Source organism: Nicotiana sylvestris, chromosome 5, assembly GCF_000393655.2.
Source record: "Nicotiana sylvestris chromosome 5, ASM39365v2, whole genome shotgun sequence".
NCBI classification, from domain to species: domain Eukaryota; kingdom Viridiplantae; phylum Streptophyta; class Magnoliopsida; order Solanales; family Solanaceae; genus Nicotiana; species Nicotiana sylvestris.
Genome location: NC_091061.1, coordinates 2,188,294 through 2,331,223, shown reverse-complemented (window position 1 = coordinate 2,331,223; position 142,930 = coordinate 2,188,294). Strand labels below are relative to the sequence as shown.

The 142,930-nt window shown below is 36.1% G+C and overlaps 12 protein-coding genes and 1 non-coding gene across 18 annotated transcripts; 10 read left to right on the top strand and 3 right to left on the bottom strand.

The window, feature by feature from the left end:
- Positions 1-4,349: 4,349 nt before the first annotated feature.
- LOC104236833 (flavin-containing monooxygenase FMO GS-OX-like 2) lies at positions 4,350-8,499 on the bottom strand. Of its 2 annotated transcripts, none has more exons than XR_011407490.1 (7): positions 7,822-8,499; positions 7,050-7,120; positions 6,330-6,479; positions 6,168-6,250; positions 5,807-5,942; positions 5,105-5,247; positions 4,350-4,615 (listed from the first exon to the last, which is right to left on the bottom strand). XR_011407490.1 is itself a non-coding variant. In XM_009790845.2 (7 exons), exons 1-7 carry the CDS (start codon positions 8,348-8,350, stop codon positions 4,463-4,465), a joined length of 1,296 nt encoding a protein of 431 aa, XP_009789147.1. In that variant the 5' UTR covers positions 8,351-8,499; the 3' UTR covers positions 4,350-4,462. The 2 variants fall into 2 exon arrangements, 1 of the variants encoding a protein (XP_009789147.1); XM_009790845.2 differs by having other exon boundaries at positions 5,105-5,278.
- A 3,620-nt stretch (positions 8,500-12,119) lies between these two features.
- LOC138891329 (uncharacterized) lies at positions 12,120-13,567 on the bottom strand. Its single transcript, XM_070174726.1, has 2 exons — positions 12,921-13,567; positions 12,120-12,621 (listed from the first exon to the last, which is right to left on the bottom strand). The coding sequence occupies exons 1-2, from the start codon at positions 13,565-13,567 to the stop codon at positions 12,120-12,122; spliced, it is 1,149 nt and encodes a 382-aa protein (XP_070030827.1).
- A 46,950-nt stretch (positions 13,568-60,517) lies between these two features.
- LOC104242184 (protein GRAVITROPIC IN THE LIGHT 1) lies at positions 60,518-65,631 on the top strand. Of its 3 annotated transcripts, XM_070174168.1 has the most exons (3): positions 60,518-62,374; positions 63,652-63,734; positions 65,157-65,631. In XM_070174168.1, the coding sequence occupies exon 1, from the start codon at positions 60,718-60,720 to the stop codon at positions 62,131-62,133; it is 1,416 nt and encodes a 471-aa protein (XP_070030269.1). In that variant the 5' UTR covers positions 60,518-60,717; the 3' UTR covers positions 62,134-62,374; positions 63,652-63,734; positions 65,157-65,631. The 3 variants fall into 3 exon arrangements, with proteins under 3 accessions (XP_070030269.1, XP_009795510.1, XP_070030270.1); XM_009797208.2 differs by lacking the exon at positions 65,157-65,631 and having other exon boundaries at positions 63,652-64,394; XM_070174169.1 differs by lacking the exons at positions 63,652-63,734; positions 65,157-65,631 and adding an exon at positions 63,531-63,549.
- Positions 65,632-68,695: 3,064 nt separating this feature from the next.
- On the top strand, positions 68,696-75,085 carry LOC104230042 (probable tRNA N6-adenosine threonylcarbamoyltransferase, mitochondrial). 2 transcript variants are annotated; one of them, XM_070174167.1, is made up of 13 exons: positions 68,696-69,015; positions 69,458-69,502; positions 70,354-70,428; positions 70,819-70,915; positions 71,241-71,331; positions 71,691-71,740; positions 72,480-72,607; positions 72,727-72,812; positions 73,440-73,515; positions 73,643-73,726; positions 73,853-73,967; positions 74,192-74,280; positions 74,578-75,085. In XM_070174167.1, the coding sequence occupies exons 1-13, from the start codon at positions 68,734-68,736 to the stop codon at positions 74,722-74,724; spliced, it is 1,365 nt and encodes a 454-aa protein (XP_070030268.1). In that variant the 5' UTR covers positions 68,696-68,733; the 3' UTR covers positions 74,725-75,085. The 2 variants fall into 2 exon arrangements, with proteins under 2 accessions (XP_070030268.1, XP_009781076.1); XM_009782774.2 differs by having other exon boundaries at positions 72,417-72,607.
- A 914-nt stretch (positions 75,086-75,999) lies between these two features.
- On the top strand, positions 76,000-79,359 carry LOC104230043 (DNA repair protein RAD51 homolog 3). Of its 2 annotated transcripts, XM_009782777.2 has the most exons (10): positions 76,000-76,149; positions 77,101-77,199; positions 77,433-77,555; positions 77,697-77,730; positions 77,809-77,879; positions 77,972-78,198; positions 78,278-78,409; positions 78,509-78,575; positions 78,765-78,936; positions 79,338-79,359. In XM_009782777.2, the coding sequence occupies exons 1-10, from the start codon at positions 76,038-76,040 to the stop codon at positions 79,342-79,344; spliced, it is 1,044 nt and encodes a 347-aa protein (XP_009781079.1). In that variant the 5' UTR covers positions 76,000-76,037; the 3' UTR covers positions 79,345-79,359. The 2 variants fall into 2 exon arrangements, with proteins under 2 accessions (XP_009781079.1, XP_009781080.1); XM_009782778.2 differs by lacking the exon at positions 79,338-79,359 and having other exon boundaries at positions 78,765-79,111.
- A 416-nt stretch (positions 79,360-79,775) lies between these two features.
- LOC138869890 (U1 spliceosomal RNA) lies at positions 79,776-79,936 on the top strand. The gene has a single exon (XR_011400140.1). It is a non-coding gene; the product is annotated as a U1 spliceosomal RNA (small nuclear RNA).
- Positions 79,937-81,651: 1,715 nt separating this feature from the next.
- On the top strand, positions 81,652-86,349 carry LOC104230044 (transketolase, chloroplastic). Its single transcript, XM_009782780.2, has 7 exons — positions 81,652-82,273; positions 83,388-83,478; positions 83,617-83,722; positions 83,842-84,124; positions 84,378-84,526; positions 84,617-84,770; positions 85,061-86,349. Exons 1-7 carry the CDS (start codon positions 81,791-81,793, stop codon positions 86,018-86,020), a joined length of 2,226 nt encoding a protein of 741 aa, XP_009781082.1. The 5' UTR covers positions 81,652-81,790; the 3' UTR covers positions 86,021-86,349.
- A 3,673-nt stretch (positions 86,350-90,022) lies between these two features.
- On the top strand, positions 90,023-95,570 carry LOC104230045 (3-phosphoshikimate 1-carboxyvinyltransferase 2). The gene is made up of 8 exons (XM_009782781.2): positions 90,023-90,436; positions 91,591-91,835; positions 91,980-92,133; positions 93,124-93,338; positions 93,420-93,537; positions 94,015-94,225; positions 94,843-94,904; positions 95,022-95,570. The coding sequence occupies exons 1-8, from the start codon at positions 90,122-90,124 to the stop codon at positions 95,238-95,240; spliced, it is 1,539 nt and encodes a 512-aa protein (XP_009781083.1). The 5' UTR covers positions 90,023-90,121; the 3' UTR covers positions 95,241-95,570.
- Positions 95,571-98,645: 3,075 nt separating this feature from the next.
- On the top strand, positions 98,646-100,999 carry LOC138891326 (uncharacterized). The gene is made up of 7 exons (XM_070174721.1): positions 98,646-99,160; positions 99,309-99,859; positions 99,965-99,967; positions 100,039-100,205; positions 100,343-100,459; positions 100,502-100,606; positions 100,736-100,999. Exons 1-7 carry the CDS (start codon positions 98,646-98,648, stop codon positions 100,997-100,999), a joined length of 1,722 nt encoding a protein of 573 aa, XP_070030822.1.
- Positions 101,000-111,891: 10,892 nt separating this feature from the next.
- LOC104232568 (UDP-glucuronate 4-epimerase 3-like) lies at positions 111,892-113,934 on the top strand. Its single transcript, XM_009785806.2, has one exon. The coding sequence runs from the start codon at positions 112,251-112,253 to the stop codon at positions 113,556-113,558; it is 1,308 nt and encodes a 435-aa protein (XP_009784108.1). The 5' UTR covers positions 111,892-112,250; the 3' UTR covers positions 113,559-113,934.
- Positions 113,935-119,131: 5,197 nt separating this feature from the next.
- Positions 119,132-121,819, bottom strand: LOC104232569 (small ribosomal subunit protein uS15). The gene is made up of 5 exons (XM_009785807.2): positions 121,683-121,819; positions 121,521-121,593; positions 120,590-120,728; positions 120,310-120,496; positions 119,132-119,376 (listed from the first exon to the last, which is right to left on the bottom strand). The coding sequence occupies exons 1-5, from the start codon at positions 121,703-121,705 to the stop codon at positions 119,343-119,345; spliced, it is 456 nt and encodes a 151-aa protein (XP_009784109.1). The 5' UTR covers positions 121,706-121,819; the 3' UTR covers positions 119,132-119,342.
- A 2,735-nt stretch (positions 121,820-124,554) lies between these two features.
- Positions 124,555-126,893, top strand: LOC104232570 (vestitone reductase). Its single transcript, XM_009785808.2, is given in 3 exon segments — positions 124,555-125,011; positions 125,094-125,339; positions 125,342-126,893. Coding segments are annotated over 3 exon segments (675 nt in total). The 5' UTR covers positions 124,555-124,884; the 3' UTR covers positions 125,644-126,893.
- A 1,858-nt stretch (positions 126,894-128,751) lies between these two features.
- On the top strand, positions 128,752-135,420 carry LOC104232572 (protein cornichon homolog 4-like). Its single transcript, XM_009785809.2, has 5 exons — positions 128,752-128,950; positions 131,395-131,576; positions 131,684-131,806; positions 131,911-131,968; positions 135,075-135,420. Exons 1-4 carry the CDS (start codon positions 128,879-128,881, stop codon positions 131,936-131,938), a joined length of 405 nt encoding a protein of 134 aa, XP_009784111.1. The 5' UTR covers positions 128,752-128,878; the 3' UTR covers positions 131,939-131,968; positions 135,075-135,420.
- Positions 135,421-142,930: the final 7,510 nt, after the last annotated feature.

Here is a 142,930-nt window from a genome sequence, read left to right as displayed (position 1 = left end):
CCCAACCTGCAACCCTCCTCCTCCCTTTTCTTCCCAAAAACCCATTTTTCATTTCTATTTCTTTTTCTCTTTCTTCTAGGGCTGGGCATAATTTGGTAAATACCGAATTATCGTACTGAAACCGAAAATTTTGGTATTTGGTTTAAGTTTTTTTTAAAATTTAGTATTAGGTATGGTATTTGGTATTGTAAAATAAAATACTGAAATACCAATACCATACCGAAATATATATTATATTACACAAAACACATATTATCAACAACAACAATAACAACAATAACAACAACAACCCAGTGTAATCCCACAAGTGGGGTCTGGGGAGGGTAATATGTACGCAGACCTTACCTCTACCCCGAGGGGCAGAGAGGCTGTTTCCAGGAGACCCTCGGCTCGAAGAGGCAACAAGAGACACTATATTAGTACTATCAATATACTCATAATAAAACAACATAAAATACCATAAAATCCATAACATAACATAAATACCATAAAAAACAAAGTAACAGCAATATAAGAGATATAGGAAATACGAGAAATATGTAAGGTATTAATACACAGAAGATAAAGCCCATCATCAGTAGTTGATCAATAGCATTCTAAGGCTAATTCCTAACTGGCTAGTCTCACTCTAGTGCGCTGTAAAAAAGACATCACAATTTTCCCTAACCTACAACCTTAATGCTCGATCTCCATAATTCCCTTTATAAAAAAAACACATATTATCAATTATAACATAAATATAAAAAAAATCTAAAATTTTACTTTCCTTTATTCTCAAAGTTCATCAATTAACTATAAACAAGTAACAAGACATTTCTAATGATCAAATATTCTTTTATGTACAATTTTCTCTATTTGGGTCGATATTTGCTAGTTTTGGGCAAAATTGTTGTCAACAAACATTTTCAGTTTTGTATTTTTGAGTACTTTAATTAAGAATATTAGAGTGTATGACTCTATGCACTAGTTAGTATTCAAACCGAATAAACCGAAGTTACCGAACAGAATAAACCGAAACCGAAAGGAGAAAAACCGAACCACGCCGAATTTAATTAGGTTTTGTATTGGTATAGGATTTTAAGAAACCGAATACTAAAAATACCGAACCGAAATATCTAAATACCGTACCGTATCGTACTGGCCAACAAACACCCCTACTTTCTTCCCCTTCCCGTTCCCCACCCCACCACACCCCACCACACCACACCTTCACCCCCTTCCCTTTCCCGTTCTCCCTCCCAATTTTCACCCAAAAATTATTTACCTTGAACCTATATATTCTCATCCAACAAAAATTATTATAATTTCTAGATAACACTTTTCTAAAGGGCAAAGGATGGGTTCGATTTTAATGGAGAAGTGAATCTGCTTTTTTGAAAATAAAAATAAAAAATTGTTCAGTTAATGTACTATTTTCCAAGATTAAAATGTTGGGCAAGGCTCAAATCTATGAGTTATAAGTACTATATTTACAGAAAGAGAGAAGGGATAGAATGGTAGAAAATATAACAAAGTAAATACCTAGAAATCGTAAAGTATAGAGTAGTCGTGGGTGGGATCTAATATCTGTAATGAATTTTGAAATGGAAAATGTCGGGTCTGTGGTGTTCTCCGGTGGCCGGAGGAATTTTTCGGCGATGGCAATGGTGGAGTTGTTGGCAGTAAGGAGAAGAGATGGTGGAGTAGGGCAAAAAATAAAGATAAAGTCAATAGTTTATTTTCCTATGTGACACTAGTAATGATGTGGCATTCTACGTGTAGGAGATTGTATTACACGCACTAGTAATCTCCTATCATAAGCGTTTATTATATACGATTTGAACGAGTGTAAGTGTTCAATTGACACTAGCAAAAAGCTGTCAGCTTAGTAATTTTAGAAAAGTAAAGCTTCTCTGCTTAAATTCGAAATATGCCAACATTTACATAAGTCACTCTTCTTTGAGGGTGTTTATGGTACGGTTTGCATCGATTTTTTTCTAAAAAGAAACCAAACCAAGTAAGTCGGTTTTTCAAATACTAGAACCAAACCAAATCAATTAAGTCAGTTTTTTTTCGATTCAGTTTATGTCGGTCTTTCGGTTTTTTTGGTTATTTGTCGGCTTTTTCTTAAATATAAGACATACACTACCAAACACACATTTCGGCGACCACATTTTCAACGTAACATTATCAAATCAATTGTCCTTTGAGAAATCTATTATTTACCAAGATATATTGATGATAATTGAATCAAATAGTGATGAATAATTTAAGGACTCAATTAAAAATATATTATTTTTAACATGAAATAGATTCTTACACTTAACAAAAGAAAACTACCAATTAAACTAGAATGTAAAGGTAAAGAACTGTACAAAAAGTGCAAACGATTAATATTTACTATAAAAAATTTAAAACTTTGTATAAAAGTATATATATATATATATATATATATATATATATATATATATATAGGTATAATAATAAATTTAAAATAGCTACTCCTATATTTGGTTTGGTTCGTTTTTTTTTAATTAAAACCAAAACTAAACCAAATTTGATCGGTTTTTAAATTTCAAAACCAAAACCAAACCAAACCAAACCAAAAAGTATCGATTTTTTGGTCGGTTTGGTTTGGTTTTCGGTTTGGTTCTGGTTTTCGGATTTTTATGAACACCCCTACTCTTCTTCTATCCGGTCTCTGGGGGAGAAATTCAAAATAGCCAGATTTACAAGTGGTCATTAAAAAATAGTCACAGTTTCAAAAGTCATCGAAATTTAGACACTTTTTATGTAAAGATAAATCTGAACGAAAACATTGTTCAAAATCCGGAAAATACTCCAATATAATATACTGAAACTCCAGTATATTATAGTGGAGTTTCAGCAAAGTATACTAGAACTCCAGTATATTATAGTAGCCAGCAAAGTATACCGGTCCAGTATAATATGTTGGAAGTTCATACACAAGTTTACCGAACTCCAGTATATTATGCTGGACCGGTCTCTGTTGCAGCAAAAAAGTGGCTATTTTTCAATGACTTGGCAAACGCTGACTATTTTTTAATAACCGAAAACTGGCTATCCCGTGCTATTTTAACAATTTCTGGTACACGCTTTTAGGGCCCGATCAATTCGGATCACGTCAGAAAATCCTATATTGGAGGTAAAACGCTTCTTACCAAAACGACTTTAATAATCTTTGTAAGTTATTACTGAGATAATAATCTTTGTAAGTTATCACTAAATCTCAGTAATGGAAAGTAAGTCTCCTATGATATTCTTTTGTTTTCTTTAAGTTAAAGCATAATACTTCCTTTTTTATTACGTTTTTTGTTGTAAAAATTGCAAGGGGCGCCCTATTTGGTCGCCCCCATTTAATCTATCCCATTTTTTTTAAACTTTTAATTTGTACCCACTTTTTAAATAACTTCAGCCCGCTTTCTCCTTCTTCTTCTTCTTCTTCTTCTTCTTCTTCTTCTTCTTCTTCTTTCTGAAGATTAGCAATGTAGTTAATGTTAATGATTGGCTATGTACTTGTTTGTATGGATTTCAGTTCCTCTTCTCTTTCTTAACTCTCTCTATGCTTCCTCCTCGCCATGTTGCATATTGTTTTTTGCTGGTGAAACGAAATATATTGGTTAATGTTGACTTTCCTTTGTCATTACGTTCGTAGTTGTATTTCTTTGCTTTCTATTGTTACATATACTCAATTTTTTCTATTCTACAACCTTACTGATCAGGAAATTTTTTTGAATGGAAACAAATTAATTGCTGAAAAAGTTCAAGATATCAAGCTGATGATTCAAAGCAATATGTACAAGTATTTGAGCATTCGTCTTGATGGAAAAGAGCGTTTTGAGTAGGAAGCTCTGTCAACAATAAATATTGCTAAAGTTTTACAAATGAACTAAATAACTTCAGCTCTAGAACTGAAATTTGACAGTTACAAAACAAAAACTCCAGCTCTAGAGCTGAAGTTCACCAATTACAAAACAAAAACTCCAGCTCTAGAGCTGAAGTTCGCTAGTTACAAAAATAAAAACTTCAACTCTAGAGCTGAAGTTCGCCAGTTACAAAACAAAAACTTCAGACAGTTACAAAACAGCCAGTTACAAAAACAAAAATTTCAACAAATAGAGAACAAAACTTCAGCTACTATGCTTAAGTTAAGCAATTACAAACAAAAACTTCAGCACACTTGGTTCAGCACACTTGCTACTTCAGGCCCGTCTACTAGAATGCTGAAGTTTTGCGTGATTGACTTTACTACTTCAGCCCAGTATGCTGAAGTTATGCGAAAAAGCAGGTACGCTTGCAATTTTTTTTGCAAAGCGGGCACAAGTTAAAACGTGACACAAAAGCGGGTGTAGATGCAAATCCCCCTTTTTTGTTCTTATATTCAGTAATTACATAGCAAATGTATTTGGAAGAATTACAACAGACATGAGGACTAGATATGATATTACATAAGCATCAGAAATTATTGACTCAAATTTTCAAAGTCCCACAAATCCCTGTAGCTACTAAACCCTACTTCACCAATAACTTTGTAAAGACTCCAATAAATTTCCTTTAGGCCAGCACCAACTGGTGGCATTCCCACTTGAGCTGCTAACCAATCCATGTATTCTATCTGCCAACAAATTCATGTCATTGCCTCTAATGTCAATGCTAAAAAATGATGATTCAGAAAGTATTTGATAAATTTAATAAGATGCAAACTTTAAAGTGTATTTGAGCTATTTTAGGATATTCAATTCAACAAAAACAACAATCATAGTGTAATCCCACAAGTGGGGTCAGGGGAGGGTAGTGTATACGCAAACCTTATCCCTACCTTGTGAAGGTAGAGAGATTGTTTCCGATAGACCCTCGGTTCAATTCGGGACATACAAATCCAGTGTTAATGTTATTGTATAGTTATTGATCTTTACTCAACAACAACAATAATAATTCCAGCGTAATCCTACAAGAGGGGTTTAGGGAGAATAGTGTGTATGCAAACCTTACCCCCCACCTTGTGAAGGTAGAGCGGTTGTTTCCGAGAAACCCTTGATTCAGAAGTTACTGAACTTTACATGGTATAACAATAAAATCACAAAAAAAGGTAATTGGGAAAAACCTCGCGAGGGTGAAGGCGATGAGTGTGATGTTTTGGGATACTGGCTACCTCAAGGTGCATATTATGATCCTCAACATCAGCTAACATTTCCTCTTCCGATGGTAAAAGCACCTTTCCAGATAAAACTTGTGCTATCCATTTGGCTTGTAATTCAAACATGAGAAAGATAATTGTCTGATTATCACAGAGAAAAGTCTACCTTGTCATTTCTTTCAATAGTACAAATTGTCAAGAGCATAATACACTGTTAAAGAAGTTGAGAGGGTTGTGTTGAATCAGAAAACAAAGGGAGGGAAAGGTCCAAATTTTCTCTTATACTATCCGAAATTGCTCAATTTTATCCTCTGTTATACTTTGGTTCCATTTATAGCCTTGTTGTTAGCTTCTTGTTTCCTATTTACCCTTACCATCAACGAAACTCCAACATGAAATGGGTGGATTTCACGTGTCGAAATACTTCGAGAAAACTTTTAATTATAATTTAAAATTACCCACAGGGTAAAGCTCTATTAGGATCAAGTGCAAAATCAAAAATATTTCCTAACGTCGAGGGTAGAATTAGTCCCAAAGTATAACAGAGGATGAACGATGTAATTACTCAATTTTGAATAGTATAGGAACAAACTTGACCTTTTTCCCGAACAAAATAGATAGTTGGATAATAACACAATGAAATATCATATTACCATACAATTAGCTTACGTGATAAGGTATACCAACAAAGGAGACACTAGGGGAAAGCTTTGGAGGAAAGACATGCTTGTATAGTGGTCCAACACGGTTGTCATCTACACTAACTATTCCATTTGTTTCCAGAAATGGGAAATCATACTTGTATCTGCGTGACAAAATAACAACAACAACAATAGTAATAATAAACTTTTGTATTTTATCAAGGAACAACAACAACAAACCCAGTGGATTTCCACAAGTAGAGTTCGGGAAGGGCAAGATGTACGCAGCCTTGCCACTACCCTGGGAGGGTAGAGAGAGGCTGTTTCCAATAGACCCTCGGCTAGTTCTTCAAGGAAATGCAGCAAAAAGAATCAAGATTTGAACAAACCCTGTACAGTGGAGAATGATATCAGCATGAACAGAAGATCCATCCAAGAAAATCACTTCACCGCTTTCATCAACATGATCAATCTGCAAAAAAACTTCCAAAATCAGCTCCCTTTATGTATCTTCCAATGCACAGTCAAGAAACTATTATACAATTATATACCTTTGAATGGTTCCACAGATTTGCAAAATTGTCCAATTTTGAAACTTCAGTTTCAGAAGATCTTGTCGAAAGATGAACTTGTTTGGCTACTGTAGCTATGTCTCGGGAAATATCAACCCCACTTGGTCCATCTCCGATTACAACTACAATCTAAATACAAATCAATTACCAAATGAGAAGGTTCTGTAGACTAGGAAGCATAGACTTGTATATATAACTTTCTTTTTTCTTTTTATAACCGAGTAATCCCCGAACAACGGTGGCACACAGTTTAAATCTCGGTGGAAGCCCCGGATCCTCTACTCTTCTCCATGGAAGGCAGTAAAAGAATTCAATGTTCCTTTCTTTTCCAGTCACCCAGCGAAGACAGACATTCGAATAGGTTCTCCATTCTCAATCGGTCTTTATAGCGTGAAGGAATAGTGCGGGAAGGGAGCGGGACCAAGCCGAGCCACTAGTAGACTAAGACATTCCCACGTGTCAAGTTGATTATGAATAAATGTATGCAGCCTCAACTAGTGAGACAACTTGCGCCTTTGAGTTGAGGCCACTGGCGGCGCAAAACGAACGAAATACCAGGCTTTAGTCCACGGTAGGATTTTAACCCATGACATGTGTCTAATGACATGCGCATTGTGCTCATACCGCTAGAGCCCTGGAGGCAGACTTATGTATGTAACTTTAAGAACAGAAATCCAGAAAGAATAGAAAGGGGCTTGCCTGATCCTTAAATGGCTTAGGAACTCGATAATTGTGGCTATGTATTTGTTTTCCAGGCCAATTGTTTATACCTTTGAATAATAACAAGCAATAATTAGTTCAAAATACACATAATCATTCTCACTTCATTCACGACATTGTGAATGCAAGAAGGAGAGATTGTTTCTCTATTTAACACCTACCACCCTAATTTGTCAGGAAACGTTCACTTTGACTGTTTTTCGAAGTTAAATCAAACTAGATTAACTAACTTGTTATAATAAAACTTTAGATATTCATATAACAATAACATGCCTCAATCCCATTTAAGGTCATCTAAAATTTAGATATTTGTAGACTATAAAATTTCCTCATACCAAAATGTTAAAAAGAATATATTTTAGAATGTTAATCATATTTCATTTTATCTTGAACTATGGAGTGGTAATTAAGAGCTTTCCTAGATATTCCTCGCATAAAATTCTCTTGACTACAACTTCATCTAACTCCTTTACCACTTCACCAAAAAAAAGATTATTTGAGTTTATATAAACTGCCAATATAATGCTTTATTTTTCCATCAGTGTGATATAAGTTATTATAGAAGGTAGGCGATCACCTGATAGTGTTAAAAAAAAATTGTACGCCAATGGTATATATAACTTGAACTCATTCTAAATTACCAAAACTCTATAATTTCTAATACTTCTCAAACAAAAATCAATCATTTATTGTTCAACCAATAGATTAATTAATTCGAATAATCTTAAATGAACAGTACAAAACAATATACCTGGAATATTTGCAACTTTGGGTATTGTATAGTGCCCATTACAAACCACCACTGAGTCAAACACCTCTTCTGAGATTAACTCGTCCGTTTTTAACTCAACAACCCAACGATCTTCCTCATACTCAACTCGCCTAACTCGTACAACTTCCGTGTTAAATCGGATCAACTCAGTAATACCAAAATCCTTAGCAAACTCGTTCAAAAACTTCAACACTTCTTCATGTCGAGGAAAATTAATTAATTTCCCATTTTCAGCGATATTAGTATTAAAATTATAATCACTGAAGCTCATGAGTTGACGAGGTAAATTTGTACGAAGGGATTTGTAAAGACTGCTATGGATAGTTTCTCTGTTCGGGTCAAGGCCCAACGGATCGGTTTCGATTTTTGGATTGTAAGCCCATGTTCCGCCGAGTTGGGCCGATTTTTCGAAGACTGTAACTTTGAGGCCTGATCGTTGTAGCTCACGCGCTGTGACTAGACCGGCTACTCCGGCTCCGATTACTGCTACTTTACGGGACTCCGCCATTGGAGAAGAGGGGGAAACTATTGGACCAAAAGTACAGTTTTGAAAAGTAGTTGGAACGAATTATTAACTTTTTTATTTCTTTGGGATAGCGCGAATTTAAATAATAATTTTAAAAAATGACGATGACGAAGATTTGAATTCAAATGTCTTACTTGGACCAACTTCGGCTACGCGTTCAATTGTACTCGTAAATTTTGATACGGAAGATGAATCTATACAGTCAAATTTCTATAACAGTCTCGTTTATTTTAAATATTTTTTGATGTTATAATAAATTATTATTATAAAAAATATATATTATAGTAGAACATGAAATTTGATTCCGAAAAAAATTAATTTTTATAGAGAAGTGTTGTTATATAAGAATGTTGTTATAGATAGGTCTGACTGTATATAAAAGATGACTGTATATAAAAAAATTACAAGAAAATACGCATGACTTCACATCGTAACAAAAAATGACCCATATTTTTAAGTTTTACCTGACCTAGCCCACATTGTACATTTTTGAAAGCACTAGCAAATTCAAAATCTGTGTTCTTACAACCATTGCTTTTAAAAGCTATGGAGTTAAACATGTGTTCTCACAACCATTGCTTTCAGTCTCTCTTCTTCTCACGTCTTCTACATATGCTTCAAGGGACCGTGTATTTTCTGCTTCTCCTTTTGTGTCACCTGCTTTTAATGTAAGAAAATTGATGAGTAGAAGTCCACCATTGACGACCATTCAAAGCTTTGCTTTCGAAAATGGTTTTTTTTTTTTTTGAATTTTTAGTTGTTTAGATTGGGTGTTATCCCAATTGATTGAAAATATCAAAAGGAGTTCAAAATTTAAATTTAAGAAAATTGATGAGTAGAAGTCCACCATTGACGACCATTCAAAGCTTTGCTTTCGAAAATGGTTTTTTTTTTTTTTTGAATTTTTAGTTGTTTAGATTGGGTGTTATCCCAATTGATTGAAAATATCAAAAGGAGTTCAAAATTTAAATTTAAAGTGATTTGAAGTAGATTTGAGCAAGATTTGAGTTAAATTTCATAAAAGACGCAAGGAAGAAGACGAAGTCAGTTTTTTGTATAATTATGTATAATCTTGTATAACAGTGTATATGAGTGTAGAAACACACCTTATACACTATTATACACTTTTATACACCTTTATACAAGCGTTTGTAGACGAACTTCTTCCACGATTTTCAGTTGCAATTCTTGTTCAAAACCAGCCCAAATCTCCATTAAATGACTTCAAATTTTATATACAACCTCCTTATATTATTTCTAACAAATCTAAATAGCACTCACTCCAAATTTCTCACAAAATCAAATTCGAAATTTAAACCTACATATTTAAGCTTGTTAAAAATCTAATTTTCACCACCCAAATGAATTTGGTTTGTTGAATTAATATTTGAGTCACAATTACTGATTCGAAAATTAATTTAAAAGCTTGAGTAATCATTTTTAAAAATTAAATAGTAATTTTGAGAACCTATTGGAGTTGGATGTTGAATTTTAGCCTAATATTTTTGGGCTAGTTTGTTGTAAATTGAAATATGAGTTATAAAATTGAAAAGTAGGAAGCTCAATTGTTCTAATGTAAAATTTCACATTAAGTATTAGATTTGTGCTGATAATTTTACAATACAATAAGTTTAAGACTAAAAAATTTAAAACATTAACCTATTAAATTTAAATTTTGAATCCGACTCTGCAGGGAAAAGAAATTAAGATCAGCCCTTTTCAAAAAAAAAAAAAAAAATTAAGGGAGCTGCTAAGCTTAACTCTTGGCACTTCAACTTTTTAAGGTTTTATGAGAAAATTATGAAGTTGGATATTATAAATTTTAATTCCAATAGCATTGTTGTTAAATAGAAAAATAGGAAATGTATGTTATGAGGCAATTATTATTGGACTCCAATCTTATAATTTGATGGGTGTCTTCTCCTCTAATTAATTCGAGGATCTTAGAACTTTCCAAAAAATAGCGCCAACACATATAATTACAACATTAATCATAACACTTTGTGCATTTCACTCGGTCTTTCTATTCATCCGGTAAGACCTACAAAATTCGTAACATTACATTTCATACAACTAAAAAAAGGGAGAAAGAGAAGTAAAGATATGTCTTTCAATACAGGCAACTCCTTAATATCAACAAAGTGTCTCTCCACAAATATGCAACCTCGCAAATGCAGAATTGTTAATAATCTCGACTCTAAAATAGTTGGGGACACATATAAAGTGTAACTACGTATTACGAACAAATAAAATTTTGTGAAACTACAAACAAGGGTTGTGGTGGAGTGGTAAATACTCATTCATCCTTAACCAAAAGTCCCGAGTTCGAGTTCCTAGATATAAAGTCGCCTTTGTTAGGGAGCGCTTTACCTCCAATGTGGGACTTCCCAGCGCAAATTCGGGTTTAGTCGGGCCCTAATGAGGGATAAAGTGCATTAGTAAAGTGAACTTATTCAAAATTTCACTTCCCTCCATTTCTTTTCCCACCATTTTTCATTCACACTTCTTTTGTTATTAATAACAAAAATCCAACAATCCCCCACGTGAATGGGGAATGACTATAAATTTAAAGGAATGTACGGACGTGTGTGTGTTTCACATGCAAGAATTAATTGCATCTAGATAAGTAGATTTTCCTTTGAACTTTCCGTAGTGAACTTATATCTGATATACTCGGTCAATCGGTAGATTTGATATCTTTGAACCGTCGAGCTTTGTTGTATACCTAGACAACATAAGTCACACAATCAATCCTTAACCATCTATGGTTCTCACGGTTGTGTTCGTTTCAGCCATGAACACCGCCTGGTTTCAGAGTGCTTAGAGAATGGGCCATTACTTTCATTCTTCTTGAAGCGGCTTACACTTCACACTCACATAGGTGATTCCTAAACGTGTAATCCTAAAGCACACTATCTGGTCATATCCTGCCAGGCTTAGCAAATAATTAAAAAGCTTTAAGCTTTATTGACTCATCAAAAAACGTTAATGCTTTACCTCATTTTTGAACATTATCTTCATCACGAGAATGTGTTGAGTTAGTTGACAATGTTGAACGTCATTCATAACTTTGTTTGATCTCTTTGAACCTAGCTCTTGGGATCTCCAGTCTACTAGGTAGAGTTACCTCCATGATGACTTGTCCTAGGACTTTAAGCCTTTAACCTCATTCCCTTTGATGATCTTTCAACTGCTTCTCTAGATAGGCTTTTTGTAAGTGGATCCGCCACGTTATCTCTTGACTTTACGTAGTCAATTGTGATAACACCACTAGAGAGTAGTTGTCTAACAGTATTGTGCCTCCGTCTAATATGACGATATTTTCCGTTATACATAACGCTCCCTGCCCTGCCTAAGCGGCTATCACAATGTATGAAAATAGGTGCCAAAGGTTTGGGCCAAAATGGAATATCTTCCAAGAAATTCCGGAGCCATTTAGCTTCTTCATCGGCGTTATCTAAAGCTATGAATTCAGATTCCATCGTAGAACGGGCGATGCACGTTTGTTTGGATGATTTCCAAGACACTGCTCCACCCCCAATTGTGAAAACATATTCACTCATGGATTTAACTTCAGATGATCCGGTGGTCCAATTTGCATCACTATATTCCTCGATCACGGAAGGATATTTGTTATTATGCAAAGCATAATTTTGGGTATGTTTCAGATATCCCAAAATTCGTTTCATTGCCATCCAATGTATTTGATTGGGATTATTTGTAAACCGACTCAGTTTGCTAATAGCACATGCTATATTTGGTCGGTATAATTCATGATATACATCAAACTTCCCAATACTCTTGCATAGTCCAGTTGTGAGTCACTTTCACCTTCATTCTTTTGAAGTGCATAACTCACGTCAATTGGAATCTTGGCAATTTTGAAATCCAAATACTTGAACTTGTCAAGTACCTTTTTAATGTAGTGAGACTGTGATAATGCTAGACCTTGTGGTTGGGACAAGGCCTCGATATCTTTTTCTCGAAATGTAAGGGCGTCATCGGGTATATAGCTCCGAGCTTGCCTTTCTGTTGCGATGGACACTTTGGCCCGTTTGAACATGGGCCTCTGTGGGACGTCGGTTCCCCCAACGATCATGTGAATGATGTGCTGAAGTTTTTCTGGTCCATTCTTTTTGTTCGCCTCTCTTTCTTGAAAGTGGTTCTTGGCTCGATCGTTGAGGAATTCTCGAAGGTGCCCTTCATTGATCAGTCGGGCCACCTCCTCTTGGAGCTGTCTACAATCCTCGATCCTATGACCGTGAATGCCATGGTATTCGCACATCAAGTTAGGGTTCCTTCGGGAAGGATCTAACTGTGCGGGCTTCGGCCATCTGGTATCCCAGATTCTACCCATGGCTGATACGATGTCTGAGACATTGATTTAGAGTTGTATTCTAACAAGAGGGGTGCCTCCATTAGCCTCGAATGCCTGTCAAACCCGGTCTTTCTCATAAGTCCCCGGGAATTTTGGCCTTGAACTACTCTTCGATCATTTCGAGGTATATTCCGCCTCGAAGTGTCTCTTTGATCTTTGAAGTATGGTTGATACCTTTCTTTGCCTAATTTCGACTCCCTTGGTTCCTTTACTAGGAGTCTACTTGGATATACTAAGCCAGAGGGGGCTCCCAATTGGTCGTCTTCAACCTTGATCTTCGATTGATGCATGTTGTGCACATCTGCCCAGGTCACGGTGGGATATTCGATCAAATTTTGCTTTAGCTGTTTCGAAGCTATCGAGCTTTGTTCGTTCAAGCCCTGAGTGAAGGCATGCACTGCCCAGTCATCGGATACCGGTGGTAATTCTATTCGCTCCATCTGGAAGCGAGATACAAATTCCCTCGGCATCTCGTTCTCCCTTTGTTTTATCTTGAACACGTCGGACTTCCTTGTATCAACCTTGATGACGCCAGTATGTGGCTTCACAAAAGAATCTGCCAACATGGCAAATGAATCCATCGAGTTCAGGGGTAGGTTGTGATACCACATCATGGCTACCTTCGATAGTGTTTCTCCAAATTTCTTTAGTAAGATGGATTCAATCTCGTCATCCTTTAAGTCATTCCCTTTTACAACACAAGTATAAGCGGTAATGTGCTCATTGGGGTCCGTGGTCCCGTTATACTTCGGGACATCGGGCATTCTAAATTTCTTCAAGATGGGCTTTGAAGCCACACTTGATGGGAATAGTTTCTGCATGAACTTATTTGAATCTACACCTTTCAGAATCGGGGGTGCTCCCGGGATATGATCGACCCTCGAGTTATAAGTCTCCACCTTTTTATGGTTAGCCTCTATCTTCTTTTCTCCCGACTCGATTCTTTTAGTCAATTCCTCGAGCATTTTCATGATTGTGGGGTCAGTCCCCGAGTCACTTTCATCGGGTCTTTCTAGCACTGGTTCGTACTGCTTATCTACTGGTTCTGTGGTGTTAGCCGTTAGGGGTTCTGTTCTGACTTTGAAGTTGAGCGATGGAGACTTGCTGAGCTTGCAGCATTTCGAATATCACTTAGAGGTTGACTCCTCCTTCTTTCATTCCTCGTGCTTCTTGGCCTCTAGCTTGGGTTTCCCTGCGTTTATTCCTTACGTGCGCCTGCTTCCATGTTTAGAGCGTTATGGGAGCTGATATCAACTGGCTCCACGTTTGGCACTTCTTCAGGGTTTATAGGTAATACACCAAGCCCTGTGCCGATGTTTTCTCCAAGTCCCTCACTGTCGTGAATAGGTGAATTTTTTGTGCTAGACATGATTAAGCCTGAAATCAAAGAATCTTTGACAAGAAAAAGTGTGAAGAATAACGTGTGTTATTAGAAAACTAGCACCAAAACAATCACTATTATTTTTAGCCCCACGGTAGGTGCCAAACTGTTTACCTTGAAAACGGTATTAACAATTATATTTGATTTGTGATTCTAAAAATTCGTGATTTATCTTGACACTAGTTGTTATGTGAATAATGCTAAGTGTAAATGAGCAAGAAATGATAAGCAAATCAGTGTGGTCAAAAGATTAAGGGCCTCGAGCTCAGCGATACGGGACCTCGAGGGTAGCCTTTGACGGATGATAATGAACAATAAATGAAGAATAATGAATGAACACAATAAATGAGGAACAATAAAGTTGTAGAGTAATTGTTGAGCACGTTTAGGCGAAAAAGGCAGAGAATGTTCTATTGTATTCAATATTCATGTCTGTTAAAAAATGACAAGGGTCTCTTTTATATAGGAGTGGGGAATCCCAACATAGTACATGTCTAATGATAATGAGAAAATGCTATTAGTACAGCTGTATAATGGCTTAGTACGGATTTGTACTATTCTTGAAAACTTGGTCAGCTTTAACCACGTGTACCTAGGAGCTTTCCCGCCTTTCCATGACGATCGTCAATTTGTACTGTTCTGAGATTGACCACAGTGAACCTTCGATATGCTCCCTCGAGGGATGCACCTCGGGGTCACACTTCAAATTCTCTTTCGAGTTTCTCGATATCGGGCGTGGAGTGCCACATTAGCCTTGATATTGGGGCCCTCGGTATCGATCGTATACACGGATTTGTCACGAAAAGTAAGTATGACGAGATGGGATGAATGAATTGCACCCACTCTTAATCAGTCTAGTGAGTTTCTAAAAAGGGCAGCTCAGTGCACATCGCTCCTCACATTCACGCAGGGTTCAGTGAGTTATTAGTAGTTGTTTTCACGGCTCCAACTCGTGACCTATAGGTCACACACAGGGTCTAGTGAGTTATTACGAGATGATTATACAAAAAAAATGGAAAAATACTACAAGGCTCTCCGACTTAAAACATGGTTGTAAAGAAATATTAAAATCTTATGTCCATTTCTTTTATGGTCCAATTTAGCAAAGGAAAATCTCCTACAAGGAAATTAAAAGTAATCACACCTTTTTTAGGAGCTTTTCTTACCTGAATTGTATTAATATTCTTTCGGTTTATATTTCGTTTTCTCTCTTTCTATCATTTTATAATGTATCCTTGACTTAATTTCAAAAAGAATTTATTTCTCTTATATTTTACCTTTTTTTACCTTCTCCCTTTTTATTATTAGAATAGAATTAGTATTAGTACCCGTGCGGATGCGCGGACACTAATCATGTCAAATATTTAAGTTATTTGGATTGTATGTAAATAATTTTAAAATTTACACTTTCTCAGTAAATATAGATAATCATTGGATATTAACTACATGAAAAAAAACAATTTCTTCTATTTTTCTTTTTTGATACCATTCTTGCCGGTGTCATTGGATCCTAAAAATAGTCAGGAAGCAAAATAATAACTCATATTTAAGGCAAGGCAATCAAATATTGAGACAATGAATGACTCTTTGGATAAGACTTAACTCTTTTACCACTACTTGAACTCTTATTTGGTGTGTTGATATATCTTAAAAAATATTTCTTTCTTAAAATTTCAGTTTCTAAAACATTATTTTTCAATAATAATCATTTTTATAATAATGTAATTGAAAATATTATTCTTAATTCAAAACTCATTTTAGTTGGCTTTCTTAAAATATAAAAAATTCTTTAGCTAGTGAATTGTTTTTACCCCATTTTGATATTTGACATTAACCATGTTAAATATCTAAGTTATTTGAATTATATGTAAATAACCTTAACATTTATACCTTCTAAATAATTATAGATAATCGTCAGATATTAATTAAGAAACACTACGTGAAAAAAGACTAGCATTTTCTCAATTCGTAGTGATAATTTTATTTTTGCACTATTCTCATAGGTGTCATTGGAATCTAAAAATAGCCACAAATTAAAATAATAACTCATATTTATGGTAAAACACAAAGGTTGACACGATATAAACGATTCTTTAATTACGACGTGATTCTTATACTACGACTTGAACTCTTATTTGGTATGATTTTATCTTTCAAAAAATATTTCTATTTTGAAATTTTAATTTCTAAAACTTTATATATATTATAATAATGATTATCTTTATAATGATGCAAGTGAAGATATTATCCTTAATTTAAAATTCACTTTAATCAGCTATCTAAAATTTAAATAATTCTTTGGCCGGATTTATTTCAGTATGACGCCACTTTAAGTTTATCGATATCTCACCCCAGAATTTGAATTTTTAATACCCTATATATACAAAAAAAAAAACTTTGAATCATTAAATGTTAAATTAGTTGATTATTATTATAAAATATTGCATATATTACCTTAAAATTATCAAGTAGTGTATTTTTCGACACCATACTTGGCTTAACCTCAATACAAACTACTCAAATTGTATTCCAATTCAAATTCGAATATCATATCAGTTTGTTAGTAATAGTAATTTTTTAAAAATGACACATAATGTAAATTAAAAAAAAAATTCGAAGATATCCTTATTTTATAATCTATGTATTTGAGTTGAAAAAAAAAAATTGAAATCGATGAGATTAAGTTTCAAATTTTTTATATTCAACAAAGATGAAACATAAGAAGAAATTTGTTGTCATCTTTTATTTCTCGTTTTTAGATCTTTCTAACATTTTTTTCAATATTTATTTTCTTTTATCTTAATTTTATGTCATTATTTCTGTTGTTACAAAAAATTAATTTATTTTACTATTAAAGGATTAGTTTTAATAAAAATTATCTACATATGAACTTTAATTATATTTTTAGTCTTTGGTTGAAATTATTTCATATTTTTCTTTTGGCTTTATCTAATCAGCCTAAATAGGTGCTCACCCGATCATTTAAATTAAAATATTAAATGACGTCTAATTTATATATAATCCATCTATAATATGTGTATAGTCATGTGTTGTCGGTATATCATCTATTTATATTAGCTATAAAAATTAAACAATAAATATGGCGAGATATTATGTAAAGATTTCATAAGATTTCAGTTTTTTGAGTTTGTCCATGATATAACTTCCATTATAATAATTTTAAAACTCTCTACTAATGTTCAAAAATATCTTATCTATTTATTATCTTTTAATTAAAAAAAGTAAAGATATTTTTCGAAATAATTTATTTACATTTTTAAAAAAATATTTCATATCATACCAATTTTTTCTTTATATATACTCTTTATTACACTTAAAAGTCGCTATAGAAACTATTAATTAGAAACCAATTTATCTCTTGTTGAGTTTGAAAAAAAAAACCTTTCACATAATCTAATGATTCAAAACTAATATTCTTCAACGAAAAAAATATTATACCCTTGCAATATTGGCTTGATTACAGCTAAATGAAGAAGTTTCAGCTTATACCCTTCAATTCCTTGAATGTGCTAAATTGAAATTAATGATAGCAATTGTATAGCCAAGTTTTGTTATTTGTTTGATGTACATTTATGCAAATTGACTCTTCAAACAAATATTCTTCAAGAAGAAAAAAGAAAAAACTTTTTTTTTTAATATTGACTGATTTTGTGATGCTTCTTTCTCCAACAAGTATGTTTACTTTATTATATATGTAAGTAAATTTTTATTTGAATTTGTAAACTCTTTTTTGTTATTTAGATAAACATAGACGTGTACCCTATATATTACATTTATTTTAAAAGAATTTCGTTTTATTCAAATCTAGTTACAGTGTTTCAAATATACCTATAGGATTTTAAATGTGAAAGAGTTTTATAGTTATATGGAGTAATTTTTTTTTTGCTAGAGGCGAAGTAGTATTTAAATAATTCAAAAAAATAATAAAAGTTTCTAATATGATTGCATATGATCGTTAACCAAATTAAGTATGATAACATGATAAAAAAATTATAATTTTTTTTAATTTAAATTCAAATTTTAGAATTTTATCTATAAATTTAAAATTATCTTTTAATTCAAATTCCGTATATATATATATATATATATATATATATATATATATATATATTTGTATTTAACTAAAATAGTCAAATATAGAATAAAGTTATCATATACTATTGATATTTATTAGTTTGCCACTTGGTTTAACCATAATGTCAATTATATATGGTAACTTTCTTGCTTTAATATATATATATATATATATATATATATATATATATATATATATATATATAATAATAAAAACTTTACAAAACAGAGGCAATAAATTTGGGATGGTTGATTGTGTAATGGCCGAAAAATCTAGCTATTACAACTTGAATTTATTTAATATTAAATGGAAATTTTACAAAACAAAGGCCATAAATGTGGGATGATTGATTGTGTAATGGCCGAAAAATCAATCTATTACAACTTGAGTTTTTAATAAATTAAGTTGCCATGTGTATTTTTAAAAGGTTGCCACTTGGCCTTCTAATAACTTGCCATTTGGCTAAATGAGAAGACAAACTTTCTTGCTTTAATATATATATAGATATGATTATTAACCAAATTAAGTATGATAACATGATAAAAAAATTATAAATTTTATTTTAAATTTTATTTCAAATTTAGAACTTTATCTATAAATTAAAAATTATCTTTTAATTCAAATTCCGTATATATATATATATATATATATATATATATATATATATATATATATTATATTTGTATTTAACTAAAATAGTCAAATATAGAATAAAGTTACCATATACTATTGATATTTGTTAACTTGCCACTTGGTTTAACCATAATGTCAATTATATATGGTAACTTTCTTGCTTATATATATATATATATATATATAGAGAGAGAGAGATATATATATATATAGAAAGAGAGAGAGAGAGAGATAAATAATAAAAACTTTACAAAACAGAGGCCATAAATTTGAGATGATTGATTGTGTAATGGCCGAAAAATCTAGCTATTACAACTTGAATTTATTTAATATTAAATAATGGAAATTTATTTACAAAACAAGCTATTACAAAATAGAGGCCTTAAATGTGGGATGATTGATTGTGTAATGGCCGAAAAATCAATCTATTACAACTTGAGTTTTTAATAAATTAAGTTGCCATGTGTATTTTTAATAGGTTGCCACTTAGCTTTCTAATAACTTGCCACTTGGCTAAATGAGAAAACAAACTTTCTTGATTTAATATATATATAGATATAGATAGTCAAATATAGAATAAAGTTACCATATACTATTGATATTTATTAACTTGCCACTTGGTTTAACCACAATGTCAATTATATATAGTAACTTTCTTGCTTTAATATATATATATAGTAACTTTCTTGCTTTAATATATATATATAGATAAATAATACAAACTTTACAAAACAGAGGCAATAAATTTGGGATGATTGATTGTGTAATGACCGAAAAATCTAGCTATTACAACTTGAATTTATTTAATATTAAATAATGGAAATTTTACAAAACAGAGGCCATAAATGTGGGATGATTGATTGTGTAATGGCGGAAAAATCGGGCTATTACAACTTGAGTTTTTAATAAATTAAGTTGTCATGTGTATTTTTAATAGGTTGCCACTTAGCTTTCTAATAACTTGCCATTTGGCTAAATGAGAAGGCAAACTTTCTTACTTTAATATATATATATATAGAGAGAGAGATAGAGATAGATAAATAATAAAAACTTTACAAAACAGAGGCAATAAATTTGGGATGATTGATTGTGTAATGGCCGAAAAATCTAGCTATTACAACTTAAATTTATTTAATATTAAGTAATGGAAATTTTACAAAATAGAGGCCATAAATGTGGGATGATTGATTGTGTAATGGCCGAAAAATCTGGCTATTACAACTTGAATTTTTAATAAATTAAGTTGTCATGTGTATTTTTAATAGGTTGTCACTTGACTTTCTAATAACTTGCCACTTGGCAAAACGAGAAGACAAACTTTCTTGCTTTAATAGATATATAGATATAGCTCTTGCATTTTCATTCCGAAAATTTCGCAATACCACGAAAGGCCTAAATGGTTTTAAAAAAAAATGACATAAATCCTGAGCATGGTAAAAAACAATCCCTTAAAACGCGGGATTGCAGATCTAATTATCTATTCGGATGATAAACAATTATAATTAAAAAATAAAAAATAGATAAAAAGACTTGAGCATTGAGTGAAAGAAAAATAATAGAGTTAACCTGGTAGGTTCTTTTAAAAGCTAAGCTGCTTCACTAAGTGGGCGTTTGGACATAAGAATTGTAAAATCTCAACAACAAAAAAAATAAGTGAAAATAATATTTTAAAATTAGAGTTGTGTTTGGACATGAATATAATTTTGTGTCATTTTTGAAATTTTGTGAGTGACCTGAATGAAAATTTTGAAAAACAGTTTTTTGAAGTTTTTCAAATTTTCGAAAAATTCAAAAATTCATTTTTATGTAAAAATTCAAAATTTTATGGTCAAACACTAATTTCGAAAAAAATGAAAAAATTTCAAAAAAAAATTAAAAAAATTCTTATGTCCAAACGGGCTCAAGTACCATGTTGGGCTAAGGCTCTACTGTCTTATTTCCAGTTTTGTCAAGCAAGGGACAAGCAAAAAACATGAAAAGAAATAGTAAACTGTTATGAACAATAAAAGAAGAAGAAGAGTATTGTAGAGAGAGAGAATTATTATTGATTTGGGAAGATTTACAATGGAATAAGACCCTCTATTTATAGGAAGATGGTGACTTAGCCATCAAGTAATAAACCCTAGAATCTCTTTAAATATAGACATTCACCATAAATAAAATTCTATTTATAACACTTCCCCTTGAATGTTTATTCAACAGATAATGTGACTCGTTAAAACCTTAACTAAATAAAACTCAATAGGAAAAAAATTCTAGAGAAGGAAAAAGAGTACACATATCTAACAATACGGCTTTTGGTTGCCTCGTTAAAAACCTTACAAGGAAAACCTAGTGGGACAAAACCTTGTAAGGAAAAAAGAGTACAACGTGCATTAATTCCCCCTGATGATAGCATCAATTCATATCCTCGAGCTTTCGCATCCCAATCTTGTACACCATCTTCAAAATATCATCGGTAGAGATTTGATAAACAAATCAGCCATATTAACTTGCATAAATATATTGCACATTGAAATCAACAGTTTGGATAGATATATAATGTCTTCGTGTAATGTCGTTGAATGGCTTTCAATATATTCATAGAGGTATTCTCGCTATCACATTATCATGCTTATAGTTATATCAAGATATATATGTGCACAAATTGCACTGAGGATGTGGTACTTCAAGATCAAGAATTGTATATGCTTCAAGCAATTTAAATCCTTTAGGGATTATCATATAAGTATAGTCATATAAGCCATTTAAATAGATTTTAGATGTATATCAAGTTTTCATGTCATGCCGACATATAAAATACATGAAAGTGATTGCACACACCTATTGACTTTATGCTTTCGAGTGATTGAACTATATGTCCAAAACTACATGTCTTTCATATGAAACCAAATTCTACTTGAATTGTTTCTCCAGGCTTAAGATCCTCATATATATATTTAGCGATATTATCGATGTCGTCGACAAATATTTTATATCGGTTACAACCTCCTTATTTTCATATAGACATAACATAGAGATCTCTTCATTCATATATTCAAGTACTTGAATCTCTCCTGAGATTTATCAAGTGTTATGTCATGTGATCTTCTAGAACACTTGCCTCCTTTATTATGATCATTTTGATCATTTGCTCATCCTCTTTATCAAGAAGTTTATTTGAAACCGATTTGTCTATACAATTTAATCGCACCATAAACTTTGTCCTTCTAGGACTTATTCTAATAGGAGCATTTTCAGTGAGGATATAGTTACTTTCTTTGGGTCAGCAAATACTTCTGACATGTTTTGCAATATATTGCAGATGAATTATCTTTTTATGAACTTCAAGTTTATATTACTTATTCGAGGATCTAGCTATATAAATAATAATTCATTCCAATTAACTTTTTCTCAACTGTTTATCATGTCTCCCACTCATGTTAGAAAAACTAACTTGCTTCCTCGACTTTGGAAACTCACCTTTGTGTGTTATGGTGTTAATCAAAATATACACCGCACATCAATAATAATAAGATGAAATTATTTGGTTCTTAACCCTGAACCACTTGTGAGGGGAGAATGTAATATACTTTCGTATATAACATATAACAAACTGATATAGATAACTTTGCTCTCATAAGCAATAGTTTAGCTATTAAGTGGAGACACTCAATAAATTATTTTGCTAAACCAACTGTGATGTAAACCGACTTATCAAGATGAACTTCTTGAACAGAAAATCTGAAAATTATGCTCGAAATTAAATTATTGAGCAAGTTACCTCGCAAAATACCATGTTGCGGGTTAATAATAATCGCACATGTAACCATCTCATAGATGCATCTTATGTGGTATACATGGCACGTGAATGAACCCATATTCACCTTTGATATTTCCAACATTCATAGGATTCAATCCCAATTTAGTTGGTCTATTAATTGATGAGAACATGTAGCATAAGAGAATTCGTAAAGAATTTTCTAGTTCTTTAATACTTATCCATGTAAATTCTCTTTTGTTTTTGCATATCATACTTAAATTAATATGGCTAAAGCAATTATGCCAACTGAATAAATTACAATATTGATAAAGTTCAGGTTTATACCATGACACGTGCAATTATCAATAAACTCCAAGTTTATTATGATATGAGTTTTATATCAATAAACAACCACTTTATTGTGATATTATTTATTTGTGTAGTACAAACTGGAGAATAAAGCGGGTAGCTTTTCACATACATATTATCCCACTACAAGTTATAGTAATAGAAGATATTAAATCTTTCCTTTATTTATAGTCTCAATATAATCAACCGCTTTCGCGTATACTTTGAAAACTGAATAAGTTTCTTTGAGACTTACTACAACATTGAAGACATGTAATTTTTGACCCTCCCCAAGATTTTACTCTTTCTAGCTTTTAGATATTTAGTTTAGGCCTAATATTGCTATTTTACCCAATTTTAACTATTTTACTTTATTTTAAGAACAAAAATTGAAAATTACAAAAATAGTTCCATATTTCTCTATTTAATTCAAGTATTAGATATTTTTAGAAGGTTATTGTAACGACCCGATCGGTCGTTTTGAGCTCCGACGCGTCATTCAGCAGTTTGAGGCCATGAGCAGCTTCATCTCAGGTATATTGACTTATGTGTATGGTCAGAATTAAAATTCAAGAAGTTTGGAGTCAAATCTAAATGGAAATTCTCATTTTGAAAGCTTAAAATTGAAGAAATGAACTACGATTGGAATTTTAAGTAAACGACCTCGAAATTGGGATCCGAAGGTTCCAGCAGGTTCGTATGATGATTTCGGACTTGGGCGTATGCCCGGATCAGGTTTTGGATAACCCGGAAGCATTTTGGCGCCTATTGTGGAAGATAGCATTTTAGAAGAAATTGCATCAGTTTGGCTTAAAATGCATTTCAGTGTTATTGATGTCCGTTTGGAATTCCGAGATTGGGAGTAGCTCCGAATGGTGATTATGGATTTGGAAGCACGATCGGAAGTGAATTCGGAGGTCCGTAGGTCATTTTGGAGCCGTTTGGCTAAATATAGAAATTTGAAGGTTTTTGAGAAAATTCGACCAGAAGTGGAAATTTTGATATCGGGGTCGGAATGCGATTCCGAAAGTTGTTCTAGCTTTGTTATGTCATTTTGGACTTGTCTGCAAAATTTGAAGTCATTCCTGAATGATTTTGGTAAGGTTTGAGACACTTAGTCTCTTTTAAGGAAGCTTAAGTTGGAAAAGTCAACCGGATATTGACTTATGTGTTAGAGCACTCGAAATGCGAATTTTATGGTTCGGATAGCTTTGTTAGGTGATTTGGGACTTAGGAGTGTGTCCGAAATATTTTTGTGATGACCGGTGTAGAATTAAGCTTGAATCGGCAAAGTTAGTATTTTGGCGAATTCCGGTTGATAGGTAAGATTTTGATCCGAGGCTCGGAATGGAATTCTGAGAGTTGATGTAGCTTCGTTATGTCATTTTGGACTTGTCTGCAAAGTTTGAGATAATTCGGACTAGTTTTGACGTGTTTCGACATCGGATGTGAAAATTAGAAGTTTCAAAGTTCATAGGCTTGAATCCGAGGTGAATTTAGTATTTTTGCGTTGTTTTTGGTGATTCGAAGAAACAACTAAGTTTGTGTCATATTATGGGACTTGTTAGTATACTTTGTTGGGATCCCATGAGGCTCGGACAAATTTTGGAAGAGTTTTTGGAAGATTTTTGCCGTTTTGAACATAAATGTAATGATCTAAAGGTTTATTTTTAGTTCTATAGATCCAAATTTGATTCCGAGACTTTTGGAATTTTGATAATGAATTATAGGACTGATCTGGAAATTTTGGTCTAATTTCATCAAGTCGCAATTGGGTTTTTGGCGCGAAACATGAGTAATTGTTTAACGAGCGAAATGGATATCACACTGGGCAAATGAGCTCCGAATTGAGTTTCGATTGAAGAGTTGTGTTTGAATTATTATTTGTGACTCATAGGAACAAGAATCGTCTAATTCCGAGTTCGTATGAAGGAGTTAGAGCCTTTTTAGTGAAATTAAAGAGTGCTGGTGCATCAGGTCTGGTGTGGCACTTTTAGCGACCAGATTAGCACCTTTAGCGACCATATTTGGGTCTTTAGCGACTAGATTTGCTTATTAAAAGCTTCTGCATTTCTGCTCGATTTTTTTACCTATTTTCTTGCGAAATAACACGGTTTGGGGCGATTTTTGAGCAAGAAATCATGAGAAATCTTGAGGTAAGTCACTTGTGATTATTTCTATTCCATAATATTGAATTATCATCGAATAATCCGACTAGATTACATGTTTTTGAGGAGTAAATTGAAGATTTAGGCCTAGGGATTTGAAAATAAGATTTGAAGATTTGAGGGGTCATTTGAACTCCGATTTTGGTAAATTTTATATGTACGGACTCGTGGCGAGACGAGGAATCCGGTGATATAACTTTCGTAATTTTTCGAGAAGTGGGCCCGGGGCTCGGGTTTTGCCAACTTCGTGATTTTTAGCGTTTTTCGAGTATTTTCGATTGTGTATTGTTCCCTTAGCATATTGTGATGTATTCGCTCTGATTTTGGTTAGATTCGACGTGCGTGAAGGCCGATTTGAGGGGTAAAGGCGTCGCAAGCTATAGATTTCACCGTCTTGAGGTGAGTAATGATTTTAAATGATGCACTGAGGGTTTGAAACCCCGGATTGCACAACATACTGCTATGTTGAGATGAGACACGCGTTGTATGACGAGCGCGGGGTCATTTACTATTGGGGATTGTGACTTGGTCCATCCCAGTTGATATTTTTACCGCGTAATTGATAAAGATTTATTGTTTTTCACTATGATTGGGCTTATTGCCATATTTGGGCTTCGTGCCAATTATCTGAAATCTTTTGTGAATTTACATCACTATTTTCCTCACGAATTGAAATATTATTTGAACTCAGTCCAATTGAATTATATTATTTTGTGAACTCAGCTACATTTATACTCAACTCGAGATTTAATGATATTTATAATGTTGTTGAGCTGAGCACTATTGTTTTACTGATGCCCAAGAGGCTTATGATTATTTTCTGGACTGATTGAGGCCGAGGGCCATACGTGAGGATATGTTGAGTGATGTGAGGAGGCTTTCAGGCCTCGAGTGTTATATGAGGAGGCTTTCAGGCCTCGTGTGTGATGTGTGAAGGCTTTCAGGCCTATTGATATTGCGCTTGGGCTGTAGGAGCCCCTCCAGAGTCTGTACACACCCCCAGTGAGTGCAGAGTACCCAGGTGAGTTGGGAGTGGGCCCGAGAGGCCGTTGCTTGTGTGTGGTGAGTTGGGAGTGAGCCCGAGAGGCTGATGTTGTGTGCTGGTGAGTTGGGAGTGAGCCCGAGGGGCTGATGTTGTGTGCTGGTGAGTTGGGAGTGAGCCCGAGGGGCTGATATTATACTGAGATTTACATATTGAGCCCGAGGGGCAAGCTTTTGATTATCCTTACTGTGAAAATTATTTGTCTTTACTGTTTTAAAAGAAGAATTATCTGATACTCACTGTTTTACTGTATAACTGATTTTACTGCTTGGGATAGCGCTATATTGTGCCGTTATGAGATTTTATGTTTTTAGTCGTTATTTATTTTTATTACTCACTGGGTCGGAGTACTCACATTACTCCCTGCACCATGTGTGCAGATACAGGCAGAGCTGAGTTCGCTCCTGAGTGTCGATTCTTTCCAGGCCAGGCGGTGACTAGGAGTAACGAGGTAGCTGTTGACGTCTGCAACCCCGTTTTCTCCCTTATCTTTGTTATTTATGATAATTCAAGACTTTGTAAAATATTAGTAAACTCTGTAGTAGCTCATGACTTATGACACCCCGATTTCGGGCTGAGTTGGGATGATTTTCCTTGTTCTATCACGTTTATTTCATATTTAAGATTATATTGCCCATGATTTAGACTTATTCCTGCTAAGTATTTATAAAGAGATGTACTGTTTTGTTGATTGACTGGACTTGTCCTCACGAGAGGCGTCATCACGACCGGGTTGGGATTTTGGGCCGTGACAGTTATTTACTTCGAACCTATTTTATTTTAAAATAATCTTTGAAAATACCAAAAATAGTTTCAACTTTAATTTTTAGTTTTATTTTAAATATAATAGTTTATTAAAATCAATTAAGAGTTATTTTATATCTTCTTATAAGTATTTTAGAAGCAAATTAAATATTTAGTCTTTCCTTAGCCCAATTTTATAGAATTTTTAGTCCAAGTTGAATTCTTGCAAGGAAATGGCCCAATTTTAGCAAGCCCAAATCTTCCCAACTCATGTAACCCATGACCCACGCCCAAAAACCCATCAGACCTTCTTCTTAACCAAGACAATATGAAGAAAAAAATGGGAGCCACTCCTTCTTCTTCATAACCTATACAAGACAAAAACCTTAAACATCAATGAAAATCTAACAGACCTAAAACGGACCAACCGCCCAAGACCCCTCTGCTTCGTCAACAACCATCTTATCCACACTACAAGCACCCCTCTCAGCCACTAACACCCAAACGACCACCCAACTGGCCCAAAACCACCCTCACAAAAGAGCAACACCTTCTTCTCCCCTTCACAAAAAAATCGCACACAACCGCCTCCCCAACACCCTTCCGCCGCCACACACGTCGGAAACCAGTCCTCGGCCACCTGACTTCGTCTTCTTCAACATTTAAACACCCTTCACCAAACCAAAAAAATATTAGAACCCTAAGAGAAGAGGACGACTCCTTCACAGCCGCTTAGTTCAATGGACTAAAACTAAAGAGACAGAGCAATTAGCCAAACGTTTCTCTTTGCTTTACACTGTTTTCGTGGCTATTGCTTGTCTCACATTGATTCATCCAATTTAATACATATATTTCTATATCTGACTCCTTTTATTAGTCTCTCTTCCATTGTTATATCAGTCTGTCAAATTTTGTTTATAAAAATGGAGATCGTATGAGGTTCGGCGTTAGATTGTGAGTTCGGTTCCACCCGCCACTTAAGGTCCATGGTTTCTGCTAGGTTTTCGTTGCTGTTTTCACTCGGATTTGGAGTCGAATCTTGGTACTCGGCGATTTCTTCTACAAATATTAAAGAAATTTTTGTTTAAATAGATTCTTCTCCTCACTATTTCATCTACTTCAATTTTCTCGTTGTGAATTTAAGTATACAAGACCTATGTTAGGATGAGTTCGAATTACATGTATTGCTGCTGATTCCTTGTTCTGGAATGTCTACGTGTTAGTATCAATTCTGAAGTTAATTTAGGCTAAGAATCGTTGGGCAAATAATTTGATTTTTAAACTATTTAGGCAGTAAGCTTTCTCGTTTAAACTTAAAAGTTTTAGTTGATATTCCTATATAATGTAGCAACACTTATTTTGTTCCTCAGTCAGATTTTTGAAATTGGATTGTGGGATTGGGGGTATAACCAGCCTATTAGGTAATTAATTTATCTCCATGTTTATGAATTGGGCTTGGCCAAATACATGAAATGAAGAGTTAAAGGAAGATGAGCATTAAATAAGTTTTATTTGCTTTAGTTAATTTTGTTTCTATTTTCTTAAGCGCTAGGAGCATGTTTAGGCCGTCAACACTTGAGTAGGCAAGCCTTAGGATTTTTGTTAGTTTTGAGGCGAGAGGTCATTTCCTTAGTTAAATTTATCCGGGGAATGCCCCGAAGTATTTTGTAATTGGAGGCCGAAAGCGAACTCGTAGTACTTTTATTCTTGTTTTATTTTTATTTTTATTTTATTAGGTAGGGACGGCCTCGAGCCTCTTTTGATTGTTTATTTCCTTTTTGTGTGTTTTTACCTCAATTTGAATACCTTAAAAGCCAACTAGATCGAGTACGCAACCGTCATTTTCACGGGACTTGGGGAGTGCCTACCACCTTCTTCCCGAGTCAAATGAACCCCCTTACCCGAATCTCTGGTGCAGACTTAGTTTTTGGAGTCTCAAGTGTTTTAAAAGAAAAAAAATTAATTTTAGAAAAACGGTGACCTGACACACCGAAATCAAATGTCAGGTGGCGACTCTGAGTTAATTCTTTTGAACACAACTTTTGTCACTTTCTAATTGAAAACCTTTTTGAGCTTCACAAATATTTTTATTAATTTTAATAGGGTTAAGTGAAATTGGTAAAAAAAAAGGGTGTGACATCTCTGGCGACTCTGCTGGGGACTTGCAGGTTCGAGCTGGTACTTGATCTTGTTGGCTTTTAGGATATTCGGTTGAGGTGTTTGTTTTCTTTATTTGCTTTGTTTGTCTTATTTCCTTGTCTTGTTGGTTATTTGTTTATCGCTTTTCTTAATGTGTTACTGCTTTATAAATTGTCATCATTTGCATAACCATGGGTCTTCTTTCTGCAAAAAGTCTCAGAGCACGCATCGCGTGCACGAACTCTTTGTTGAGTCACCCTTAATTTAGGAGGGGGGCCCATCGGACGTATGGAGTTGGTGGAAAGCTTGAGCAGCCACCATCGACCATACGCTCCCCCGAATTGTCTTGTTAGTGAACCCTAAACCTAGGTCAGCCTTTAGGTCATTTTTATTTGCATCCTACAGGAAGCCTATCCAAATTTTGTCAAAAATGGGTCCGTAGCCCAAAAAGGACATTCAATCATCCCTATGTGATACATGTTATATCTTTGAGGGTAAAAAGGTCATTTGGGGGACCGATGTTTGGGAAAGAACGGTGAAAATGAAGCAAGTAGGGCCCAATTATATTTTTCTTTCACAACTTTTTCAAGAAAAAGGCCAAAAAAATAAAAATAAAAATAAAAAAAATCCAAAAAGATTTTATACTTTCCCATCATTTTCCAAAAATTCAAAAAAAAATCTAAAAAGATTTTGTACTTTCCCATCATTTCCCAAAAAAAAGAGAAAAGAAAATCCATTTTTTTTACATATTTCATCATTTTTCAAAAAACAAAAAAACAAAAAAGACATGTTTTCTCCAAATCAAACAACAACAACAACAACTACCTAGTAAAATTCCACAAAGTAGGGTCTGGGGAGGGTAATATATACGCATACCTTACCCCTACCCTGATAGGGCAGAGAGGCTGTTTCTGATAGACCTTCGACTCAGAAAAAAGAAAAAGAGAAGGAGACAATTCATTAGTAACTCCAGTAGAAACCATAATAGTAACAAAAGCATAACAACCAAAAGATAAATGACATGCAATAATAGTAACAGGTAACTAAGACCCGGGGCTAAGATAAACAACAAGGATAGTGTGGATTCAACATAAACTGCAAGCTATCTAAGATCAACCCTAATCCAACCCCGCCTCACCCTCGGTATGAAATACGCAAAGCTCTACTACCCCCTAACCTACAATCCTAATATTTGACCTTCAAACCTTTCTATCAAGGGCCTTGTCCTCAGAAATCTACACTCGTACCATGTCCTGCCTGATCACCTCTCCCCAATACTTCTTAGGACTCCCTCTACCTCTTCTCTTACCCACCATGGCCAACTGCTCACACCTCCTCACCGGAGCATCAAGGCTTCTCCTCCGCACATGCCCGAACCATCTGAGCCTCGCTTCCCGCATCTTGTCATCCACAGGTGCCACGCCCACCTTCTTCCGAATATCCTCATTCCTAATCTTGTCTATCCTAGTGTGCTCGCACATCCACCTCAACATCCTCATTTCTGCTACCTTTATCCTATGGATATGGGTGTTCTTAACCAGCCAACACTCTGCCCCATACAACATGGCCGGTCTAACCACAACTCTATAAAACTTACCTTTGAGTAACGGTGGTATTTTCTTGTCACACAAGATTCCCGATGCAAGCCTCCATTTCATCCAGCCCGCCCCTATACGGTGAGTTACGTCCTCGTCGATCTCTATGTCCCCCTGGATCATCAACCCAAGATATTTGAAGCTATCTCTCTTGGGGATGACCTGTGATCCAAGCCTCACGTCCCTGCCAACTTCCCTCGACTCAGCGCTAAACTTGCACTCCAGGTACTCTGTCTTAGACCTGCTCAATTTGAAACCCTTAGACTCGAGGGTCTATCTCCAAACCTCCAATCTCTCGTCAACACCAACCCTCGTCTCATCAATTAGAACTATGTTATTAGCAAATAACATACACCATGGCACCCCCCCCTTGAATATGATGTGTCAATGCATCCATCACCAAGGCAAATAAGAACGGGCTAAGCGCAGAGCCTTGGTGTAATCCCATAACAACCGGAAAATGCTCCGAGTCGCCTCCCACAGTCCTAACCTTAGTCTTAGCTCTATCATACATGTCTTTGATTGCTCTTATGTAGGCTACCGACACGCCCTTTGCCTCAAGACATCTCCAGAGTACCTCCTTGGGGACCTTGTCATACGCTTTCTCCAAGTCAATAAATACCATGTGCAGATCCTTATTCCTATCCCTGTACTGCTCCACCAACCTCCTAATAAGGTGGATAGATTCCAGGAGCGACCCGGCATGAACCCAAACTGATTGTTGGATATAAACGTCGTCTTCCTCACCCTCACCTCCACCACCCTCTCCCAGACTTTCATGGTATGGCTAAGTAACTTGATACCCCTATAATTGTTACAACACTGGATATCACCTTTGTTCTTGTACAACGGTACCACTGTACTTGACCTCCACTCTTCTGACATCCTTTTCATCCTAAAAATTACATTGAACAACCTAGTCAAGAACTCCAATCCTACTCTACCCACACCCTTCCAAAACTCAATTGGGATTTCATCTGGCCCGGTCGCTCTACCCCTACTCATCTTGCGCAAAGCCCTCACGACCTCCTCCACTTTAATGCGCCTGAAATACCTAAAATCTGGGAGACTCTCCGAATGCCCCAAGTCCCCTAGCGCTATATCCCGGTCCCCCTCCTCGTTCAGAAGACCATAGAAGTACACCTGACATCTCTGCTTAATCTGAGACTCTCCCATCAATACTCTACCATCCTCGTCTTTGATGCACCTTACATGGTCTAGATCCCGGGCCTTCCTCTCCCTCGCTTTAGCCAGCTGAAACAACTTCCTGTCCCCACTTTTTTCCCCCAATTCCTCGTATATGTGGCCAAACGCTACATTCTTAGCCTCCGTGACCGCCAACTTTGCCTCCTTCCTTGCCACCTTGTACCTATCTCTATTCGCTCTCCTTTCCTCCTCGCTTGTGCTCCCTGCCAACTTCACATATGCTACCTTATTCGCCTCCACTTTACCTTGGACTATGTCATTCCGCCACCAGTCGCCTTGGTGCCTGTCGGAAAAACTCTTCGATATCGCTAACACCTCTCTTGTCGCCTTCCTCACATAGTTCGCCGTCGTTGACCACATAGTGCTCGCATCCCCACTACTCCTCCAAGCTCCCATAGCGGCTAACCTCCCATCCAACTCCTAGGCTTTATCCTTGGTTAAAGCTCCCCAGCTAATCCTCGGTCGGCCACGAGCATACTTCTTCTTCCTCTTCATCATAATACCGACGTCTATCACTAAAAACTTATGCTGAGTCGCGAGGGTCTCTACCGGGATAACCTTGCAATCCTTGCACAAACCTCTATCACACCTTCTAAGGAGAAGGTAATCAATCTGAGTCTTCACCGCCGAACTTTGGAAAGTAACCAGATGCTCCTCCCTCTTTGGATCTAGAACCGCTAACTGTGACTAGGGGCATTGCACGCAATGCGATATTTCTATCTGATAAATGCTCTAATGCTAACATGTTGGCTTTGTTTTGCTCCTATTTGTTACTTTTATTGTTATCATAACAGAGGGTGGTTAGTTTGTGGCACTTTGGCGATTCGACCATACAACACAAGGTCAAAGAGCAAGGTAGCCATGGCTAGCAAAGAAATAGACACTGGGGTTGTAGACCTACCAAGGGAGATTGTAGAATCAGAATCGGAACTAAAAGATGAGGTCCGAAGGTTGAAACATCAGATGGCGTAAATGTATCAGGCCTGGTTTAAGGGACCTCTTCCACCTTCACTCCCCACTAACTACACTGAAAACCCAGCAACTATCCCGCCACTATCACAAGCCCAGGTTCCCACTACTGTCGACCTTTTCCCTCAACATGCACCGGGCTTTACCCTTTACCACAATTACCCGACACTTCCTCCCTAATTTTCCATGCTCCACCAGCCAAAACAACCTCATACCCTGCTCCAACATCTGTTCCTATTTTTGTAGCTCCTCCACCAGCTACTCTTCCTCGATCCTCTAGTGAGACTGTGTTTAAAGTCCCTGATGCCCAAGGAAAAAGACCCAAGGAAAGTTTTAGGGAGTTTTGGTTCAGATGGAACGAACAAGTTGCTTGGGTCAGTTCTCCGATTGATAGAAAAGATATTTCTGATCCCCGCTAACGACATGATCCAGTGGGCATTCCTGCTAAACGCTTTCAGCCTCAATACCAACCCCATGAATATCCTTGTACTCCAGATAATCCTCACCAATGCTACTTTCCTCCACAAAATCCCCGAAGTCATACCTCATCTCCCCAGTACTCTATTCATAATGCACCGCCATATGCTCCACACTCACAAAACCTGCAACAGCTTGCACCGCCTCCACAAATGTCTTACCCACCTCTACAAGCATATCAACCCCCTACCCGAAAGAGGTTCCAACCAAGGCTGGAGTACAAAATGAGAAGGCAGCAGCAAAGAGAAAAGTCTTTCACTCCAATCGGAGAATCCTACACAAACTTGTTTGAAAAGTTAAAACAGTCTGGCCTGATTGAGCCGCTCATCGGCTATACTACAGACTCATATGCAAGAGGTTTTGATCCTACTATATGGTGCATGTACCACTCTAATGTCCAAAGGCATAGCATTGAAGATTGTCGTGCTTTGAAAAGAGAGATAGAAAGAATGATTCAAGAAGGGATAATTGTGGTCCAGAACAGTGACACCCGGAACATTGCACAAAATCCTTTACTTGCACATGATGATGCACACTTTGTGGGGAAGATGCGTGGTGACAGAGAGTATGAGAATCCTCTTGGGAACTTGTTGACTGAAGTTAATGATATTGAAATTGGTGAAGGTCCTAGTATTTTTGATGTGCAACCTAGTGGCTAAGATATCGAGCTTGGTAATTGGAAAGACACTCCTTTCTTCGCTAGCCAGTGAGGAGTTTTGGTGGTTTATTTTGTTGTCATTTCTGTTTATCCGGGTCCATACATTGTCTTGTGGTTCAAACTCTTTTTCTTTTTGCCTAGTTCGTTTTATTGTAGTAACTCGTCTAGTGCTATCTAGGATTGTTCCAGGATTGTAACCTATGTCTATTTTGCTTGTTTTGTTCAAACCATGTTCACTATCTGTCTAATGCAATCTCCTATTTTCTGTCAGATTTTGTTTAGGTCATTTTTTCTTTTATAGTTCTTTTCATGCCGACTCTAGTGACATGACATGCACGCATAATTCTCAGCCTGGTCTTGAAAGTTAGTTTAATCATGCAACAATGATACATTTTTTAACATGATAAAAGAGGCATTTGAGGAAACAAGTAGAGATTCACGCATTCTGAGATGACCTGAAGCTTAAATTGAGTGAAACTGAGGCAGTTGGTTTGGAAAATCAAGAGGTTGATGAGAGCATACAACAAGGAAATGTCTCTTAAGCAGTTTGAGGTAGATCAGACAACGCTAAAATGCATTCTTCCACATCAAGATAAGGTTGAGTCAATCTGCTTCGAACTGGCAAGGGTCATTCATTGGGACAAAGGTATTGCCCATTGGCACTTTTTGTTTGTGTTGATGCCATCAATAGATACTATGTATGATTTGTTTGCTTATCTTCAATTGCATATTTGTACTTGGCATTTATAAATTTGGTATGACGGAGGCATTTTATTTTGCTACCCAAACATTTTTATTCTTTGCTACCCATTTTGAGCCCTAATTTTTGTTTCATACCCCTCTTTTGGAATCAAAAATAGAGCTAGGAACTAGAAAAGGAAAAGAAAAGAGGAAAAGAGAAAAAGAAAAAAAAAGGAAAAAAAGAAGAAAAAAAAAGGAAAAGAGAAAAAGAAAAAAAAACCTTGTCTTTTGAACTACGTTCGACGTGATTCTTGTCGCCACAAGATACGTAGGCAGCCTTACGGTTCGGTCGCACCAAATAAAATATTTCATAATCCCCCGAAGTCAAGAGTGGGGCAGATTTTTTTAGAAATCTCATCAAAAACAAATTCCCAAACTCCAAGAAACTGAGGCAAAAGTTTAGATTTTGCCAAAAGGCCTGATTCCAAAAGTTGTAATTTTGAACCCTTTTCATCTTAAATTATTTTGAGCCTTCATACCACCCTTTCTTTCTAACCCTGTCCAAAAGCCTACATTACGGTCCAAAGAAAGACCTTTTGACCAATCTTTGAGGATGCCAAATCAAGTGTGTGGTGAAAGTATGATCTTCCTGCATCATGGGTAATACCTTTGTTCTCAACACAATGAGAGAAATGATAAAATGAGAGAGTCTTATCGGTGAAAACCCTCAGGGGCATCATAAGGCGACGATGAGTTGAGAAAAGATCAAAATAAGAGAGGCTTGATGGTGAAAACCTTCAGGGCACTACAAATCAAATGAGGATTGTAGATCAAATAGGACAATTGAAGCATTGAAGCCCAGTTTCACAATGAAAAGGTACAACAAAAGTTGAATAATAGACTTGCTTGAGAGATTAGGCCACTTAATCCAAAGGTGCATGTCATGGTCATTAGAGTTGTGTCACGACCCAAAATCCCAACCCGGTCGTGATGACGCCTCGTGAGGACAAAGCCAGCCAATCAACAAAACAGTACATCTCTTTATAATTACTTAGCAGGAATAAGTCTAAATCATGGTCAATATAATCTTAAATGTGAAATAAACGTGATAGAACAAGGAAAACCCTCCCAACTCAGCCCGAAATCGGGGTGTCACAAGTCATGAGCTACTACAGAGTTTACTAATATTTTACAAAGTCTGGAATTAACATAAATAATAAAGATAAGGGAGAAAACGGGGTTGCGGACGTCAACAACTACCTCGTTACTCCTAGTCACCGCCTGGTCTGGAAAGAATCAGCGCTCAGGAGCGAACTCAGCTCTGCCTGTATCTGCACACATGGTGCAGGGAGTAATGTGAGTACTCCGACCCAGTGAGTAATAAAAATAAATAACGACTGAAAACATGAAATCTCATAACGGCACAATATAGCGCTATCCCAAGCAGTAAAATCAGTTATACAGTAAAATAGTGAGTATCAGATAATTCTTCTTTTAAAACAGTAAAGACAAATAATTTCCACAGTAAGGATAAATCAAAAGCTTGCCCCTCGGGCTCAATATGTAAATCTCAGTATAGTATCAGCCCCTCGGGCTCACTCCCAACTCACCAGCACACAACATCAGCCCCTCGGGCTCACTCCCAACTCACCACACACAAGCAACGGCCTCTCGGGCCCACTCCCAACTCACCTGGGTACCCTGCGCTCACTGGGGGTGTGTACAGACTCCGGAGGGGCTCCTACAGCCCAAGCGCAATATCAATAGGCCTGAAAGCCTTCACACATCACACACGAGGCCTGAAAGCCTCCTCATATAACACTCGAGGCCTGAAAGCCTCCTCACATCACTCAACATATCCTCACGTATGGCCCTCGGCCTCAATCAGTCCAGAAAATAATCATAAGCCTCTTGGGCATCAGTAAAACAATAGTGCTCAGCTCAACAACATTATAAATATCATTAAATCTCGAGTTGAGTATAAATGTAGCTGAGTTCACAAAATAATATAATTCAATTGGACTGAGTTCAAATAATATTTCAATTTGTGAGGAAAATAGTGATGTAAATTCACAAAAGATTTCAGATAATTGGCACGAAGCCCAAATATAGCAATAAGCCCAATCATAGTGAAAAATAATAAATCTTTATCAATTACGCGGTAAAAATATCAACTGGGATGGACCAAGTCACAACCCCCAATAGTAAATGACCCCGCGCTCGTCATACAACGCGTGTCCCATCTCAACATAGCAGTATGTTGTGCAATCCGGGGTTTCAAACCCTCAGTGCATCATTTAAAATCATTACTCACCTCAAGACGGTCCAATGTCTACTCTGCTATGCCCTTGCCTCTCGAATTTACCTCTTCGCGCATCGAATCTGGTCAAAACCACAACGAATACATTACAATAGGCTAAGGGAATATAACCCAATCGAAAAGACTTGAAAAATATCGAAATTCACGAAATTCGCAAAACCCGAGCCCCGGGCCCACTTCTCGAAAAATTACGAAAGTCAAATCACCGGATTCCTCGTCTCGCCACGAGTTCGTACATATAAAATTTACCAAAATTGGAGTTCAAATGACCCTTCAAATCTTCAAATTTTATTTTCAAATCCCTAGGCCTAAATCTTCAATTTACTCCTCAAAAACATGTAATCTAGTCGGATTATTCGATGATAATTTAATATTATGGAGTAGAAATAATCACAAGTGACTTATCTCAAGATTTCTTGCTAAAAATCGCCCAAAATCCGAGCTTGGAAGTCATAAAAAATGACCAAACTCGGACTGCTGGACATTAAATCTGTCCAGAAATTTTCGGTACTGTTCACACGGGGGCACTGTTCATGCGCGTGAGGTCACTGTTCACTGTTCACCCGTGCGGTTACTGTTCACGCGCGGGTACTGTTTTCTGCTGCAGAAAATACAGCAGCTTTTAAGAAATTTGCAGCACAACTATTTTTCACTAAAATGGCTCTAACTCCATCATACGAACTCGGTATTAGACGATTCTTATTCCTATGAGTCACAAATAATAATACAAACACAACCCTTCAATCGAAACTCAATTCGGAGCTCGTTTGCCCAGTTCAATACCCATTTCGCTCGTTAAACAATTAACTCACATTTCACGTCAAAAACTCAATCGCGACTTGATGAAATTAAACCAAAATTTTCAGATCAGTCCTATGATTCATGATTTAAATTCTGGAAGTCTCGAAATCAAATTTGGATCTCTAGAACTAAAAATGAACCTTTAGATCATTACATTTATGCTCAAAACGGCAAAAATCTTCCAAAAATGACCCGTTGGGCATCCGAAACACACCCGAGGCCCCCGGGACCCCGACCAATAATACCAACCAGTCCCAAAATACATTACGGACTTGCTCGAGGACTCAAATCACATCAAACAATGCTAAAATCATTAATCAACCTGCAATCCAAGTTTTATGAACTTTAGAATTTCCAACTTGTATTTCCGATGCCGAAACGTATCAAATCACGTCCGATTGACTTCAAATTTTGCACACAAGTCCAAAATGACATAACGAAGCTACAGAAATTCTCGGAATTCCATTCCGACCGTCGGATCAAAATTTCACCTATCAACCGGAAATCGCCAAAATACTAACTTCGCCAAAATGAGCTAATTTCTTCACCGGACCTCCAAAATTAATTCTGATTGCGCTCCTAGGCCTTAAATCATCCCCCGAAACTAACCGAATCATCGGAATTCAATTCCGAGCCCTCTAACTCACAAGTCAACGTCCGGTTGACTTTTCCAAACTAATTCTTCCTTAAAGAGACTAATTGTCCCATTTCATACCAAACTCGATCCGAATTGACTCAAATTCACCAAGTACACATATTGAAACATGAATAAGCATTTAACGGGGAATACGGGACGAAAATACAGGAAACGACGGTTCGGGTCGTTACAAGTTGGTATCCACAACTGATAAGTTTCTACTTTGTAATTTTCTTGTTAGGTATCATCTCTTTCCCTTGTCCCTTATTTTGTTCCTCTCGTTTTGTTTGAGTCCCTTCTTGAGTTTGTTTGGTCAGAACAAGTGAGAAATAACTTCAAAATTTGCTACCAGCTTTCCAATTGCACAAAATGAATTTGGCTATCCCATCAAAGTGGCATGAGTCAGGGAAAAGTGGTATGCGCATTGAGTTGGCAACAATCAATATGCTTTGGGATTCATGTGAAATGCAAGGGTTCGATAAATGTCAATCCATGAGCAAAATGCAACAGATAGAGGATATTGGGAACGAATGGAGCAGAGATGTTTTCTGTGATAAGGGTTGAAAGAAAATGGGCAGTCGATAACAGCCGAGGTCATCCAGGTTGAAATCAAAGTTATCTTGGCAGTAGTAGAAGCAGACACTTAGCAATGATGCCACAAACTAACCACCACGTTTTCAAACTAACAAAATTTTATTTGTCTAAAACAGGGGCAAGAAAATTTATTAATCCACAGGGACCCTCCCATGAAGAAGGCATGGCTCAGGGGCAAGAAATTCTGTTCAGAATCCTCCAAGAAGAGAGCATGGCTCAGGTAAGTTCATTCTCGTCTTTTCAGGACCCTCATGGATAATGAGATTTAGTTTTCAAGTTTTCAGGACCCTCCTGGATAATGGAATTTAGTTTTAAGTCTTCAGGACCCTCCTGGATAATGAGATTTAATTTATAAGTTCTCAGGACCCTCTTAGATAATGGGATCTAGTTAGATTTCAAAACCTTCATAGATAACAAGATTTAACGTAAGTTCTACCTGTAAGAAATATAACTTAGCTTTAAAGTTGTCACTCTTAAGATGAGATTTAATTTGAAGTTTTCAGGGCCCTCCTGGATAATGGGATTTAGATTTTAAATTCTAAGAGCTCTTTAGGTAACATGATTCGATTAACACTCACAGATGCGCCCAAATTCCAAACTGGGGCAGAGAATTTCTTTTGTTTTATCTGTTTTGTTGTAATGGCAGGCGCCCACCTGGATAACAAGGGAATACAATTCAAGTTTTGGAAATCAGGCGCCCACATGGATAACGAGGGAATACAATTCAAGTTTTGGAAATCAGGCACCCACCTAGGTAACGAGGGAATACAATTCAAGTTTTTTGACAATCAGGCACCCACCTGAATAACGAGGGAATACAATTCAAGTTTTTGGAAATTAGGCACCCACCTAGATAACGAGGGAATACAATTCAAGTTTTTGGAAATCAGGCACCCACCTGGATAACGAGGGAATACAATTCAAGTTTTGGCAATCAGGCGCCCACCTGGAGAATACGGGAATTCATTTCAAGTTTTAAGTCACTGGCAGGCGCCCACCTGGAGAATAAGGGAATTTATTTCAAGTTTTAAGTCACTGGCAGGTGCCCACCTGGAGAATGAGGGAATTTATTTCGAGTTCAACTCGTTGGCAGGCACCCACCTAGAGAATGAGGGGATTTATTTCAAGTTCAAGTCGTTGGCAGGCGCCCACCTGGAGAACTAGGGAATTCATTTCAAGTTTCAAGTCATTGTCAGGCGCCCACTTGGAGAATGAGGGAATCTATTTCGAGTTCAAGTCGTTGGCAGGCACCCACCTGGAAAATGAGGGAATTCATTTCAAGTTTCAAGTTGGTCGCAGGCACCCACCACAAGAACGAGGGAATTCATTTCAAGTTAAGTCATTGGCAGGCACCCACCTGGAGAATGAGGGAATTTATTTCGGGTTCAAGTCGTTGGCAGGCACCCACCTGGAGAATGATGGAATTCATTTCAAGTTTCAAGTTAGTTGCAGGCGCCTACCTGGAGAACGAGGGAATTCATTTCAAGTTAAGTCATTGGCAGGCGCCCACCTGGAGAATGAGGGAATCTATTTCGAGTTCAAGTCGTTGGCAGGTACCCACCTGGAGAATGAGGGAATTCATTTCAAGTTTCAAGTTGGTCGCAGGCGCCCACCTGGAGAACGAGGGAATTCATTTTAGAATCCATATCAAAGTCGAGCTATTGGCAGGCTCCCACCTGGAGAACGAGGGAATTCATTTCAGAGTTACTTCAATTCACAAATTTAAAAAGCATCAGGAGCCCGCCTGAGGAAGAGGGTCCATTTTTCAGTTTCATGTTGAAGATCAAGAAGAGATTCAAGACAAGAAGTAGATAGGATCTTGTATTTTTATTTTACTTTTGCTGTAATTTTTCCTTTTATTTTCGATAAAATGGCAGGAACCGCGGACCGGAACCTCGACGAAATGGCACCTCGATCGGCTCTCCACCTCGGTATACTCCATCATCTCACTCAGTTCTGAACTACACGTGGCATGATTCCTTTATAGCCAAGGTTATGTAGGCAGCTCAGATACCAGGGCTCGATCACATCCCCCTTCTTCGTAGTTTTTGGTCTCCCTAAATAAGGGTCGGGTCAAAAAACGTGTCTAGTCGTTCTTTATCTGAAAATACTTCGTATTTCCATTCAAAGAGGGGCAGCTGTAGACATGTAATTTTTTACCCTCCCCTAGATTTTACTCTTTTTAGTTTTTAGATATTTAGTTTAGGTCTAATGTTGCTATTTTACCCAATTTTAACTATTTTACTTTATTTTAAGAATAAAAATTAAAAATTACAAAAATAGTTCCATATTTCTCTATTTAATTCAAGTATTAGATATTTTTAGAAGGATATATTACTTCGAACCTATTTTATTTTAAAATAATCTTTGAAAATACCAAAAATAGTTTCAACTTTAATTTTTAGTTTTATTTTAAATATAATAGTTTATTAAAATCAATTAAGTGTTATTTTATATCTTCTTATAAGTATTTTTAGAAGCAAATTAAATTTTTAGTCTTTCCTTAGCCCAATTTTATAAAATTTTTAGTCCAAGTTGAATTCTTGCAAGGAAATGGCCTAATTTTAGCAAGCCCAAATCTTTCCAACCCATGTAACCCATAATCCACGCCCAAAAACCCATCAGACCTTCTTCTTAACCATGACAACATGAAAAAAAAATGGGAGTCATTCCTTCTTCTTCATAACCTACACAAGACAAAAACCTTAGACATCAATGAAAACCCTAACAGACCTAAAACGGACCAGCCGCCCAAGACCCCTCTGCTCCGTCAACAATCATCTTCTCCACGCTACAAGTACCCCTCTCACCCGCTAACACCCAAACGACCACCCAACTGACCCAAAACCACCCTCACAAAAGAGCAGCACCTTCTTCTCCCCTTCACAAAAAATCGCACACAGCCCCCTCCCCACCACCCTTCTGCCGCCACACACATTGGAAACCAAACCTTAGCTACCTAACTTCGTCTTCTTCAACCTTTAAACACCCTTCACTAGACCAAAAAACATTAGAACCCTAAGAGAAGAGGGCGGCTCCTTCACAGCCGCTTAGTTCAACGGAATAAAACGTAAGAGATAAAGCAATTAGCCAAACGTCTCTTTGCTTTACACTGTTTTCGTGGCTATTGCTTGTCTCACATTGGTTCATCCAATTTAATACATATATTTCTATATCTGACTCCTTTTATTAGTCTCTCTTCCATTGCTATCTCAGTCTGTCAAATTTTATTGATAAAAATGAGATCGTATGAGGTTCGATGTTGGATTGTGAGTTCAGTTCCATCCGTCGCTTAAGGTCCGCGGTTTCTGCTACTGTTTTCACTCAGATTTGGAGTCGAAACTTGGTACTCGGCGATTTCTTCTACCAATATTAAAGAAATTTTTGTTTAAACAGGTTCTTCTTCGCACTATTTCATCTACTTCAATTTTCTCGTTGTGAATTTAAATATACAAGAGCTATGTTAGGATGAGTTTGAATTACATGTATTGGTGTTGATTCCTTGTTCTATAATGTCTACGTGTTGGAATCAATTCTGAAGTTAATTTAGGCTAAGAATCGTTGGACAGATAATTTGATTTCTAAACTATTTAGGCAGTAAGCTTTCTCGTTTAAACTTAAAAGTTTAAGTTGATATTCCTATATAATGTAGCAACAATTATTTTGTTCCTCAGTCAGATTTTTGAAATTGGATTGTGGGATTGGGGGTATAACCAGCCTATTAGGTAATTAATTTATCTCCATATTTATGTGACGACCCAAAGGGTCATTACATGTTTTCTTATCCATTATGTGCTTATGAGGCCTTGAAAACCTCATTTAGAGTCACCTCGAATTACGTGCGCAGTCCGGGCGTGTAGCCGAAAAGCTTAAATATGTAATTCTGTGAAAATGATGAAATTTGAGTTTAAAATGAATAAATTTGACTTCAATCAATATTTTGGGTAGTTAAGTGTTGGCTTGCCTAGCTCTCATTAGTAGGCGCCATCACGACTCCCGAGGGTGGGAAAAATTGGGTCGTGACAAGTTGGTATTAGAGCTCTAGTTTATATAGGTCTCACAACTCACGGACAAGCTCAGTAGAGTCTGAGGGATCGGTATGGTGACATCTGTATTTATCCCCTAGAGGCTATAGAGTTTGGAAAATTTCATATTTGTTCTTTCTTGTTGTGCAGATTTGTTCCTCAAATGCTCTACTCTGTTCTTTCGTAGATGGCGAGAACACGCACTTCCTCATCTACTGCTTAGCAGCCCGAGCCCCCAGCAGCAGCTCCCATTAGGGGCAGAGGGCGAGGCCTAGGCCGTGCTAGAGGCCAAGTTAGGGGCAGAGCTCAGCCCTAAGCAGCAGCACCAGTGGCGGAGCCTCAGGTTGATTTTGAGGAGGAGGTTCAGGCCCCAGCAGTTCCGATGGGCCCAGCTCAGGTCTCACAGGGGTTCATTGCCACCCCAGTTCTTCAGGATGCTCTGGTCCGATTGATGGGCCTCATGGAGAGTGTCACCCGAGCAGGTTTGCTTCTTGTAGCACTAGCCACTTCTCAGGCTGGAGGAGGGGCTCAGACTCTTGCTACACGCACTCCGGAGCAGGTAGCTCCTCAGGTTCAAGTTCCAGCGGTTCAACCAGCCGTGGCACTTCAGCCGGGTGTAGTAGCTCAAACCGACGATGGAGCGGCTATGTCCGCCAATGCTTTGTGGAGGTTGGATAGGTTCACCAAGATCATCACTTCTACATTCAGCGGTGCATCCACTGAGGATCCCCAGGATTATCTGGACAGTTGTCACGAGGTTCTTCGGAACATGGGGATCGTTGAGACCAATGGAGTTAATTTTGCTACCTTTCGTCTGTCTGGATCTGCCAAGACTTGGTGGAGGGATTATTTCTTAGCTAGACCAGTCGGTTCGCCATCTTTGACTTGGGAGCAGTTCACAACGTTGTTTTTGAAGAAGTTTCTCCCCGTGACTCAAAGAGAGGCCTTTCGGAGGCAGTTTGAGTGCCTCCAGCAGAGTTCCATGTTGGTCACCCAGTATGAGACGAGGTTCATCAATCTAGCTTGCCATGCTCTTGTCATACTTCCCACCGAGAGAGAGAGAGGGTGAGGAGGTTTATTGATGGTCTTATTTAGCAGATTCGTCTTCAGATGGCCAAAGAGGCCGGGGGTGAGATCACCTTTCAAGAGGCAGCCAATGTGGCCCACAGAGTTGAGATGGTTCTATCACAGGGAGGTGGTCATGGGTCGGATAAGAGGCCTCGTCATTCAGGCAGATTCAGTGGTACCCCGTATGGAGGTAGAAATTCATATGGTAGAGGCCATCCTCCTAGGCCCTTTCAGTCAGATCTCCAGGTCTCCCATGGCACTTCAGGTGGTCGTGGTTCTCAGGCGCATTATTCTGATTAGCAGCCTTACAGTGACCACCAGCTCCCATCAGTGCACCGCCGCTTCAGAGTTTCCGAGGTGGTCATTTAGGTCGACAGGGCCAGCAGTTTCAGCAGCTGAGGGCTTATTACACTTGTGGTATTCCGGGTCACATTGCCAGATTTTGACCTTGAGCACCGGGTAGCTCTCAGCATCAGGGTTCTCGTGCTGTAGTACAAGCACCAGGTGTTCCACAACCTGCCCAGCCAATTAGAGGTGGGCGTAGAGGTGCTTGAGGTGGAGGTAGAGGTCCTAGAGGTGGAGATCGGGCCGCCAGAGGTGGAGTCCAGCCAGTAGCAGGCCGTCCTAGAGAGGTAGTTCAGGGTGGTGGGCCCCATCCCCAATGTTACGCCCTTCCAACTAGGCCCGAGGCTGAGGCTTCAGATGCAGTTATTATAGGTACTATTCTTGTTTGTGATAGAGATGCTTTAGTGTTATTCGATTCGGGGTCTACGTATTCGTATGTGTCATCTTATTTTGCATTGTACCTGGTCATGCCTAGTGATTCATTGAGTATTCCTGTTTATGCGTCTACACCGGTGGGTGATTCTATTATGGTCGATCGAGTTCATCGTTCTTGTATTGTGGTGATTGGGGGCCTTGAGACTCGTGTTGATTTGTTGCTTTTAGATATGGTCGACTTTGATGTTATATTGGGGATGGACTGGTTATCACCTTACCACGCTATCTTGGACAGTCATACCAAGACTATAACCTTAGCCTTACCGGATTTGCCCCGTTTAGAGTGGAGAGGGACTCCTGGTCATTCTACCCGTAGTGTTATTTCGTATGTGAAGGCTCGGCGTATGGTCGAGAAGGGGTGTTTGGCCTATTTGGCATATGTTCGTAATTCTAGTGCTGAGGTCCCTTCTATTGATTCTGTGCCCGTGGTTCGTGCATTTCCTGAGGTTTTCCCTTCAGACCTGTCAAGGATGCCACCCGACAAAGATATTAGTTTCTGCATCAATTTGGCTCCGGGCACCCAGCCCATTTCTATTTTGCCATACCGCATGGCCCCAACCAGAGTTGAAGGGGCAGTTGCAAGACTTGCTTGAGAAGGGTTTTATTAGACCCAGCATTTCGCCTTGGGGTGCGCCAGTGTTGTTTGTTAAGAAAAAGGATGGTTCGATGAGAATGTGCATTGATTACCGGCAGTTGAACAAGGTTACTATCAAGAATAAGTATCCACTGCTGAGGATTGATGATTTGTTCGATTAGCTTCAGGGTGCCAAGGTATTTTCAAAGATTGACTTGAGATATGGCTACCATCAATTGAGGATTAGGGCATCCGATGTCCCTAAGACAACTTTCTGCACTCGTTACGGGCATTATGAGTTCTTGGTTATGTCGTTCGGGTTGACAAATGCCCCAACAGCCTTTATGGATTTGATGAACCGAGTGTTCAGGTCTTATTTGGACTCGTTCGTGATAGTCTTCATTGATGATATTCTGATATATTCCCGCAATCGGGAGGCGCACGAGCAGCATCTTAGAGTGATTCTTCAGACCTTGAGGGATAGTCAGTTATATGCTAAATTCTCAAAGTGTGAGTTCTGGTTGAGTTCAGTTGCATTCCTGGGTCAAATTGTGTTAGTAGAGGGCATTCCGGTTGATCCGAAGAAGATTGAGGCAGTCAAGAACTGGCCTAGACCAATATCAGCTACAGAGATTCGGAGTTTCTTAGGACTGGCAGGCTACTACTGTCGGTTCATAGAGGGATTCTCATCTACCGCAGCCCCGATGACCAAGTTGACCTAGAAGGGTGCACAATTCAAATGGTCAAACGAGTGTGAGGCGAGCTTTCAGAAGCTCAAGACAGCTCTGACTATGGCACCGGTATTGGTTTTGCCCACAGGTTCAGGGCCTTATACAATTTATTATGACGCCTCTCGTATTGGGCTTGGTGCGATGTTGATGTAGGATGGCAAGGTCATTGCCTATGCTTCGCGGTAGTTGAAGATTTAGAGTTGGCAGCCATTGTTCACGCATTGAAAATTTGGAGGCATTATCTGTATGGCATGGCATGTGAGGTGTTCACTGACCACAAGAGTCTTCAATACTTGTTCAAGCAAAAGGAGTTGAATTTGAGGCAGAGAAGGTGGTTGGAGTTGTTGAAGGATTATGACATCACTATCTTATATCACCCGGGAAAGGCCAATGTGGTGGCCGATGCTTTGAGTAGAAAGTCAGCCAATATGGGCAGTCTTGCTTATATTCCAGTCGGTGAGATGCCGCTTGCTTTGGATGTTCAGGCTTTGGCCAATCGATTTGTGAAGTTGGATATTTCTAAGCCTAGTCGGGTATTAGCTTGCATGGTCGCTCGTTCTTCGTTATTGGAGCGTACCCATGATCGACAGTTTGATAATCCCCATTTGTGTGTCTTTAGAGACACGATGCAACGAGGAGGTGCCAAGCAGGTTACCTTAGATGCCGATGGAGTTTTGAGATTGCATGGTCGAGTTTGTGTGCCTAATGTGGATGGGCTTCGGGAGTTGATTTTAGGGGAGGCCCATAGTTCCTGATACTCTATTCATCCGAGCGCCGCGAAGATATATCAAGATTTGTGGTAACATTATTAGTGGCGTAGAATGAAGAAGGATATTGTGGCATATGTGGCACGGTGTTTGAATTGTCAGCAGGTTAAGTACGAGCATCAGAGGCCTAGTGGTTTATTTCAGAGGATTGAGCTTCCCGAGTGGAAGTGGGAGCGGATCACTATGGACTTCATTACAGGACTTCCGCTGACTCGGAAGAAGTTTGACACAGTTTGGGTCATTGTTGATAGGCTGACCAAGCCAGCGCATTTCATTCCTGTGGCAGTCTCCTATTCGTCCGAGAGGTTAGCAGAGATCTATATCCAGGAGATTGTTCGTCTTCATGGTGTGCAAGTATCTATCATTTTGGACCGAGGTACGCAGTTCACCTCACATTTTTGGAGAGCAGTTCAGTGAGAGTTAGGCACCCAGGTTTAGTTGAGTACATCATTTCATCCTCAGATGGATGGGCAGTCCGAGCGGACTATTCAGATATTAGAGGATATGCTCCGAGCTTATGTCATTGATTTTGGAGGTTCTGGGATCAGTTTTTGCCTTTAGCAGAGTTTTCCTATAACAACAGTTACCAGTCGAGTATCCAGATGGTTCCTTATGAGGCTTTATATGGTAGGCGGTGTCGATCTCCGGTTGGATGGTTTGAGCTGGGAGAGGCTCGGTTGTTGGGTACGGATCTGGTTTAGGAGGCCTTGGACAAGGTCAGGATCATTCAGGATAGACTACATACAGCTCAGAGCAGGCAAAAGAGCTATGCAGATCGCAAGGTTCTAGATGTGGCTTTTATGGTTGGTGAGCGGGTAGTGCTCCGAGTGTCGCGTATGAAGGGCGTGATGAGATTTGGGAAGAAGGGCAAGCTTAACCCTAGGTTCATTGGCCCGTTTGAGATTCTTGATCGAGTGGGAGAGGTGGCTTATAGACTTGCATTGCGGCCGAGCTTATCAGCCGTGCATCCAGTTTTTCATGTGTCCATGCTTCAGAGGTATCACGGCGATCCATCCCACGTGTTAGATTTCAGCACTGTCCAGTTGGACAAGGACTTGTCCTATGAGGAAGAACCCGTAGCGATTTTGGACCGGTAGGTTTGTCAGTTGAGATCCAAGAGTTTCCCTTCTGTTCATATTCAATGGAGAGGTTAGCCTCCTGAGGCATCGACCTGGGAGTCCGAATCCGACATGCGGAGCCGTTATCCTCACCTATTCCCCGACTCAGGTACTTCCTTCTTCTGTCCGTTCGAGGACGAACGGTTGTTTTAGAGGTGGAGAATGTGACGACCCAAAGGGTCATCACCTATTTTCTTATGCATTATGTGCTTTCGAGGCCTTGAAAACCTCATTTAGAGTCGCCTCAAGTTGCGTGCACAGTCCGGGCGTGTAGTCGGAAAGCTTAAATATGAAATTCTGTGAAAAATAATGAAATTTGAGTTTTAAATTAATAAATTTGACTCGATCAACATTTTGGGTAAACGGACCCGGACCTATGATTTGATGGTCCCAGAGAGTCCATAGGAAAATATGGGACTTGTGCGTATGCCCGGAATCGAATTCCGAGGTTCCGAACCCGAGAAATGAATTTTTAAAGGAAATTATTTTTCTGAAATTGTTAAGGAAAATTGAAATGAAATTTGATTAGAACGTGTTGGTATCGGACCAGTATTTTGGTTTCGGCGCTCGGTACAGGTCTTATATATGATTTAAGATGTTTCTGTAAAGTTTGGTTAAAATCGGACGTCGTTTGACGTGTTTCAGACTTGAAATCCTAAATTTGAAACTTGATGAAGTATTTCGAAAAATTCCTGATTTTGAGCTTTGATTCATTGTTTTGAGGTTATTTAGGCGATTGATCGCACTGATAGGTTCGTACGATGATGTTGAGTTAGTGCATGTATTTGGTTAGGAGCCCCGAGGGCTCGGGATTTTTTCAGAGGTGTTTCAGAGTGGTTTTAGACTTATGAAAGTTGCAGGTTTCCAGTTCTGGTATGGTCTTCTTTGCGTTCGCGGGAGAACCCTCGCGAACGCGATGAGTAAATTCGCTGAAGGAAATTCCCTTCTACGCGAACGCGTAGACCAGGTTGCGAACGCGACGCAGCGGGGGGCTAGACCTTCGCGAACGTGTTCCTGGCTATGCGAACGTGAAGGCCAAGTGCCTGGGTAGGGGGAATGGGTAGAACACCTTATGCGAACGCGACCCCAAGGACGCGAACGCGAGGGCTCGAGGAGCTACAGTTTCGCGAACGCGAACCCCTATCCGTGAACGCGAAGGCCAAAAAGCCTGACCCATCGCGAACGCGAGAGGTCTATCGCGAACGCGTAAAGTCATTTTGCCCAGTTATTTTAAAGTTCCAAAACAAAACCAAAAACGGGATTTCATAACATTTTCATAAACCCTTTCTTCTCCATGGCTACTAGGCGATTTTTGAAGCATTTCTTCACCAAAGTTTCTTGGGTAAGCATTGTTTAACTCGTTTTCTTTATTTTCCATCAACATCTATTGAAATTCTAGGCCTAAAACATGTAATTAAGGGTAGAAATTAGGGAATTGGGTAGAGTTAGGACTTTTTGATTTTTCTTGATTTAGACCTCGTTTTGGGGTCGAATTTGAAAATAAATTATATATTCGGGCTCGTGGGTGAATGGGTGATTTGATTTTGGTCTGAACCTCGTGTTTTGACCAAGCGGGCCTGGGGTCGATTTTTGGGATTTTGGAAAGAATGCTTGGAAAGCTATAATTAGACATTGGGTTCGCATTGTTTAGCATTTATTGATGTATTGAAGTCATTATTGTATAGATACAATCGATCTGGAGCCAAATTCGAGAGGAAAAACGGTAATTGAGGATTGATTTGGCCGTGGAAGTTTGAGGTAAGTGTTTGGTCTAACCTTAACTTGAGGGATTAGGAGTTGAGTCTTATTTGCTACGTGCTAATTGTCGAGTACGATGTATAGGCATGGTGACGAGTATCTATACGTTGGTGTCTAGCATGACCGTGAGTCTTTATATTGCGGATATTCTGATTTTTGTTGTATCTTTCATGCCCTAAATGATGATTTCTATATGTTGTAAAAAGCATGTGAAAGAAATTGTGATCTTTGAACTTCGAGGAGCATTGGCTCGAGTTATAATACGAATTGTGAAAGTATATGAGATAATTGAACCCTTTGGAGCATTGACTCAAGTGGTAAAGTGAGTTATAAAGTAAGAAGTGAAAGAAAGAGAAAGAGTTATTGAATTGTTCCCTTGCCGGGATGTTTGTTGCTTTATTGATTATCTCCCTTGCCGGGATGTTGAGATTTATTGATATTGTTCCCTTGCCGGGATTTAGTTGTTTAATTGTATTTCCTTGCCGGGATTTCTACCATTATTTGTCTACTCTCTTATCCCTTTGTTTGTTATTGTTGTTTGGGTGAGGAAGAGTGTTAAAGCACGAAGGGTGATGTCGTGCATTGTATGCTATTATGAGGAAAGAGTGTAAAACACGAAGGGTGATGCCGTGCCGTACGATGTACCATTCCATACCGATATTCATTGACTATGCGGTTAGGAAAGAGAGTAAAAGCACGAAGGTTGATGTCGTGCACATTATTATGATACGATTGATTTGGTGAGAACGAGAGTAGAAGCACGAAAGGTGATGCCGTGTACATTTTTTTATTATAAATATTATTTGGGTGAGGACGAGAGTAAAAGCATGAAGGGTGATGCCATGCAAATCGTTGAATTCTGATTCTGTTGATATTCTGGTTTTGTTGTTTCTTCCTTTTATTGAGGTTTTCTATTTGGAATTGTTACCTCCCCACAACATGTTTCCCCTTCCCACATTGACTGATTATTTCCTGTGTTTCTTTTCCATTGTACATATAGATATTTGAACTGCACAGGTTATTTGGTAGTCTGGTCCTAGCCTCGTCACTACTTCGCCGAGGTTAGTCTAGGCACTTGCTAGCACATGGGGTTGGTTGTGCTGATACTACAATCTGTGCTCTTTTGCACAGATCCAGGTATTGGACAGCAGCAGTAGCACGGGAGCCAGCCTTCAGTCCACCGAGACACCGATGTAGCCTTGCAGGCGTCCACAGGCCCAACGTCTCCTCTATCTTATATTTCATTCTATTATCTCATATATTCGAGACAAAAAATGTTATATTTCTTTCAAACAGCTGTATTTAGTACTTTTAGTAGTTCGTGAGTGATGTGACACCAGTTTTTGGGTAGAGGCAAATGTTGACTTTCGCATTATTGTTCAGCTTATTTAATTTAGGTCTTCCGTTTATTTATTTAATTCCGTTGTTTTCATGCTATCACTGATAATTGTTAAAAGAAGTAATTTGTTAATGAAAAAGGTAGTTAAGGGTTGGCTTGCCTAGCTCTCATTAGTAGGCGCCATCACGACTCCCGAGGGTGGAAAAATTTGGGTCGTGACAGTTTAGGAATTGGGCTTGGCCACATACATGAAATGAATAGTTAAAGGAAGATGAGCATTAAATAAGTTTTATTTGCTTTAGTTAATTTTGTTAATATATTCTTAAGCGCTAGGAGCATGTTTAGGCCGTCAACACTTGAGTAGGCAAGCCTTAGGATTTTTGTTAGTTTTGAGGCGAGAGGTCGTTTCCTTAGTTAAATTTATCCGGGGAATGCCACGAAGATTTGTATATATTTTATTCCGGAGAATGCCCCGAAGTATTCTGTAATTGGAGGCCGAAAGCGAACTCGTAGTACTTTTATTCTTGTTTTATATTTATTTTTATTTTATTAGGTGGGGATGACCTTGAGCCTTTTTTGATTGTTTATTTTCTTTTTGTGTGTTTTTACCTCAATTCGAATATCTTAAAAGGCAACTAGATCGAGTACGCAACCGTGGCTTTCACGGGACTTGGGGAGTGCCTAACACCTTCTCCCCGAGTCAAATGAACCCTCTTACCCGAATCTCTGGTGCAGACTTAGTTTTTGGAGTCTCAAGTGTTTTAACAAAAATAAAATTATTTTTAGAAAAATGGTGACCTGACACACCGAAATCAAATGTCAAGTGGCGACTCTGAGTTAATTCTTTTGAACACAACTTTTGTCACTTTATAATTGAAAACCTTTTTGAGCTTCACAAATCTTTTTATTAATTTTAAGAGGGTTAAGTGAAGTTGGTAAAAAAAAGGGGTGTGACAAACACAATATCTTATTGGTAATTAATTGTGTTTCTCCAAAATAGTATAATTGGCTCTTGTAGAGTTCTCAATTAATTTTGTAGTACCATATTTTCATCAACATCCATATGGTGAATATCTCTTTTAAAGAGAAAGTTATACCATTATGGTTATGGTCAAAATTATATGCAAGATATGTTTCTTGCATTACCGTTGTCTTTTAATAATCACATTCAAAATATTTTGGCGTGCAATAGGTACGTGACCAATGACCATTCATGCCATAATAATGACATTATTTTCTTATATCATTTCAAACCTCCTTCTAGAGGTGAGTGTGGTATATTCACTACCACTAGCACGTTCATATTCTTCCAAGAATGAATATGTATTCATAAATTAGATGTTGTCACATTCACATCATGAATGGACCATAATTATCTATATGTGCTTTATAAAATCTCATGTCAAATCGATGCAAATATTACTTTCACAGAGTGAAGGATTATTTTGAGAATCCTTATTATTCTCATTATCACAATGATGACGATTATAATTTCGTCTATTGCCACGTCCACATCCATTGATACCTTCACGGTAATAATTTTGTCTTTTTTTTTAGACTTATCACATATTGCTATCACATTTTCTTAAGGGAATGAGAATGAAGCAAATTCAATGGGACGGGTTTTCACTTTTTGTGCTCACGATCACACATGACTTTGATCATGGCAAGACATAGAAATTTTACCACGTCGAGTGATCATAATTTCTTACTAACTCCATAAGAGTTATAATCAAAATTTATTTTCTTTGCTTGTATTTTAAATCAGATTATAGAATAAAAGAGAAAAATACGGTAATATACATACATAAAATCCAGAATTTAATCATGAAGGAAGTTCATTTATGATCAAAATTTATTTTCTTTGCTTGTATTTTAAATCAGATTATAGAATAAAAGAGAAAAATACGGTAATATACATACATTAAATCCAAAATTTAATCATGAAGGAAGTTCATGGAATAATTGACAATCATTATGCTCAATCCCAAAGCTTCTACTCAGTTGGTTAGAGTCTTGTGCTGATACGTGTTATGAACAATAAAAGAAGAAGAAGAGTATTGCAGAGAGAGAGAATTCTTATTGATTTGGGATGATTTACAATGGAATAGAACCTTCTATTTTTAGGGAGATGGTGACTTAACTATCAAGTAATAAACCCTAAAATCTCTTTAAATATAAACAATCACCATAAATAAAATTCTAATTATAACATAAAACTTTTTCTCTCTTTGTTTCTACGGGAAATAATGGTGAATGGATCTTGTTTGAATCACTATTTATTAGTTGACCCAGTTAAAAAAAAGTTTTGAGAAAATAGCCCCACGGTTTTTAAAGCATAAAATGGACAGAATTTTCTTTGATTGCCGTAATTCCGAAGCACCAGAATACCGACAATCACCTGAATTTTCAGTCATAATGCTAATAATTCTGATGATCCATCAGAATTTTGTCAAAAATCCTGACGATCATCATAGTTGGTGCGTGCTTTAAAATTTTGTCCCGCGTGCTTTAAAATTTCAGTATAAGGTTTTTTTCCTAAAGTTTTTGTTAAATGGGTCAAAAATCAATAGCGAGACAAAAGCATTCTATTTGTGTCATTCACCGAGAGGGGTTGCTCTGATGGTAAGCAATTCCCACTTCCAACCGAGAGGTTGTGAGTTCGAGTCTCCCCAAGAGTAAGGTGAGAAGTTCTTGGAGGGAAGGATGCCGGAGGTCTATTTGGAAACAGTCTCTCTACCCTAGGGTATGGGTAAGGTATACGTACACACTACCCTCCCCAGACCCCACTAAGTAGAATTATACTGTGTTGTTGTTGTGTCATTCACCCTTTTTACCTATTCAATCCATCAGAGTTCATTAGTTGGATCATTTTAGGCCCATAATATTCCAAAGAACAAAGTTAGCCAAATTTGAAGGAGTTAAGTGAAATTTATCCTTATATTTTAGTACTATTATTATTTTACTAATAATGATTAAGATGAAAGATTCATGTCATGTTGACTTGGTCTTGCTTTGAACTAAAGCAAGCAGAAACTTAGCCAGTCACAAGCAACGATCTCTTCTTTGACAGACTGCCAATCAATATCTTTTAGCATGCAGTTGTCCGCATGTAAACAACTAGAAAACACCATAATTTGCTTTTTAATATAACAATAAAAACCATTATTTGCCTTTTAATATAACGACAGTAGATAAACACCATTATTTCCTTTATAAAATGTAATGATATATAACGAATCTCTATTAGGTTGTCTTCATGTGACCTAAAGGTCAGAGGTTCGAGTTCAGGAACAGCCATTAATGCTTGCATTATGATAGACTGTCTAAATCACACTCTCCTTGAGTATAGCTAGCTCTTCTCCGCTGAGCCTTGGAGCAATAGTCAGATTGTCTTCATGTGACCTAAAAGTCAGGGGTTCGAGCCGTTGAATCAGCCATTGATGCTAGTATCAGGGTAGACTGCCTACATCACACTCCCTTGGGGTGTGGCTAGCTCTTCTCCGGTGAGCCGTGGAGCAACGTCAGGTTGTCTTCATATGACCTAAAGGTCAGAGGTTTGAGTTCAGGAATCAGCCATTAATGCTTGCATCATGATAGACTGCCTAAATCACACTCCCCTTGAGTGTAGCTAGCTCTTCTCCGCTGAGCCTTGGAGCAATAGTCAGATTGTCTTCATGTGACCTAAAAGTCAGGGGTTCGAGCCGTTGAATCAGCTATTGATGCTAGTATCAGGGTAGACTGCCTACATCATACTCCCTTGGGGTGTGGCTAGCTCTTCTCCGGTGAGCCGTGGAGCAACGTCAGGTTGTCTGCATGTGACCTAAAGGTCAAGAGTTCAAGCCATGAAATCAGTCATTGATGTTTGCATCAGGGTAGACTGCTTACATCACACTCTCCTGGGATGCGACTAACTCTTCTCCGGTGAACTTTGGAGCAACAATCAAGTTGTCTTTATGTGACCTAAAGGTCAGGGGTACGAGCCGTGGAATCAGTCATTGATATTTGCATCAAGGCATACTGCCTGCATCACACTCTCTTAGGGTGCGACCCTTTTCTAGACCCTGCACGAACGCGAGATACTTTATGGACTCGATTTTAACTCTATAAACATCAGTTATTTAAACAAGCTCTGTTCATGCTAAACTAAAATAGTACTACTATTGATTACATAGTTGAGAAAAGAGTTGTTAGCACCTTTTTTAAAATTTACATTTCTGAAAATCTGTCCCACAACTTTGGAGTTTGACTTGAATTAGTAGACAAATATATAACTAACCTCTCCCAATGATGCCATCCAATAACCAATTATAGGTTTTGGAATTTGACTTAATTGGGACAACTTTAACTAAACTCTCCTAATTATGTTATCCCTAAGGCTTTGCTGTTTGAATTAAAATAAAATATCTCTAACTAACCTCCCCCAATAATGCCAAATTTGCATGACAAAACACTGAATATTTATCTATACGTGATGTTTACATTAAATCAATCAATGCAAAATATATATTTTTCATATATATCTTTCTTATTTAATTATGTTTAAATGATATGTGTTACTATTAATTTATTCTGTAATTGATAAGTTTACGTTTATTGATTTGGTGTAAATACGAGAGAGTAAACATACACCGACAAGGAGTAAAAAGAGTCTAGCTCTTTTTTGAAGTTGATACTTACTCGTATCGGATATTTATACCAAACAAAGAAAATTAATTTTAGTTGTCGTGGAATCTTCTACTAATGCTTAATTTATTCTGTAATTGATAAGATTACGTTTATTGATTTGGTGTAAATATGAGAGAGTAAACATACACCGACAAGGAGTAAAAAGAGTCTAGCTCTTTTTTGAAGTTGATACTTACTCATATCGGATATTTATACCAAACTAAGAAATTTAATTTTAGTTGCCGTGGAATCATCTACTAATGCTTAATTGCTTATATTAGGGTATGTTGTCTATATCATATCTCTTGGATGCGACTCTTTCCCGGACCTTGCATGAACGCGAAATACATGATGCACCGAGCTGCCTATTTTAGTTAAAAATTAAGGTGAGAATGCATATCACTTAACCATAATAGTTAAACAATGACTATGTGTATGCAAAACACATGACTCTCTTCAAGCAGGGGCAGATTCAATGTTCTACCGACGGATTCAATTGAATAACTTTCGACGTGAAATAAAAATTTATATGTAAAAATTTATTTAAATTGTAAAAATAATAGATATGAATACATATATAACTTAAAAAATATAATAGGTTCAATACTAAAAACCTTAAAAGCTGAACCTAAAGGTTTAAATCTCGGATCCGCCTCCGTCCTCCGGAGACATTGGGATATCGCATTCAACTGGTCCAACTCCCTACCTTCCAACTTTACCAAACACCAGGATTTGCTTACACCTACCAAATCCAAAATTATCGAGTTTTTTACTACAAATAAAATTTCACTTTTTCAGTAAGATTGAAAAATATTACTAAAACTAATTACTCTTTATATCCCATTTTACTTGATACTGTTATTGTTTGAATAAAAAAAAATTATTGGCTACGATGTTTTCTAAATATTTAATCCAAATATGATAAATTGTGTTTCTAGTAATTTATGCATTGTCGCTACATATGTAAATCACTACATATAATAGAAACCGAGAATAATTAAATTAGAACACAGGAAATAATTAAATTATGTTGATTCTGTATACCAAATCGAATTAACAAAGTAGAGAAGTACTTTACATTTTTTTCTTAAAAAGAGGAAAACAAACTCCCCAATTAATGTAATAGTGTTTTTACCAACAAAAAAAATGTATGTGCGTTTCCACGGTATCAACTTTTCAATAACAATTTAATTTTTATCCGAATATTTCAAACACATAATAATAATTAAATTAAAGCAAGGGAATAAGTTGAAACATGTAGAAATTGCATGATATAAGGCGATTGTTAGGGAAAAGAGAAGAAACAAAGATAGTGAAGACTTGATAAAGAAACATCATTAATAAAGTTTGTACTGATGTGAAGCCCACTACTCCCATTTTCTATAGGGGAAAGAAAAAGACCCTTTCAAACCCCACCCCACCCCCACCCCCACCCCCACCCAATAATAATAATAATAATAATAATATGCTCTTTGCGTATTTTTGTACACAGAGAAGGACGTAGGATTTCTGAGACATGGGTGCACAACTAATGAAAGGAGAAATTAAAAACAAAAGTATTAAGTGATAATCGATCTCTATTCCTCTAGGTAAATAACTCAACATTATTCAATCAAGTGCATCACTCAGCCTCATTGGCAGTATCGGAGCTAGGATTTTCACCAAGAAGATTCAAAATATATAGAAATGAGCACTAAGAGAAGCTAATGAGATTCAACATCTACTATATATACATAGAAAATATTTTTGGCCTTATATATAGTGTGATTTTTCAGATAAGGGGGTTCAGATAAATCCTCATTCACCACCCTAGATCCGCCCATGCTCTTTGGAGTAGCTAGATTAGATTGTCTACACTCTACATCACCTCTTTTGAAGTGCGACCTTTTTCCGAAACCTACGTGAATGCAGAATAACTATGCATAGGGCTGTCCTTTTTTATAGCCTGTTCGGACAAGTTTCTCCAAAGCCAAAAGCAATTTTTCTTAAAAAAAAATACTTTTTTCTAAAGTTGAAGTGTTTGGCCAAGCTTTTAGAAGAAAAAAAAATGTGTTTTTGAGTAGAAGCAGAAGCAGTTTTGGAAGAAGCAAAAAAAGTAACTTCTCTCCAAAAATACTTTTTTGAAAAGCGCTTTTGAGAAAAATACACTTAAAAATAGTTTTTAAAAATTTGGCCAAACATTAATTCCTGCTCAGAAATGCTTTTCAAATTAATTAGCCAAAGACAAACTGTTTCTCACTAAAAAATACTTTTGAAAAAATATTTTTTAAAATAAGCTGATTTTTGCAGCTTGGCCAAACAGACTATTAGTGTTGCATGCGAAGCTCAACATAAGTAACTATTTTAGAACCACCAAAGGATGTGATGCAGTGGATAAAACTGATTTTGCAGCTTGGCCAAACAGACTATTAGTGTTGCATGTGAAGCTCAGCATAAGTAACTATTTTAGAACCACCAAAGGATGTGATGCGGTGGATAAAACTGATTTTGCAGCTTGGCCAAACAGACTATTAGTGTTACATGCGAAGCTCAGTATAAGTAACTATTTTAGAACCACCAAAGGATGAGACTGCTCCTCCCTTAACCAGAGGTCTCGGCTTCGAGCCCTGGGTATGGAAAAATCTTTGGTAGGGAATTCCCCGAATGGGGCCCTACGCAGCGCGAATCCGAATATAGTCGGGCTCCGGTGCGGATACCGGAGCCCTGGTGAGAAACCAAAAAAAACTATTTTAGAAGTTTCCAAGAAACTATGCATTAAACACTAGATGATTAGTAGAAAACGAATTTCACTCAAACATGTTATATTTAAACCAATTAATATCGTACAAAACTAGATCATGTACTAAATCAAAATAATATTCAATTGTCAGGGTAAGAAGGGGAAAAAAGTAGAAAATAATAATTTAGGAAAAATAACAATATGGAATCCTAATGATTAATTTTCAGTAAATTTCTTATTTAAAAAATATTTAACTGGTCATTCGGTCGGCCACTGAGCAGTGAGCTTTTCAAGTATGAAAGACCATAACCTCCTTGTCACTTTATCCATCCCTCTTTATTACCGTTAATCATAATCCCTCCTCGGGACCCAAAAGTCCACTTGCTACTTTCACAAAAACACAAAAGAAAACAATTTGCTAATATAATAATTCATCCGTTTCAATTTACGTGAACTTATTTACTTTTTGGTCCGTACAAAAAAAAATAACCTCTTTCCTTATTTAGAAATAATTTATTTTTATGCAATGATTTATAGCCACACAAAATATATGTGTCTCATTTTACACCACAAGTTCAAAAGTCTTCTCTCTTTTCTAAAACTCCGTAGCCAGTTAGATGAGTTCACGTAAATTGAAACGGAGAGAGCATTTGTTCAAACACTAATATCTAAGACAAATACTTTTGAATTTTGTCAAAGGTTAAATTCATTTTGCAGATTGATTTTGAAGTAGGAGGAGGAATCTTTTTACCTTTAAAATGTTGAAGGTTATTATTTTCTTAATCAAAAGTTAAGAAAGACGAATGACATAATTTTTCAGAAATTATACGTCGATCATGTGATGATACATCAAATAATGCAAAGATGAATAACTTAATAGGTTTTTATAATTTTAGTTTGAGCTATTAGAAAAGATAATTTGGTGATTATTAAATTAACTCATAATGCAAAGATGAATAACTCAATAGGTTTTTGTAATTTTAGTTTGAGCTATTAGAAAATATAATTTGGTGACTTTAATTTAACTCACGCTAGAAACCGATTGTTTTTCTGGGTGTTGGGGGGGGGGGGGTTGTGTGTGTAAATTTAAATTAGCATCGCGTAGAACTTGTTAAGGAAGAAACACTTGAGAAAAAAGTTCATTTTCAAAGCTCAAACCCAAAATATTTAAGGGCAGTTCGGTGCACTAAGCTCACGTTATGCGCGGGTCTAGGGAAGAGTCGGACCACAAGAGTCTATTATACGCAATGTTACCGTATATTTTTACAAGATACCATTTTCACGGCTCGAAAGCGTGACCTCCTGATCACATGGAAACAACTTTACCAGTTACGCCAAGACTCCCTTTCAAGCCCAAAATATTCGATGAAAGAAAAAAAAAATTCACTCATTCCACCATGTTCATGGTGAGTGGTTGAGAAAAGCATAATTGATCAATATATATCTTGCTCCAAATTAGGAAAAAGAAAAATAAAAATATGAAATGAAAGAAAAAAAACTCCACAAGTATGCTGTAAAAATTTACTCGCAACAACAACAATAACAATAATAATATATTCAATGTGATCTCACGAGTGAGATCTGGTAAGAGTCGAATGTATACAGACTTTATCTCTACCTTATGTGAGGTACACAACAACAACAACAACAACAACCCAGTATAATCTCACTTAGTGGGGTCTGAGGAGGGTAGTGTGTACGCAGACCTTACCCCTACCCTGGGGTAGAAAGACTATTTCCAAATAGACCCCCGATATCCTTCCCACCTTGCTATTGGGGAGACTCGAACTCACAACCTTTTGATTGGAAATGGACGTTGCTTATGTGATGTAAAAATACTATTTCTAATAGATCCTCGACTCGTGTATATATATATACCAACTCACGTGTAGTCTTATGAATCATACTAGTTAATTAAAATATATTTTTATCCATTAAAGTAATTTAAATATGACAAAATTAATAGGATTTGCCATAAACACCAAAGCACACCATCACAAACATAGAAGAGAAAGAAGCTTTCACACACATACCTTCCTTCTCAGTCTTCCCAAAGCAAAGCATCCTCTCTCTCTCTCTCTCTCTTCACACTCACCCCATCTCTCTCTCTCTCTCTCTCGCTCCTTCAATTTTCTCCTCTCAATTCACAACCCAAGTATTTGATTCTCTGTAACAACACTCTATGTTTTCATAATGCCAGTAGAAATGGAAGGAACAACAAAACCTCCACAAATTTCTGATATGTTTCACAAATTCGCTCATGTTGTCCGTACCAAAACCTTCGAACTCTTCGCCGATGAAACCGACGACGAAAACACCTCCAACTCCACTGATGTCTTCACTCTCTTCAGTTCCGCTGAGGAATTTATCCCTAATCAAAAAGTTGTTGTTATAAAACCCGATTTCTGTAAATTCCCAGAAAATGAAAATACCCATTTTACTAAATCCCTAATTTCTTCACTTTTTGCTACAATTTCGTCATTTGAAGCTTCTTATCTTCAGTTGCAAACAGCTCACGTGCCGTTCGACGAAAAAGCTATCGAGTCGGCTGATAAAGTTTTGGTATCAGTTCTTCAGAAATTGACTGAAATGAAGAATTTGTATAGGGATTTTAGGAAAAACCCAAGTTCTAATTTTGATGATCTTGTAGGGTCAGAATTGGAATTTCAGGTTCAAGAGAATCAGAGCAAGCTCAGAGTTTTGGAGACTATGGTAAATCAGTTAATGTCTTTTATGGATTCTAAAGATGATGAAGTTTTGATTTTGAGGAAAAAACTGGAAAAATTGGAACTTTTTAATTCCAATTTGTCAAAAAAATTAGGGGTTAAAAATAAAAATTTGGAGAATACCAGTGTGGAGGTATTGTGTACAGTTACTGTATTTGAATCTATGTTACGCGATTCAATTAAGTTAGTGAATAAATTTTGTAAGTTGTTAATGGAGTTAATGAAAAGAGCAGGTTGGGATTTGGAGAAAGCAGCAAATTCTGTGTATTCTGATGTTAATTATGCTGAAAAAGGACACTTTAAATATGCATTTAGTTCATATATTTGTTTGGGCATGTTTAAGGGCTTTGATCTTGAAGATTTTGGTTTATCTGATGAAGAAATGTTGTGTAATGAGGATGGTTTAATGTCTGGTGAAAATGATTGTTTGAAACAATTACTTGAGCATGTTTCGTGTAATCCGATGGAGGTTTTGAGTAAGAATCCTAATTCTGCGTTTTCAAGATTTTGTGAGAAGAAGTACGAGCAGATTATTCATCCTACAATAGAATCGTCGATTTTTAGAAATTTGGATGGGAAAGAAGTCATAGTGGATTCGTGGAAGTCCTTAAGTGTGTTTTACGAGTTGTTTGTGAGGATGGCAAGTGCGATATGGTTGCTTCATAAGTTGGCGTTTTCGTTTAATCCTGTAGTCGAGATATTCCAAGTCGAGAGAGGGGTTGACTTTTCGATGGTGTACATGGATGATGTTTCAAGGAAAAGTCGATTCCCTTTGAGCAAGACGAGGCCAAAGGTGGGATTTACCGTGGTACCTGGATTTAAAATTGGGAGGACAATTATTCAGACACAGGTTTATTTAACTGGCTTAAAATGCACGGAATAGTGTGAACAAAGAGATCTGTACAGTGGTTTGCGAGTTTCTTTGCTTTGTTGTGCTTTAGTTCATCTAACTTACACCAAAAGATTCAGAGTGCTCCATTTGACAGCTAACTCCCTTTGGTAATGACTTCAAAGAATTCTTGTCAAAGTGATAGATGCTGCCGTTGCCAAGGGATAAGCCATCTTGTCTCGTCGGCGGCCTTGCTGGCCAGGGCTGGTATGGATGTTCTTTGTTATTATCGCTAGTAAGTGGTCACTGGTTAGTCTAATTTGTGTATTTGCTTGCTTAGAATTTCTGTTTCTAGGGAGTTCTGTTAGTCCTATGAAATGTATGTAAAGCACTGATTTTATGGTTTTCTTTTTGTTGTTTTTCTTTGTATTCTGGTTCCTTTTAAATTAGGAAGGTGAGATGAGGTAGTGAGAGTACAGCATATTACACAATCAAATTGTATGTAACTCTTTTAACGTCAATATCGACAGTGATTTCAACAGTTAATGAATTCTTTCATTAGTTAGCGTAGTTACTAGTTTTAAAAATATCGATTGCTTTAAAGAATTGTTCCTTGTTCTCTAGCCACGTCAATGTATTCCCAACCTTGGTCATTGATAGTTTGTGGGCTTGATCAACTATTTCTGCACTGCTTTATTTCTACATGTAGATTACTTATTTTAAAAAAAGTTTATTTTTCCTTCATGTAGATTGGAGATTCTTATCTTGTATGATATATGTTTTCGGATTCATGAATTGCCTGTAGTTATTACCTTGCTATTACTATCTTTCTTGAAAGAAAAGTTTAGTGTTTGTCTCCACTTTTCTGCATGTGTATGAAGGAGGATTAGCTGAAATAGGATGATCTTGCTTTTTCCATCAACAAATTTCATTTTTAATAAGCATGAGCCTTACTTTGAATGTCAATTTAGTAAGCATGAGCCTTACTAAAGAATTGCTTGCTGCTAAATTTTAGTGATGGAAATTACTATACAGTTTAAGTACTTGCTTTTTTTTTTTTTGCTTATCTTATCATTCCATATGACGACAAAGTTGCCCAAGGGAAAGGGATGTTAACTCTCTGATTAAATTCATTTCCAAATGATGAATTCTGTGCATAATGCCAGAGCAAAACATGCATTATATGCAATTCTATGTCATCCACTGTGAGGGCTCATTTATGAGCAAAAGATTTAATTTTTAGGACTCACAGTATTTTCTTCAGCTTTATCTAACTGGTTTGTAATGTATAATACTGTTGTACTTTTGAGTGTCCTCCAATGAATATGCAATTTTATCATTCGCTGCACATGTCTAAGGGCTTTGATCTTGATGACATTAGTTTGTATTACAAGAAAATATTTTGTAATGGTAATGGTTCAATATCTAGCGAAAATGGTTGTTTGAAACAGTTATTGAGCATGTTTGTGTAATTCAATGGAGCATTTGAGTAGGAATTCAAGCTTTGTGCTATTCCAAGTATTACGAGGATTCATCATGTCATGAATTGACAAGTTTTACACTGGCTGCCAGCCTACCGCAACCCTCCTCTTTTATCCAGGCGTGGGACCGGCAATGGGAGCAAACCCACTGGAGGAGTTTGTGTGCTATTCCAGGTACGAGCGAAAATTCATCATACAATAGAATCTTCTAATTTCAGCCATCTGGATGAGAAAGAAGTCAAACTGGATTCAAGGAAGTCGCTCAGTGTGTTCTATGAGTTGTTAAGGATGGCACATTGGCATGTATAAATAGTTGCTTCATAAGTTGGCATGTTCCTTTAATCCTGTAGTTGAGAATTTCAAGTTGAGAGAGGGTTGGACTTTTGGATTGTTTACATGGAAGATGTTACAAGGAAAAGTCAATTCCCTTTTGAGCAAGAGCGGCCAAAGGTGGAAATTAATATTATACCTGTGCTTTTGTAGTTGGGAGGAGAATCATTCAGCTTCAGGTTTATATAAGTGGCTTTATAGTGTTGTAAACTAAGAGAATACAGTGGTGTGCAAGATCTTTGCTTGATTCCTCCCACTCCTTTTGGTACCATAGGAAGGTCAAGTGATTTGGCAAGACATGACACATCTTCAGCTTACCGAATCTGACCTTTGATAGGAGGGTGTGGAGGTCGAGGATTAGGGTAGTTGATTAGTAAGTAATCGAGTGTATTTTGTTTTTATACCTGTATTGCATTTCCTCACATAATGTACTAGTGTAGTCTAGTATTTCTTATTCTTAGAAAATTATTACAATTTGTTGTTTCTTTTGTTTTGGTTATCTTATTTTTTGGTTGTGGTTAATGCTTCTCTTTTCCATGGCTTCTTCACCGTATTTCTTTTCCAAAACTGTTGTGTTCATGCTTTCGAGTGTCTATTGGAAATAGCCGCCCTACCTTTACAAGGTAAGGTAAGGTTTGTATGCACACTACCCTTCCCAGATCCTACTCATGTGATTATATTGGGTATGTTATTGTCGTACCCTTTGGTACTATAATTCAAAGAGTTCATGTGAAAGTGATAGATGCTGCTACTGCCAAGGTACAGTCATCAAAAATGTTATCCCTTGCCGTCCAGGATTGTTATGTATTCCTTTTGTTATACGGCAGTAGTTGGTTGCTAGTTAGTCTAATTTGTGTATTTGCAAGAACTTCTATTTCCAGGGCTAGGGCTTCTGGTAAGTCCTGTGAAACATAGGCGGATCCAGGATTTTAGGGTGTATGAGTTCCTACAAAAATCTCGAATTATTATACAATACATTTCATAGATTTTTCAATACAAATATAGGTTCTAGATAAATGCTACTGTGTTCACGGGAACCCGTAGCTATTGAACTTGGGGTTCGTTACTTTTTCTTTTTGTTCATTTTTTGGTTCTTTAGCTACGAAATCCCACTTATCTTAGGATTAGGATTTAATACACATTATATATGCCTTATATGCACTAACCAAAATCTTAAACATCTCCCTCTTTTCTCTCACGTCAAAGCTTCATATATAATTTCCCTTCTCTCTATTGATTCCAACGTTCAATCAATGGAATTGTTAGGTTTCTGTACAACGGTTCAACACCTACTGACATACAAGTTCAACCACAATGGATACACCAAGATCAAGAAGAACATCATAAGTCTCAAGAAAAAGAAGAAAATCATTAGTCCAAAGATGTTGCAAAAGGCATGCAATAAGTCAACTTTTTTTGTGTACGTACGCGACGAAGATCGAGTTTGAATTATGGGGTTCCAAAAGAATACGTGTATTCTTCATTGTTCGAGGATTTCATCCATGCATTCGAACAAGACATCGAAATTAAGAAAGAAGAATTGGAATTGAAGGAATATGAAGTCCCAAAAGAATACTCGACTTCTTCATTATTCAGGAATGAATTCCAACAAGATATCGAAACCTTAGATACGAAGAAAGAAGAATTGGAATGGAAGAAATACGAGGTCCCAAAAGAGTACTTGTCTTCTTCATGGTTCAAGGATTTCTTCCGTGCATACTACATCGAAATCTTAAATACGGAAGAAGAATTAGAATTGTTCGTGACCGACTGCTCTGTGCGTGATTTCGAGTGGCTTCTTGAATTACTCTACCCTTAAATTTTTTTTTTCTAAGTATATTTTCCTTATCTTTATTGGAGAGTATCATGATGTAATATTAAAATTACCACTTCAGAGTAAGATTTACTTTCTATTTTATGTAAATTAGATTAATTTTCACATCAACATGTTCCTAATTTAATCAAAATATAATACTGTTTAAAAGAATATTTTTTTTATCAAGATTAATCTCAACCCTACGCGGTAAGGTTTTATTTTTCTTTTAATTTTTGAATTGTGGAGGATACATAACTCAAGATATAAACTATGTCTATTTTATTCTCTAAAAAACTACGTGTATATATATATATATATATATATATATATATATATATATATATATATGTAGAGAGAGTACACTTGGAATTGCCAGCAAAGAAAACACGTGGTTTTACTAATTGTTCATAACGAGCTTTGTAAGGTTATAAGCGCGCTTCAGTAGATATAAGAACTAGGAAGTATATTAAAATGTAATTGTCCCAACAACAATTAACTTTTTTTGTTTAATCCTCTAGTATCTAGAACTGTTTGGTCTAACTAATTTAGATTCGTGTGGCATACAGTCTATTAAACGGGACTCGGAAGCACTCCCCCAATAGGAGAAGTGACTGGTCCAACTAATTCGGATTCACATGACATACCTATTAAATGAAAAGCGCTCCTTATTAGGAGAACCTACTGGTCCAACTAATTCAAATTCGTGTGGTATACGATCTTATAAACGAGGAGCACTCCCTACTAGGAGTTTCTCAATTTTTAAGGCTCGAATTAGAGGCAAAGTTGTCTCCTATCAAGGCACACCAACACCATGCCAATCAAATTCTTCCCCCTATTTTTCAAAGAGAATCAAATGAAAATAATTGTGTAGTCTCTACCTTGAATGATTTCAGGCTGTTGAAGAACTAATCCATCAATAGAAAAACCAATTGACTCGTCTAAACCTGGAAAAACCAATTGGTTCCTATGTTTAGCTGGAAAAGCCATTTTTTTCATTGGAAATATCAAGAGTAAAGCAATAGGTAACAACAATGAGAATTCATCATGAATTGACAAGTTTTATGTCGACTGTCAGCCTACTGCAATCATCCTCTTTTTTCGGACTTAGGACCGGCAATATGAATTGACAAGTTTTATGTCGACTGTCAGCCTACTGCAATCATCCTTTTTTTTCGGACTTAGGACCGACAATGTGAGCAAGTCTACACAGACTGAGTCGCAGCTCACAAGGGCTAGTTAGACCATAGCAACAAGGATGACAATTTGTTACACACTACAAATGTAGGAACGGTTTTAGGTTTGATTTGATAACTAAAACACCTTTCGAGCGGCCTAATTGGATGATATATTAACGCTGTCATATTTAAAGTTTCAATTCTTATATGGTTTTATTCTAAAAAGATTAGTCTTTTTCGTCCCGTTTTATGTGAAGATATTTGAATAAGCACATAGTTTAAAATGTATTTGATTTGTATATTATACTAATAATATTGAAGAAAATACTAAACTAAATACTGAAAAATTAGTTTAATAGAAAAAACATTACAATATATTAAAATTTGAATAATCTAAGGAAATTGAAGTTTAATTTGTATAAAAATAGGAGAGTATACTTACATTTGTATTCTCCACAAAATAAAATTCGAAAGAAAAAAGGTCCTAATATATCCATAACATTTGCGATTAGTCTTATAGTTTGATTTTCGGCTCATCAAAACCTCCACTAGTATTTTTCGTCTCTAATATGCCACTCGGATTATTGCTGTTATTGTATTATGCATTTTTTATGGTACTAATATATTGGCTTCTGTTGCTTTTTTTGAGCCGAGGGTCTCCTGGAAACAGCCTCTCTACCCTTCGGGGTAGGGGTAAGGTCTGCGTACATATTACCCTCCCCAAACCCCACTTATGAGATTATACTGGGTCGTCGTCGTCGTTGTTGTTGGATTAGTCAGATAAGGTGAATACTAGTGGTATATTTGGACCTTTTCGGTTGTTAAAAGAATGCTTTGAATTATTAAAAGAACATATACGGTTGGAAAATGTTTTTCAATTTTTCCATGTTTGATTGGCTTAAATGTTTTGGAAAACATTTTCCTTATGAACTCATTTTTCTCCAATTGGAGAAAAAAGTTTTCCTTATCAAGAGAAGGGAAAATATTTTCCAAAACTACTTCTCAATTTTCCCCACCCTCACCAACCCACTCCACCCCCTCTCTCTAAAAAAGATTTTTTTTTTCAAATTTCAATTTTTCCGTTACCACCCACCCTACTACCTCTCTACCCCCACTCCCCTCCCCCCAAAAAATTATTTTTTTACCTTATTATTATTTATTTATTTATTGTAATTTTAAATTTCTGTTTTTTTGTTTTTCTGCAACCCCCGCACAATTTTTTTTTTTAAAATTTCAAATTTCTATTTTTTTTCGTTTTTCTGCCCATCCCCCACCCTGCCCCTCCCCCGAAAAAAGTATTTAAATATATTTTTCAGTTTTAATTTTTTTATTTATCAGTTTAAAGGTTCAAAATTTTACAAGTTCCAAAGTTATGAGTTCAGAGGTTTATATGTTTGGAAGTTTACGGGTTTAGAAATTATAAAGTTTACGGAGTTCGAAATTCCGCAATTTCGAAAGTTTATGAAATTTGTGGGTTCGGAAGGTTGTTGGTTTGAAAGTTTATGGCTTCATGTTTATTATATCTAAATTATTTATGAATACTCTTAAGAAGTCATTTTTCTTAATTTGCGTACCAAACACGGGAAAATGAATAAGATTACTACTTATTTTCCAAGGAAAACAATTTTCCGTTATACCAAACACACCCATATATATAAACCAATTTGATAGCTTAGGACTAAATTTGGCCTTTTGTTTGTCTATGTGGCTCTATCGTGGAAATTATCAAACTTTAGGGGTTAGTTTAAACTTTTACCAAGTTGAAATTATATTGGAAGGATTAACCGAAGAGGCTTCGTTTTACTAAGCCCTCATATCCATTTTCCGTTTTCTACTCTCTTTTTTCTCAGAAATGGCGTCTTTATTACCAAGCTTGTCATCCCCAATTTCCCGTCTAAGCTTACTACTATATCGACCCTCACTTCAGCTTACAATCAAAGCTACAAATAAATTACAATTTCGCAACAAATCAGTAAAAAAAACCCAGTTGTTCAAATTTTTTCCAGCTCATTGTTTTTCTAATTCAGCTTCTAATTTACAAATGGTTCAAACCCAGAAACAAAGAATGGGAGAAAATGAGAATTTAGTTGTTTTGGGTATTGAAACTAGCTGTGATGATACTGCTGCCGCTGTGGTAGGTTCTTGAACATGTCTTGGTAGTTTCTTGGAATTCTTTTTGTGGGGTTTGGCAAATTAGAACTTTTAATTAATTTATATGTGCACTTTTGATCCTTCCAACTGTGAATCTTCAGAAATTTAACGAATTAGTAAGTGTTAGACCATTCAATTATCAATGTTTTATATGTTAACTTTGTACTTTTACTCCATATTTAAGGGTAATATATATCTAAAAATAGCCGAAATACCACATACTTTCCTATATAAACGGACCAAAAAACACATCTATGAGTTAATTGAAGGTCAAATGTGCATAGCCAAATGTTACAGGGATCAAAAGCTAGAATTTACAAATAATTGAGGGACCAAAAGTGCAATTATCTCTTTTGGGGGTGGGGGGTGGGGTGAAGCAGCTGTAAAGTCTTGTTTTTTAAGCTTTGTAGTATCTCTTATTGTAGGTAAATAGCAATGGTGAAATTCTCAGCCAAGTTATCTCTTCTCAGGTACTCTCTTTGTATTTGACTATTTGTATAGTTACAGAAAGTCTGGAGAATTACCATTTGGTTTATACTATAACATCATCATGTTTTGTTATATTAGTGGCTATTCCATGATAATTTATTTGACACTTCATGTGTTGTTTGTATTACATTGTTTTAGTTGTGGTTTATTTATGTATATATTCATTTGTTTTTGCATCATTATGTAAATAGTTGGACATTAGGGTCTGTCTAGAATTAAACAGGTCATGTTCCACATTGACTGCCGGCGTGCAGCGTTTCTATTCGCTTTCCTATTTATACATATAAAGGGCTCAAATAGTTCTCTATAAAGTATCTAGTGCTTTTGTTGAAGTGTGGGAAGCTCTTGCAACATAGTATACATAAAAGGCAAATCAATAGCAAAAAAGTAGTATATCAAAGATTAGGATATTTAAGCATCCTTCCTTATGGAAATATGGAGAATACTTTCTATCTAATTGAATTAAGGGGGTGGAAGACCAAAGAAAGGAAATAAAAGATATGCCAATGTGTTTTGGTTAATAATACGTCTGAAAAGCCAAAAATTCGGCCAGTGTGCCAAATGTCAATGTTATTTGGGGTGATGCATTCCTATGCATTGCAAAGTAGTCAAGATAATAACTGGAGCGACACCAAGTAGCTTCCTTTATATTCTTATACTGTATAATTTTATATGCGTTCACACCACTGTTCTGTCTTCATGTCAATTGCTCAGGGAATTGCTCAGTGCTCTAAAGAATTTTAACTACGAGAAGTTATCCAAATTATATTTACTTGTGTTTGCCACATTACACAATCTTTTTTCTAATCTTGAGGTTCTGTATTTCATCAAGGCAGAACTACTTGCTCGATATGGAGGAGTTGCTCCTAAGATGGCAGAGGAAGCACATGCACTGGTGATTGATCAGGTACATCCTGTCAACCCTGAAGTACTTTGTTTCAAGAACTTGTAAACGGTTGGTTAGAACGAATCAATTGATTGATGGTCTATATCTTTTAGGCTATAGTTAATGGATACTCTTAAATTATAATTATGATTATATAGACTATGGTTCTATGCTAGAAAAATTTTCAAATTCCATTTCGGTTTTGGAGTTTGAGACATGCCAATGATTGTCGTGTTAGGAGCACGGTGGATGTTGTTTTGAAGGACTCACCCCCAAATTTTGTACAATTCCGGCTTCTATTATTTACCACAGCTCTCGCACTTCTAAGTTTGATAGCTTCTTAATCTGAATTGACACATCATATTTCTGGCACATGTTTCCTGCAAACAATGTGATACGTAATTCCTTCAGGTGGTACAAGAAGCGCTAGATAAAGCTAATCTGACTGAAAAGGATCTAACTGCAGTTGCTGTCACCATTGGTCCTGGTTTAAGCCTTTGTCTGCGGGGTAAGTTTTTATTCAATCTTTTTCTTTAGTAGCCTTTCTTTCTTTCTCTCTTTTTTTTTTTAAATTTTTTTTTGGGAGGGTTGATCATTGCTTTTTATTTTTATCTTTTTCCTTTTCCTTCCTTCCCACAACAATTAATGTGCCTATTTTGTTTAGCATAAAATATTGTTCTTAATTCTTTATTGTTTGTCAAAATTAACTTCCACTAATGAATCTGAAAATTAAACATCGGGGGATATTCATATGGAGATACATAGATGCATTTTGTGACGACTAGTGAACGTTGTATAAGTCCTTGTATCTTATTTGTGCAATTTCTGTGTAGTTGGTGTGCAGAAAGCAAGAAAAGTTGCTGGTTCTCATAATTTACCTCTTGTCGGTGTCCATCACATGGAAGCTCATACTCTGGTTGCCAGGTAGCACTATGGAATAAGGTTAAATTATTCATGCTAGTAGCAAGCAGTAGACTAGGACCAGTGCATACAGCTAAAATTTGTTGGGAATTTGTCCAATTCAAGGGTTAGTTACTGGACTGTGAATTTCCTAGCTTTCGATTACTTTGTCCGCCTTACTGCTAAGAAATAATAACAATAAAATAAAGAAAAAAAAACTTTGGCTGGAATACTCTTGTAAGATGAATTTTCTCCTTTGTGTTAATGCTTTTCCTTCGTACCTGTGCTCGATTGTCTTGGAAGGCTGCCTGTCTTATGCTTCAATACATTTGCAAATACAATGTACTGTAATCCACCCGGAAATAATGTTTTCTCTTTTTTAGGCTAGTGGAAAGAGAGTTGCAGTTTCCTTTCATGGCCCTACTTGTCTCAGGTTAGATAACCTTTTACAATTTTATACGTCTGTTTTATTCACTCTTACTGAAAATATACTGTGGGATTAGGTCTGCGTACACACTACCCTCCCCAGACCCCATTTGTGGGATTTCACTGGGTTTGGTGTTGTTGTTGTTGTTGTTACTGAAAATATACTGGTTATCTTTTCTTGTGTTTAGAGATGTATGGCCAAGTTATACAATATTACCCTAGTTCTAGTTGTACGGCCATCGTATGGTTCTATCTATGTTAGTGAACATCACTTGAATATAAAAGATCTAGGATGTTTTGCAGTTTAACTTGTGCCTACAGATTTTTCATATGCTTGTCCTGATGCTCATGATATTTAGTGTTATATTTATGAGCCCTTCGATTGTATCCTGTAAGACGAAAGTCTCTCATATAAATGTCTTCTCAATGGTTCAGTTCTAACATATTATGTATAATATCCGTGTGTGCTTTTTGTTTCATGTCTTTTCCTAGGGAACCCAACTTATCTTAAGTTAAGAAAATTGAATTTAACCTTTAAGCCAATTATGCTAAATATTGGATACATGTCTCGATCAACAGCATAAAAATGTAGTTTTCCTAGTGTAAAAGCAATTTGACCAGTTGTATTTTTCTGTGAATTAGATATCAATAACTAATGAATTTTCTTGTCATATGCTCTTTAGGAGGGCATAACCTTCTAATCCTTGCACGTGATCTTGGCCATTATATACAACTTGGGACAACAGTTGATGATGCAATTGGCGAGGCATATGACAAAACAGCAAAATGGCTTGGTCTTGATTTGAGGAGGAGTGGGGGCCCCGCTGTGGAGGAGCTAGCTCGAGAAGGAGATGCCAAATCTGTCAAATTTAAAGTAAGTTACTTTTAGGGAGATTTGCACTTATGCAATATGTCTCCACAGTTTTCTCTATAAAAAGATTTTTAGTTGTGATATTGTTTGCTCAACTAACTAAATGTTTGAATTAATGTTAGGTCCCTATGAAACAACACAAGGATTGCAACTTCTCATATGCTGGTCTGAAGACGCAAGTGAGGTTGGCAATTGAAGCAAAAAGAATGTATGTCATTAAGAAACAAAAAGTTATTGATCAGCTTTTCGAAGTATTTTCCATTTCATTTCATCTTAAAACTTTACCACCCTTGTCACTGAGTTGTTTTTGTTCTTTTCCTATTATAGAATTTGATTTTTTCATTTTCAATGAGGTAAACAATGAATTATCCAATATATGGACAAACTGTCTGCCTCAAAGCAGAAAATGGTTTTGATAACCGAGAAATCCCCGAGGGCCAGTGGCACACTGTTTGAAACTCCATGAATAATGAGCCCTCTCCTCTACCCTTCTCCACTTAAATACCAAGCTTTTGTCTGCGACATGGTTCAAACCCGTGACGTATGCCTAACCCACACTTGCTGCGCTCTGACCACTGGACCAAACCCCCGGGTCCCATCAAAGCAGAAATTCTTGAAAGGATTAAAGAATCTTCTCTTGTTTCTTCCTCTTTCTACAATGTCACCTTAGTTTAGTCTTCATATAAATCATGGTCCAGAAAGTACAGTAGGTTATAGCTTTGTCTTATCACTTATGATTGTAAGGTGTAATGAGTCACTCAGAAAACAATGTACATCAGTTGCTTGTCATTGTCCTCGACTTCCTAGCTATTCACATTTTGTAGCTTGTATGCAGCAATGCTGAAATCTCTCTTGCTTCAGCTTCCGATGAAGAAAGGCAGGCTCGGGCAGATATTGCTGCCTCCTTCCAGGTATATACCTTTTATATCTGTCGTGATTGCTTTCTAATTAAGAATTGTTGGCTACCAAATCAATCAGTCTCCTATACCTCCTTTAAATTCTTAATCTAGTTGCATTTGCAATGAATGTTTCACGCAGCGAGTTGCAGTATTACATTTGGAGGAAAAGTGTGAACGGGCAATTGAGTGGGCTTTGAACATTGAGCCTTCAATAAATCATTTGGTCAGTGTCCTCTGTTTACTGCAGTTTCATATGACTAATTTCTTTTCTCGTTACTCTAATGTATTAATTGCATGCACCTATAAGATTAATGTCAACTATGCTAATCGTTCAGTTTACCTTTCACAGGTAGTGTCTGGAGGTGTTGCTTCTAATAAATATGTCAGATCTCGGCTTGATGAGGTTGTGAAGAGGAAAGGCCTGAAACTTGTATGCCCCCCTCCAAGCCTTTGTACTGATAATGGTTAGACAATTCTCTTTTCTTAGATTTGCCTCATTTTCATCGAGAGACTTTGGTTCCTTTTTTTGTATAAGTTTAAATGCTTTAGAGGAAAGGTCTTGTCTCTCGTTGAGTCAAGTAAATTGATATGTGGAGCCTCTAGGTTGGTTGGTTTTTCTTGAACTATTTTAGCTCAAAAATGCACATGGCTTGGTATTGCACTCTAATTCATTGGCCTGTTCTAATAGGTGTAATGATTGCTTGGACTGGCATTGAACATTTCCGTCTTGGCAGATTTGATCCTCCACCTCCTGCAAACGAACCAGAAGATGTCGTGGTTTGTCTTATTCTTGCCTTGTCTTTTTCCCTTACCTCCGCTCAAACTGGCCGTGTTGTCCTATAGTTTAAGTTGATCTGCGTATTCAGCCAATAAATTTGCATCTTGGAAGTTACGCTTGTCAAATATCATCCAGAGTATTCAGTCAAAATTTGAAATAAAACACCAAATTTGAAACCCCTCAGATCTGCTTTATGGAGTTTCTATTGTTCTAATTCCTTTTCCCCTCCCCCCTACACCCTCCCCACTCCGTTCTCCTTACAATGTTTAATTTTGACCAATGGCTCCTTTGATCAGCTTGATTTGCGCCCAAGGTGGCCGCTTGGCGAGGAGTATGCTGAAGGAAAAAGTGAAGCTCGCTCAATGAGAACAGCACGGATTCATCCATCACTTACCTCTCTCATTAAGGCTTCTGTTAAGCAAGAGTCACAATCTGCAATTTAAAATTACTCGAGACTTCTCTGCAACGGGTATCCACAATCATGGACATATTCTTTTTGAAGACACTGAGACCACAATTAAGGTGGTTTGCGTTGAATCAAGATTTGAATGTGTAATCATTCTTGAAAGTTGGTGAGAGAAAATACTTGAAGAACCATAATTCAAGAGCAATGATCCTCTGAGGAAAAACTCTGTATTATGAGAGATTAAAATGTCTCCCCTCGGTATCTCTTGGTGCTAGATGTGGTTGTTAGCATTTTGCAACTGTGTTAGAAGTCATCATGGCAACTGAGATTTACTGATTTACTGTATAAACTTTTGCCATACTGTATAGTTATGTTTTAAAGATATGTTTTATGCACGACGATGCTGTGAGTTACTATTCGTAATGAGATAACATTAGTTTCTTCCGATTAATAGTGAATATGTTTCTTTTGGTTAAATTTAAAGAAGCTGTATTATGTTTCATTGCACCTGCATTTTCTCACAATATTCTAAGTTGTACTTTATGGATCAAAGTTTAGAAATTCTGATACTGCTAAGTATAGATGAGGTAGTTTATCTCTTGGTTCTGTTTACTTATCTTCGTCAACAATAAAAAAAAAGGAGCAACATTGGTAAATCACACATAAGTATACGTTTATACTACCTCTTTGGGTTATCTCTAAGTGCTTAAAATGATTATATGAATAAGTAGATATGCATTGATAGAGGTGCTGAATTTGATAATATATCTTTCACACGCTCATGGCACACAAGAGGGGTTGCTCTGATGGTAAGCAACCCCCACTTCCAACCGAGAGGTTGTGAGTTTGAGTTTCTCCAAGAGTAAGGTGAGAAGTTCTTGGAGGGAATGATGCAGGGTTTCTATTTGGAAACAGCCTCTCTACCTTAGGGTAGGGGTAAGATCTGCGTACACACTAGATTTGCGACAAATATTTTGTAAGCTATAAAAGCGCAAAATTTTTGGTCAAATAAATAAATATACATAAAAATTATTTTTATACGGAAAACCGAATAATAAAAATTATATTGACAGAAAGTTAGAGCTTTTGATTTGCGACAAATATTTTGTAAGCTATAAAAGCGCAAAAACTTTGGTCAAATCAAATAAACACCTTATTGCATAACAATAACTTTAACAATAAAAAATAAAAATAAAATAGAACAATTAAGCCAATTTTTTTTTTTTTTGTGGTGAAATGAGGATACTCAATTCATTTATTAGAAGAAAAGAAAAAAATAATCATTTAGAAGAACAGTACAGGATATATAAATACCAAATTGGTACCAACTTTGAGCGCGAAAACCCTCAAATGGAAGTGTCAAGTCTTCCGATATCGGCATCGCAGAGAGCAAAGCTGATCTCCGCCGGCTACACTTCTCTTTCTTCGCTCTTTTCCGTCTCCTACTCCGACCTTGCTCGCGGTATCTTTTATTTATGCAATTTGATTGAAAAACTAAATCCTTTACTTGTTTAGTTTGTCATTTCTGAAGTTCTAAATGTTTCAGTGAATTAGTTATTAGCAATCAGTTAAAGGCGCGTTTAATTGATTTTTTTTTTTTTTTACAATTTATAGGAATTCTTTTTTCCAAGTTGAATTAAATTATATTTAATTGCCGGTTTCAAGGCGCCGAATTCTGATTATGAGCTCAAAGTTGTATGATGGTTGAATGACTTACAGGAGAAATATTTTGTTGGAAATATGCAACTCTATTTCAGTGGGAGAGGTTAACTCAGATTGAACTTTGTGGGTTCGAGTTTAGGAATTTTACTATAGCGCATTTGATTTACTGGTTTAGAAATCTATTATTTGTACTAAATATTATTTGTGCTTATTTAGTGAAACTTTTAACACATATACAGGGTTTGAATCAAAGTTGTTGAGGTTCAGGTGAAGCCAAGAAATTTTGAGCACCTTTTGTCGGTGGGTTATGCAAGGGTGTTCAAAGTTTATTTTCTTATCAATAACAAGTACAATATTTACCCTATACACAATATAATTTTTCGGGGAAATAATTTTTTTGTGAAGGGTGGTCAGTTGACCACCCTTAACCACACATAGCTTCGCCCCTGGTTCAGATGAACCCATAACGTTAACACTACATATGCCCCTGGGTTAACTAAAGATAGACGTAAGGGAAACCAATATTTTGAGGATTCGGAATCTGCGGAAAAAGAATAAGCTTGGTGCTACAAATAAAATGCTTAATTTCGTGTGGCTTCCCATTTTATCTCAGTTCTAGTTTATGATCAAGTTTGATGATGAGTTATAACAGTTTTAAGTTTTATTTAACAAGTGACACTAATGTTATTCCTACATAATGTTCTTTTGCCTATGCAAACATTTCATATCTTTATAACTTTTTCTGTTATAGATCTAAAGATTTCAGAAAATGAGGCGATTGGAATTTTGAGAGTTGCATCACAAAGGAAGGGATCTGAAAGATCTAATGGAACTAGCTCCATCGTTAATGGTATATTGTTAACACTATTCTATGAAAACTTGATTGGTTGTCTGTCAGCAGTCATGTAGATTATATTTTGAATATTTTTTACAAAGATTATGGAGTCATTATTTCAAGTGATTAAGTTTGGTTTTGTGAGATAGTCTTTTATTATTGACTTGTTGACAGTAGCATCGTTTCATTGTTCTGCTTTGATTATTTTGCAAAGAGGAAGGAATTTATGTATGGATTCTTTTTATTAGGAGCGCAAACTGCCTGGGATATGCTAAACGAGGAGGAATCACTTGGACGTATCACAACATCTTGTTCCGAGTTGGATGACATTTTGGGTGGGGGAATAAGTTGCAAAGAGGTTACTGAAATTGGTTAGTGTTATAACATTTAGATATGTTTGCATATTTCCAATAATATCATACAGGCGTCCACTCTTGCTTATTGGCGTTTCTAAAACAATGTGTTTGCAGTTATCATCAACTTTAAGATAAATTATCTTCTGATTGTTGCAGGTGGGGTGCCAGGAATTGGTAAAACACAACTTGGGTAATCGTTGTCACGTGTACTTCCTGCGTATTAGAAATAACTTCTTGTTTCTATTGGTTAAGAGACTTCAAAATGCAGGATACAACTTGCAGTAAACGTTCAAATTCCCATGGATTATGGTGGTCTTCAAGGCAAGGCAATATATATAGGTACATGCTAACAGAGTTGTTTATTGTCCGCGTATTATAGCTATTCTCTTTCTATATTCAGCCAAGTACCTGGCTGTATATGCAATTTTCAGATACGGAAGGCAGCTTCATGGTGGAGCGCGCTTTACAAATTGCTGAAGCTTGTCTGGAAGACATGCAAGAATATCATGGTTTTTTAAAGAAGGATTTACAGGCTTGTCAACTTAACAGGAAGCCAGAGGATTTCCTTGAGAACATATTCTATTTTCGTGTTTGTAGTTACACGGAGCAAATTGCTGTTGTAAATTACTTGGATAAGTTCATTTCAGAGCATAAAGATGTATGTAGAGAAATTCTTTCTTTTTAATATCCTTCTTCACAACTAAAACATATAATTTCTGAAACTTTTTTTTTATTAGGTTAAGGTTGTTATTATTGATAGCATTACATTCCATTTCCGTCAAGATTTTGATGACATGGCCCTTAGAACCCGACTACTCGGTGGAATGGCCTTAAAGTTGACGAAGCTTGCAAAGAAATATACTTTGGCAGTAAGGATAACTTCCTTTCCAAGTGATTATCTTTCGGTACATAATCAGTTAGTTTTATTTGCGATTGTATCATGTCATTAACATCAATTCTTTGTGTAGGTTGTCCTCTTGAATCAAGTAACCACCAAGTATATCGAAGGGTCATATCAATTAACTCTTGCATTAGGTAAATACCAAGCTTTTTTAAGATATATCTTGGTACCAAACATGTCTGCCTCCTGCTAATTTTCGCCCCCGTCCCACCACATTCCCAGAGAAAAAATGTTCTGTTTCAAAAGTTTGGGAAAACAAAGATGGTGAACTTATAGTATTGATCGTTGTCCATTTTTGCTTCTTAATATGTCTTGCCGAACAGGAGATAGCTGGTCGCATGCTTGCACTAACCGGGTGATTTTATACTGGAACGGTAATGAAAGGTATGCATACATTGACAAGTCGCCTTCTGTTCGATCAGCATCTGCTCAATATTCCGTGACAGGCAGAGGGATTCGGAGCTCTGTTTCAAACTGTAAACGAGTCAAGATGATGTAAGTTTTCAGTTAACATTTGAAAGACAAATGATGGAACTCTTATTTTCTTCCACTTGGATGAGAGAGTGAGTTTTACTTGACGTGCTATGGACTTGTAAATTCTCTGTCTAAGCGGTGAATCTTTACAAATTCTCCTTTAACATTTGAACATATATAGCTTCTGGATATGGAACTTAAACACCCTAAAGTAGGTTAAAGATTTCCTTTGGTTTGCTTATAATAACAGATTTTCATTTTTATCCTTTCTCCATAACTGCAAAATAATCAACTTTTAACACTTGCTTTATATATGCATTAAAGATGGTGAAACAGTCATTAAATTTTAGAGATACTATAGGATTGTTTATATGAAGGGGAGTCTTGGAGCAACGGTAAAGTTGTTTCCGTGTGACCTATAGGTCATGAGTTTTAACCGTGGAAGCAACTACTAATGCATGCATCAAGCTAGGATGTCTACATCACACCCCTGGGGTGCAGTGTTTCCTCGGACTTGCATGAACGTGGGATGCATTGTGCACCGAGCTGCCATTTTCTTTTAGGATTGTTTATAAGTTTACCATTTTAATTGTGAGAAACTCTCATAGAGAAGGTAATCAAGTTGCTGATGGACTTGCTAAAACGATAGTTATCAACTTAAAAGCCATTATGTACCTTTCTTTTGTCCAGGATGTTCTGTAAAGAATTTGCTTTAGAACATTTGTTACTTAAGAAAACAAAGAAAATAATTTTCTTTTTCAATTTCACCCTTACTACTCCAAGTAAATGGCCCCCATTAATATTACCATAATTAAAGTGAAAACCAAATGTGGCACATGGCAAAAACAAAAAAGTGGTGATAACTTACCTGGACGGGGTCAATGGGTGATCAATAAGACTCATGGCCTAGGTTGGTGACTTTTATTGCACTTTGGAGGGGTGCCCGCTTAAGGTCGATCAAAGTGGTTAAGCCTACGTCATAATTTGTTGCCGCGGAAGCCTGCGTTCGCGCGGTTAATTAAAAAAAAAAAAAGTGGTGATAATAATTAGGTGCAGAGCAATAATAAGTGGGATTAACATGGCCATAATACCAATTTTAACTTTTAATTGCGAAATGGTCGTTTCACCTTGTAATTACCGCCTCCTAAAATAGACCATCCTCTCTATTATGTCTGTGACGACACCTCCAAAGCTCAAACAACTATTTTTTTCTTTCATTCTGTGTTTTATATCTCTTTTGATTCAACTAATTTGAATTCGTATTGCATAAAGTTTATTAAAGCGGACATATGTTTTACCAAATTATTTTCATTTCTAGACTTAAACCAAGACTTTGGGTTAAGTGAAAGAATCATATTCATTTCACCACAATTTTCGGCGGTAACAACTACCCTTATTCCTTCTTTTTTAACTAAACTTTTAGAAAGAAAAAATAATGTAAAATTTTCAAACGTTTAGCATAATTTGTAAAATTTTATGAACCAAAAGTATTTAAATGTGAAATATATGAATCCTTTAATAGATAGATAAGGTATTAAATCCTTTGTCTTTTTTCAATTTAAAGCAGGATTTATTTTCTATCTGAATTGATAACTGTATAACAATACACAAAATCTGTTTCTTAAGCCTGACGTAAAATTCTACATCAAAATCTAGCAGTCGTATTTTTAATTATTCAATTGTTTTTGTTTTGTTGAAATAAACACTATATGGTTAGGTGAGATGAATATTTTGACCGAAAAGTGCTTCAACCAACCAAACAAAAAAATAGTTATTTTTTATTTTTATTTTGTTGAGGGGCATCGAAAAGATAACAACCTAATTTGGTTGTTGGGTTCTTGAATTCAATCATGTTACCTAATATTAAATCTAATTACCTAATATTCATAATTAGATTCGTTCCTCAATTTTTCTTGGATGGAATATGCTATTCTATATAACCTTAATATGACAAGGAAAGTAAGAGGAAAAAAAATAGCTGCACAAAAATTCAAGGTAGATTTAGCTCGACATTGATTTAGAAGTATCTGCTAAAGATCATCGTCCACAAATTTCATATATTAGATTAATTTAAAGATCCAAAAGAGAATAAAGATTTGCCCCTTCCCCTTCATCAAACAATCACAAGCAAGTTGACCATACAAGTTAATTTATAGATCCAAAAGCACTTAAAGGAGTCATTTTTATATTGTTATTAAAAATATTCTCAGTTTATATATTAATAAATCACCTTTTGGGTTTTGATTTAGTACAACAACACATGATATGATACGATACAATATGTGACGACTTTAAATACCATGCAGAAGGGTTAATACTCAAGTGAAAAATAATAGAATAACGAATCAACTATCCACTGAATTTTGAACCATATGTTCCTTCTCAGTTCTCATATATACTTTCCTTTTTTTTTATTGCCTCAAATTTTTTGAGAAAATTTATTTTTTTCTATAATATATAAGATTCAACAACAACCCAGTATAATCCCACTTAGTGGGGTCTGCAGAGGGTAGTGTGTACGTTGACCTTAACTCTACCTTAGGGTAGAGAGACGGTTTCCAAATAGACCCCCGGCATTCTTCCTTCCAAGAACTTCCCACCTGGGGAGACTCGAACTCACAACCTCTCGATTGGAAGTGGAGTTGCTTACCATCTTATAATATATAAGATAGCATTTTTAAATTAAAAAGTAGTAAATGTTGATATATGACACCTACCCACATATCTCTTAGAGCCACAAGGAGCCAATCCCTAAATAAATCCTCAAAAGTCATTTTAAGGCCACTCTTTCCTCATTTTCTCCTCCCATATATCTCCTCCTCTTCACTCTCTTTTCTCTTTGAGACAAAACATCAAACACCTTACTGGTAAAGCCATGGCTTCTTCTTCTTCTCTCACTCTTTCTCAAGCTATCCTCTCTCGTTCTGTCCCTCGCCATGGCTCTGCCTCTTCTTCTCAACTTTCCCCTTCTTCTCTCACTTTTTCCGGACTTAAATCTAACCCCAATATCACCACCTCCCGCCGCCGTACTCCTCCCTCCTCCGCCGCTGTACGGTCAACAGTGATTCGTGCCTCGGCTGCAACCGAAACCATAGAGAAAACTGAGACTGCGCTTGTTGACAAATCTGTAAACACGATTCGATTTTTGGCTATTGATGCTGTTGAAAAGGCAAATTCGGGTCACCCCGGTTTGCCCATGGGTTGTGCTCCGATGGGTCATATATTGTACGATGAGGTTATGAGGTATAACCCGAAAAACCCGTATTGGTTTAATCGGGATCGGTTTGTTCTATCAGCTGGACATGGTTGTATGCTTCAGTATGCTTTGCTTCATCTAGCTGGCTATGATGCTGTCAGGGTAAAACAAACTTACCCTTTTTGCCTTTTACAATGTTTTAATATCCTTTTTTTGCTAATTAGTGCATGTATGATTAGATCTATTTATCTTGTTTCCCAATTTATGTGACAATATTTGGCTCTGTACGAAGCTCAAGAAAATAAGAGAACTTTTGAAACTTATGTTTCACCTATAAATTATGTCATTCATGGTAAATGAGAAGTTTAAATTTAAGTTCTTTCTATATAGAAGTGTAACATTCTTTTTCGATAGACTTGAAATGAAAGAGGGAAAAATGACTTGTGCACTTGTGGGTGAGCAAGTCATTTTTCTTTGCAACTATTTTAGCTCTTACTCCATATCAGTTGTTACAACCAACACTTACACATTGTTCTCAGTTTTTAATACCGATTTTTTTTTTTATCAAAGCACCTCTAATGTTTTAATGTTATTATTACTGATATAGAAAAAGATTTTTTTGGAAAATATTTTTCATTCACCTACCTAATACAGGAAATAAGTGAGAAAACCACTGATTGAAAACATTTTTCATCGAAAAGATCTTTTTTCATACCAAACTTACTTAAACATGTATGTCATGCCATTCTGGTATAGCATTTCATGTGTTTGGTGTGGAGGTCTCGGGAAATCATTTTCTTGATCTAATTCCAGTGTTTTTGGTTTGTATAAAAGTTGAATCTTGCGAAGTGTAGGATAAGATATTAGGAAAGTGTTTGACGAAATCTTGAGTATGATGTTGATTGAAGTAAGTGATATGGAAGAGGAGTTGGTATGATTATCAAGGAAAATGTAATTTTCTCACGTTTGGTGCAAAATATTTTCCTCAGAGAAACATTTTTCACAATTTTAGGTATCCAAACTCCGGAAAGTATTTTCCTCGTGGAACTGTTTTCCAAGAAAAATTTTCCTCCATACCGAGCAGTCAAAACTGAAACATGACTTTTTGGTACACTTTGCACATTTACTGATGATTTTATCTGTCTTTTAGCTTAATGAGCTTATGTTTTTTTAAGTGTGTTTTATGAGTTAGAATTTACTTACATTACATTTGGAAAATTTTCCCCAGTATGCTTAAACTGTTTTGCTGATTATTTTTACTATTATATTTGACTAGGAAGAGGACTTGAAGAGCTTCCGTCAGTGGGGAAGCAAAACCCCTGGACACCCTGAAAACTTTGAGACACCTGGTGTTGAAGTCACCACCGGTTTGTGCACTTTTTTTTATGTCCCGTGTACCTTATAAGTAGCACTTGTATATCTGGGGGTGAATTATATATTTTGACTACATGACTTTTCGCTGCGAGCTGTATAACTAATTAAGATCTTTATTTTCTTGCGGTTAGGGCCTCTGGGACAAGGTATTGCCAATGCCGTCGGCTTGGCCCTTGCAGAGAAACACTTGGCTGCTCGTTTCAATAAGCCTGACACTGAGATTGTAGACCACTACACGTGAGAGTCTTCTCGCTCTCTCCTTTTTTTTCCCCTTTAATGCCATAACAATAGAACGATTTAATGCAACCTGTCTTTTGCTTAACTAATGGGAATGGCATCGATGATTGGTCATGCAGATATGTTATTCTCGGTGATGGTTGCCAGATGGAGGGTATTTCACAAGAAGCTTGTTCCCTTGCTGGACACTGGGGACTTGGAAAGCTGATTGCTTTCTATGATGACAACCACATCTCAATTGATGGTGACACAGAAATCGCTTTCACCGAGGATGTTGGTGCCCGTTTTGAGGCTCTTGGGTGGCACGTAATCTGGGTGAAGAACGGTAACACTGGCTATGATGAGATTCGTGCTGCTATTAAGGAAGCAAAAACTGTCACAGACAAACCCACTATGATCAAGGTACTTTACCTTCTGCATCTTTATGTTGGCTACTACGAGGTGATCCTGAAAAGTCGCATATGATTGAATTACTGTATAGACTTTGCTGCATTGGTAACTTTACATTTCATTTTTGCATATCCCATTTCCTTCTTTTTTTTCCTCAGTCAGGGTGCAGGATTAATTCATTATTTGTAGTGCTGCTAATACGGTTCCTTGATAGATTCATCTCGTATCGTTTATCATTAGGTTTACTGAACTTTCCTCCTTTCAGGTGACTACAACCATTGGTTTTGGCTCGCCCAACAAGGCAAACAGTTACAGTGTACATGGAAGTGCACTTGGAGCTAAGGAAGTAGAGGCCACCAGGAGTAACTTGGGATGGCCTTATGAGCCTTTCCATGTGCCTGAAGATGTCAAGAGGTATTATTCCATTCCCTTTCTCCTCTGATTCATTTGAACGTTGCTGGTTACTTACGAGCTATTGGTATTCACTTGCTACTTTTTTTGCAGCCATTGGAGTCGTCATGTTCCCGAGGGTGCTGCTCTTGAAGCTGGGTGGAATACCAAGTTTGCTGAATATGAGAAGAAGTACCCAGAGGAAGCTGCAGAACTCAAATCCATTACTACTGGTGAACTACCTGCTGGCTGGGAGAAAGCTCTTCCTGTAAGTGGTCATTTTCATCTTTCTCTCTCTTATTTCAAGCTGAGTTCAACTGCTTTTGGTTTGGGCTATCCTCATATTAAGTTCTTAGCTTTGGGGTGTGGTTTTTGAATTTTTGCCTCGTATAGTAGACGAGAGAGGTTATTTCATTTGTACTCCTGTACTTTTATCTTCCCTGATCAGTCACAGTTCCTCAGTCATCCTTTTATTCTTGCTCAAAATTGATACTCGTCTACTTTTGAAACATGTGAATCTTTCCTAATCCAGTTATTTGCTTGCTTTCTCAATCTCAGACCTACACACCTGAAAGTCCAGCGGATGCCACCAGAAACCTGTCCCAACAAAACCTGAATGCTCTTGCCAAGGTTCTTCCTGGTTTCCTTGGTGGTAGTGCTGATCTTGCCTCATCAAACATGACCCTCATGAAAATGTTTGGTGACTTCCAAAAGAACACCCCTGAGGAGCGTAATTTAAGGTTTGGTGTTCGTGAACATGGTATGGGAGCCATATGTAATGGGATTGCTCTACACAGCCCTGGCTTGATTCCCTACTGTGCTACTTTCTTTGTGTTCACCGACTACATGAGAGGAGCCATGAGAATTTCAGCCTTGTCTGAAGCTGGAGTTATTTATGTTATGACCCACGATTCTATTGGTCTAGGAGAAGATGGGCCTACCCATCAACCCATTGAGCACTTGGCAAGTTTCCGTGCAATGCCCAACATTCTGATGTTCCGTCCAGCAGACGGCAATGAGACAGCAGGAGCTTACAAGGTGGCTGTCCTCAAGAGGAAGACACCATCAATCCTTGCCCTCTCTCGGCAAAAGTTGCCGCAACTTGCTGGAAGTTCTATTGAAGGAGCAGCAAAGGGCGGCTACATTTTATCAGACAATTCTTCTGGCAACAAACCTGATGTCATTTTGATTGGTACTGGTTCAGAGTTAGAAATTGCTGTCAAGGCTGCTGATGAACTCAGGAAAGAAGGAAAGGCAGTGAGAGTTGTTTCCTTTGTTTGTTGGGAGCTTTTCGAAGAACAATCAGCCGACTACAAAGAAAGTGTCCTTCCATCATCTGTTACAGCTAGAGTTAGCATTGAAGCTGGATCCACATTTGGGTGGGAGAAATATGTCGGATCAAAGGGGAAGGCCATCGGAATTGACAGATGGGGTGCCAGTGCCCCTGCTGGAATTATATACAAGGAGTACGGAATTACAGCAGAGGCTGTTATAGCTGCAGCAAAACAAGTTTCTTAGGCTTATTACTTACCCTTGGTTACTGGTGTCTACCAAATTTGTTTTCATATTGAAACTGAGATTGGAGATAATGGTGGAAACCAATACCAAACGGACTCGGCAGTTCACTGTTGCATGGTATTTTCAATAAAAACTATTTCTTCATCTGCCCTTTGTTTTCTTCAGTTTTAGTAGCGGAGCGGCCAAAATGAATCCAAGATGAGGATAGAAATAGGATTATGGATGCTCCTGACCATGTACACTTAAAACATATCTTTGAGTTTTGTAATTTTATTTGGCGATTGATACCAAAATCTCATTTTCAATTGGAAATTCATGTCTTCAGATAACGGGGCTTTCTTTGTCTTTACTATAGTCATCATTTTGTAGCTATCTGTTTCAAAGCAAATACAATAACAACAAATCCAGTGTAATCTGACAAATGGTGTCTGGGGAGAGCAGTGTGTATGCATAATGTTTTCGCAAGATTGATAACAAAGTCTGCATGGTATACTTAAGAAGGTACTATGTTCTACAATTAATCTAGATTGTTTCTACACCCATTTCAAACTAAAGTTTAAATGGTTGAGGAGAAGTTGTCATTAGTGATATTTTAACTGCTCATATCACTGATATGCTTATCAGGAATTGGATGGCTTTATTTCTCTTCATTAGCTTTTGGATCTCTAAGCCATGAAAGATAATATGGAAATCTAATCTTTGAAGGCTGTGCGGACATGTGGTGAGATGGATAATATCTCTATATTCTTATTTAAAGGTTTCGAGTTTAAGCTCTAGGAATATAGATACTCTTGCGCTTTCCCCTTTAGCTGGTAATCAGAGGCGGAGCCAGAGTTTGAAGTTTGTGGGTTCGAGATTATAGTTCGTTTATGTTACTGGGTTCTAAATTAACAATTTATACATATTCAATAAATTTTTTAACACAAATACAAGTTTTAGACCAAAGTTATTAGGTTCGGTTGAACCTGCAAGTCCTATGCTAACTCTGCTCCTGTTTGTAATATGTCGTGCAAATATAAATTAATCGGAAAAATATTAGAAGATTGCCCCGCCTTAAGGGTGGTAGGTCTGAGTAGAGGTACCTGGATCTACACATGAAAAACATGTGCAGAAAGGGCATGAGTACACCACAACGGTACTCAGTAAGTGCTAAGCCTAACCATGGTCGGGTAGTGACGAGAAAGGTCAGGGCCGCTCCATCGCCGGTCTGATCCACCACACCCGGCTAAACTGCTCCAACTGGCTGAACCACTTAAGTCTGAATCTAGGGAGCTACCTGCTCCGCAGTGCGAGTAGCAGGAGTCTGGGCCCCTCCTCCAGCCTGAGAGACGGCTGGTGCTACAGGAAGCAAAACTGCTAATCCGCGCGAGTCCCAAATTTTTGTATGCTATAGCACATGCCTTCCGCCTTGGGCCCGGATGGATCCGTCCTGGAATCGCCTAATATTTATCCCGGACATCAAATACGGCCTAAGAAACAATTTCCACCGCCTCGAAATGACCAAATTATATTTTTTGGCATTTTATAGCCATAAAACTGCAAATCCGCGCGAGTCCCAAATTTTTGTGTGCTATAGTCCATGCCTTCCGCCTCGGGCCCGGATGGATCTATACTGGAATAGCATGTAGTCCCTACCAAGGGTTGGAGGATGGGAGGTTTGTCTCTATCCAAAGTTATGTGGTTGTTGAAACTTTTGGTTACTCTCCTTCCACCAGGTTGTTGAAGATGGTCCCACTAGTTTAGAATAATATTTGGAGCTTTAGCATATTCTTTCTCTCTTGTTCGATTAAAATAATGTTTGGTGACTGAAGTTGTTATATTTTCTTGTTATTTTCATCATTTAGTATAATCATCTATATCTCACCAACTCTAAACTTCTTTAATACTCCTTTTAATCATGTTTGACTGAGCGTGAGTTTAAAAAAAAAACGAAGGATTTAAGAAATTGATGATTTTGAATATCTTATAATATTTGTGTGGCTATACAACATTTAAAATATACGATTTTACATATATTATAATATTTATATGACTACAAAAACTTGTTAATTAAAGATAACAAGTTATTCTTTCTGAAAGAGACAAAAGAAAATAAGTTCGTATAAACCGAAATGAATAAAGTTATATTGTTTAGTCTATTGTTCAGTGATCCGTCTGACATGTACATATATATATAGAGAGAGAAATGCTAATTACGAATAATTACTTCATTGTAGACATTTTTGTTTTTTTTTTCTTTTAAAAAAACTTCAAAATAAATTTGAACAATTTTATATGATAGTATTCTTTTTGTTTTACATAGTGGTAAAAAAATAAAATTACTAGGTGATGAAAACTCTAAAAAAATTTACGCTAACCTAGATCTTTTTTAAACATTGCATAATTTTTTATGAATAGTAGATATGTGTGTAAGATATGGCTCAAACATCATCGGTATAAATAAATTCAAATAAAAACATATACAAATCTTATTAGTATAAATTCAAACAACTTATTAAAGTTTGGTTTTAAGCTATTAATTTTACCTAGCCACTAGCTTCAATTTTCGCTTATCATTTAAATTATTATTTAATAATAATATATTTATGTATGTTTAGTATGTAACCATATATTCATTAATTTTTTAAAGGAAAATATATTGTATCGAATATAGTAATATCTAAAAGTTTATACGATACCATAACAAATATCAATTTTTTTTTATTTCAATCGGTAATTCGAGTTTTGCCAAATTACATGATCAACGTCCAATTCACACTCAATAGTGAGTAAAAACAGTTGGACGTTGCAAGAATCAGATTCTGGCTGCTATAATTTCATCACCTGTGTATTCCCTTAATTTTTAACTTAATATTTCTTGCCAAAACATCTAACATTTAGATCTTATTATTAATTTTTAGTGCTCAAAAAGTTTATAAATCTTTCATACTAAAAATTACTTTTAAGGAATAATATTTTCCAAAACTAACATTTTTCGTATGGAAAATAACTTACATCATATTAAACATATTAATTAATTTGAAACCCTAAAATTCCTATTGCAGAATTATCAGTGTGCAAATGGTAGACATAAAGCTTTTTCTACTCGGCCCAAACCTTTGATTAAAAATAAATAACGGGTGAAAAATCAAAAAAGCGGAAAAATAATATTGTACAGTCGTTCTAAAAACAATAGCATATGTTATATATAAAATATATAAATATTTTATACTTTTGTGGTTACGGAATAAAATAGTTTCGGTCGCGGGTTAAAAAATGTCAGAATAGCACGGGTTAGCTAATTTTCGGACTGGTCATTCAAATATAGCCAGCATTTGCCAAGTCATTGAAAAATAGCCACTATTATGCTGCAACAGAGACCGGTCCAGTATAATATACTGGAGTTCCAGCAAAGTATGCTAGAGTATTTTCCGGATTTTGAATACTGTTTTCGTTTAGATTTATCTTTACACGAAAAGTGGCTAAATTTCGATGACTTTTAAAAGTAAAAATAGCACGGTATAACCAGTTTTCGGACTGGTCATTCAAAAATAGTCAGCATTTACGAAGTTAATGAAAAATAGCCACTATTTTACTGCAACAGAGACCGGTCCAACATAATATACTGGAGTTCAGTGCACTTGTGTATGAACTCCAGCATATTATGCTAGACCGGTATACTTTGCTGACTCCACTATAATATACTCCAGTCTCCAGTATATTATACTGGACAACTATACTTGCTGGAACTCCAGTATAACATGCTGGAGTTCAAGCATACTTATGCTGGAACTCCAGTATAATATACTGGTATATTTTTCGGGTTTTGAACAATCTTTTCGCTCAGATTTATCTTTACATGAAAGTGGCTAAATTTCGATTATTTTTGAAACTTGGCTATTTTTTAAACGACCAATTGTAAATCTGACTATTTTTGAGTTTCTTCCCTTTTAAAACTGCGACTATTTTTGAATTTCTCCCAACAAAAACTTCTCCTTTAGAACAGAGCTGAAACAGATAAAATGGTTGGTGAAAGTAGTCAGCAACAAGAAATCTCCTTTTGCACTTTCAACTTATAAATCAAACCACACCAAAATACAAAGAGAGAGAAACTAAAGAAAGATGGCACAGATTAGCCATATGACACAAGGGATACAAACCCTTTATCCCAATTCCAATATTTATAAACCCCAAATTCCCACATTTTCACCTTTTCTTTCTTTTGGATTGAAAAATTCAGCAAAATCTATGTGGGTCTTGAAAAAAGATTCAGTCTTGAAAAAAGATTCAATTTTTAGGATTTCAGCATCAGTGGCTACAACACAGAAACCCACTGAGATTGTGCTGCAACCAATTAAAGAAATATCAGGCACTGTTAAATTACCTGGCTCTAAATCCTTATCCAATCGTATTCTCCTTCTTGCTGCCCTATCTGAGGTAATTAAGTAGCTGATATATACACACACACATGTGTGTGTAGCCAATTTTTTGGAATAGTTTGGTTCACATGTTAGTTATGCCGTAATTATAATGCAGGGATTATGCATGCAATACTAATAATGAAGGGATTGTTTGGTTCACATGTTAGTTGCTATGTGGCTGGGACTCCCCAAAGTGATGACTTACCTGTATCGGGTCCTCCAAAAATAGTATCCGACTCGGGTGCGTTCACATTTTTGGAGGATCCGACGCGGGTGCGTTCACATTTTTGGAAGATCCGACACGGATGCGTCATCACTTTGGGAGTCCGCACAATATAGGTTAGTCGTGCCGGGATTATAAGGTAGTTATTATTTATGCAATGACTAATAGCGACGAGATTGTAGATTGTAATACATGAATTAATTACTCTAAAAGGGCATTTTTGTCTTTACATAATTTAATCACTGCATTGCTGCATGTTCTTATTCCCCAATTTATCCCTCATAAAATACATAAATTCGTGCATAATTCCATAATGCCAACCATACACTGCATAAGTTATGCGGCTTCTGTTTGTTTATCTTATGCCATCAAGCAAACAATGTATTGTCTTATGCTGAATTTTGTAATGGAATTAATTGTTCCTATAACCAAACGATTCCATTGGTTAGATAGCAGAACACAAGAATGACTTGTGTATGCGAACATTCGATACGGCCAATTTGTGGTCGAAATGGTATGCTTATTATGAAAAAGGAAAAAAGAAAGGAAAAGGAATATTTTGCATACTCCCGATTGAAGTTTGTCATTGTTTACAGTTAACACTTAGCTTGATATGTTATTGAAGTTTTCTCTTCTTTTCCCCCTTAGAAAGGTTAGTGTGGGGACGGAAATGTGTGCTTAGCAACACCTTAATCGAAGTGTAAGATGCCTTTAATAACATAACATGTGAACCAAACAATCCCTAAACGTATTGAACCATGATCAACGTGTTGAACTTCTTTAAGCTGTGAAAGTTCACGTTTTTCATTCTTTTTGCATAAGATGATCATTACATTAGGTTTCATTTGCTCCTTTACTTGATGCGATGTTCTTTTACTTTATTATTTTCGCTGTGTATCTTAATAATCTTTTGTGGTCATTAAATGCAACTGGCATTTGAATTTCAGGGAACTACTGTGGTTGACAATTTACTAAGCAGCGATGATATTCATTACATGCTTGGTGCCTTGAAAACACTCGGACTGAATGTAGAAGAAGACATCGCTAACCAACGAGCAACTGTTGAAGGTTCTGGTGGGCTATTCCCTGTTGGTAAAGAGTCCAAGGAAGAAATTCAACTTTTCCTTGGAAATGCAGGAACTGCAATGCGGCCACTAACAGCAGCCGTTGCTGTAGCTGGTGGAAATTCAAGGTCTAATAGCATCCCTCTTCATACCAATTTATCCTTTTAGGTTTCAGTTAAAGCATTTCAATGACATGGAGCCAAATAGAGCAGAAAGGTTAGTGCGGAATGATTACAACGTTACTAACTTAAATTTATCATTCTCATATACAGGTATGTACTTGATGGAGTTCCTCGAATGAGAGAGAGACCAATTGGTGATTTGGTTGATGGTCTTAAGCAGCTTGGTGCAGAGGTTGATTGTTTCCTTGGTACGAAATGTCCTCCTGTTCGAATTGTCAGCAAGGGAGGCCTTCCCGGAGGGAAGGTGAGGATTACAAATTCTACTATATAGTATCTATAATGTTAAGAAATCTTATCTTAAGCTGAAGCAGAGAAGTCTTTGCTGATAAAGTTAAGGTACTTTATGTTTGGAAGAAATTGAACTCAAAAGCCAAACACGAAAGTTCTTAACAGTAATAAGTTGAATGACTACAAATTTGTATCAAGCTCAAACACATATAGCTAGCTGTTTTTATAAGAAATAGGACTCAGGAACTACATTCCCAAACAAATCAGGAATCACAGTTCTTGTCAATGAAGAAGCTATTTAAAAGGAAATAAAATAATTCGCCATCATTGCGGAATCAACTGTCCTAATTTCTATTTATAGTTATGGGAAAATTTTCCCCATTTTTTAGAAGAGGAACTTATTCCCTTCACTGTTCTTAAGTATTCTAATATAAAAGTTACTATGGAGACTTCTTTATAGTAAAGAGGATTCAAAGAGTTTAAAAGTTACCTCTATCTCGCCCCCAGGGCTTTGGTCTAATGGTAATCGCGCAATACATGTTGGATTAGGCGCACTGCGCACACCACGGGTTTCAACCCTGCCGGAGACAAAAGTCTGGTATTTAAGTTGAGAATGGTAGAGGGGCAAGGCCATTATCCACTGAGTTTCGAACCGTACCACTGCCCTCAGGGATTTTTCATTATAAAAAAAATAAATTACCTCTATCTTCCCTAGCTTTAAAAAGAATAATAAAACTTCAATCTTTACAATTTAAGTCACGCGCGTATCAAACAACTCCTAAACCAATGAATAAAACTTACCTAAAACAAGAAGCTAAGAACCCTAACCTGTAGGACTACTATAGGTAGGAGTTGGACTTGCAACATTACTTAATGAATAGTAATATTGCTATTACAGTGTTCTGTCAACAGTCTCTTTTGCTCGCCTTTTCTTTTTTCGAAGCATAGAATACCGTTATCGTTCAGAAATTCTTGCTTTAGTTATTTTTTTTTGACTATCTTTTAGGTAAAGCTCTCTGGATCAATTAGCAGCCAGTACTTGACTGCTCTGCTTATGGCTGCTCCACTGGCTTTAGGAGATGTGGAGATTGAAATCATTGACAAACTAATTTCCGTACCTTATGTCGAAATGACATTGAAGTTGATGGAGCGATTTGGTATTTCTGTGGAGCACAGTAGTAGCTGGGACAGGTTTGTTGTCCGAGGAGGTCAAAAATACAAGTAAGTCTGTTTTCAAATCATTTTAATGGCTTGAGAAGTTTATTACCAAAACTATTTAAGTAAAGATTGATGTAATATTAGGTCTCCTGGAAAAGCTTATGTGGAAGGCGATGCTTCAAGTGCTAGCTACTTCTTGGCTGGAGCGGCCGTCACAGGTGGAACTGTCACTGTTGAAGGTTGTGGGACAAGTAGTTTACAGGTATTGCTCAGGCCGTTTGAGCCAGGGGAGGGGTTTGCATGTTGAACGTATCTGTTATCTTTCTGTCTTGACTTTGTCGAAGCATCCTAATATGTACCCACATTTGCCCCCAGAGCTTTGGTTTAGTGGTAAGAGTGCAACCCCACAGGTGAATTAGACTCACATCATGGGTTCGAATGCTACCACAGACAAAAGTCTTGTATTGAAGTGGTGAAGGATAGAGGGGTGGGCTCATTATCCACAGAGTTTTGAACTATGCACCACTAGCCCTCGGGGATTTCTCGATTATCAGAGAAAGAAAAAAAGTACCCACGTATTGCATATGTACACGTTTGGTTTTTGTTAGGTATTAAAGCATTGTGGATGGTACATTCTTAATTCTTTACAATAGCACCTAAGTCGATGAATGCATTGAGATGACTTTCAATGTCATGGTTAAAGTTTCTCATTTGTCTGTTTATGTTTGCCTTTGTGAAGGGGGATGTCAAATTTGCTGAGGTTCTTGAGAAAATGGGAGCAGAAGTTACGTGGACAGAGAACAGCGTCACAGTCAAAGGACCACCAAGGAATTCTTCTGCAATGAAGCATTTGCGTGCCATTGATGTGAACATGAATAAAATGCCTGATGTTGCTATGACACTTGCTGTAGTTGCACTTTTTGCCGATGGTCCCACTGCTATAAGAGACGGTTTGTTTTCTGGAGACCAGATCGAATTCAAAACTTTCTTTTATTTCTAGCATAATTAACTAGCTGAGCGGGACCAGATCTGCTATGCTGCTATATCCATAATCTTGAGAGGATTTCCCACATCATTACATACAAAATATACGCTTTTAGTGACTACTAGTCCAATATACTCTTCTGGTTAGATACGATCTAAGAAACTGAGCTGATTTATAATTCTATGTGCTCAACAAGCTTTAACAATTATACTAAAGTTAAAGATTTCTATGGGCTGAGTATGAAGATCTTTATACTTTCAGACCTCTCTATAACATCGTCCCTATATAACAACACTTCATTATAAAAAGCCAAGCTTTTACGGAACCAATTTTTATGTTATGTTATAATATATGTTCTCTATAACAGTATTTCGCTATAACATCCAAAAATATTCGAAACAAATGAGTCTATTATAGAGAGGTTTGACTGTAATGCAAATAGGTATGAGTTATTCACTTCTAGCATAATACTCTTATTTGAGCAGAGTATTATGTTGAAAGGTTGTGTATTTTCTCTTTTTTCCTGTTCTTTTCTTCTTTCTTTATTGTGCTAATTTAAAAATTCCTCTTTTCTGTTATCAGTTGCTAGCTGGAGAGTCAAGGAAACTGAGCGCATGATCGCCATATGCACAGAACTTAGGAAGGTAAAGTCGTTACTGGTTTTGAACACATTTGCATCTCCCAAGCCTTAGTGTAGTGATGAAGAAGTTGGTCTTTGTTCTTTCTTTCCTTACTCTTTTCTTTGTGCATGAATACTACAGTTGGGAGCAACTGTTGAAGAAGGGCCAGACTACTGCATAATCACCCCACCTGAAAAATTAAATGTGACCGAAATTGATACATACGACGATCACAGAATGGCCATGGCTTTTTCTCTTGCTGCTTGTGCAGATGTTCCGGTCACCATCAACGACCCTGGCTGCACTCGGAAAACCTTCCCAAACTACTTTGATGTCCTACAGCAGTACTCCAAGCATTGAAACCGCTTCACTATGTTGTAGAGTGTAAGAAAGAACAGGTAAAAGAATTTAGTTCTTGTACAAGACGGGCTATAACTGGTATCTGAACCACTCTGGTGTTGACTTCAGATCAGAAGGGCATCGATCCAAGGCTTCGAACTCTTTAATTATTTGTCATGTGATGATGTTCAATATTTTTGATGAAGTTGAGCTTCTTGTTTTTGAAGGAATGTACACTAAATAGAGTTAAGAATAACTAGTATTGGAACAGTGTAAGGAGTACTATTTTGAACATGGTGATTCAGTTACTCTGAGAGTTTTTATTTTATTAATCAAATCTCTGTTGCATAATATTAGCATGAGATGAGTTTAAATGGAGTAATGTGGTCGGTCAAGATTCATATCGCTGACTCTAATTTGTTTTGGATTGAGGCGTCGTTGTTGTTGTATTGATCAAATATATTAAGAAGCACTTTACAGTAAACTACTTCAATTCCAGGCTGCAGGAAAAGTGACTGAAGTAAATTTTTCCCTATTTAATTTCTTTCAAACTATATTTTTCTTTAATATTTTTAGTATTTAACTTGATAAGGAATTAAGGACAAGTCTATGCACTTCAATAATTTGCACTTACAATTGATATATATCTGTGTGCGTACATGTGCAGGGTAGATAATTTGTCATATAATTTAAAAAGTAAAGAAACTGATTCCAAAAAGTTTTCACAATATACCAACAAATCAATTATTTTCATCACAACCAGAAAATATAATTCAGCTTCACGTTATGAACACACAAAAGTTCTTTTTCCCTTCAACATTACTCCTTTTAACTTTTTAGTTAGAAAAAGGTATGTAATTGAAGGAACATGCATTTTGTTGGCAATAATTTTTATATGTATTTAATTTGTATTTATCTAATAGTTTTATTGGATATTAAGCTATTAGAGCTCTTTCTTGTTTCGGTTCAAAAAAGGCCGATACTTTTCCTTTATCGAGAATCGAAACATAGCATCTGAGGTTGCATTAATCGAGAATACACAACAGAAAAAATTAATCTATTTCCAAATTTTACCTTAAAAGCAACAACAACAACAACAACAACAACAACCCAGTATAATCCCACACGTGGAGTCTGGAAAGGGTAACTTGTATTACCTTAAAAAATGTAGAATTTTTTTTTTCAAAAAATTTCTCGAATTACGTATTTTCTCCTCGTAAGACTAAGAACAATGAATAAATATTTATATTAAAAAAAGGAATCAAATCACACCATGAGTTTTTCCTTATTTCAGTTCAAAAGTGGATACATGCCTTCGGTGGCACTAGTGGATTTAATAATTTTTTCTTTATTGCTAACAAAGTGCATGTGTTATTTTCTAGGTTAATATTATAAGTTAAAATAACAAGTATATTTCCTGAAATTCTAGTTTTCTTTATTGCCAACAAAGTGCATATGTGCTAGCTCACAAAAGAACATTAACAAGTTAGTGGGTTAAAAAAAAAAAGGCAGCTCGGTGCACAAGTTATTCTGCATTCACGTAGGGTCCGGGAAAGGACCGTATTCCAAAAAATATGATGTAGACAGCCTACTCTAATACAAGTACTAATGGCTACTTTCACGGCTCGAACCCATAACCTATGAATTCAAAAAGAGTTATCTTATTATATCTATATATAGATATTAATTTTGTTTTGTATACATATACATAATTTGAGTCTAAAGCAATAAATCTTATTCATAAAACTCCAAATTTGCTCGTAAAAAGGAGGATTATTTGCCTTTTTTTTCAAGTTTGTTTGGCGTATTACCTCAAACTAATATGTTATTCTCACATGACTCTGTCCCCGAATCGAAAACAAAGGCATGACTGAGAATGATTGCTTCCACAGAAAATGATTTTTGAAACAAATGGAGTTTCTTTTTAAAAAAATAAAAAATAAAAAATAAAAATGATTCTTTAGGTACGTGATTTTCCACATATTTTTTAAGTGATTGGTTGGCTAAGGAAAAGCATTTTATTATGTAAAGCATATTCTTTTGTCACTCGTTTATTGGTCTCTTTCCGGTGCACTAAACTTCCGCTATGTGGGGATCCGGTGAAGGGTCGGACCACAAGGGTATATTGTACGCGGCCTTATCCTGTATTTTTGCAAGATATTGTTTTCACGCTTGAACCTGTAACCTCCTGGTCATGTAACAACAACTTTACCGGTTACGCTAAGGTTCTCCTTCCTTTTGGCTAATGAAAGCATTTTATAATGTAAAGCATATTCTTTTGTCACTCGTTTATTGGTCTCTTTCGTTTTCAATAAATAAGATAGTGAAACGACTTTTTTTCTTTTTATTAAACAATTGATCTAATCTTGTTTCTCTAATTACAAGTTGCATAAGTAACTTCTATTCATGGTTATCAATTTTAAAGGCTAAATATTCCCTATTAAAGAAGGAAAAAAAATAAACAAAATATTTTTCCACCATAACTCGTGGTAGCCCAACGTTAATACTTGCATTGAAGTCCGATTAATTCAGAAAGGCATATTAGAGGGAAAACGCTCTGCCAGCAAAAAAATTTCATTCTTCGGGCTCAATACGAAACGTAAAATTAATATTTGAGGGTCCTATTTATTTTACCATAAACTTGTGGTAGTAGTCTAGACGCTAAGCTCAAGGTGTTTCTCTCTTTGTTTTCACCAAAATTATTTAGGTAAAACCTTAGAACTAATATTATTGATGATTGCAAGTCACTCCAGCCGAATGGCGATATTTTTAATGAAAAAAAAATTATTTTTTACAATTCAGAGATCGAACACTAAAAAGGAATTAACAAAATATTTTAATCTGTACTGTAACATATTTCTAATTTATAATTGTCATGCGTTAATGATTCTTAAAACCCATTGTAAGGTTTCTTCTTTTAGAAAAGGGAAAATTTCATATTAAAACAATTGGGTTGCCTCCTTTTCAACTTTATAGCTCATATTTCAATTTACAATTGAGCAGTCCAAAAATTAGAGGCACATATCCGAAAAAGGGGTGTTATTTTCGTTTTTTGGGAGTAAGAAGCGGGATTTTCTTTGTTTTAGCTGGATTTTCTCTAATTCTTTCCAATCTTTTTCCCCAAATACTACAAAAATAAGATCTTGCAATTAATGCAGCTCCAAAACCCCTAGAATTTCTACTTCATCTCGAATTAACAGCAAATCAAACACGAAAAGTGAAATTTTTTTGCTGCTAATCAGCGCAATTTTCATTTTTGCTGCAATTTTAATTTCAATTTTTTGTTCGATGGAGATTTTTCCAGTTTACGTTCTTCATAGTGGTGAATGGGAAGAAAAAAAGTTTATCAATTTCGTCAGCGATTGTGTAATAATCGAGTCAACATTCAGCTAAAACAATTTAGTTGCAGCTATTTCGGAACAGATTATGATCGATAGTGAGTTAAACATAATAGAGATTAACTTTCTCCTAAATGTTGGTTTGCCACCGATCCTGATTTACAACGATACAGGTGTTAAGATGTATATTGAATTAAAGAAGAAAAACTTGAATTTCACTGAATATCCCTTGTTTGTTACAGTGAAAGAGATTTATGATAATCGTTTGGTTGCTACAAGTTCTAGTTGTGTGGTTGCTACAAGTTCTAGTTGTGTGTTTGCTACAAGTTCCAGTTGTTTGGTTGCTACAAGTTCCAGCTGTTTGGTTGCTACAAGTTCAAATTCTAGAGATGTATCCACAATTGATAGCACTAAGATTATTGATATCGAATTTATTGAAAATACGAAATTTAATGAAAACATGGGTATAATAGATGATATATTAAACGAATTTGTTGAGGAAGATCAAGTTTATAAGGATAAAGAGACAGTTGTCAGTGTGATGAAGAACTTGGCTATACGCGAGAGGTTCCAATTCAAGGTGAAGAGATCAAGCGCAACAAGGTATGTAAATAATTGTATATTCTGTTATATATATGTATAAATATGTATAAAGTAGTATATATTTGTATATGGGTATTAAAATTAGTATATATGTAGTTATGTTTTTGTATACAAGTGTATTTAGAAGTTGAATGATCTTTAATCCTAGGTATCACCTTATGTGTATGGATGACAATTGTGCTTGGAGTTTCAAATCTTCTGCTGTTTTCAAGACAAACATATTCAAAGTGAGAAGTTACAATAATAATCACACATGCGGCTATGGTGAAAGATACTTAACAAAACGTCAAGCTACTTCGGGTGTAATTGCTAGTATAGTCAAGGACAAGTATGTTAATCCAAAAAAAGTTTACACCGCAAATGATATAATAGAGGACATACAAAAGCAACACGAGATTGAAATGCGCTACATGAAAGCATGGAGAGCTAAAGAGATAGCAATGACAATGATAAGAGGGAGTCCGAGTGATTCATATAAGGAGTTGCCGAAGTATTTTTATATGTTGGAGCAAACAAATCCAGGAACGATTACAAAGTTGCACAAATCAGAAGATGGATGCTTTCTTTATGCATATGTTTCGCTATATGCATCTATCAAGGGTTGGGAGCATTGCAGACTGATAATGGTTGTTGTTGGAAGTTTCCTTAAAGCAGCATATAAGGGTACCATATTGACTGCTTGCACACAGGATGGAGCTGGTGAGTTGACTGCATCTACCTTATTTCTGCAGTTTGTATAATGTTGTAGTTTCATGTATAAAAGTGTATAGGATTTCACAACTGCTGTTTTTATAAAATTTGCAGTTGGTATAAAGTTGTATAACTGTGTATAAGATTGTATAATTGTCTGAATCATAATATCTATTTTTTATAAACAGGAAAAATCCTTCCACTTGCATATGCAATTGTAGATTCAGAGAATAACAAATCTTGGGAGTGGTTCTTTGTCCAGATAAAGGGTACTTTTGGAGTTAAGGAGGGGATGTATATAGTTTCAGATAGAAATAAAAGCATCTTCAATGCCACAAAAGCTGTGTACCCAGAAGTACCACATTGTTTGCATGTTTCACTTGTGGCAGAATGTAAAGCGCATATTCAAGAAACATCACAAACAATTGAAAGATATCTTCTTTGCTTTGGCTAGAGCTTACACGATAGAGAAGTTTGAGTATCATATGACAGAGATGTGCAAAAATTGATCCGAGGGTGCAGCCTTATTTGTTCGAAATTGGCTGCAATATGACTTCCAATATTGCAGAGTCAATTAATGCAGCAAACAAGGATGCTAGAGAGTTACCAGTAATGCGATTGCTGGAGTACATGACAAATTTGCTATAACAGTGGAACAACAAAAACAGAAAAAGTGCAATGGAGACATCTACAAAGCTTGGCGAAAAGTACGACAAACTCCTTCGGGAAAATCTAATTGCATCGGAGCAAATGACTGTAAAATGAATCAAATATAATGATGCTTGGTACTGTTGACTTGCATTTTACTGCTTGTATAAGGATGTATAACTCTGTATAATAATGTATAATGTTCTTTAACTTTTTTTTTAAAAAAAACTTTTGCAGGTGAGGCTTGCTACGGAGCAGTTATATACTGTGTTTGAAGGAGTAAGGCGAAACATAGTGTGCCTTGAAGAGGGAACATGCAGTTGTGGAAAATTTCAAATGGATGAACTTCCATATCCGCATGCTTGGGCGGTTTTGAAGAACCAGCAGCTGAAACCTGGCCAGTATTACTCTTTTTACTACAAGAAGGATAAACTCCTTAGAACTTATGAATTTCCAGTTAATCCGATGCCAGATGAGAGTTTATGGGTAATCCCAACATAGGTGATAGAAGATGTGGTCCTACCACCTAAAGGGAGAAGGAATGCAGGAAGGCCAAGAAAGGAAAGACTCAAACCTGCTGCAGAAAAAGAGTCTAAGAGGGCGTTTTCATGTTCTGTGTGTGGACAAGGTGGTCACAATAGAAAAACATGTAGGAATCGACCCAAATAAATAGTTGAAAACATAACACTTCCTATTACATTTGTTGTCATGTTGAGTAGTTAAGTTTCACAAACAATAGAGTTACAAATATTGAGTAGTTAAGTTTCATAAGCAATCAAGATGTTTCATTATACATGTTTTGATTATCTAATAATAGTGTCTTGCTATTTTTAATGGTACTAAATATATTGATAGATTGTAGAAATACAAAACAGAACTGCTAACAATCAATGGTATTATATGTATACAGATGTATAAATGAGAGTATAAGTTTGTATAAATTTGTATAACTATGTATATTATTGTATACATATGTATAAACCCTGCTACACTAACAAAACTGCAACCATAATGAAAATACATATTTTGTTAAAGGACAAAAGCAACTGAAATATTCATTAAAATTTATGTCATTCACAGCCACAATGTGTAATGACTACCACAAATTACACAAAAATAAAAACATCTATAATATCCTTTAAGGTTATCTCACAAGTAGCAGAATAGTACTTAGACAAAACTAGGCAACAACTCCTGATACATAGAAAAACTACAGTAAAATGGAAAAAACAGAACTACTTTTTCGGTCGTCCCCTCTTCCTCTTCCTAAAATATCTCCCTGTGATTTCATCACCACTAATTGCACCGGACTGTTGTTTTTTTCTTCCATAATCCCACAACAGAGATTCCCACCTGGTGCGAAGTGTCTCAATGTCAAAATTATCTTTTCGAATTTCCTTACCAACGATGAAATAATCAGCAAAGCCAGCAACAAAAGCACCACAATCACTGTAATTAAAAAGAAATAAATCAGATTCAAATAGGTACACTAATAGTAAAATAGTAAAACAATTGAGATTAACATACCATTTGATCTGTTGGGCACATTATTAACCAGATTAATCTGCAAAACATCAAAATGGGATTTATCGGTATATGGACCATTGTTCCAATCAATGCCCTTCTTCTCGACATAAAAATCAGAACTCTTCAAGAAGTAAGGTATCAGAATTGCATAAGGTAATGCAGCATCCAAAGCAAGTCTATCATTGATAGCTCCATTGTTAGAGTCATAGATGTGGATGCACCTATCTATGAACGTAAACAACCCCAAAACCCAATGGCCCAATTTTGCTCTTCCGCACTTCATATAGATAGGGAATAAGACATAGTCAACAGTGTGCTACGATACATTTGCATCACAATAATATCCTCTAGTGTACTCTTCTATCTCATGCCCTTCAGGAATCACTGAAGGATCTTGATTCAATTTGAAATCTTTATACAGAGAGTTGATTTTATTACCAAAGGCAATGTCGGATGTAGTAAACCGCATGGCAACACTCGACCCATATTTTCCCCTCTTCCTCAAATAATAAAAGAGGACATCCAAGTGCTGAGACAAGAAATAAAACAGAACAACCATCACTACCAGATTTTTTAAATATAGAAATTTATACACTATTATACAGAGGTATACATATTTATACAAGGTTATACAATCTTATACTATGATTATACAAAGCTATGTATACACTATGGGGGTCTCAAACAATAAAGATATGCAACACATAAAAAAAGGCATTAGAACAGAAATTGATTAAATACCGTGTCAATCAAAGGTCGACCACAATATGCAAGTGGATGGAACCAATCCTTCGTGGTCACATGACACGAGCCAAAAGTAAAAGCTTCCGCAAGCTTATTTACTTCATTGGGATATATAATTTTGCACTTCAAATCACAAAAAATAAAAAGTAATCAGAACTACATTCATTGACAAGTATAAAATCAGAACATGAAAGATTAAAGAAGGTGAAGATACCTGCACCTCGTATCCATCCCATTATCAACAAATGCGCAAAACTCTTTAGCCAATGGCGACAATGGATCAAAATCATCAATTTCAATCGTGAAAGGATGCTTGATATCAAAAATGAGCTTGTGCGCCAATCCTGAAGCCCCCGAATCAAAAACTGGCAAATATGGAGATTTGACATATTTTCCTGGTATTTTCTGTCGAACTGACTGTTCAGGATAAATGTAATCATCTTCTACGTCTACGATGGATTGTTTGTGAAGCACAATTTGGGATATCTGTAGCGCAACTAAATCTTCATCGCCAATGCCATCCCAAAATGTGTCACCCTTGACATCACCTGCTACCCCTTAGACAGAGAAAACAAATAATAAAAAACTTTAAAAATGAAGAAAAGAAAAATCAGACAAAAAAGATAAAATGCAGAACAAATACAATGATCAACACCATCAGTAACTCCCTCGTCAGCTAGCACGTTATCTTGATTCACTTGATTGACAAACAACAACAACAACGACCCAGTAAAGTCCTACTAAGTGGGGTCTGGGGAGGGTAGTATGTATGCATACCTTACCCCTACCCCGATAGGGCAGAGAGGCTGTTTTCGATAGACCCTCGGCTCAGGAAGATGAAAATAAAACAAGAAAACAAGAAAACAAGAAAAGACAATTCATTAGTAACGTCAACATAACCATATAAATAATGACAGCATCCTAAAAACCATTAAGTAGATGGCATGCAATAACCATAACCCACAACTAAGGTCTAGAGCTATGGAAAACAATAAGGTTAGTGTGAACTCTACATTAACCACAAGCTTGTCTAGGACCAACCTACTCAAACTCGCTTCACCCCCGGAATAGAAGAGGAGAAGCTCGACTACCACCCTATCCTACAACCCTAATGCTTGACCTCCAAACCTTTCTATCAAGGGCCATGTCCGCAAAAATCTGCAATCATGCCAGGTCTTGCCTGATCACCTCTCCCCAATACTTCTTAGGCCGTCATCTACCTCTTCTCGAACCCACTAAAGCCAGCAGCTCACACCTCCTCACCGGAGCATCCAGGCTTCTACTCCGTACGTGCCCGAACTATCTGAGCCTCGCTTCCCGCATCTTGTCTTCCACAGAGGCCACGCCCACCTTCTCTCGAATATCGTCATTCCTAATCTTATCTATCCTAGTGTGCCTGCACATCCACCTCAATATCCTCATCTCAGCTACCTTCATCTTTTGGATATGAGAGTTCTTAACTGGCCAGCACTCTGCCCCATACAACATGGTCGGTCTAACCACCGCCCTATAAAACTTACCTTTGAGTATCGGTAGCACTTTCTTGTCACATAAGACTCTAGATGCTAGCCTCCATTTCGTCCACCCCACTCTTATGCGGTGAGTGACGTCCTCGTCAATCTCTCAATCCCCTTGAATAACCGACACAAGGTACTTGAGAGTACCTCTCTTGGGGATGACCTGTGATCCAAGCCTCACATCCATGCCTACTTCCCTCGACTCGGCGCTTAACTTGCGCTCCAAGTACTCTGTCTTAGTCCTGCTCAATTTGAAACCCTTAGACTCGAGAGCCTGTCTCCAAACCTCCAACCTCTCATTAACACCGTCCCGCGTCTCATCAATCAGTACTATGTCATCAACGAATAACATACACCATGGCACTTCCCCTTGAATATGGTGTGTTAGTGCATCCATTACTAAGGCAAATAAGAACGGGCTAAGCGTTGATCTTTGGTGTAACCCCATAACAACCGGGAAATACTCCGAATCGCCTCCCACAGTCCTTACCCTAGTCTTAGCTCCATCATACATGTCCTTGATCGCTCTAACATAAGCTACCGACACACCTTTTATCTCCAGACACCTCTATAGCACCTCGCTAGGGACCTTGTCATACGCTTTTTCCAAGTCAATAAATACCATGTGCAGATCTTTCTTCCTATCCCTGTACTGTTCCACCAACCTCCTAATAAGATGGATAGCTTCCGTGGTCGAGCAACCCGGCATGAACCCGAACTGGTTGTCAGATATAGACACTATCTTCCTCACCCTCGCCTCCACCACCCTCTCCCAAACTTTCATGGTATGACTTAGTAACTTGATACCCCTATAGTTGTTACAACACTGAATATCACCTTTGTTCTTGTACAATGGAACCACTGTACTCTACCTCCACTCATCTGGCATCCTCTTCGTCCTAAAAATAACATTAAATAGCCCAGTCAACCACTCCAAGCCCGCTCTACCCATATACTTCCAGAACTCAATCGGAATTTCATCTGGCCCGGTCGCTCTCCCCGACTCATCTTACGCATAGCCCCCACGGCCTCCTCCAACTTGATTGACAAAGTCAGGAACAACATCATATTGATAGCCATCAAATTTGCCGAGACCAGATGTATTGTCATCAGACACGCGCTGAGGAATCTAATAAAAAATAATATAAAGAAAAGGCATGTTGAGTGATGATTCAGAGAAGGTATAACTGTTGAGTGATTTGGTTTTATCAGTAAACAATTATCTTAGAATCAGTAATATCCTCCCTCATTTGCTTGGTTTCCTTCATATTCAGAAAACTAAATACTTTTTCAAAGGAAGAAACTACATAATTGCTGAGTGTCGTCACTGTATCAGTCAACTACAACAACAAAAAAACAAAAGCAAATCAACAACCATGTTTATAACCAAAAAACCATGTATATACAAAAAGTACTGATAAACTACAGAAAAGCTAAAGGTCCAGTACCTTTCCAACACCACTTCTCAACTTCTCAACTTCAGCATTCAATAGATCAATGCGCACCAAAGGATCATAACTCGGGTTAGGCTGTCGATCCATATTTTGAGGAAAAGGTCGTTTAGACTGTTGCTTCGTATTTTGAGGATAAGGTTGTTTAGACTGTTGCTCCATATTCTGAGGACAAGGTGGAGATGCAGCGACAAAATCATCAGTGTGAAAGGCAGGCACCACAGGCACCTCCCCTAATGCAATATCATAGGCATTAACTTCAAAAAGCGTGTTGTTCAGAGTTGACATCTCTTCACGAGTAGGGAAAATGTTCCTATAGTTTAACTACAAGAAGAAAAACTGGATTACAACAGTAGAAAAAGAAAATTGTGACACATTCATAAATATACATACAGAAAACTGAAATCGTATATGAAGATGCATTATGGTACAAAATATTTACCTTGTCGATACTACACATGATCACCCCGCCAGTCAAATCCGCATATGTTGGAGTTTCAGTCACTTTTCAATTAAGAATGCATGGCACATTTGTGCCAACGCAAACAGCTAGATGTTTGTCAACCATAGAGTAACACTCAAAAAATCATATTTGTAATGCAAGTGGCAAACCTCCAAGCCTATACATTGTCAAATAGTCACACTGTCTGTCCCTCATTGTCTTTAGAATATCTTCAAATGACTTTTTTCCCCAAGCATACGTCTGATATTGACCACTTTCAATGATATCAAAATCATCTTTGTTGATACCATGATTATTGGCATCTGAGAATATGAAATGATGGATAAACACCATCAAGGCCATCTTGAACGCATCTCCGTCCGACTTCCAATCCTTTTTCTTGAAGCGATCAAGAAGCTGCCCCCTCGTTATAACTTTTTTTCCATCTCCTGGAAAGTACTCTTTTAGCAACCTATTAACATCTGGTTTGTCACAAAAAGTGGTGTCGTCTTCTACACACTTCAAAGTAGTGATAACAACAAACTCTCCAATGCCAAAACGCAGCAAACAACCATTAATTTTCACCCACAACTCCCTTTCCCGTCCTGGGATGACTTCCCTCAATAATATACAATGAATAAGTTGATTTTGAATTTTAAATTGAGGGAGGTCCAAGAAGTACCCAAAACAACTAGCACGAAACATTTGAAGCTGTGTGTCAGTCAAACATTGCTTCAAAATGCTCACAATATCAGTTTCAGTATGGGAACTAATCCTGTTGTGGAAATGATCAACTGGTTGTATATAGAAGTCCCCAACCTTGCATATGAAAAAATAACAAGAAATAGATCAGGAACAAAAACTATACTAAAATATTTTATAAAAATGTATAAATCAGTGTAGCAGTACTTGTATAAAGATGTATAAACAACTGTATAACTTTGTATAAAATTGTATAAGCATGTATAAATTAATAGCAACATAGGGGATACCTTCAATGTAGCTTTTCTCTCGTTCAATTTGCAGCGAATAACAAACCTTTATTCTTTCGATATGCAATCAAGACCACTCTCACCATCGTCCTTGATCTTTCTCCTTTTCGGTTTAACATTGGGGCCTTCATCATCTTCATTAACCAAATTAACTTTCAGCTTTTCTTTTGATTTTTCAGGTCTCCCATATTTCTTACTCCTTATTCTAACGATGTTAACCGGAGTAGGAGTATTACTTGTTTGCAAACGAGTCATTCGACTGCTCTCTTGTTGTAATTTTTTTGTAAGAGTAGGAGACTCAAAATCATCATCATCGGGAGCCTGGACATGCGTATTCGCTTCAGAAGTAGGGGTTGAGGGCAAGTCCCTCGATGATTTAACTGGAGTGGGAGAATTCCTCGTTTGCGAACGAGTCATTCGACTGCTCTCTTGTTGCGAGTTTTTAGGAGGAGCGGGAGACTCAAAATTATCATCATCTAGCGCCTGGACATTTACATTAGCTTCAGAATCAGGGCTTAGGGCAATTCTCTCAATCTTTTCGCATAATCGGACTTAATGCCTTTTCCAGCAACCTGCATTTTGCTTTTAGATGCAGGTATTTTTGAACACATTTTCTACAATAAACCAAACAAACAAAGCTTTAACAAAAGTGAAGATAACTGAAGGAAAACACAAAAATCAAACTGTAACAAAATTCAAAAGAGAACCAAAAATAAAGGCCATGAACACAAAGCAGAGGCCAATTTTCCCAAATTGTAACAAAACTCAAAAAATAAAAAATTCTATCCTAAAAGGCGAAATAACAAAGCATGCAAACTGAAACATCAAGTTTAAGCCTAGAACGAAGATAGAAGGAACACAAAATCAAACGAAAAACACAACAACATTGTAAGAAAATAGGCATAATCAGAAAAGCAAAAAAAAAAAAAAATTAAAAATAAAACAAAATTCAAAACAAAAACTGTGGTAAAAGCATAAAAAGAAACGAAAATTACCTGAAAATAAGATTGAAAACTCGAAAAAGTACTTGAACCCAACAATGGAGGTCGATTATCGTCATCTTTGAGAAAAGCGTGAGGAAAATAGAGAAAGAGAAACAGAGAAATTGGAATTTAAAATATTAAAACTGTTGTTTTAAGTTGTGGGCTACCAGGTGAAAAGTAAATTTCATAACATATACAACATGAGCTAAGCCAGGTAAAGGCTTCAAATATGGGCTATTTTCGAATGGACTGTATGGCCCAAGTGATATATGATATAATTTTGTCTTTAAAAAATTATAGCTATAATTTGATGTATTAAGTAAGAAATAAGTCATTCTTTGTATCCTCTCATAAATGGAAAGAGGAAAACCATAATGATAATGTACTTGGAGCATTATACCACCAAGGCACTTATTTTTCTCAAAGTATTCGAGCATATTAGACTACGGAATTAACTTAAATTAGATAAAGAAAGAGGAGAAAATCATGATTTGTACTTGTTTTATTTTTTTGGACTTTTACAAGACAGAATATATTGGATAGAAGTGAAACTATGAGACGAAGAAAGCATGGTTGTAAAATTAGTGCGAGCTAGCTAGTTTTCGAACTGCTCATTAAAAAATAGCAGCGTTTGCAAAGTCATTGAAAAATAGTCAATATTTTGCTGCAACACGAAAAGTTCCAGCATAATATACTGGAGATTCGTGCACTTGTGTATGAACTTCTAGCATATTATACTGGAACTCCAACACGTGAAAAGTTCTAGCATACTATATTGGAGATTGGAGTACCTGTGTATGAATTTCCAGCATATTATGCTGGAGTATTTTTCGGATTTTGAATAGTGTTTTCATTCAGATTTATCTTTACATGAAAGTGGCTAAAATTCGATTACTTTTGAAACTACAACTATTTTTGAATGACCACTTGTAAATCTGGCTAATTGTAAATTTTCTCCAACATTGTTGACTATATTTGCAAGAAGTTCATATTAATATACTATTAATGTGCTTTGTATTTGAGATGGGACGTAACACTATCTTACATATTTGCCTTATTTACTCATGATTTCCTAATGGTAATTAAAGCTACTTTTATTTTCCTTTTTAATTCAATAAAGGGAAGTATAGAAGCAAAGCCAAATTTGGCATAAACATTTAAGTGTGAATAAGTTTGATATTTATACCACTTCAATAAATACATGATATGCATAATGTATTCCATATTATTGCTTACCATAATCGACCAATATATTTTGATGTAAATACTAGGTGCGAATAACAGACAAGGCTCTGCAATAGGAGCTAATTGAACTATGCTATGAATGAGAAGTAAGAGGAGAGTTATGAAAGTCTGATCGAATTGGCTGTTAAACTTGTTTTCAAGTCAATAAAAACAATAAACTAGTATTACTAAAAAGAAGCTAACGAAATGAAAATGTTAAAAAGAGCTTGCTTTAATTTCGCAAAATTAAAATAAGGAGTCGAGGTGAGTACAAGTTCACTTGGTAACTAAGTAGATATTAGAAAAAAATCCAAAATTTGTGAGGATATTAGGATAAATTGAAAAGTTAGAATGAAAAAGCTTACCTTAATTATAGGATCGGTGCATCATGTTATCACCATCATAGTTATCAAACAATTAAAATTAGTGAAGATATTGAAATTATCAATCTTTTCCACCAACCAATGAAAGTGTAAATTAGTTGCCCCTCATAATTAGCCCCAAAATCTCGTCCACTCCATCTCCAAGAAACCATCCTCATTTCCCTCACACTTCAAAAACACCAGAACCTTAATCTCTTTACCCAAAATCAAGAATCTCCCCTCATATTTAAAGTAAACAATTTATGAAAATAAAGGCTTCATTTTGAGCTCTTTTTCTCACCAATCAATGTAATAATCTCCCTCCTCCCATCTCCCAACTCTTTCTCCTCCAAGAACCCCCCCCCCCACCCCCCCCCACAAAAAAAAAAAACACCCACCCCCTCCAACTAAGAGCTCGTTTGGACATAAGAATTTTTTTTTTCGAAAGCAACATTTGTTCATAAAATTTTCAATTCTCAGTTGAAAATGCATTTAGGAATTTTTCGAAAATTTGAAAAACTCCAAAAAGCTGTTTTTCAAAATCTTCACTCAGATCGCTCACAAAACTTCAAAAAACAACCCAAAATATTATTCATGTCCAAACACAACTCTATTTTCAAATATCATTTTCACTTGAATTTTTTTTTTTACCCTTTTTTTGAAATTTTATAATTTTTATGTCCAAACGCCCCACTAAGTTGTTTGTAAAAACTAAAAAATATACCTCTTGGGGGTCATTTGGTTGTAAATTTATTCCGGCATTATTATTTCTACCTTCCCATAGGAATAAAATGTAACATTATAATTGCGAAATAATTAAGGAAAAATTTCACATAAGAACAACTGAGCTCCCCACTTTTCACTTTTATAGCCTATATTTCAATTTACAACCAATTAGCCCAAAAATAATAGGCTAAGATTCAACATCCAACTCCAATAGGTTCTTAAAATTACTATTTAATTTTTAAAAAAGCTTGCACAAGCTTTTAAGTTAATTTTTTGAACCAGTAACTGTGGCTCAAATATTAGTTCAACAAACCAAATCCATTTGGGTGGTGAAAATTAAATTTTTAACAAGCTTAAATATGTGGGTTTAAATTCCGGATTTGATTTTGTGAGAAATTTGGAGTGAGTGTTATTTAGACTTGTTAGAAATAGTATAAGAATGTTGTATATAAAATTTGAAGTCATTTAATGGAGATTTGGACTGATTTTGAACTAGAATTGCAACTGAAAATTGTGGAAGAAGTTCGTCTACAGACGTTTGTATAAATGTGTATAAAAGTGTATAATAGTGTATAAGATGTGTTTATACACTCATATACACTATTATACAAGATTATATATAATTATACAAAAAGCTGACTTCGTCTTCTTCCTTGCGTCTTTTCTGAAATTTAACTCATTTTGATATTTTCAATCAATTGGAAGAACACCCAATCCAAACAATTAACAAACTTAAAAAATTCTATTCTATAAAGCAAAGCTTTGAATGACCTTCAATGATGGACTTTTACTCTTCAATTTTTTTACATTACAACCATGTGACATATGGGGAGAAACAGCAATGGCGGACGGTCCCTTGAAGCATATGTAAAAGATGTGAGAAGAATAGAGAGTGAAAGCAATGGTTGTGATCGAGAACACAAATTTAACTTCATAGCTTTTTAGAAGCAATGGTTGTAAGAACATAGATTTTGAACTTGCAAGAGCCAGTGTTTTCAAAATGTGTACAATATGGACTAGGTGGGGTAAAACTTAAAAACATGGGCCACTTTTGCTATGGTGTGAAGTCATGTGTATTTTTTTGTAATTCTTTCAATAATTAATATCAAAATTAGTTATACTTGTAATTTTATTCCAACCAAATGTACGATAAACTTATCTCAAATGTGATTCCGGAATTAATTATCTATTATTTCTGGTACAAAACGAGCCCTTAGTAGCTTTCATTGATAAAACTCTCCAATCAAAAGCTTAATACAAAAGGTTAATCCAATTCATTAATTTACAGTTGTGTTTGACTTTGTTCTTGATCTTTCCCCCCTCCCCCCACCCCCACCCCTCTTTCTATTAGTCCACTTCAAATCTTCATTTTTGCCTTTTTAAATTCTTCAAACCTCATTCTTCTCCCTCCCTCAGATCTCTCTCCTTCTAATCATCAATTCTAATACAAATCATCAATCTTTCTTCTTTACAAATCAAAACCAAAAAAAAAAAAAAAACAACACAAAAATAAAAACACCATCTTTGAACCAAAACCAGATAGATTCTCATAAATAAAGCAGCCAAAACTTCAATACTAGCCACCCCTTTTTCTTTTTCTATCCCCATTTACATTATCAAGAATCAATCATCCATTTGGGGCAAAAAAAAAAAAGAAGAAAATTTCTCAAACCCTAGCCCTAAACTTTTTTTCAAGAAAAATCAGAACTTTGCTGATTTTCTTTTGAAAATAAGAGATTCCTAATCTGGGTATTGCTCTAATCTCCAAGATTTTGCGTAAAATAATGTCCCAAATGAAGCACATTGATAATATTCCATCAACCCCAGGAAAATACAAGATTGAAAAATCCCCTTATAATAGGCTTAGGCTACAATTTTCTTTATCCAAGATTATTTTTTGGTCACTTGTTTTTGTGGGGTTAATCTTTGTATTCTTTTACAGATCACCAAATTCTGTATCAAATGTTTCTTCAGATCTCTCAAGGAGATCTCTTAGAACCAGCTCTTATGGTGGTCCAGTGTGGGAAAAAAAGATTAAATCCTCAGCAAAAATCAGGTCAAAAAATGGTATTTGTGTTTTGGTAACTGGTGCTGCTGGATTTGTAGGAACACATGTTTCAGCTGCCTTAAAACGCCGCGGAGATGGCGTAGTAGGTTTGGATAATTTTAATGATTATTATGATCCCTCGCTCAAAAGAGCGAGGCAGGAGCTATTAGAACGCTCCGGTGTGTACATTGTTGAGGGCGATATCAATGATGTCGCCCTCTTAAAGAAACTTTTTGAAGTTGTCGCATTTACTCATGTTATGCATTTAGCTGCACAAGCGGGCGTGAGGTATGCCATGGAAAATCCGGGATCATATGTGCATAGTAATATTGCTGGTCTTGTTAATGTTCTTGAGGTTTGCAAAAGTGTCAATCCTCAACCTGCGATTGTTTGGGCGTCGTCTAGTTCTGTATATGGATTGAATACTAAGGTACCCTTTTCAGAGAGGGATAGAACAGACCAACCTGCTAGTTTATATGCTGCTACTAAAAAAGCTGGTGAGGAAATTGCTCATACCTATAATCATATCTATGGGCTGTCAATAACTGGATTGAGATTTTTCACGGTTTATGGACCGTGGGGACGGCCAGATATGGCTTACTTCTTTTTCACAAGGGATATATTGAAAGGAAAATCAATTCCAATCTTCGAGGCGGCTAATCATGGCACGGTCGCAAGAGATTTTACCTACATTGATGATATAGTTAAGGGCTGTGTGGGGGCATTGGACACCGCTAAAAAGAGCACGGGAAGTGGTGGGAAGAAGAAAGGTCCTGCTCAATTGAGGGTGTTTAATTTGGGCAACACTTCCCCTGTCCCGGTTTCTGATCTTGTTAGCATTTTAGAGAAGTTGTTGAAGGTAAAGGCTAAGAGATTGGTTATGAAGTTGCCAAGGAATGGGGACGTGCAGTTTACTCATGCAAATATAAGCTCAGCTCACAAGGAGCTCGGTTATAAGCCTACCACGGATTTACAGACAGGATTGAAGAAATTCGTTCGATGGTACTTAAGTTATTATGGTAATGGAAAGAAAAGTGCGCAGTGATGCAATTCGATTCAGTTGTGTGGTAGGACAATTAATTCTTGTTCACTTTGATTCTTATGATTGTTTTAACTCTTCTCCCGCTTGTTGTGCCCCCATTTTCTTGTTTTTTTCATATCTTAATGATACTATATAAGGGGCACATCCGATCCCACGATGAAGAAGTTGTGGTGGATGGATGGTGTTTGCTGCGCTAGTTGATATGCATCAAACGCAACCTGAAACCAACTGTTTTTTTTATTTTACACCTTTTAAGTGTAATTGTATTAGTTTCAAAATTGTAGAATTCATGATAGATAGATCTGCTGCTGATTGATGGACAGTGGACATGTATCATCTTTATATCAAATTCTAATAAAAGTAGCATACGATAGTTCCATATTTGAGTTCACTGTGTTGTGTATATCTTTAAAACTGAATATTCTTGTTTATCAATATGATATCGTCTTCTACATAGATAATTTTGGTTAATCCTATTATGCAGTTTTACTTATGTTGCTACTCCTTTCTGATATTTACTTCTCTGTGATCATTCATTGTACATATTCGGCACATCATGATTTACTATCAAAAGTCGATTATTAGGGTCATTGCAATAGATTGTTGCAATTCTTCCTTAGCCAAGTTCTGTGGAATTTTGGTTTCGTGGAGAAGAAAGAAAGAGAGGGCGGGCAGGCGGATACAAAGAATCGTTTGAAGTTGTAACATAGTACAGTCAAACCTCTCTATAACAGTCTCGTTTGTTACATACATTTTTGGCTACTTACAGCGAAGTGTTATTATAGAAAACATATATTATAACATAACATGAAAAATTAGTTCCAAAAGAAACTTGACCGTGATCTTGAATGAGCAGCGGGGTGTGGATTAAATGACACCTGTGACTTTTTAGATCATGGGTTTCTCTTGTTGGTGTTTCTGCTTTTGCCCATTGCTGTTTTTAGTGTTGCTTTTTCGAGACTTAAACTTGTTATCTAGTTACTAACAACAGCAGCAATATACCCAGCAATATACCCAGTATAATTCTATAAGTGGAGTCTGGGAAGGGTAGTTTGTACGTAGACCTTACCCGTACCTTGTGAAGGTAGAGAAGCGGCTTCCGGAGACCCTTGGCTCAACTGTTAAGAGGAAAGATACAAATGTGCAGTTTTGGTGGAAAAAAACTGGATTTCAATGCCTTTCTTTCAATAGATTTTTATGCTTGATTCTAGAAACACTTTAGTATTCTTATGGAAATCTGATGCTGTTGAGCACAAAAATATTGAGAGGAATTCCTCTTACTAGGTTGTCTATTGGATCTGTGTTGATGGTTCTCCTCAGATTTCATTTCGGGAAATGGTCATAGGCATTTTGGAATTTGTGGCCATGAAAATTGTTTCGGCCAATGAAGCAGCCACTAGTGTTTGCATTAGGGTAAACTGTCTACATCATATCCATTGGGGTGCGGCTCTCCCTTAGACCCTGCGTGAACGCAAGATGTCTTATACACCGGAGCAGATTACACCTTCTGAATGCTTCTGTTAAAATCAGTTCTCCACACCTTATGTATGATAAATCCAATTTTGAGTTTGAGTTTCAGTAAAAAAAAAATTAAAATATATTATCTTAATGATGGTGTCGGGGGCAACTTCCTCTCATTTTTGACTATTCCACCGAATATCTGCTATCTTCCACCAGCACAGGTGTCGGTTCCAACTCTACCTACCATAGTTTAGGTAGATGGAAAGAAATCTGAGTTTCAGTAAGTTATTAACAGTGTCTTAACACATGGATGGTTGCCTTTTAGACTATAGCCAAAGAAAGATGATTATTTTGGAGGCAGTGCTGCCAATTGCTAGCTGATAGCAGATATGACAATTATTTTTGTTGTCTACTTAGTGCAATAAGCCATGCCCTATAAAAAAGAAAGAGTCCCTTTGCCATATGATCCACCTAACAGTTGGGAGTTAAATAGTACAATATCTCATCTTATTCAGCCCTTCATAGAGTTGCTAAGAAGTAGCTACAGTGAATGATTGAGTTACTTTGGCTATTTAATTGGCATAGCAACTGTCACTTGCACTGACAGTAAAAGAATTTTTTCACTATCAGGCTATGGTGCTCAGACTCTTTAATTGATGAGTACATGTCGGATCTTCCAAAAGTAGTGCATTTTTGAAGATCTAACACGAGTGTGACAACATATTTTGAGAGTCCGCACAACATAGTTGTCAGGTTATCTAAAAAATAATCACAAGTAACATGTCTATAAAAAGTAAGATTAGTAACTTGAAAAATAAGGCCAGTCCCATACTTAATGCAACTCTCTATTAGAGGTCTGTAGACAGTCATGAATAGTTGGATAGTATGTAGCCTTATCGGCTCGCCCTACCGTATTCCTTATATATATGTCTTTTGGGCATGTTTCCTGCGTATGTTATTCACATGAATCAGTAGTTTATTGCTTTACGTTATGCATGACCTACACTTATTTCATGTTTATATCTTAGACATATGCTTAGGGGTGATCGACAGGTAGAACTCGGACACTCGTCATGGCCCAACTGTTTGAGTCGTGACAAAAGATTGTTAGCTGCTATGATATGGTTAAATACACTGATAGTATAAAGATTTTACACAATTAGTGTTATATAAGTTAAATTTAGTTTATGAATGGTATATTTAATTTTTACACAATTAGTGTTATATAAGTTAAAATTAGTTTATAAATGGTATATTTGAATTGCAGTTAACCTCTTCTAACAAGTGGTATCAGAGCGAGGTTCAAGACATGTTCATCTTGGCAGGTTCAGTTCTAGCCGCAACATTTTTGACGATAATCATGATTTTTTTTCTGAGAAATTTGACCGGTGTGCTACGTACATTGAGACAAACTTTGTGGTGGAGATTTGGAGATGTGACCTGTTGAAGGCTATGTGAAGAAGGCGGATCAAGTTTATGTTGTCAGAAAATTCCGGCCAAGGGGGAGAATTGTTAGGTATTTGCCATAATTTTCTTACCATATTTGGTTTTCCTATTTGTCGAAAGAAAGGACAATATAATTACCTTAATTGGGTTTCCTTTTTGTAAAAGAAAATTATAATTCTCCTATACTTGGCTAGTCCTTTTTCTTGTAGGAAAAGATTTGGACTTCTATAAATTGAGGATCCTTCATTCTCATTCAGCAGCATCCACAATGTAGCCATAGGGGGCTTTAGAGTCGTGTTTAGGGGGAGAACTTTACGGGACAAGTGTTAGTGAGTCACTTGTATTTTCCTCTTCGTGAGGTTGTTCTCTCGATATTTTGTACTCTTTTTATATAGTGGATTGCTCATCTCCGTTGTGGACGTAGGTCAGTTGACCGAACCACGTTAAATGTTTGTGTCTCTTTTGATATATTTCTTTTTATTGTATGATTTATCGTCGTTCAAGGTTTGTTTTGCTAGCTTCCGCATGACTGATCAAAGCCGTGTAGCAGATTAAACTATGTGTATTATTCTGGCAAAAGCAAATGGCTGCATCTGCTTTATGTTTCACGGGCTCTACAAATGATTATTTCAATAACAAATAGATCTGCACCGACCTATTTTTGGATTTTTGGAGTCTCAGCCGACACCTCAATTAAAAAAAGCACATGAAGCACGTGGATTTTATTTTTTGGAGGGGGGTATGTTCAGTTGGTCAAAGACAATGCACCTTCTAATTTTATGGCCAGGGGCTGATGTAGTAAAGAATTACGGGTTCATTTGAATTTAGTAGCTTCAACTCGAATTATATATGTTAAAGAATTTTATTAAAAATTTACGAATAGTAGTATTCAGGCTCATTAAGGGTGTGTTTGGTATCGGAAAATATTTTTTAATTTTCTCATATTTTGTTGACTTAAATATTTTGTAAAACATTTTCCAAATGAACTCATTTTCCTTCAATTGGATGAAAATATTTTCCCGAAAAATATTTTCCAAAACTCTTTCTCAACCTTCTCCACCCTATTGCCCATCCCCACCCCACACCCCCACACCCACCCAAACCCCACCCACACCCACACCCACCAACCCCCCACCCCAACCCCACTTACCCACCTCACCCACCCTAAAAAAATGTTATATAAAAATATTATTATTAATACTTTTTTTTCATTTCAACAAATGAGTTTTTTTTATGATATAAAAAAGTATTTTTTTTTCATTTTAACCAAAAAAAAAAAGAATTCTTTTCACTCAGAAAAGTACATTTCAACAAAAAAGTATTTTCTTTTCATGATGTAAATAAAGTATCTTTTTTCATTTCAACAAAATAAGTATTCTTTTCATGATGTAGAAAAAGTATTTTCTTTTATTTCAATAAATGAGTACTTTATTTTCATGTTGTAGAAAGAATATTTTCTTTTTCAACCAAAAAAAGAGTATTATCTTTTTAGTTATGAAGCACAAATTTTAACATTATTTTTGCATAAAAGCAACACATTAGTTCTTTTGGGTTTGTGCGAATTTTTAGAAGAATAATTAAATTCTTGAAGAAAAAAATAGTCCTGAAAATATTGGGTTTTGGGGGAGGGGGGGGGAGGAGGGGGGGAAGGAAACATGGGGACTTGGGGGAAGGGGTGATGAAAGTAGCATAAAAAAATATTTTATGCTCTCTAACTAAACACTAGAAAATATTTTCCAGAAAAAGTTTTTCCCTCGCCAACCAAACCAGGGAAAATAAGTAATAAAATCACTCATTTTCCATGGAAAACATTTTTCTTCGTACCAAACACACCCTAAATTAAATGGTTTTGTTGTCCAATTCCAAACTCGAACCAATAATGTTTATATTCTAGATCCTCTCTGTTCAGAGCTTTCAAAGTGCTTTGCACATTAAAGATTATGTTAAGGAGACAAATCTTAACCTTTTGAAAGAGACACCTTAATTTGCAGTAAAGTCATTGCTCTTTCCTTAAAAAAAAAACAAAAAAAAAAAACAAAAAATTGAAAATACAAAAAAAAAAAAGTAAAATAAAAATTGAGGGGGTTTGTGTGGGGTAGCTAAGTAAATTTCTAGATAAGTAAAATTGGAACAACTAAGTAAATTTCTAAATAAATTGGATTGAAATCCCTTTGTTTTGAGTGAGTTTAATGAGTTGTATTTGGGCTGCTTAATAGGTCAAAATAAGCTATAAAAGATAATGAATTAATTTAGGCTTAACCCAAATAGACCCATTGGGCGAGTTGGATGGATTTGGACTCAAATTGCCACCACCATTGCCTTGTGTGGAAGGTTGACTCTGAACTTCAGTCAATGGGAGGAATCCCCTTATCTAAGGTTCTTTGTATGGCACTTTAAACTCTCTTTCTTATGCGAGACAGAAAGTGTAACTACCGAAGCTCTTTCAACTTGTCCCGTCTTTGGATAAGTATTGCGGTTAAGTCAGTTAACAAGATGAGAGTCAGAAAATTGAGACTTACTTAAGACATCGTACTTCTTAAACATACAATAATTCCAAATCAATAAAGTCTAGACGGAACAAACTGGTTATATGCTTAGTCAATGTAAGCTAGTCAACTTTAACCTTGGGCCAAAATAAGATTAATTTGAAAACATTGGTAAGATCAGGATTAAATAAAAGTCGCTAAGACTTGAATATATCACAAATATCTAATGAAAGAAAAGCGAACAGAAGATCAACTTAAAACAGAAAATTATATCAGCGCAAACATCATGACAAAAACTTTTCTCGCTAAACATCCTGGCAGTTACAAACTTAATCTTGAATTTTGGACGCAGATTTCGGCTGCAAAAGTCGCATTTGCAATGACAGAAACTTCTCTATGCTACTAGAGTACTGGCTGTGGTAGATTCACTGCAAGGCACACGAATAAAAGACATTAATAATGCATTTTTACAAAAAAAGAAAGGCAACCGGATCATTCAAGGCACCAATTAAACATGGAAACGTTACATGAAATTGAAACTAACTTCACATAAACCAATTCGATCAACCAGAGAGATGAAAGTAAACCGGCAAAATGTTTACCTCAGACGACAGGAGACAACGTAATTTCATTTTGGCATACAGATTGAGATTGTCTTTTTTATTTTTTAAGTGCAGATCAAGACTTGTCTTAGTGTCTTACAAACACAAAGATTGCTCAAGTAGTACAATGAGAAAGTGTAGAGGCAGATCCAAAGAACCAATTATGACGAGACTTGTCTAACAAAAGATCATGACCCATGATTCTATCTATCAGTTAACTAAACATAACAGTATACATCAGATGAACCTTTAAAAGTTATAAGCAGCACAGTGATGTGGGTGTCGGACAAGAAACATAAAAATGTTGAAAACCTCATTCATACTCTTTCCATAATATTTGGATAGAGTACAAAAGAGGAACCAACCCCACAGGGATAATATCACGATGATATAAACATAACGCTAAACTGCAAGCGATACAACAACTTGTGTCTGAAACAAAAAATTGACCAGGAGAGCAAAACATTCAAATTTTTCCATGGAATCTCCAGCTAGAAGGTAAATCCAAAATTAAATTCCAGAGAAAACCAAGCATAACACACTGGTGGAGCTATAGAAAAGGTCTCTAAATAAAATTCATCTCCCAAGTACATTCCCAAAGACAATCACAACACATGCTTAGGTAAAAAGTTATAACCTATTAGAATTTCCACAATCACTTGCATTGAACACATTATGATTGCAAAATCAAGATTAGACTGATTACTATGGAGACTCAGAAGCACAATAATAGAGTCATATATATGAGAGTGGACTTACTACTTCCATACTGGTGGAAGCTTCTTTGTTTTCTTATAGTAACGAGCAAGTCGGTGAATCCTGCTCTCAACAAGAATCAACCTAAACTTGGAATCCTTGTCTTTCCTGTTTCTCTCAAGATGCTTCCGGATGGCAACAGCTTTCTTGATAAGGTGATAGAGATCCTCGGGAATCTCAGGAGCCAGACCTAGAATACAAAAAACCATAGGTTAATCAACCATTTCCTTTCGATAAGTCTTATGAAGTATCAACTTAGTCGCCAAACATGCCAAATAAGTACCATGAGCCTTCAAAATTCTGAGAATCTTGCTACCAGTTACACTCTTCACCTGAGCAATACCATGAGAATCACGAAGAATAACACCAATTTGAGATGGTGTCAAACCCTTTTTGGCAAACTTGCATATATTATCCTCAACCTGAAACACAAGAAAGTACATCTCTTATGTTCTTTTAGTAAAACAAAGGAAATAACTGAATGAGTTTACCAAGGTCAGGAAACGTTGAGTCAGTTCAGTTGTGCAACTATTATTTCAGGATATTAGCTTGACTCTTTTTGACTGACCAAACTCCAACATGTTCTAATTTCATCTAATTGACACACTTATCATTGTTATTATTTTCATATGGAGGCAGTTACGAGGCATCACTAACCTATGCATCCATCATTATCTGGAACATAGCTCAACAGGGCAACGCCCCCACTTGCTTTTTCATGGTTAGGAGCTTAGGCTACAGAATTACATATTACCTTGCATACATTTCGTCCTTAGCATTGATTAGGAAATATTGAATCCAGTGATTAGATAAGAAAACAGGTGGAATATTTTTCCAGTACTTTGCAGTAAACGGAAACGGTAAACAAAGTCGAAATGGATAAGCATATAAGGTAATTGGAGTGAATTCCACCTACACACTAAAGGCAACATCTTTGAATACTCAAGGAAACACACTCTAAGCTTTTACTCTTTTAGCTAGTAAATAGAGTGAGATAACTAAACAACAACTACGCCTCAAACAAGTTGGAATCCGCTATACGAATCCTCACTGACCAAGTTACTCCATTTAAACCATCTCATACCAATTTTATGCAAATACAAATTAAAAAAATATAAAATATACTAGCTTCATAATAAATGTTTGTAAAAACCGCCAGTATATTTCCATTTCATCCAATTAAGCAAAAATAAGTAAAATTTTCAAGGGCATACATCAGGAGCAGAGATTTTCAACCAACTTGGTGGAGTCCTTTTGTACGGAAGTGCTGAAGCTGAAATACCCTTGCTGTGAGCAAAACAAAAATTAACATAAAAATCAGAAACAATGTATTATCAAATACAGTGTTATATAAATGGAAGAAAGAGTGAACGGACCCTCGACTGTGCATACGACCCATGGCGGCTGTCGGCGGTGTTCTGAGGTGTGGCTACAGCAATAAAACCCTAAAATGGTTATTTGCGGGTAATTACGGTTTTATAGGCTACTCATTTTTTATTTTCTTTTTTTTGGGCAATGAAGTCTTTGTCTTTGTTTTTAACTCATAGTTTTTTTTTAAAAAAATAAACGAACGTTGTAATTGAATTTTTAAAAATGAATTACAAACTATCGAATAAACATAATTTTACGCATTTGGATTGTAGTGTCGATACTGATAATAAACAATATTTGACGGTATGGTGTTGACACTAAAATAGTCTTCAAACTATTTATAAAAAATAATTAACTTTTACATGGATAATAATAATTTGCGAAATTGAATTGGAGAGAGTTAGGGGTTATATTTTAGAGAAAGATAATTTTGGGGATTACAAAAGATATAAAGGACAAAATAGTAAAGGATCGTTTAGTTAGTGAATAAGTTATCCTGAAATTATAATGTAAAAAATATGATACGATGGTTAAATAATGATTAAATTGTTTAACGTTTATACTTTGATTCATTGGACTGAAAATAAATTTTTTGAATTATATAATATAAAACATAATTTTGGTGTAAATCTAGCCTACAGGGTTTGAGAGAAATATTTTGGAGAATGACATATGTATTATTTTGTTGATTTATTTCAAAATTAGTAATTCGAGATTTGTTATATGAAATAAAAAATAATATCATACTTGTGGTATAAACAATTAGGGGATGCTAAATTCAAAATTAAATAACCTCATATTTTAACGGTGAATTATAAGCACCTGAATCTTTGGAGATATATTGGTTTCCAGTAGGGCTGTTCATTCGGATCGGATATCCGAAATCCGAACCGATCCATTCAATTTCGAATTTCGGATTTCGGATTATGTTTATTAAAATTTCGGATTTCGGATTGGTATATTTTAATCCAATCCAATCCGAAATCCGAAATTATTAGGACATGTATAAATACTACACTTTAATTTACATCAACATCCAAGTTATTACCTTTACAATTGCTAGATTTAGCTATATTAACACCATAGTACTCTCATAATTGCATAAACATGAATTTTTCTTAATGTATTGCCTTTTTTACAAAGAAAATATACATATTAGTTTAACTTTGAGGCATAATAATACGATACGATATCCGATCCGATCCAAACTTTAAAATCCGATCCGATCCGATATAATTCGAATCGGATTCGGATTGCATTTTCTATAATCCGAAATCCGAAATTCAAATCCGAAATATGCTAAATCCGATCCGATCCGTGCACATCCCTAGTTTCCGGTATAAAAAACACACTCTCAACTCAAAGGAGTGACACAAATTTGTCTTCAATAATTGATAAAATTATTTGGCCGTAGAAATCTGCTCTTGAAACGCCAAATGCAGCTCACTGAGTACAGGTTCTGAAATATCCCTTTTTCACCCTCCTCTGTTTTAGCTCTAAGTAATGAACTAGTTCATCTTCTTATATTTTTTTTTTGATAACTGACCTGGTGTCCGGTTCAATTTGCACGCAATTCGATTAATTACACGGGATATTTGACACCTACCGCAAGGTACCACACTCTATCGCTTGGATAGATGACAAGAAATCACCTCGATTTTAGCTCTAAGTAATGAAATAGTTCATCTTCTTATAATTTTTTTTTATTAACTGACGGCGGTATCCGGGCCAGTTTGCGCGCACTGGACTAATTCTAAGGGATATCTGTCAGCTCCTACTGCAACAAGTACCAGGTAACTCTATCTACGAAAGGTTGGATAAATCAGAAGAAATCTGTTTTTTTGCCTCAGCTGTGATTTGAATCTGAGACCTCAAGTTCTCGCCTACTTTATTAATTACTAGGCCACACCCTTGGGTGTCATCTTCTTATAAAAATTTGATTTTGCTGTTATTATATTATCCAGATTTTGGTCAGTTACATTGTTTTGTTGTAACCCAAAAAAAGACATTCAGTTTTGATATTGAAAACTTCACATTTGGTCAATTACAAATAGATACTGTTATAACCAAGTTGAATTTGATAGTATCCTATTAGGAAAAGAAAGTATCACAAGAACAAAGGGAGGTCGGTTTTATTGTTACAACTGTTCTTTTAGTTATATGTCTCTTTTCACAGGAGATCATAAAATATAATACAGGAGATCGGTAAATAAAAGACAAGAGATCGTTGTAGTTATTTTCTTCTATTCAAATTGTAATGGGTCATAGAAGATCATTTCCACCAAAAATAAAGCTAATCAAATCAGTCCAAACAAGGTAGCGTCAACTAAGAGGCGGAGCCAAGATTTCAAGTTTATGGTTCGAGATTCTAATCTTTTATATTACCGAGTTCTAAATTATAAATTTGTACATATTTAATGAAAATTTTAAGACAAATATATGATTTGAACCAAAGTTACTGGGTTCGGTCCAACCCGTAGCCGACACTGTGGCTCCGCCTCTGCGTCAAGTTGGTCAATTCTTGGAATGAACTCAGACAGGGATAATATATATCTTTTAGAATAATAGCTAAAGATTTAGAAAAGAGAAGAGGATTAGAAAGTGGAAAGGGATAATAGATGCATCAGTACATTACAAACAAATGAAACTAGAAATGTTTAACATAAGCAAAACAAATAAACTGTAATAATTGACCCCTGAAACCAAATAAACCAAAATAGCCTTTTCTTTTTCAGTTGCTTTTCCTGGTACAGAAAGATGAATTTTATTACTGTATTCATACAACTAAGCCATGCGAAAGAAAATTTACAGTTGTATTTTCCTTTCATTCCTCCGGGGTAGGGGTAAGGTATGCGTACACACTACCCTCCCCGGACCCCACTTGTGGATTTCACTAGGTTGTTGTTGTTGTTGTCGCTGTTGTCTTTCCTTTTCAATAGTTTGTTCCAGCTAGTTTGGGATTGAGAGTAGTTGTTTTTCCTACCTGAATAATTCCCACCAAATAATGAATTGAGAATTATTGTGCTCTTTTTATTTCTTTCTAATAACTCTTGGAATGTGTTGCACAGTTTACTTAGAAGGGACCTAAACACTGGATCTTCACCACGCCTTATGATGAAGGGGGAATAAAGGACGGATCATATATCTGTCGAATCAACATTTTATAGTGACGAGATTAAGAAGACAGAATAGCTGAGTAAGAGAGAGATGGAAGTAGATGACAGCAAAGGTATGGTTTGTGTAACCGGTGGAACAGGATATGTAGCGTCGTGGTTGATAATGAAGCTTCTTCAACATGGCTACTCAGTAAATGCTACCATAAGGTCCACTCGAGGTTAATATTTCCGCTGATTCTATTCATTGTCTTTTAAGGTAAAAAATGTAATATCTGATGAAAACTCTGAATGAATTTTTAGGTCACAAAACAGATGTTAGCTACCTCACGAACTTGCCCCGTGCATCCCAAAGGCTACGGATATTTACTGCTGATTTGGATAAACCGGAAAGCTTTACTGCAGCTATTGAAGGATGCATTGGAGTATTCCACGTTGCTCATCCGATGAATTTTGGCGACCAAGAAATTGAAGATGAAAAGATAAGAGAAGCAGTTGATGGAACATTGGGAATTTTACGCGAATGCCTCAAGTCAAAAACAGTAAAACGATTGTTTACACTTCCAGCAGAACAACACTTGTGTTTAATGATAAAGGTTTAGATACAGTGGATGAGAGCTCATGGTCAGATATCAGTGTCATGAAAACCTTAAAGCCTATATCTACAGCTTCTTATGTGATTAGTAAGACATTAGCGGAAAAGGCTGCTCTTGAATTTGCTGAGAAGCATGGGCTTGATTTGGTGACTGTTATTCCTAGTTGGATACATGGTCCCTTCTTGAGTCCTCGATTCCCAGAGTCATTACGATCAGCCATGGCAATGATTTTTGGTATTCCCCTTCTGCTCGTGTAACTTTCTCATGTCGAATCATTTACCAACAACAACAACAACAACGACCCAGTATAATCCCACAAGTGGGGTCTGGGGAGGGTAATATGTACGCAGACCTTACCCCTACCCCGAAGGGTAGAGAGGCTGTTTCCAGGAGACCCTCGGCTCAAAAAAGCAATAGGAGATGATATATTAGTACCATAAAAATGGTCTAATCTCTTATCTACTGCTATATAGAAGAAGTAAGAAGGGAAGCTTTTAGTTTCTCGTAGTCCCCTCTGCAAGTCCATTTTCTAATTTCCTCAACGATATTGAGCAGAATTTTGATTAAGGTGCAGCTGATTGATATAATGAGCAGAATTTTTTCCTATATGAAACATAGGAAAGACATAACTTTTGGATAGCTTTTGAGTGGAAACATTATTTCAAAGCTCTTAATAAAGGAAGTTAATGTTATATCTATATGTTTGTCTCTGTACGTACATTTTGCAATACAACTGCTGGAAGCAATATCCTTATTTTCCTTTCTTCTTTGGCATAAGCATGTCTTGATCTGAGCAGTTTATGAACTAATCTTTCTTCTTCAACAGGCATAATCGCGTTTTTTTTCAGAGATGGTTCAGTTGATTTTCATCATTATTCCTCATTATTCCTTCTAGAGTATAGTAAACACCCTAGCCTTTCATCAAAGAAACTTTTGGACACTGGATTCAAGTACAAGTATGGCCTTGAGGAAATGTTTGATGGTGCAATTGAATGCTGCAAACAAAAGGGTATACTCTAGTTCAGGTTCGGTTCAAATCTCAGGGGAAGGCAAAAACACTACGTGAAGTCTTCTTATTTGTCAATGTCTTGGTGAACAAAGTTAATAGGTGGTGTGGGAGGTAGCAAGTATCCCGTGGAATTAGTCAAGATGGCCAGGACACTTACGAAGGATAAGAAAATCGATCACATTTCGTGAACTCTAGTTCAGGTTTAATTATCTTTTTAGCCGAGGGTCTATCGGAATAAGCCTCTCTGTTCGTCCAGGGTAGGGGTAAGGATGTGTACATCTCACCCTTCAGCGAAAGGCAAAAACACTAGGTGATGTCTTGCTATATATCCAAGCCTTGGTGCTTATTCGGTGTCGTGGGAGATAGCAGATATCCCGTGTTCAGTTTGGAAAATGGAAGTGTCAAGAAACTTTGTGACATTGGATAGCATAGAACTAAACTTCCTCCATTTTGGGTTTTTTCTTGATTGGTGAAATTAAAAATCATTGTTTTAGCTTCTTCCTTGAAGCATTTTTGAATTAATGTAAAGTATTAAGCATAACATATAATGGAGATGTTATAAGTAGGGGTGTACATAGGTCAGGTTGGTTCGAAATTTACGATTACCAAACCAAACCAATTGTGTCGGGTTATTAAATCTAAAGACCAAACCAATAAAACTCGGATTTTTCAATCTCGATTTTTCTTGGGTTTTCCGGGTTTTTTTCGGTAAAATCTTCGTAGAACAAAACATATAACTTGCGCTCAAAATATTTCTTTAATCCTAGTAAGATACAACTATATAAAGTATTTTCCAAGAAAATAATACAAAATATGAGATGTGTCATGACATTATCCTAAAATATTCAACAGTAAAGACAATAAAATTATGTAATATAAATATTGCTAATTAAAAAATCATAATAAAAATAAACATAATCTAAAAGTACTAAGTCATGCTAAAGTAAGTGGACTAATAAGGGCATATTAATTACATGACTAAACGCTAAAGAAAATATAAAAATAGGTTATGCATTTTTATCTAAATTATTGCAAAACAAAAAATAGATATTCGATACATTCCTTTTCGTAGTATTGACTATTGAATTGAATGTCTTTTGTTAGCATTAGTATTGATTTGATTTTGGTTTGGACTTTTGTTAGCATTATTTAATTTACTAATATTAATGGTTATAAAAACTTATTGGAACAGTCAAAAATTCTAAGTCCAACCTTAAAATAATATCTTAAAAGATAAAATTATGAAATTTTTTAAGAAATATTTATAAATTACATCACAATAAATATATTTATATATTAAATATATACATAAAATTTCTATATATATAATGTCGGGTTGGTTTAGTTTCGGTTTGACTTTCTTTAGTTAAAACCAAACCAAACCAAACCAAACCAATTATTGTCGGTTTTTTTTTCCAACACCAAACCAAATCAAACCAAACCATAGTCGGGTTTTTTTCTCGGTTTGACTCGGATTATCGGATTGGTGCGGTTTTTCGGTTTCCTTTGTATACCCCTAGTTATAAGAAACACTATCTGCTTTTGTGTGTTGCTCATAAGAAACAAAGCCATGATTTGAAATTTATGAGTTCGGGATTATAGTTCTTTGAGTATCATAAAAAAATCAAAATTTGACTTTAATAATACTACATTTCAGGTTATACTGACTCACATTAAGATTTTGCGTTAATAATGACTATTTTTAACTAAGCAAAGCAAATTAAATTGCTTCTCACATAAACATTGGAAAGGATAAAGCTTAATTCTTTTTCTACTATATCTGGAAAAGGAAAATATTTGGGAACTGAAACTAATTCAAATCTTTATTTATTTTTATAAATAGGACATATTAAATCTAAATATATTAAGTACTTTACTACTAGTTACTTGAAATTAAAGGTAACATATAGTAAATATATCAACTTGTTTTCGTATTGTATTGTGTTAACTTATTTTCATATTGCAATATATTGTATTAAATACTCTACTACTATAGTATATGAATACGATATAAAAACTTGAAATTAAGTACTTTACTGCTAGTTATTATACAATACAATATGATATATTAAATGAAAATTCCATGATATATTAACTTGTATTCGATGTCTGTCTCTTCAACTGTTAAATTACCAAGACGAACTGAGGCTTCGTATCTTTCTTTCCTCAGATCATGTTTTCGTATCAAGTAATTAGCTAGTCCGAACACTATCGTTATAAGAAAAGAAAAAAAGGGGAATTCTCTGACCAACTTCAAACTTCAGGGGCTCTCGTCGTCAAGGCCAAAACTCAAGGGGTGTATTTATAATTAAACAAAACAAATAATTATCTTTTTCAGGGTTCGAACTCAAGAGTCAGTTCGAACTGAAGAGTCAAGGAAGAAGTCCATCCACTGCAACACAAGTAAAAGCGGAAAAAAAAGAGAAAAAAAAAAAGAAAAAGTAAAGGAAAACAAAGAGAGGGAAGCAGGAAGAAAGTAGACCATGGGTGATCTACTCTCATGGCTATTTTCCTTCTTCCTTCTCGTTGGTGTTCTTGCTACTATCCTTTACCAGGTAATTATCTTTTTCTTTTTTCTTTTTTGAATTTCTTAATAAATTTATAAATCTAAATGTATATCTGAACTGGGCTTTTTTTGTTGCTTATTTGGTAATTTGGGGGTTACCCATATAGATTCTTTGTAGTAGTTATGTTAACTCATTGTATTTTTGGCTATTCTTGGCTGTGATTGAAATTGGGAAAGTGAAAATCAAAGCTTTAACAAAAGGGGAAATTTTGAATGGAAGCAATTTTTCTTGATTTACAGCTTGTTTGGATGGTTGTTAGCCATTGTTTTATAATGTACCGTTTCTATGTATTGTACTGTACTGTATCGTTTTGAAAAGAAAAGAAGCTAGAGCAACAAAAGTATGTGCCAGCATGAAATTTGAGTTTCTAGTGCTTCTTAGGAAAAAAAAAAACTACTTTTTCTGCCTTTAAGCTTTTGTAAGTGTCACCTCTAGGGATTTGGTCTAGTGGTAAGAGCTCAGTTGTGATGTGTGGGTTGGCGCATGTCGCAGGTTTGAGACCCCCAACAGACAAAAGCTTGGTATTTAAGTGGAGAAGGGTAGATGGGCGGGCCTATTATTCACTGAGTTCTGAAACGTGAGGCATCGACCTCTGGGATTTCTTGGTTATAAAAAAAAGAATCTTTTGTAAGTGTCAACCTACTAATTCTCAAGGAGTTCAATCTTTTTTGAAGTAAAAATAGATTCCTTTTAATGTCTGCTGGTAAATGAGAGGTAACATCCCACACGCTCGAAAAAAAAAGCTTCTTTTTTGCAGTTCCTTTTGTTGTTATTCCCAAACAGAGTCTAAATAATAGGTGAAGTACTTCTGAATATTTGTAACTCAGTGTTAGAGGTAGGGGTGGGAATTTGGAGAATCTCTAGTGTAGAAAACCCTTAATTTGCTTTAAAAGACAATATCTAGTCATGAATTGGAACTCATAGCCTACTTTATTTAACTAGTTTGAAAATTGCAGAATTGTTGATTGACTTTCAAATCATCCAAGAAATTAAAGCTTGTTTCAGCTGATTGACTAGACATAGGTTTGAGAATGCCTTTGCTGTAATAAGTCATTACCAAGATATCTCGTCAAGGGTTCGGACCCTTATTTAAGTGGGGTAGAGGGGCGAGTCCATTATACACTAAATTTGGAACCGTGCACAGTAGACTCTCAGGCATTTCTTGAGTATCAAAAAGTCATAATCAAGATATCTTGAAGGGTTTCAAATAGTGATCATACAGTTAGACCCAAGGGCATTATTTGTAAATGATGTTTGGTAATGTAGGAACACAAATTGTTGTGATATACTAATGAGGTTTGGTTATTGTATGTTGTTTAGATCTATTTAACCCTTAAAGATGAGAGACTATGATGAATCATTCCAGAATAAATGGGCAATAGTTAGGAGAGGTGTATCAGCAGCGAGCAAAAGAAAGATTATTAGATACCTTAGGGAAGCCTGGCCAGTACCACACGTGCAAGTTTCCTTGCATGTGGCTGCATGTGGCTCGTCTGGGATAACACTTCAGCTAAGTCTAACGAGGTTCAAGTGCAGACCCTTTCGCCGTGGACCGATACTACAGAAGGGTAAAACAGCAAGGAAACTTCGCCGAGGAATGAATCTTCTTGTTTGTTTTTCTTCAATCCCCTCTCGCTCGCCTCTGGGTCTCGGTTGATTTCCGTCCCTTTCGAGCTTGGTCAAACCTGTAGTTGAATATTATTGACTTAAGTTTTCGGCGGAGCCAAGCCACAAGCCAAAAGTGACTTGATCCCACTCAAAAGATTTTAGTTGTATTATGTTGTGTGACCACCAGTTTGGCAGGCTTATCGTGCTTCTTAATGTTTGCTTCCCTGTGTCAAGGAAGAGAAACTTAAATGTACAATATCTACTTACTTTAAAACGAAAAACTTAAAGAACACAAAATCTACTTTTACAATTAACTCTCTAGTGATACAGGTTATCTAAAATGGGCTTGATGTTGAATGATTATAATTATTAGCTATGATGATAGGGTCCAATGTTGTTGAATGGAGTGAATGAACTTTCTCAAATTGGAAATCTGCAAAAGGTGTATATTGTTTTAATATTTAAAAAAGAAGACATTAGGACACGAGCCATTCTCACATATTTATATTTAGTTCATATTAGCAATTGTCTACTTGAGTTTCGCATAGCATAGACAGTCCAATAAAAAAAGGAGGGTTTTAGTAGGTTGAAAATAAACGTAGAAATAATTTAGATTTTTAGATGAATTGTCTGAATAGAGATGGACCCAGACGATTCATAGGATTGAGAGAATAATTAGCAATATTTCACGTATCACTGTTCCTTAACTTGTAGCTTCCAAGACATACTTATTTTTGAGCTCACCTTCTCTCTCTTTTCTTACTGGTCTTTTCTTCCTTATATTTGGGCTTGGAGAATATTACAATTGCAGTTATTTATTGCAGCTCATGTGCTTGGCAGACCTTGAATACGATTATGTTAACCCTTATGATTCGGCATCTCGGATTAACAGAGCAGTGGTACCAGAGTTTGTTCTTCACGGAGCGCTGTGCTTCCTACATCTTGTGACGGGGCATTGGTTGATGTTTCTGATATGTCTGCCATACTTATATTATAACATCAAAGTGTAAGCATCTATAAATGAAACATGTAGAGAAATCATCGTATGTGACAGTTAATCCCTTTAACTATTTCTTAGCTCTGACATCTCAACTGATGTTAACCTTTGATCAGCTATGCAGATCGCTCCCACTTGGTAGATGTAACTGAGATTTTCAATCAGCTTCCATGGGAAAAGAAGATACGGCTATATAAGCTTGGATACCTTGTGATACTTCTTGCCTTTTCGATATTCTGGTATGGAATCAGCGACAAGCTGCTAGTCCTCATCTCTGAAACAACTTGTAAACAAAGTTATGTCGTTAGTTTTGGCTCATGTGCAATCTTGTTTGTGATTTTAGGATGGTTTGGAGCATTGTGGACGAATGAGGTATGACGAATTTGCAGCTTTCGCTGAGGGTACGTACCCCCCCCCCTCGTTCCCCCCCCCACATATGACTTTGGAATTTATATAGAAAAACTAGGAAAGTCCTTAAGTTGGTGCCTTTTCAACCTTTCCAAAGTGCGTTTCTTTTCATATAATTAGGATCAGTTATCCGACGTGAAGTTATCTTTTGTTTTCGTTACATGTTTACAATATAAAACACTTCATCCCGTTCAAATGGAGAAGTATGGTTTTTTACTTTGCGGCCAGGTCAATTGCTTTTTGCTAAAATGAAATGGCGTTCCACATTATATAACTCAAAAGCTTTAAATACCTACTTCTACATTGTTTACTTATGGTTACACTTGCATATACTGAAATCTTTGCACGGTTTCCACCTTGCTTCCAACTATTTTTTTCTGGGTGTACTATTTTCCTTCTAAATTATGTCAAATACCCTTTTTTGATTGCAAATTTATCTAAATACATACGTGACATATACTATTTATTATACATAAAGTAGTGCACGTTTAGACCTAAATACTGAACTATAGGTTGAGAAGTTTGGAATTACGTCATTTTATTTTAAAAGTTATATGTGAGTACCTAAAATTCACTTCCTGTGCATGTTTAGTTTTCTTTTCATTTTTTCTCCCTTGTATAGAGATTCTAAAGAGCACAACGGACAAAAAAATCCCATTATAAATAGTTAAAGGAAGCACAGCGTTAGAGAAATTTGAAGGGTAAATGAATATAAAAATGGACAAGAAGAAGAAACCTATATGTGATAAACTTATAGTATAAATATTTTAGAAAATGCATGATGAATGATACAACTACTATAAAGCAAATCCAACCATCATTTGGAGCATAATCGATTACTATTTTTTTCTGAGTAGAAAGTCATTCACGGCTTTATTTTATTACTTTTACAAAGTATAAAAGACGAGGAAATAAGAAAAAATGAACAAACACTGAAATCACATGACGACACAGTAATGTAATAGTAATATGTGGACACTAATTCGCCTAGCACAAAGGGGGTAAAGGCGCTCCCAATCAAAGATGTTGTATGAACAAGTACAACAAGTCCAACTATCACTGCAATCACTGGCTGACGTACAAAGTCTAAGACAAGTATTAAGCTGTGGGAGCACTCTTCTCTTAAGTCCTGAGAGCACATGATCTACATCCGGTGTAGCTATAACTTTTCTGTCAAGAACCAGGGCACATTGGCTGAAATATTTCATCATAATTATCAGATTAAATAATCATCATCAGCATAATACAGTGAAACACACATGCATACACATTACTGAACTCAATTCGTATGAAATATGTGCAAGGTCACATATCTATATACATATTAACAAACAACATAATGTAGAAGAACAATGTAGAGATAAATAAAGATGGATGCTAACCAATGGTTGTCTTGATAAAAATAGAGACAATGAAACTAAGCTTAAGCAACGCCATCTAAGAATAGCGTCTCAGGCTTTATGTTTTTTTTTGTGTGAGTGTCTCATTGCTCGATCCAAATGTCGTAATTTATAGACCTCTTGATACATATTTGCTCCTTCATTTCCGAATAACAAAATTGCATTAAATATTTAAAATAAGACATTTGACCAAGACGTTCTCTATAGTGGTATGTGCTTCTTTGTTTTTCTTTTTAGAATAAGGTTGACTTGATTTTGGATCCATTTTTCCCATATGACGCATGTTCCGATTAAAGATGAACACAATCCAAAGCATTTATACCAAGCACATGGCTATTAAAATTTTCTACTTAACTATGCATTGTCTACTTGATTAAAGGAAATTATACTCATTTTTTTTTGTGATTGTAAAAATTCAGATTAAATTGTTTATAATTTCTTGTTATATTCATTTTGGTAATTGCGTTCTACACATAATTCAAGTAATGAACTAATCACTTGTTAATTGCTTAGTTTGCAAGACTGGATAACAAGTATACACAGTTTGATTAGTAGTGCATGTGACACATTAATTTTGCAAGCTTGAATGACACGGTTATACAATTTGATGATGAGTGATCTCCTTCCCACTTACGATTTGAATAGAAGAAAATGACTTTAGAAAGATCTCCTTTGTATTTTTACAGATCTCATGTATTATGTTTCTCTTATGAAAAATGTCATATAATTAAAATAACATATGTGATGCACAACAAAACCAAATCTCCCCGATTTCATTAGTAGTGCATGTGACACATTAATTGCTTATTTTGCAAGCTTGCATTTCAAGGTTGCACAATTTGATTAATTAGTATTGCATGTGACAATACGACGCTATCCCAAAATATTGTTGCCATTCCATTCATTGAGGTTACTTTGTATCTAAATGCATAAAATAATTGGAAAAACAACAGGGCATTAGCTCAAATCACTGCCTTTTCTTTTTGTGTTTGCTGTTGAGATAACAGAAACTATTGTGCAGTTTATACCATTTGTTCTTTTCAGTTTTGGTTGTAAATTTATGTGCCGTTGGAACATTACATGCTACATCAAAAGTTATTAGAAGGAAAGTGAGAAGGAGTTGGAATAATTTGACCATACTTCTAAACCAATTTTCATCTATTAAAGAGATGAATTACTATTACTAGTAGGATATCAACAGCGTCATTTGTATCTCTTCAGGAGTTTTTGCTTCTGATATATCGCCGTTTGGCTTTTTGTATGTGTGTGGGTTTCAGTTGGGGCACTCTGTTGAATAACCAAGTATGTTGCATTTGCTACAGTCCGAAGATTTCCAACAGCCAAAAGGACTGGTAATCGTTATGTATTAACGATAACATTAACACCCAACAATCATGTTTGATGTAAACCTAAGTTTTCCCGACTTTTGAGCCTTATCTTCCAATCCATTTGAGGTATTATGTTTCAAGCAACTTGAACTTGTCGGTATAGTTGTATTACTTCTTTTTAACTCTTCCGAGCTGAAGTTAAGAGCCACATTTCTATTTTGAGCCGTCTTCTAAACCCTTTGTTTCTTAAACTTGTCGGTATAGTTATATTATTACTTACTTTTAGCTCTTTGGAGCTAATGTTAAAAGCTACATTTCTCTGTTGAACCATCTTGTGAACCATTTGTTTATCTTTTCATCTCTTTTCTCAGGTTTGATCGAATGAAGAGATTGGAATTCGTCGGGCAGTACCACAGTGGAGCTGGCCTTCTGGCTTCTATCGCCGTTACTCAGTTAATGATGTCATTAGCTAACGGTATTAGGGAATTAGTCTAATTTGAAGGAAGAGTGGGCAGTCCTCAACATAGGGAAAGCATACACTTTTTCTGATGTTCTTGAAATCTGATTTTCTAGGAAATAGGCATTGAGCTAAAGTGATGTAAATTGTGAAACTCTTTAGAAATCTTTTGTTGTATGTGTCTTTGCAAATGATTTACAGAATGTAATTTGAATCATTTAGTTTTAAATATTTCCATGTTCTGTAATTTCCAGTCGAAAGCAGTGTTTTGTAGAAACAGATTTTCAATGGTTTTCTTTGACAAAAGTATATTGATAATTGCTCTTAATATTTCCACGTGGAGGGGAGCTTTGGCGTAACTGGTAAAGTTGCTGCCATGTGACCAGAACGTCACAGGTTCGAGCCGTGGAAACAGGCTCTTGCAGAAATGCAGGATAAGACTCCGTACAATAGACCGTTGTGGTCTGACCTTTCTTTGGATTACGCGCAGAACGGAAGCTTAGTGCACTAGGTTGCTCTTAATATATCCATGTTCTATAATATTGCCAAACTAGAGCTGTCACCTTATAAAAGGAAAAATAGACGAAAATGACATGCTTAGCTTTTGATGCAAACTAGAAAATCCAATTATTATTATTATTATTATTATTAAAAGACAAGTAAATAAGAAAAGACCGACAAAACATTGAAATTACAGGAAGACACACTAATGCAGCAATTGTAATTTGTTGGTGTCACTAGACACTAAAAATTCCATGCACACACCAATTCATCCTGATACAAGGGTGTGTGCGCACAAGTACAACAAACCCAACAATCACTGCAATCACTGTCGGAAGCACAGGATCTAAGACAAGTATTAAGCTGTGGGAGCACTCTCCTATTGAGTCCTGAGAGCATATGATCAGCATCTGATGTAGCTATAACTTGCTTCTTCGAGAACCAAGACGCATTAACTGAAATATTACACAATCGTAAATAATCAACTAATTATCGACATAATAATAAAAATTCACATTTGAACCTCGAATAATAAAACACACATGCATATACATTATTCAATTTGTATGAAATGTAACACAATATTGTAAGAGAATAATGTAGAGATACGTAGAGATGAATACTAACTAGTGGCTGCCATGATAAGAATAGTGAATATGAAACTAAGTTTAATCATCGTCATGCTAGGAATAACACTTCAAGCTATAAGAATTTTTTGTGTGTAAGTATCTCATTACTAGATTGGAAGGTCGTAATTTATAGTCCTCTTGATAAGTAACTACTTCAGGCATGTAATATACTTGTTTATTTTTCCCTTTTATTTCTTTTATTATTTCTTCACTTGTTTCTATGTTCAGGTCTTGTCATGACGACCTCTCTTTCTTATTACGGAAAAGGCCTAAAAATGCCACTCAATTTTCAGAAATGGTCTATTCATGCCATCCGTTAAAAAAATGCTCATTTCATGCCACTGCCGTTAAAAAAAATGGCCTATCCATGTCATTATTGACTAACAGCAGTGGCATGGATGGGCCAAATAAAAATTGAGTCGTTAGTCAATAATGGCATGGATGAGACATTTCTTTAACGGCAGTGGCATGGAAATAACAATTTTTTAACGGATGGCATGGATAAACCATTTCTGAAAGTTGAGTGGCATTTTTAGGTTTTTTCCGTTCTTATTAAGGTTGCTTCTTCAATTTTTTATTTTTGAAATAATAAGTTGACTTAAATTCAGATCCATTTTTTTCGTGTGAAGTATATTAAGATTAAATATGAATCCAATCAAAAGCATTTACTATGCACATGGCTATTAACTTTTTTTATTTAATTACACTTGTCCACTTGATTAAAGGAAACTATAGACTATTGCCTCATTCCTCGAAAGTAAATTGAATTAAATATTAAATATTTAAAATAAGACAGTTGACCAAGAAGTACTTTGTAATGAAATTTGCTTTTTCATTTTTTTTTTAAAATAATAGGTTGACTTAAATTCAGATCCATTTTTTTCGTGTGAATCGTGTTAGGATTAAAGATGAATCCAATCAAAAGCATTTATATAATGCACATGGCTATTAATATTTCTATTTAGTTACACATTGTACACTTGATCAAAAGGCACTATGGAATTCTTTTTTGTTGTAAATATTTTTGTGTTAGGATATATATAATGTAATAAAATTTACAATTAAAAGTTCAGAGTATTAAATAGTTTATATAATATACTTAGTTATTAGCTTTAATAATGTTTACTCGAATGAAGTATGCATTAATGGAGATAATTAGTAGTTTCATCTAAATATCTATAATGGTAATAGGCGACTAACGCCAAATATTAATAATTAAAAACAATCTACTAAAAATATCAAAGAGGACCTTTGGCGTAATTGGTAAAGTTATTATTATGTGACCAGAATGTCACGAGTTCGAGTCGTGGATACAACCTCTTGTACAGATGCAAGATAAGGCTTCATACAATAGGCTCTTGTGGTCCGGCCATTCCCCGAACTCCGAATCCCGCGTATAACGGGAGTTTAGTGCACCAGACTGTCTCTTTTTAATCTACTAAAAATATTATGAAATTAATTTTAGAGTATCGAGTTCCCATAATAGCTTTTCTGAGCGTAGAAATTGACTAGAAACTAATTAGTTGATCCATATCTTATATAGACTTATCACAACAACAAAAAAAGGCAATAGATCTGTCATTTATTGGGTAAAATCATTTATACCCCCAAAATTTGCTTTGAAATTAACCTCCTCCTCCCCCCCCCAAACTCCCCCAACCCAACTTTGAGTAAATGACAAGAATATGTATCGGTTTTTATTTCTGGATAGAGAGTCATTCATGGCATTTTTATTACTTTTACAAATAACAACAACCCAGTATAATCTCATTTAGTGGGATCTGGGGAGGGTAGTGTGTACGTAGACCTTACCCCTACCCTAGGGTAGAGAGACTGTTTCCAAATAGACCCCCGACATCCTTCCCTCCAAGAACTTCCCACCTTGCTCTTGGGGAGACTCGAACTCACAACCTCTCGGTTGGAATTAAAAGACGAGGAAATCAATTAAGACAAACAAACACTAAAATCACATGATAATACACCAATACATAGTAGTAATTTGTAGCCGAGCTTGGTGCCACTAGACACTAAAAAATCGTCGTTCCACACACGGTATGATCTCGAATATCAACGGTGTATGCACAATAACAACAAATCCAACAGTCACTGCAATCATCGTGTGAAGTACATGATCTAAGACAAGTGTTGAGCTGTGGGAGCACTCTCTTCTCCAATCCCGAGAGCACATGATCAACATCCGGTGTAGCTATGACTAGCTTCGTTGAGAACCAAGGTGCATTGACTGCAATATTTCACCATTATAATTATATATCAGCAACTCAACATAATATGAATAACTCATATCTAAACTGTTGGGATATATACTATTAACCATGAGTTTGGATAAAGGAATCCTTTTTCTGGTGGAAAAGAAAACCTACCTAACAGGTTTTGGAAAATGGTCTTAACCCTTAAAACTTGTGCTATAAATATATAAGGTTTTCCACCTAGAGGGATGAGTACATGGTGGCTGAAATTTTCAGCCAAGTTTTCCTAGAAATTTCGCCCACACGAAATTGCTATTTTCGGGTATTATTTGGGTAACACAGTAGAAGACCGTGGAACGTTCGAGGATCACGATTGTGCGGGTGATGGAGATTCCATTGAGAAGTTATGGAACTGAAGGCTCACGTGGTAGAAGAAATATGTTCACGCTTTAAGAGGTAACCCGTGAAGTCCCGTTTATGCTAGTTGTCTAAATTACATGTAATTTTGATACTGGGATTGCTTCCGCTGCATATAATTATCCATCATAAACATCATATAACACATGCATGCACATTAATGAATTCAATTCGTATGAAATATGTGCAACGTCACATATGTACCTATACATAGTAATGAACATGATAATATAGATGAGTAACGTAGAAATAAATAAAAATGAATACTAACTAGTAGCTGCCATGATAAGAATCGTGAAAATGAAACTATGCTTTATCAATGCCATACTAGAAATAACACTTCAAGCTTTATAATTTCTTTTGTAAGAGTATCTCATTGCTAGATCCAAAGATCGTAATTTATAGACCTCTCGATAATTAAACTACCTCGGTCATATAATATGCTTCCTCATTTTCTTTTTTTTTTCTTTTATTATAACTTATTTCTATGTTCAAGTCTTGCTCATGAGTCATGATGGTCTCCCTTTTTAATTAATATATTCTATAATTTGAAGTCCAATTTACTCCCTCATTTTGGATAATTAAATTACTTTAAATATTTAGAATGAGACACTTGACGAAGAAGTATATGCAGAATGTGTTTCTTTAGTTTTCTTTCTAAAATAATAAATTGACTTGATTTCAGATCCATTTTTTCAGTATGATGCATGTTCTGATTTCTTTTTAACCAAATTCAAAGCATTTATATTATGCATGTGACTACTAAAATTATTCTATTTAAGTACACATTGTCCACTTTATTAAAGGAAGTTATAGACTTTATTTCTTTTATGATTGTTACCATTTATGTGTTAAGCAGTTAAGATTATGTTGGATATTAAGATTTACAATTAAAATCTCTGATTAATTATTTATAATAATTTTCATGATTAGTATTTATCATGTTTAATCGAACGAAGTGTACACATGATTGGAGTTTAGTAAGCTTATCTGTATAAATAATACTATTAGTATTCATAGTTGGTTGTGTGATGACCCAAAATGTCATCTTCTGTTTTAGAATTTGATTCCGTATTACGAGGCCTTAAAAATCTCATTTTATCTTTTCTCAATTTGCATGCGCAGTCCGGGCATATATTCGGAAAGCTTTTATGTGAAAAATTGAGGAAATAATAATTTTTGGCTTAAAAGGTAATTTTTGTTGACTTCAGTCAACGTTTTGGGTAAATGGATCCGGACCCGTATTTTGATAGTTCTGGTGGGTCCGTAGAAAAATATGGGACCTGGGCGTATGTACGGAATCGAATTCCGAGGTCCCTAGCCCGAGAAATGAATTTTTGAAGAAAATTAAAAAGGCTGAAAATGTAATAATTTAAAGAATTTGATCTTGTTGGTATCGAGCCTATATTTTTATTTCGGAGCCCGATAAAGGTCCATTATGATAGTTATACCTTATTTGTGAAATTCGATGATAAATGGGATTAATTTGACGTGGTTTGGATCTTTGATTGAAATGTTTGAAGTTTTAAAACTCTCTTGATGATTCCATGCAATTTGGTGTTAAATTCGTAGTTCTAGGTATTATTTTGGCGATTTGATCGCCCGAGCAAGTTCATATGATGTGTTAAGACTTGTGTGCGTGATTGGTTTGGAGCCCCGAGGGCTCGGATGAGTTTTGGATATGCTATGAGATGTCTATACTTAGAAAAATCTGGTGTTAGATAATTGTAGAGTTGCATGTCTCGGATCTTGGAAGTGCGGCCGCGGTGGGAACTTCGCGGACCGCGGTGGAGGTTTTGCGGCCGCGCTTAGGATTTTATGTACCGCGTAGTGAGGATCAGAGGGTGCTATATAAGTGGGACTTTTCATTCATTCTTCAATTTTTCAAACCCTAAAACATAAGAGGCGATTTTTCAAACACTTCTTCTTTTCCAAATCATAAGTAAGTGATTCTTAACTCATTTCTTTCATTCTTTTACTTCATTTTACAAGATTTCATTCTAGAATCATGGGTTTTCATTGTGGAATTGGGGATTTTAGGTAGAACTTAGGAATTTTAAAATTTGGGGATTTAGACCTCAAATTGAGGTCGGATTCCACAACCAATCGTATATCCGGGCTCGGGGGTGAATGGGTAATCGAGTTTTGGTCCGAATTTTGGGTTTGGACCAAGCAAGCCAGAGTGTTGACTTTTGTTGACTTTTTCAAAAATGACCCAAATTGAATTCCTTGCAATCGTGGGTAGTTCCTAAGTCTCAAATTGAATTGTTTGGTTGGTAATTTGCTAGATTCTATTGATCCGAAGACTTGTGTGAAAGGAAAGGTTGTGATTGAGCTTTGAGTGGCCACAAAGGTGCGGTAAGTGTTGGGTCTAACCCTGGCTTGAGAGATTAGGTATTATTTGTCTATTTGCTATGTGTTTTGATGTTGAGTACAACATATAGGTAAGGTGATGACTATCTATGCGTTGTTCTCGGGTCATAGCATGCGAGTTAGTCTTATTCATGTAACTATTGTACTCTTTGATCATATATTTCATGTTTAGTCTTGTTATTCTTTGTGTTGAGTAACCCTTATCATGTTTTACTAAATTTGGTACTGATTGAGTATCGACTATTTTCACACCTCCTTTTTCCGTCCCCGCGAAGGGTGAAAAAGTTTTTTCCAATTAAAGGACAATCGAAACGAGATTTATTTGTTTATTTCAGAGTCGCCACTTGGGAGATTTAGGGTGTCCCAAGTCACCAATTTAATCCCGAATCGAGGAAAAGAATGACTCCATATTACAGTCCGCGAACCAGAAATCCGGATAAGGAATTCTGTTAACCCGGGAGAAGGTGTTAGGCATTCCCGAGTTCCGTGTTTCTAGCACGGTCGCTCAACTATCACGTTTAGCTTATTTATCTAATTTTAATACATGGCGTAGCTCATGTGCCGATTTTAACTTTAACCACTTTTATGAAAATTGAACGCCGTCTGGGACATGTCTTTGGATTGCGCCGCATGAAATGAACTCGCAATCCTGAACACATCTGATTCGACGTTTTGGGATTTGGATTTGGGTCGCATGAAATGCACACCCGATTTTAAGAAGGTGAGATTATTAAGCACGCGCCTAAAGAGACTATCGTGTTATTATTTTGGGAAAAGACCGTGAAATTCGCTAAGCGGCCGATCCCGAGTTCTAAGTAATTAATATATACATTTGTGAGGGCCCCGCAATTTGTAATTTTCTTTTTGGCGAGGCACGCCTCATTTATTTTAAAGGGTAATCTTAGAGTGACTCCATTCTGCTAATTAAATTCGTCTCTAAAGATGAAAGAGAAAAAGTCCTAATTAATTACATGCTTAAATGGGCCGTTGTTTATTATTTACTAACTTACGACCATTGTTGACGAAAAATAAACATCACCAAAATTGAAATTGTAAATAAAGTATAAAATTGACAAGTAGTATTTTTCGAAAGAAACTAAACATCTTATAACTATCCTAAGCCCATTTTGTTAAATGAACAAACCATGGGTATTAATTACTTACAAATATTGGTAACTAGAATTAACCTTAATTACTAATGCTCTTTCGAAAAAATATTGAACTCCAATATTAACTCATTTTTTACTCGACTCATACCTATTGAATTAATGTTCTTAGCCTTGCTATATTGATTCACTCTTCAAATATGCTAAACCCGCTAACTCTACAAGTTAAGGATCCCCATGTTTGCCTAAAATTTGCGGGTCTTTGTTACTTAAAGATTCAACAAGTACAAAATTGCGAATTACTTCTATTCTAATGTCTGCGAGTTCAAAGCTAGATTTTTGTTAACCGACCAATATCAAATTGATATCCTACATGGATTATTTACCAAAATGATTCCGAACTAAGGTATTTGATAACACGCATTAACAAAACTGACATTATTTAACTATGAAACTCACACGAAACTTACAAGTTCAAAAACCTACACCTTACTCAAATTGAACACACATATTATACTAATTGATGCTCATACCTTT

Bases quoted from the DNA above. Each gene is read 5' to 3' on its own strand.
- LOC104236833 (XM_009790845.2), bottom strand. From the start codon at position 8,350: ATGGCGGAGTCCCGTAAAGTAGCAGTAATCGGAGCCGGAGTAGCCGGT. The intron at 7,121-7,821 runs GTATATTGTTTT...TATTATTCAAAG, and splicing joins CAAAGTTGCAAATATTCCAG to GTATAAACAATTGGCCTGGA. The intron at 5,943-6,167 runs GTTTGTTCAAAT...TTTGTCACGCAG, and splicing joins ATCATTCTCCACTGTACAGG to ATACAAGTATGATTTCCCAT.
- LOC138891329 (XM_070174726.1), bottom strand. From the start codon at position 13,567: ATGCAGAAACTATTCCCATCAAGTGTGGCTTCAAAGCCCATCTTGAAG. The intron at 12,622-12,920 runs GTATCAACCATA...TCACGGTCATAG, and splicing joins TCGAAATTAGGCAAAGAAAG to GATCGAGGATTGTAGACAGC.
- LOC104242184 (XM_070174168.1), top strand. From the start codon at position 60,718: ATGCCAGTAGAAATGGAAGGAACAACAAAACCTCCACAAATTTCTGAT.
- LOC104230042 (XM_009782774.2), top strand. From the start codon at position 68,734: ATGGCGTCTTTATTACCAAGCTTGTCATCCCCAATTTCCCGTCTAAGC. The intron at 69,016-69,457 runs GTAGGTTCTTGA...CTCTTATTGTAG, and splicing joins ATGATACTGCTGCCGCTGTG to GTAAATAGCAATGGTGAAAT. The intron at 74,281-74,577 runs GTTTGTCTTATT...TCCTTTGATCAG, and splicing joins ACGAACCAGAAGATGTCGTG to CTTGATTTGCGCCCAAGGTG.
- LOC104230043 (XM_009782777.2), top strand. From the start codon at position 76,038: ATGGAAGTGTCAAGTCTTCCGATATCGGCATCGCAGAGAGCAAAGCTG. The intron at 77,880-77,971 runs GTACATGCTAAC...TGCAATTTTCAG, and splicing joins AGGCAAGGCAATATATATAG to ATACGGAAGGCAGCTTCATG. The intron at 78,410-78,508 runs GTAAGGATAACT...TTCTTTGTGTAG, and splicing joins CAAAGAAATATACTTTGGCA to GTTGTCCTCTTGAATCAAGT.
- LOC104230044 (XM_009782780.2), top strand. From the start codon at position 81,791: ATGGCTTCTTCTTCTTCTCTCACTCTTTCTCAAGCTATCCTCTCTCGT. The intron at 83,479-83,616 runs GTTTGTGCACTT...TCTTGCGGTTAG, and splicing joins TGGTGTTGAAGTCACCACCG to GGCCTCTGGGACAAGGTATT. The intron at 84,527-84,616 runs GTATTATTCCAT...CTTTTTTTGCAG, and splicing joins GTGCCTGAAGATGTCAAGAG to CCATTGGAGTCGTCATGTTC.
- LOC104230045 (XM_009782781.2), top strand. From the start codon at position 90,122: ATGGCACAGATTAGCCATATGACACAAGGGATACAAACCCTTTATCCC. The intron at 92,134-93,123 runs GTGAGGATTACA...ACTATCTTTTAG, and splicing joins GAGGCCTTCCCGGAGGGAAG to GTAAAGCTCTCTGGATCAAT. The intron at 93,339-93,419 runs GTAAGTCTGTTT...ATGTAATATTAG, and splicing joins CGAGGAGGTCAAAAATACAA to GTCTCCTGGAAAAGCTTATG.
- LOC138891326 (XM_070174721.1), top strand. From the start codon at position 98,646: ATGATCGATAGTGAGTTAAACATAATAGAGATTAACTTTCTCCTAAAT. The intron at 100,206-100,342 runs GTACCACATTGT...ATCATATGACAG, and splicing joins CAAAAGCTGTGTACCCAGAA to AGATGTGCAAAAATTGATCC. The intron at 100,607-100,735 runs GTAAAATGAATC...AAACTTTTGCAG, and splicing joins TTGCATCGGAGCAAATGACT to GTGAGGCTTGCTACGGAGCA.
- LOC104232568 (XM_009785806.2), top strand. From the start codon at position 112,251: ATGTCCCAAATGAAGCACATTGATAATATTCCATCAACCCCAGGAAAA.
- LOC104232569 (XM_009785807.2), bottom strand. From the start codon at position 121,705: ATGGGTCGTATGCACAGTCGAGG. The intron at 121,594-121,682 runs GTCCGTTCACTC...TTTTGCTCACAG, and splicing joins GGTCGTATGCACAGTCGAGG to CAAGGGTATTTCAGCTTCAG. The intron at 120,729-121,520 runs GTATGCCCTTGA...CTTGTGTTTCAG, and splicing joins TGAAAATCTCTGCTCCTGAT to GTTGAGGATAATATATGCAA.
- LOC104232572 (XM_009785809.2), top strand. From the start codon at position 128,879: ATGGGTGATCTACTCTCATGGCTATTTTCCTTCTTCCTTCTCGTTGGT. The intron at 128,951-131,394 runs GTAATTATCTTT...TATTTATTGCAG, and splicing joins TTGCTACTATCCTTTACCAG to CTCATGTGCTTGGCAGACCT. The intron at 131,807-131,910 runs GTATGGAATCAG...TTGTGATTTTAG, and splicing joins CTTGCCTTTTCGATATTCTG to GATGGTTTGGAGCATTGTGG.